The sequence below is a fragment of the Indicator indicator genome, chromosome 22 (genome assembly GCF_027791375.1).
Source record: "Indicator indicator isolate 239-I01 chromosome 22, UM_Iind_1.1, whole genome shotgun sequence".
Taxonomy (NCBI): domain Eukaryota; kingdom Metazoa; phylum Chordata; class Aves; order Piciformes; family Indicatoridae; genus Indicator; species Indicator indicator.
In genome coordinates this window covers 6362010-6477559 of record NC_072031.1, presented here as the reverse complement: position 1 = coordinate 6477559, position 115550 = coordinate 6362010, and the positions used below count along the sequence as shown (strand labels likewise).

The 115550-nt window shown below is 45.5% G+C and overlaps 4 protein-coding genes across 8 annotated transcripts; 1 reads left to right on the top strand and 3 right to left on the bottom strand.

Annotated features, from left to right (window-relative positions):
* Positions 1 to 1428: 1428 nt before the first annotated feature.
* ROGDI (rogdi atypical leucine zipper) lies at positions 1429 to 12160 on the bottom strand. The gene is made up of 11 exons (XM_054391167.1): positions 12119 to 12160; positions 9786 to 9857; positions 8436 to 8518; positions 7035 to 7089; positions 6472 to 6552; positions 5506 to 5601; positions 4137 to 4235; positions 3565 to 3678; positions 2798 to 2847; positions 2195 to 2321; positions 1429 to 1637 (listed from the first exon to the last, which is right to left on the bottom strand). The coding sequence occupies exons 1-11, from the start codon at positions 12158 to 12160 to the stop codon at positions 1596 to 1598; spliced, it is 861 nt and encodes a 286-aa protein (XP_054247142.1). The 3' UTR covers positions 1429 to 1595.
* Positions 12161 to 16144: 3984 nt separating this feature from the next.
* GLYR1 (glyoxylate reductase 1 homolog) lies at positions 16145 to 40785 on the bottom strand. 5 transcript variants are annotated; one of them, XM_054390819.1, is made up of 16 exons: positions 40735 to 40785; positions 38601 to 38637; positions 37361 to 37440; positions 30005 to 30143; positions 29200 to 29442; positions 26246 to 26332; positions 25165 to 25221; positions 24055 to 24105; positions 23865 to 23938; positions 21928 to 22027; positions 20653 to 20763; positions 20283 to 20384; positions 18700 to 18862; positions 18108 to 18287; positions 17483 to 17607; positions 16145 to 17126 (listed from the first exon to the last, which is right to left on the bottom strand). In XM_054390819.1, exons 1-16 carry the CDS (start codon positions 40770 to 40772, stop codon positions 17052 to 17054), a joined length of 1662 nt encoding a protein of 553 aa, XP_054246794.1. In that variant the 5' UTR covers positions 40773 to 40785; the 3' UTR covers positions 16145 to 17051. The 5 variants fall into 5 exon arrangements, with proteins under 5 accessions (XP_054246794.1, XP_054246795.1, XP_054246797.1 ...); XM_054390820.1 differs by having other exon boundaries at positions 20653 to 20745; XM_054390822.1 differs by lacking the exon at positions 24055 to 24105.
* Positions 40786 to 42487: 1702 nt separating this feature from the next.
* MRPS34 (mitochondrial ribosomal protein S34) lies at positions 42488 to 44442 on the top strand. The gene is made up of 3 exons (XM_054391156.1): positions 42488 to 42805; positions 42912 to 42954; positions 43767 to 44442. The coding sequence occupies exons 1-3, from the start codon at positions 42488 to 42490 to the stop codon at positions 44027 to 44029; spliced, it is 624 nt and encodes a 207-aa protein (XP_054247131.1). The 3' UTR covers positions 44030 to 44442.
* Positions 44443 to 45791: 1349 nt separating this feature from the next.
* On the bottom strand, positions 45792 to 108473 carry MAPK8IP3 (mitogen-activated protein kinase 8 interacting protein 3). The gene is given in 33 exon segments (XM_054391237.1): positions 45792 to 48028; positions 48171 to 48314; positions 48869 to 49012; positions 49268 to 49447; positions 52707 to 52745; positions 54088 to 54201; positions 54313 to 54484; positions 55729 to 55877; positions 56365 to 56432; positions 56958 to 57038; positions 57300 to 57418; positions 58159 to 58352; positions 58928 to 59113; positions 59579 to 59744; positions 60680 to 60841; positions 62317 to 62412; positions 63142 to 63268; positions 65177 to 65347; positions 65823 to 65879; positions 66439 to 66569; positions 68319 to 68400; positions 69895 to 70047; positions 70940 to 70997; positions 73375 to 73392; positions 74759 to 74770; positions 76993 to 77111; positions 78453 to 78555; positions 81220 to 81466; positions 86903 to 87047; positions 90072 to 90163; positions 90903 to 90973; positions 91630 to 91750; positions 108156 to 108473. Coding segments are annotated over 32 exon segments (4017 nt in total). The 3' UTR covers positions 45792 to 48028; positions 48171 to 48192.
* Between the last annotated feature and the right edge of the window lie 7077 nt (positions 108474 to 115550).

The window sequence follows — 115550 nt, the reverse complement described above, 5'->3', positions numbered from 1 at the left end:
CGCTCGGCTATGTCCGTCTAGGCGGGCCCTACCTGTCCATCACACTGCCCTGCCCCGCCCACCCTAGAGCCCCCAGCCAATCGTCAGCCTCCGCCCCCTTACCCGGCCCGCCCGCCGCTCCAGCGGGCTCGGGTTTATCCCCTGCCACCTTCCGTCAGATCGGGTGCCCCACCCCTGCCTTGCCCTGTTGTCCCGAGCAATGCCTCACACAGCAACGCAGCTAAGACCTCGACCTTCACTTTAGCTGAGAACCTGGAGTGTTTCACTGCGTGTGCTGTTGAGGCCGCTCAGTGCTCAGTTTCTGTCAAGGTAGGCTTCAGTGATCCTGAAGTTTTGTAGGACCTCAGCGAGCGTGCAGTCTTCAGCTCAGCACACATGGAGGCTGCTGGGTAAGGTATTCCAGCGAGGAAAGCCACCAGAAACACAGACTGGACAGGGCTAGCTGGAGTGAAGCAGGAGACAGGTGATGTTTCCTCAGCACTTAACAAACAGCTGTATGAGCCAATCCAACGCAGCCTCAGTACCTATAGCCTCTTTCAAACATGACCATCAAGAGAAGTTTGCAGAGTACTTCAGGTAGTACGCAGGTGTCTGATAGCACTGGGCTGCCCAGGCTTCAAAGAGCTGCTCAGCTCTGCCCTCAGAGACCACTACTGCCCTCTCATCAGCCCAGCAGCAGCTCAGCATTCCTCGCTAAGAACAGTCACTCGCTTGTAAGGGAGGACATAATCTCATGCAGGACTCTTTCATTCTCAGCACCGACAGCCCAGGTATGTATGACAGGTCTGAGGATCTTTATTTCACAGTTATCAACGGTTAGAGGGATGAGTTACATATTGTAGCATCCACAGGTAGGCAGCAAATTGTAGCTAACAACGTGGTACTCGCTTTGGGTTTAGTAATAGGATGTGAGACTGTCCAGCTGTGCTCAAATTACAGAGGCTACTCCAAAGGCTGGCAGTGAAAACAAAATACTAAACCTGGGAAAAAAAAACCCAACAATTGGCCCAACTAGGGCTTAGGAATAAAATCAACATATTATCACATTGATGCCAGGGAAAAAAAAATAAACAAAAAAACCTCAAGAGTTCCAACAGCAGCAAGTAAGAATATTCACAACGGGAAATCAATACCATGGACAGGAGAGGGCAAGTCATAGCCACAGCTGGAGCACAACACAGCAACATATTTCACTACATGGAGCAACACACCCTACACTTTTTGTGGTGTTTGATTAATCCATCTTCATCTCTTCCCAGCCAGCTCACAGTGCAGCAGTTAGTTACAGCACTGTGTGCAAATAGCTACTGAGAGTAGTTCACAGCTCCACATCCTTTGTAATGGACTAGTGTAATCCATCAGGGGCTTGGAAGGTATAAAACAAAGAGAGGTGGAAGTTCTTTCACACCATTGCTTGGTGCCCTGCTTAGCAGCAGTCCTGGACAAGGCTACTCAAGTTGTGTCACTGACACTGCCCCATGGAGGGTCATGCTATAGTGAACCTCAGCACTTCTCAGGCTAATTTGACTTCGCTGGCATGTTGAAAATAGAGAGACACTGGAAGTACTGTGAAGGCTTGGGTGCTCCACAGAAGATTAGTATGGTCTGTAGTTCCAGTAACTGGAGAAGACAGAGATCTAGGAAGCAAGAAGAAAAGCAGGTAAGCTCCTGTATCCCTTGGGCCATGGAAGAAAAACCATAGATGATGTGTGAATAAAGGGTGAACCTCACAGCATTACCCTCTCCAGCACTGCACTGCAGAAGGGGAATTTACTGCTATTGGCACCTAAGAGGTATGGACCACAAAGTTAATTTGCTCAAGGTGGCAGCCAGGTGAGCTGCAGAGCTGGAATGGAACACTAGCCTACTGGAATCCAGTTTGTTGAAGTCTCCATGCCTCCTCTCCAGCACCCTGGCATTTCCTTGCTTCCAGCTCATGACTGAGAACACAAAAGTGTCTACCTGCTCCTCTCCCCCTAGTTGAGCAAAGACATCTGCCACAGAACCACACATATCCCATCTGGCTGGCTACCAGGCAGTGCCAGTCAGCCCTCTGGCTCCAGAAGAGCGACTCCACTGCTTGTTTTCAGTTTACAGGCAAGTTGTACAGAGAAGCATCACATCAGGTTTTTAGGAGATCTGAGGTCCTCTTAAAATTGAGTTAAAAACAGAGCCCCTTCTCTAAGGCCATTACCTTATCCTTCAGTTGCTGGCAAAGCTGCAGTGAAACTGTGAAGAAGACCAGGGCATCATTTAACCACGGGACAACACATTCCACCTTATGGACATGGCTGACTTCATACCGCTGGTTGCCAAACTCACTGCAGTGGGGAGAAAAGAAGAGCACAGCTTTGCACACAACAGCACAGAACACAAAACTCCTCCATTCTCACAGGTGATGATGATTTCTCCTACATTTAAAACAGCACCTGGCAAAGTTACAGCATGCAGGCTGACCAGATCTAGAGTTAAGCTAAATATAACAGTGTTAAGGTAGTAACTTCACCACTTTCCAGAGTGGCACAAAGGCAGGAAATGCAGGCAGGCAATTTTGATTGACAGCTCTCACCTCCAGACAAGCTCATGGCACTGCATGGGTGGGCTGTACCCTGAAAAGACACACCTTTGGACCTCTATGATCAAATCATTCAAGAAACACTCTCATGGACACCTATGCATTCACAGACACAGCAAGTGACTCAGCCCAGCTTCTCCACTTAACAGATCCTACAACCAGAACTGTGAAAAGCTACTTGGAGCTTTTCCTCAGCATACTCTTTAGAGTGACTGTACTTACAACATGGCTCCAGGGTTGTGTAAGATGGACCCTCCAGCAGGCTTGAAGTTCTAGAGGAGAAGAAAAAGGTCATTAGGATTTTGACACAGCAAGCAAACTGCTTATAAGGTTTGCTCCTTCAGTAGCCTGATGTCAAGAACTGCATACATTGCATCTGCCTAAATACTCCATTCTCACTATGGGATCCACCTCATTTGACCTCTTCCTGCACCTTCATGAAAAAAATTCTACACAGGGGTTGAGTCCAAATTTTAGCACCACAAAAACAAGATGAGAAGATCCAGAAGAAAAACAAAAGACAGATTTTAGGACCTTTATGGAAGGACTGCACTTCATAAAGCTCAAGAGTTAAATTCTGTTTTTACAGGACATTGAGCTGACCCAAATGCAACAGGTGAAACAGAAAGGCACCTATCAAAACTCCATTCAGAAAACCCAAGACACTACTTTGATATAAACTAGATTAATACAATTATGTCCTTCCAAAATGATGCTAAATTATCACACTGTATTGTAAGATAAAGCATTACTTGGCAAAAAGTAGTTACTGGCTTTTCCTGGGGCACTGATATTTTCTTCTGGGCTTAGTGGCTATGCCCCAGGCTAGATTTGAAGGCAGTGTTCTGTCTGCAGCAGATCTAAATACAGACACATCACCAGCTGCAGTCATTTCTGCATTATCTTATGCACAGAACACTGCACCACACAGCAGTGCAATGTCCTCCTCACAGTGGGACACAGATTGGGGTAAATAAAGGAGGCATCACCTTGGTTGTGCTGGGCTGCAGCACGTGGAGTTGGTAGACAGTCAGGCACAGCTTATTCAGGTTAACATAGAAATTCACAAGGATGTCTGGAGGCAGAGCAGGGGTGAACATTTTCTGGTGAGAAAACAAGTAGATTGTCAGTGAAAGGACCACTATGTCTAATGCTAGGAAACCACTGCCTTTTTCTAAGCCATACTGAGAAGGATATAAAGACTGAGCAGCTTGCAGGCACTGGTTATTCCTCTTACTGCACTTGATCAGATGGTGTGTGTGTGATGGTGACAAGGGGATGCAGTCATGCTCAAAAGTGTAAAGTTATCCCTGGACAAGACTCCTGAGCAGAGAACAGAACTTATTCTCTGAGAACCAGAGTCCTCAGACTCAAGCCATCTGCTTACCCACAGGAAGATACAGAGCAGGAAAAAGTGCTTAGGGTTTGCACCTACTTCAGCTCTCTCTTTCTGCCTCGGGAGACGCTTCAGAAACCCACTTCCCCCAGGATACAGCACAATATCCAACTGTTGCATGCTGCAAGACTGCATGGTGGCACCACACACTTACAAGATACTTACAGTGAGGCCACCAGAGGCAATCTCTGGCAGAGTCAGAGTGGCTGGAGTGGTGAGCCGATTTCGGGCTCTTGAGAGCTGCAACATCACAGCATCCATGAGCTGCAAGACAAGGTACAGTACACTGCTGAGTGGCAGTCCCTGGGCAGCTCTGGACAGTGTGCTGCAGAATCCCACAGCCTTTTCAAAGTGTCACACCAAACACCCCCACCCCCTTGCCCTCCCAGAAATGTGGTGACTTCTTGGGAAGGGGTGGCTCCCACGTCCATGCATTTTAACTGTTAGCACCATTACAGACAGGCCAGGAGCGTTCAATGGCAGGGACTGAAGAGACAGCAGCTATTCATTAGAAGATTAAGAGGATAACATGAGATCAGTTACTGATGCCACAGAAACATTGACAAACTCCTCATCAGCTCCTCTGTAGAGCAGGCATTAAAGAAAACCAACAAGCTGCATCCTAGTTCTTCCAATTCCCCATTCACAGGCACAAGGACTGCTGAAGGGGTTCCCTGCTGTTCACAGCCATCTGAGCTAGGGCGCTAGAGATCAGCTCCTTGTGAGCCCAGCCCTGCCAGAAACCACAGCTCAAAGGCTCTATTCAAACAGACTTCCAGAAAAATGTGGAAGCAACACATGGCTCAAGGCTGCTAAGATGAAGGCATTTTATATTATGACTAATTTCTCCATCCCACTTCTACTCAAAGGTAAAAAACAAGCAGTGTTATTACCTAGCTTCTTCCTCCTCACAGCCCTTGCTTGTGGGGAGACTAAAGAGGTTTAGATTTCTCATGTTTGATATTCTAAGGAGGAAGTTGGACCTCTGGTAGGTCCAGGAAGCATTTCCAAGCAGAGGGCTGGGCTTTACTGCCATGCAGCAGCTGGTCTGTATGGGAGCCATCAACTGCTACAAGGAAGTGAGAAAGTCACTTTCAAATCATCAGTAAATCACAAGTACTAACTCATCTTGTGTTTCCTCTCTCCCCAAAAGCACTGTCTGCCAGGGAAGAGCATGGGCTGTGTAACCATATCATCCAGTAAGGATCAAGGGAGTTACTTGTGTAACATAACTGCTGTGCAGCAGGGCAGGACTGCTCAGATGACCATCCACCATGCTGGAGAGGTGGACTCTATGATCTTTTGAGGTCCCTTCCAAACCCTAACGTTCTGTACAGCCCTGTTAGTGGTGCTGAACTCCTACAGATGCACAACTGAGGTCACAGGATGCTCCACACAGGTACAAATCGGTACAGCTGGGGAGTCCATTTCTAGTAAGAGACTCAAGAGAGTAATTAACTGTGTTTAAAACAACAAATGGAGGGAATATAAATGCATGTTCCTACCCCAGCAGAGAGGGATAGGTTCTGCTTACCTTGAGAACCTCTGAGCCTGTTTTGAACTGGTAGTTTACATCTCTGTTCATAAGCAGGTAAATGGCCTTGTTAACATGGTTTCTAGCATCCTGGATCTGCAAAGGTATAAAAGCAGCCCTGTTAAAGCAAGACTCTCTGTAATATACACTAGGAAATGGAGGCTTCCCTGAGTATCTTGTTTGCCCTAAGGAAATACTGGCTTCTCAAGTTGTTTCAGCTGGAAAAGCCCTCTAAGATCATCCAGTCTAATCATCAACCCAACACCATGCTCATTTTTAATTCAGACAGGACAAAGATCTCAACAAAATCACTGGAAAGTACACTCAATACGAAATGCACTGATCACCTGGAAAAATCTTGAGTCATGGCAGAGTGAAGCACCTGGAATGCATCTTTTCTCCAACCTACTCAGTAACGACAAAGCAACTGTGGAGAACTATGTCTTGAGGATCAGGCACCAGATCAGGTGCTGAAAACATCTATCTGCCAGCAAAATGGTGGGCAAAACATTCAATGTTCTGCACAGGCACACCCCTTTAACTCCTTAAACGAGGGGAAGCAGCTATGCTAACAAGAGCACAATGCAGTGAGGTTTGTTGTCAGCATAAAGAAGTGCTTCTGTAAGAGAATGAGAGCAAACTACTCCAAACATCTGAGGTTGCTCTGCCCTGTTAGCCTAGGGTTTACAGCAGACACAAGGCCAGTGCACAAGGCAACCCTTTTAAAGGATTTTGACCACTGTGGTGACAGCCATCAGCTCACTGGTATTTCAGAAACATGAAGAACCAAACACTCTCTTCTAGCATCATAACTGAATTTAATTGCCTCTGTTTCCTCCTTTAGCTTTCACTGCTGGAGTTAAGGTAGGATGGACACAACCTTCCCTTTCAGAAAGTGAAGGACCACAGCTACTGCTTGGAGAGTGTGTATGCTACAGAGGAGTATGCATCCAGAGCGAACAATACCTGCTGCAACTTCCACTGCTTGTCTTCCCGAAATGCAAAGTGCAGGAGCTGATTATTTCTGGGCATTTTCAGATTAACATCCTTGAAGAAAGAAACAAACATGTGAGTTAATAAGCACTCTCCATATGCAGAACACAGAGACTGCAAGTCCCACTCCATTCTGTCTCTTCTATTGGCAAGTTGCTTTCAGCGGTCCTGGCATGGCCAGCATCTCAGTCCTCCTACAGGAAGATGCTACTACAAAGGGTAAGTTGAAAGGCATTTAGTGAATTGAAACCCAGGACATGACTTCATCTCAGAAAGCCCCCAAGAAAATTTGTTATTACATAACAAAGATGTTCAAGGAAAGAAATCCCCATGGAAGTCAACTCCACCACTCACCACAAAGTAGTGAGGGACGGGTTAGATGCTGGATCTTGACAGATTTCAACAGCTGCTGACAAAGACCACTGATCACAGGTATGGCATAAGGATGACTTCTCCCACGAGGTCATCCAAGTGTAATAGAGATGATTCCCACCCCTTGATTGCAGTACAAAGCAAGAACCACCACAAGTACTCACAGCTTGACACAGGGCATCTCCCTGCAGCGTCAACACACCTTTCACCTGGTCTGTGCTGCAACGAGAAGAAAGATCTGGGCAACATAAGCCACAGGAGGGAAGAGTCACCTATCAAAACTGCCAACTCCACACAGCCCCTCCCTGTCTCATGTAGCTACCCAAGTTGCTCTCCTGCCAGATGAACTCTGCACACTTTTAAGTAGCCAGCACTTGGCCCGTGATCAGTTGCTGCCATATTCTTTATGAGCCACCTCACCTTAACTGCCCTGCTCAAACATTCCATCCATTTCTCACCTCACGCCTCATGTTTCACCTATCAACAACCTGTTTGCCATTACAGACAGCTCTGGCAGACACAAACACAAGGTATTAGATGAATTACTGACATTGGGGTGCTACACGGGAGTGGCAAGCGACAAACCCCACCCTGCCTCTCTCCTCCTCCCCCAGCAGAAAAAAGAAAGACTAAATAAATTTAAAAAACACAAAACCCTTTCAAAAGTCCTGCAGGATGGCTCACATCAGCAGTGGGAGAAGGCTGAAGCACCTGAGCCTTCAAGAACTCAGCTTAGCCATTCTTATGTTTCAATACAGTAGAGACTCTTTAGATCAGCACTTTTGAAGATCCATTTTGCAATAACAATGACTGAAAATGAGAATCAACTTTAATACTTTAAGATCTGAATAATGCAACTTTCAAAGCCAATATGGAATTTTTGCACCATGCCATGAAATGATCACCTGGCTGCTTCTAAGGACTAAAGACCTTAGCAACAGGGACTTCTGCCAGAGTGCAGCTACCCTGACCAAAGCCTATGCTTGAAGATCACAAAGTGGACAGCCACTTCAGAACTGCACTTCTATAGCACCTTTTGCAGAGGTCTCAGCTTGCTCTTTGTGAAGTAGATTTATTATTCCTATTTCAGGGAGATTAAATCAAAGCCACAGCCAGAGTCAGCAACTAAGCCAAATGCAGAATTCAAGTCAGCCTTGCACTGACAACTCCCTGCATGCAGAATCAGTGCAATGTCCCTTGGCAGAGGTGCCAAGGGCAGCATGCTGATGCACCACACTGGTGTGTGGTCAGGAATCAATGGCTATGTTACAAGTGTCAGGAGGAAATGGTACAGCTCTGGCTAAGGCAGCCCCTGGAGCACAGCCACAGAATGTTACATGAATCTGCCACCAGAATGCTTGTTTTCCTTAAGGTGACATCCCCTATTAAAGAAACCCCCTTTACTCTGGAGCTGCTGCAGTGACCTTTGCCGTGGGTGCCCCAGGAACCCTTTGCTCCAGCAGGAGGCCTCAGCACCAATGAAGGCACTGCTGGAGCAGGAGCCACAGCCCACACCAGAGTGGCCTGGCAGAGCATCATCACCCTTATCACCACCCACCACTTACCCTGATGTGCTCAGCACAAAGTTCTCCTGCTTGACAGCTCCTCCTGAGCCACTGGTGGGCAGGGCGAAGCGGTGAGAGGCCTCCTACCCAAGAGAGCACACAGTGAGTGCTGGGGTGACCACCTAGGTCCAGTGCACCATAAGGCAGAAATAAAGATGAAGTGAGAGCAGAAACACAGATGTTGGCAAGCAGCCAGAATGGTCACCTTTGCAAGCCTCCTGCAATCCATCTAGCAGAGCACATGACCTCTCCTGCAGGACAGGCTCAGTCCTTGCAGCTCACGGCAAAAGGTATCGGAATTCCCACGCTCTGGCACTGCACTCCGGAGCCAGGGCAGGTGGCTGGTGCCAGAGCCGTGCCAGAGGGGTTGCAAGCATGCTGCAGCAGCAGCACAGCACAGCCCTGCATGCCCTTGGGCCATATGGTGCTGCCCCTTTCACAGTGCACTGCCATGAGCTGAACAGCAGATCCAGTACCCACATGGGAAGTCTGGAATGAACACCAGCTCCTGACTGGTTCTAGGGACTAGTGACTGATCTCTAGCCATCCATGCTTCACCCTTAACAAACTCCTTGAAACCAGACACTATGAATACAGATATTGCAGGTTACTGTCATCTGCTACCGAGTCACATCCTGGGTCAGCACTACAGCACTTCAACCTTCTCCAGCAGCCACTCCTCACCTCCACATTTTTGCACTTGTACCACACACCAACTGCCATTAGAACCTCACAGCCCTACGGGGCTAGGCCTGTTGAAAACTAACCTAGGAGAGTGCTGAGCCCTCCTGCATACAACCCCTTTTGGCTGCTTAGAAAATAGCTGAATCCAGCAGCTTAGGCTGGCAAAAGGTGCTGCAGGCTCCACTGAATACTTCACACCTTGGAAAGTGCAGGTACCAGAAGAGAAGTGGGTGTATTAAGAGAAGGAGGAGACTGCATACTACTAATTACTGCACAAGCAGCAGCTTGTCAGCTAAAGGCTGACAGGCTTGTTTCTACCATCACATCACAGTAACAGGCAGATTCTCTGTTTCAGAAAATATTCCTATCTCAGGTAAATGCCTGGCAGAGAGGTCTGGCTGCCTCTGCCTCCACTGTGCCTTTTCCTAGCAGTTCTCACATTGAATTGAGAGATCTCTTGGAAATCAGCTTTATTGTGAGTCTTTGAGATCAGAGCACAAGCAAGCACTTGGGACAGCACTAGGCATGCACGATGGACCTTTCTGTGCACCCTCTACCATGATTTTTCCATACAGGGGAACTCTACCACCATTCTCACATGGGAGAGCAAATGAACTCACAAAATCAGGTGAAGCAAATTAACCTTAACTTCAAAACTAAGCTTACCTTCAAAATGTCTTGCAGCTGTTTCAAAACAGCATGAACCTCTTCCTGTAAAAGCCATTTAAATTCTTCCTCCTACATTGTGGAAAGATAGAAGTGGAATCATTAGGATTGAAATACTGAAAATAAATCTCTCAGACACATGTATTTACGTTCTAAATATATTGCTATGGGTGTGATGTTTAAATCACAAAGACTTCTTCTTCTCCCCCACAGCCAAAATGAATTATTTTCATTCTTGTTTTGACTTTAACGAAGCAGCGTTCACACAAATCACTGTGCCACTAATCACAGCAGCACTGGATGTGAACTTCAGAGTTAAGTACAGACCCTGCTGCTTCAGAATCCAGGGCATCTTTTTAAGCTGCTGGAGTGGGCTGACCTTGGCTGGTTGGCTGCCAGACACCCATCACTCCTCCTCCTCAACAGGATAGGGGGATGAAGTAAAATGAAAAATCTTATGGGTCAAGATACAGGTCACGGGCAAAACAGACTCAACTTGCAGACAAATTTACTCCCAATTAGATGGTGAGAAACAAAGACAAAACAAAAACGCTCCTCCTTCCTCCAAGAGCATTTTACCATGCAGCAGCAGCCTAAAAATAAAGCAAGCTAAACTGAAAAGCGGGTAGGGGGAGAGAAAGGCTGAGGGTTCCAAATAATTTGGGGAAATTCAGTAACAAACAAATTCAGATCTGATGATGTGCCACCTCAGGCCTCAATCTGCCACAGAGAAGCTTGCATAAAGGTGAACCACAGCTAAGCATGCCCATTAAAGCACAAGATCTCATACAGAAGACTATGAGAGAAATGGGGAGAGAAGCAAAGCAAGGGACAAAAAAAAAAAAAAAAAAGACTGACACCTGACACTTGCTATCTTATAAGAGTGATGACATTTTCAATGTATTAGAAGACAAAGAATTGAGCAATTTGCCCACAGAAAAATTGGAAAGGTGTGATAAATTCAGAAATGTAAGCCTGAGGTTCTTCTGCTAGACAGTTCCTGTTTTCCAAGAGAAACTGACTGATGTGTCACCACCTTATGCAAGAGTTATCTGAACAAAGAGTAGGACAAGGAGGGTTTTGTTTCAACAGATGCTCACCCAAAACAGGTACACACAATAAACCTAGGCAGGATTTATCCTTCACATCAGTGTGGGTGTAGGATCCACCATTTAAATCTGCTTTTGTTTCTTTGATGCTTTAGGCCATCATGCTGACATAGCAGATCCCCTACTTTCATTCTTTTTAACACTTGCCCTGCTCCACGTTTCCAAAGGAACAAATCCTATAGGCAAAGCACAGCCTTTATCCCACTCTCAGCACACAGATGTATCAACTTCAGACCATCCCTGCTCTTTCATCCCCACAGCAAAACATCTTGCCCCTTCAGACCAAGCCGAGTTCATTCACCATGTCTGTACACTACACATGTACACTACACTGGGGTTCACAGGATCACAGGATGTTAGGGGTTGGAAGGGACCTCTGGGGATCATAGAGTCCAACCCCCCTGCCAGAGCAGAACCATATAATCTAGTGCAAGTTGCACAGGGTTGGACTGGATGATCTTTTGAGGTCCCTTCCAACCCCTAGCACTCAGTGATTCTAACGTGCTGTGATCTATATTTTTGACGAAGGCCAGTCACAGCATTCCCAATCACACGAACTCGAGAAAAATCTGGTTTTCATGTGCAGTTTTCCACCCAGCCTGGCTGCATCTCTAAAATTCTCTCCCTAGACAGCAACCTTTCATTACTTCTTCCAGCTGATCCACTTGGAGAGGTTTGCAACATAGGTTTCCTACCTTTATCAAATAGCCAAGACTGCTTTGACATGCCTGCCATTTACCAGCCCTGCTCTACCACCCAACGGCATATCACCCATGCGACAACATATCAAGGTCGTGTAACACATTTCGCTGTTTACCGTAAGCAGGACTGGCTCCTGCAGGGACCTGCCCCGGACTCAACCAGGGCCCACGGCAGCTACACTCGCATTGCCCAGGGAGAGCGCACTAGAGCGGAGACCTTTAACGTAACTGAAGCGGGTTCTGGAGCAGACCACGTCCTGCGGGACGGCCGCGGGCCTGAGTGCAGCACGGCAACGGACGCCCACAGCCCGGTGCCCACGCACTGCTTTACGAGCCCGCCCGAACGGCTGCCTCCCGACCACGCATCTGTCACCAGGCGGCCCTCACAGCGCGCCTCAACCGAGGACAGAGATCGGCCTGGCCGCTGCCCGAGACCAGCCAGCAGATGCGGCTCTCTGGGCCTGGCCCGGACAACCGGAAGGGGCCTGCGGGGCGCCAGCAGGACTGCTGCTGCCCGACTCACCAGCACCGCCCGCTCCGCCGCGCTCGTCATCGCCGCCGCCATCCCGCTGCCAGCCCCGCCCCTCTGCGCTGCCCCCGGCCGCGCCCACTGCCGCCCGCCCCGCCCTCAGCCCGCCCACCGCGCGGCTCTGTCCCCGCCCGGCAACGCGGCCCAGACGGCGCTGGGTTGGGCAGCGCGGTACCGCCCGCCCAATGCAGGCGCGGCGGGCGGAGTGACGTGAGAGCGGAGGCTGCGGCCTGGGAGCCGCTGCCAGAGGTCCCCCGCATGCCTGTCCCGCTGATGGCAGCGGCGATAGCTGCAGCGTGAAGGTCCAGGACCTGCTGCAGCATGAAGGGGGGCGAGGTGCACTACTGACTATGGCCGACTGCATACTGGATAAGACAAACCAGAGCTACTGGCAAGAACACTCAAGAATGGGCAAAGACTTGATACTCTCACCCGTTTCTTCTCAAAATTCTGAAACTGAAATGTCTAGTGACATTAAAACTGTTAGAGATGGCCAAGCAGACAGCATCTTTATCTCCACATCTGCAATGTGGGTTGGCAAAGGGAACGCATTCACAGTACAAGTAAAGCTTCCAGGAGTGCAGTTTCTGCTGTGACCACAACTAACTCCTTGCTCCAGCACTTTCTACCTTGCTTTTAGTCAGTGCTAAAACAAGGCTCTCCTTACTTCAGCACCTGTCATTCATTTTCATTAAGCAACACCATGAATCAGCAGTAGCCCATTATTTCTCAGTACCTGAACACCTGCTCTTTGACAGGAAATGCTGCCTGGATCGCCAAAAAGCAACATTTTGGAGCTTGCAAACGCTTCAGTTAAGGCATCCTGGAAAACTGCACCTGCTGCTGTTAGCTCTCAAAAACCCAAGCAGGAGAAGGAAGAATACTCCAGACTGAGCAATTGGGCCACTTAGATAGCATAAGAAGTCATCAACACCAGAAAGTTCCTGGCCCTCCATCTCTCAGCAATTCTTTGCTTTAAAACTAAGTCTTCATCTTCCTCTCAGCTCAGATCTACAAAACCCTCTCTGCTTAAGGAGGCTGGAATTTACCCAGATTCATAGAATAGGTTGGGTTGGAAGGGACCTCTAAAGGTCATCTAGTCCAACCCCCCTGCAAGTCACCAGGGACAGTCTCCACTAGACCAGGTTGCCCAGAGCCCTCTTGAGCCTGACCTTGGTCATCTAGGCCATCATCTCTTGGTCAAATTTCTTTAAAGGTTACAGCTGAAAATTAGTGAATATGAAAAATCCATCTGGTCACAGCCTTAGATTTGACTAGAGCACAAAAGGAAGCTTAGCAATGATTAGATGTTCTGCTTTTAACTTTGATATCCGCCTCTTCTCAGTGCCTGACTGAGAAGATCAGGTTCCTGCAATGACCAAAACGCTCTCTGGCATAATGCTGGTTTTCATTTTTTAATGTTGAGGAACCCATCTATTTCTTCAGTACCACAATACAGGTTTGACAGACTTGTAGAAACTGCCACAAAAAAAACACTGTTACCAAGAAAGGTTTTATTCTTTTTGCCAGTAGCTTTGTTAATTGCACCAAAAAAAAAAAAAAAAAAAAAAAAAAAAAAAAAAAAAAAAGAACCAGGAATCATGTTTGTTTTGCCATTTAAACATCTTCACACATCCTATTCTGAATGACAAACATTAATTAAAAACAAGGCAAAATGAAATTCACAACCTTAATTAACTATAGGATCTATATTGCTGAGGAAAAAAAGAAACTGCTTTTTCTTACAAGCTTTTCACAAGTGTCACATTTTCTCTTTAAAAAGGAGGGAGACAAAAAAAAAAATTGCTAAAACAGAAATCTTCATAAAAAGGAACTTTACAGAATTGTCAACAATATTAAGACAACACTGACTAGCCAGCTTCATTAGAGCATCTCTCAATCTACAGCTTCCCCCCGCTCCCTCCTCCAAATCTGAGGCCAAGGAACAGATTAAGGTCCATCTTCAGAGGCTACAGACATAAATACAAGAAACCGAGCGAGACTGACAGGAGCCAATTTCACACAGCATCTGAAACAGTGTAGCTTTCACCATTTCCATCCCTTCTCCTCACTCTACATCCACCTCTTGGTCTCCCTTCTGCCCCTCCCTGGAATATCTGTGCCTGTACAGCTGGTTGGGCAGCACTGCACCCCTCCAGCCATTCAACATCCACCTGCCCCTCCAGAAAACTGCAGCCACCCCTTCCCCAGATAAATTACAGTGTTTAACCAGTCTGCACCTGCCATTCCCACATAAATAAAGATCTCCATCTTGAAAACTACAATATTTCTGGAAAACAAAATCTGCAGCAGTGAGTTACCCAGGGAGTGGTTCTCCCTTTCACAAATACGCTTTTAATTCACTATGAAATGCATGTCGCAGGACTTGAGACCCCCTTCTATCCAGAGGCACCACAAAGTAGAAGAGGAGGGAGATCCTCCATTACCTTTGCTCTGACCCATGAGACCTCCCACAGGCACAGGTCAAGGACAACTCAGCACGGTTCCACTCTCAGCTGGATCTGAGAGTACCTGCCCCTTCCTCCTAGAAGATTTCTTAACACTATGAAACCTGTGGTCTTATTTCCTGCCCCCCAAACCACAATTTCCCTCAGATCCCATCAATAAACAATTCATGTGAGTCATTTCTTAACTCTAGTTCATTTAACCAGGGCCTTCTGAGCATGAAGAGCTGAGTTAACCAAGGACTTTGGAGCACTAAGAGCTGAGTTAACCAAGGACTTCTGAGCACTAAGAGCTGAGTTAACCAAGGACTTCTGAGCACTAAGAGCTGAGTTAACCAAGGACTTCTGGATGGGGGAAATGCAAGTGTGTCAGAAGCAGGCTAATGGTTGGTTACCTGGTGTACTTATGTGTGCCTTTAATATAAGCATCTGCATGCAGGATGACAGTTGCACTGCCAAAGAAACGTTTTATGTGTAACTAGTATTGTTCACATATCCCACTGACAAAGGGGAAAGTGATGGCCAACACATGGAAGAGATGTTCTCCACAGGACACAATTCATAACACAGTATCAGCCCACAAGAAGTAGTGATCAGGGGAGGTGAAATACTCAAGTAACACTGAGGGCATTAGATGCTGTGGTTTGCAATAAGTGTCTGATACTTCCTCTGTTTCTTAACAAGATGCCTGTGAACAAAGCAGCCTGTGCTGCACAAAGCAAGATGGGCAAAAAATCCTAACTCACAGGAAAATTTCTCTACACAGCCATTAGGTTCCTAGAAAAAATAAGATGATGGGAAGAGCAGAACTCAGGGATTCAAAAGAACATGGTTTAATTTGAATTTGTTTTCTTTCCTTTCAGAATCCCAACCTAAGGGAGGAGATTATGCCACTGAGAAGTGATTTTGGCCAATAAAGTTTCTTACTGGCATTTTTCTACCTCTCAAATCTAAAAATGCAAGAACCCTCTTAAAAGGCTAATACTGAGAACAATTTAACCAAAAAAAACCCAAACCCCAACAAAACAACCAAACATACTCTGTTTGCATCCTTTGGACTCTGGGTTTCTCTGCTATCAACACTAGAGAGCATCTCTGCTCTCTAGCCTTGGCATCTACAGTTCAAGTCCATTTCCAGATTAAAGCCCAGCAATGGTCTTAGCTTCCTATTTTATCTGCCAGTCTTTCTAGGATTTGGTATCTGGTCATGAGCAGAGTCACAGGTCCAGGGAAAAGTCTAACGCTGTGCTAGTGTTGTACCCAGAGTAGTAATACTTAGAACATGTATGGAAAATCTGACATGTATGAAGATTAGTAATCAGCACACAAAAACTTCCCTGTGAGGTAGGTAATCATCACATACCTTTAGAGATGGGCAAACAGACTAAGACATTTGATGACCATGCAAAGGCTAGAGAGAGCACGTGGAAAGGAGCTCAAGATTCTCAGTCTCTTGGCTCTACAAACATTCTTCTTGCCTCTTTCAGAGTCATCACTCTGCCTGTGACACTGCTACAACCCAAGACACCCACCCCCATCCCCAACCCAACCTAGAAGTAAAGCAACACAGGCTAAGGCCAGGAGAAACCCTAAGGTTTGTTCCTTCCCTAAATAAAATATCTCTGGCCCAGTTTTAGGTTGCATTTCTCTTGCAGTTTTCTATGCAAACATGCTGACCTCCAGTGCTGCATGTGGGATGGGCAGATGTGACTAGCCTTTTAGGAGGCTCATTTACACTGGCATTCTCTCATTTTCAGTATGTTTGTGTTCCCTAAGCTATAGCTGTCTGTACAGGGGAAGACATGGATGCAATCTCTTCTTCTTAACAGCACAAGGAACTCCTCTAGCAAGGTGCTGGGAAAGTGGAAGTTTAAAAAGAAACAGAATCAAGACAGTGTTGCATACAACCCCATTACCTTCTGGAACTGCCATTCTCCTCCATGGGAGGTGCTTTGTTCTCTGCCAGTGGCTGATTAACAGGAATGCCCCTCACCTTACTTGGGACCAAGGACTTTAATGATATTCACAGGTAGATGGGATGTATGTCACCTGCCTCCTTAATGCAGAGGGTCCAACACACGCATTATTTCACAGCAAGGAGAAAAGGGATCATTAGAAACAGCATCTTAGACAAGCATACAAAGAGGAAAATAAAAGCAGCCAAGCAGCAGATTTCTGGCAGAGTTGCCTCAGAGCTTCTGAACAAGCCGCCACTGTTCTGTTCCATGACTGTCAGTGCATGGCATGGATTTTTCTAATTAGACTGCAGCAATCCGAGCCCCCTCCTCCCCACCTTCTGCCACCAGGGGAAGGCTCACCACAGCAGCTGCCTCCGTGGCAGATCTCAAAGTCTGTTTATAAAAGGAAATGGAGAGACAGAGATGGACTGGTCCAGAGTTAAAACCCAGTATCATAATAATATTAATCAATAATCATAGTATTAACAGTAAGAACGGTGCAGCCTAGTGGATATAGGCCCTGTACACTGCAGACATGTCGTTGTCTGATTGGTCCAATGCCTTTGCTCTTTTATAGACCTAGAGAAAAGAAATCAGAAAAATATCAGTGCCCACTCTTGTGCAAAGCCTTTCTGCAGCAGAAAAAAAATTCTCTGCTGCACTGCATACCAGAGAACTGCACAGTATGTCAAGTAATTAGAACAGTGCACGTCAGAATGCACCAGGTCTTGCCAAGGCCATCTGTGTTTACTGGTCTGACATTCTAAGGCCTTCTACAATCAAAACAAATCCAATTCCATCCAAGCCAAAATATATTTCAGTTACTGCTCCCTTGTCTTACAGATGATGTCATTCTTAGATTTTTGTCTCTTCTTGACAAATGGCTCTATTGAAGAAATGCTGAGTAACACATCTGAATGCTGAACAGCTCTTACCTCGTTGGCAGCAGCTGCCATGGGAGTTGGGTGGTTGACAGAATCGCCCAGTGCAATAGCTAATCTAAGATCCTTCTGTATGTATTTCAGGTAGAAATCAGGTTTAAAGTTTCCTTGCAAGATATCTGTCAATATGAATGCGGGCAAAAAATAAGCATGACAAAAGTAAACCAAGCCCGTGCTGCAAGGGCATGCAATTCAACATCAAACTTCCCTTTCCCATGCTGATCACCAGGAACACTGCTTTTAGCTCTTCTGTTTCTCTGCTCTCTATCTTCATCTGGCCACAGCAGATACTATTGCCCAGTGACAAAGTGAGCTCACATTTCTAAGCAGCTTGCCCTCCATTTCATTTATTACCCTGCCCCAATAAAACCTTCACTGTGAGCTCAAGTCTTAAGCAGGCTGTAGATAATGCAGAACTTGGAGTGGATTCTCAGAAGCCCTGGCTATGAAAGGGAAGGAATGGAAGTCAGGTCTTCATTTCCAGAATGCTTAAAACACCCAGAATCCCAGGCTGATGAAGATGGAATGGTTATTGTCTCCCTTTTGCCATTATTTGAAATGCTGCTAGGCTGTGATAAACGTCCTATAAAACAAAAGAAACAATGGAAGAGAACTTTACTTTGGCACTTCTGGTCCAGGAAGATGCTGGCGAGTTGTCCCTGATTGAGGATATCCAGAAGGGTCTGTTGGGACTGGCCAGTCACTTGAGCCAAAGTCAGTCCTTCTGCTATCGTTGCCATGAAGCTGCCTTGGACCATGTTCACAATCAGCATCATCTTGGCAGCATTGCCTACTTCACCTGGGAGTAAGACATATCATTGGCCATTCCTCCAGAAGAGACACAGGAGCCTTACTCCCCCATCCCACATAGTATTACCACTACTGGACCCTCCATATCAAGCACTTGGCACCTCTCCCTTCCACTGAAGGCTTCAGAAAACTTACCCATTTTCTAAGCACTCAAAAAGAAGAGAGAAATCATAACAAAGTATGATGCAAAATACAAAGCAACATGGATCCTCCAAAATGAACCAGCATTCAAAACAGAAAACTCAGGCTGGAGGCTCTGAAATTGGCCAAGTTCCAGCAGAGCAGGCCAGCTTCCCACACTGCCCAAGGAGACAAGAAACAGGCCTCTCAGACTCTTTGCTGCACTCCCAGTCCTTGCACTGTCCAGGAAACCGCTATCAGGCCCTTTATGTTTTAATTACCTAGAAAAAAAGAGGTTTTCCCCATCGCTTGGAAACAGCTACTGCAGTCCTCATATAACCCCCTGTCGCCAGCTGCTAGGATCACAAGCATCCCATCATTGGAAAGCTGCTGGTTTCCTGAGACTGGGGCTTCCAAAAAGCGACCGCCCCGGGACACTATCACCTGGAAAAAGAGTAGGGCTGGTTAATTGTGCATGAATAGCAGGCACTGGTGCTGAGCAGGCAGCACAGCAACAGCTTTGTTTAGGGGACTCCTGGCCCTGAAGACAGAATTTAAAAGCAGAACAATGATCAGAGGCTGGAGCACCTTCCAGGCTGAGAGAGTTGCAGCTCTTCAGCTTTGAGAGGAGAAGGCTTCAGGGAGACTTTAGAACAGCCTTCCAGTACCTGAAGGGGCTACAGGAGAGCTGAAGAGGGACTTTTGACAAGGGCTTATAGTGACAAGACAAGGGGCAATGGCTTTGAGCTGAAAAGGGCAGATTTAGACTGGAGATTAGGATGAAATTCTTTCCAGTGAGTGTGGTGAGACACTGGAACAGGTTGCTCAGGGAGGTTGTGGATGCCCCCTCTACAGAAGTGTTCAGGGCCAGGTTGGATGAGGCCTTAAGCAACTTCATCGAGGGGCTGGGTGTCCCTGCCCATGGCAGGGGAGTTGGAACTGGATGATCTTTAAGGTCCCTTCCAACCCAAATCATCCAATGAACAAGTAGCTCAGACATATAAACATGAGAGGAAAGCACTGATGCTTTGATCCTGCAAAGGGTGCTTGAGACCAAAAGTTGCCTTCACACTCCAGCAACACTTTCCTTCACCCACCACTAGCATGCATGTTTTAAGCCATCAGCTGAGGTGCTTTTGCCATGGCACACTGTGAAGGCCAAGGAACCAGTGCCAGAGTTGTACATCTGGGGGTAGGAATCTCAGAAGCTTGACTGTTAGAGTGTTTTCCCCAGAGGAAATGCCTTTGGCAGATCTCTTCAGGCAGAGGTTTACTAATATGTATGACTTCATTTTCCAAATTCATGTCACACTATCTTCACCAAAACTAGCTCCCTCTCCCCATGCAACAACATTAGGACAACGTCATTAGGACAAACAATAACGATCGAGGTGCCAAAGAGGAAATCGCAGATACCCCATCAGAAAGAATCAGAACACTTCTCCAGAAATCCTCTATAATGATATTTCTACTAAATGAAACATGAAGGTGTTCTTGCTCCCCAGCCATAACATTTAAAATAAGCAGATTTATCAATTTAAGGACACTTATTCATCCAGACAGCACCCTGTCCTTCAGTTTGCCACAGAACACATATTTGGCTACAAGTACTTCTTAAGGGATCAAAACTTGGCTGACTCTTTGCATTGGTGCCAGCTAACAGCCCTGCCAAACCTACAGGCTTTGCTGGTCAAGATTTGACAGTTCACTCTGTCTTAATTGCCTGGAACTTGAGTATCTCCTGAAAGGAGCCCAGAAATCTCCAGAAGCAACTTTATTATCAACAGCTTACTGCCTGGAGCCGCAAGAAGTGCAGTGCTGCTGCTGAATCACAGATGTTAGAAGTTCAGTTCAAAGTGATTACCTGGGCCAGCTCTGTCACTGTATCTGCATCCACAGTGGACATGTCGACGTAGCACTTCCCTGGGCGAATCCCTTGCAACACCCCACTCGGACCCAGTACCAGCTGTGGGGAACAGAAGAGCGGTAAAGCAATAGGGTGTCTGCAGAGAAAGTCCAACCCTGCAGGACAGGTTTGATAGAGGGCTATCAAAACCTACCCCTCAGGATTATTATTGTTCAAAAGCACGATTTTTGTTGGGACATTTATTTTGAGAGAGCTGCGCTGCCCAGCATCTACACTGCCCCGTGTTACCATGGTTAGTTGGAATCAGAACTGGCATGCAGTATTTTGTAGTCTAGCTGGTGGAGGTAAAATAAGAGCTAATCCTTACATCCTTCGCTGCTTTTGGATCTGATACACAGGCAAAGGTGATGTCACAGGTGGAGACAACTTCAGCGGGGGTTCTTCCCAGCCTTGCCCCCTCCTGGATGAACAAATCACACTGCAAAAGTCACAAATTCAAACGTAAGACAAATCAAGTATAGAGGAAATGGGTTCTCTAGCATTTTGCTGCGACAGACTGAGCTGGTAGACCAAACTTAAAAGGAGTCAGGCATATTAATTACATAGCAAGTGGGTTGCCTTCTGTTTCTCTGTCCACACACAAAAGGGACTCTTTTGCAGATTTTCTGAAACCCCAAATGAAAGTAAGACAGAGGAAAAGAGAATGCTTAGGTGAAAGAAGAGATTGAATGTTGTGAGTTTTGGAGAAGAGATGAGGAGATAAAAAACCTGGTTACAGAAATAGCAAAAGGTGTTACTGGAAAGTAAACAGGAATATGCACAGCTGAGACTGAGAATGGTGGTTTAGTGGGCTGCTGCTTCAGAATCCTCACTCCTTCTTACTCCATGCCTTCATGCCATCCATCTTTTGCAGTTAAAAAAGAAAATCTTTTAATCCCTTTTGACACAGTAACCACTTTGCCCTTCTTGTCTCTAATTTTCCACAGTATTATTATAGCACCATGTCTCCCCAAGTTACCTCCTTTTCTTTCTGCACTACAAAGAGTGACACTAGCTAGAACACAGGTTAAATGTAAGCTCCATTTGCACTTTGAATATACCTATAAAATCCTTCTCACCCTGGTTTTATGACAGAGCAAGTTTTCAACAGAACCTTTGCTACTGTAACATGAAGAGAGCAATGGATGTGTAGATGAAGCTGTGGTCAAGCACTGCATCTTACCACACCACTGCAAGGATCAGCCCCCCAGCACCTGCTCTTTTTGTTCAGCTCCATGACACAATGACTTGACCATTTACATCAGCAGCATTTCCAGAGGCACTTCACATTGCATTCCTCAACACATACATAAGGTTGTGATTTTTCTGGCAACTCTCTCACATACAACACAGCAACAGGGTTGGGACTGCTCCCATAAAAGTGACTGTACTAGGACAGACTACAGCTTCACCTAGTCCACAGTGGCTACTACCAAGCCCCTAGGAAGTAATAACAGAACAAGGTGGCAAACATACTTGTGTTTCTTTGGTACCCTCTCCCAGGCACCACTGCCTGGTGACTCCAGGCCTCCCTGAGCCAAGAGGTGGTAATTACATGTTGAGGAAAGGTGAATTATCACCTGTACCTTAAGCACAGGCTTACCTTCTCAGCAGTCCGGTTCCAGACAGTGACAGTGTGACCCATCTTTAGTAAGTTGGAGACAATGCCACTTCCCATCAAGCCAAGTCCAAGAAATCCTATCCTGAGGGGAAGAGACAAACATTAATGCAACAAAAGGCAGTTGGTGTCAGCCTCTCAAGGCCTTGGAAATGAAGAGCAAACCCTGGAGCTTCACCAGGTGAAAAAGCCCCAACCCATAACAAAACCAAACATGTTTCATTGCAGCCACAGCTAGAAGGGGCAGCTACTGACCTTTAACATCAAGCTGGTATTTATTTTGCTTACCAAGCATTCCTAACCATTTCCTGAACAAAGTCTTCAGTCTGCTTCAAAAATCTACCTAAATATTAAAATCTGGGTGGTCTGGGGTTTTTTTGTTGGTGGGTTTTTTTTTTTTCCTGTTTGGAGGGGTTGGTTGGTTTGTTTTGTTAAAATTGCTGTTCTTGTGTTTTCTGTTGCCAGCCACTGCCTTCCTGAAGATAAAGAGAACATTCAGAGATCAGCAAGTGCTTCTCTTAATTAACCCTCTGATTTTTAAGCTAACTCAGATGAATGATGACTTGCTTATGCTACTGAACAACACATTATAATCTTGACTTTAATAAAATCCAGCAAGGACTACTGGGCTAAGCACCACACACACAGCAGAGATGCAATCACCAGTCTACAGCTACAATTTTGGACAGAGGCAGGAAGGAAGAAACAGGCCAGAATAGGACAGCACAAGTGGCAACAATGTGGTCCCAGATACGCGCTGCCTTCCCCCACACCGCTCCCTCCTCTCCTCAAAGCTGGCAAGAGTTTTCCTTCCCCAATTCCAGAAAAAGACAACAAGTTGTATCCCTACAGTTACTTGCAAGAGGAATTCATTTGCAGCCATTGTTGCAAGGATCTTATCACACATCTGCAGTTAGCTTCATACCAAACCCACAGCTCCAGTGGGAGACGGCGAAGGGCTCAGTTACCGTCTGACGTAACTTCACCAGGAAACCTGCCTGGTAATTCCCCAGTTAGTTCTTCAGAATCAGCCACACTACAGATGCACTGTGGCTTTTGCAAGCCACCTGCCCTCTCCCAGCTAGCCAAGCTGCTTTTTGTTGGAGCAAACTAATTTAGACAAGTCAGAGCAAGTCTCTATAGGCTCCTTAAACAGGACAAACAAGGTCCAACTATTTTGAAGGCTCCAAAACAGAGAAGATATTCTTTCTCTCCCAACCCACCTCTGAGCCACGCTTTCCTGAGAGACTGTTTTACCTGAACAGCTTCATCGTTATTTTGGTGCCCCTGGAGTACAGCTGAGAACTGACATCCCATGAAAACGACCCCAACGGCAAACAGCAAGCTGTGGCCTGAACTCAATTTGAACAGAGCGGAAGTTACAGAGTGAAACAGGAAGCTCAAGTTAGGCTTCTCTCACTCTAGAAAGGAGAAGGGGGGTGTGTTAGAAGAAACCAGAAAGCTCACATGCTACACAGCAAGGCTCTTGTGCTGGGAGAACACGCCTCCCTCTTCCTCTTGTCTTCTACGTGCTCAGAAGAATGACTAAATAACCCCAGCCAACTGCCAGGCACTACTGGAGAAAGATACCCTTTTATCTTCCTGCCTCACACAGCACTCAAACACTGCTGCTCCATGCTCTGCCCTGCAGCAAAAGGGCAACTGCAGAAAAGTCCTGAATTGCAAACGTATCCAGATCAGATCCTACTCTGAATTTTTCTACTGTAGAACCCCTGTTTTTAGCTGCCTCCCTTCCCCCCTGCCCCCCAAATCAGGATTTCACACAAGGACAGAGAAGACCTGTAGTTAGAGGGAAACGTTAGGTTTATTTATTCTCAGTGACAAGCTGGATAATGGCTGCATGTATGAGCTGGCAAGGAGAAAAAGGAAGGGAAATGGCTGAAGTGCGTTGGAGATCTTACTTTTTGTCTGTAGGTGTGATACTGCCATTGACTGCTGTGCTGTCTGCTGCCTGGATGGAGGTGGATCCTGTTTCCTGGGAGGGGGAGGGAGGGAGGAAGAGGAAGAAAAAAAATACAGTGCACAGCTCTGAAGGAACTGCAACTCCCCATTACAGTAAGGAAAAGCCATCGAAACTAAGATCTGCCTTACCTCTTCACAAACCTTCAGCTTCTTTGTGATGGCTTGATAGCAGACAGTTGGCTGTATGGAGAAGACAAAGCGTTCAAGGCAAGGACCGTGCTGATTTGCTCTGCTGAGCTAATTTCTTTGTTACATATCTTTGTCACATAGAAACAGGCAGCTCACCTACCCACCACCATCTGCAAGCAGGAAAATTCTAGAGCTTCCCTCAATGGGAGAAGATAAAAATCTATTCCAACATACTAAGCTCTTCCTTTCCCATCCTGCCCAAGCAATTCAGCCTGTCTTACGACACAGCTACTACAAATTCCTTTCTGCAGTTCATGTAACAAGCTCCTCTGAAGGTAAGGATCCAGGGCCTTCCTAGTCTCACATTTGGCCCAAAGAGAACAGACCTCTAAAGCCTGCCATGGAGCACCTTGCCTTGTATCTGCTCAGTATGTCAATGCAACTGTGGAAGCAAAACCTCCTTGTCACCATGAGAAGGCACACTGCTTTCAACAAATGTTAAGGTGCAGATTGCTCCGTCCTATACTGCTTTTACTGTGAGTTTATCTAGATTAAAACTGCTCTTAATCCTTCTGGCTCTACCCAGATTCTCAGCTAGATGCAAATATTTTGTCATTTAATTTGATCTTTCCTTTTCTTCCTCATGTTTACTGCTGAAGACAAAATCTTGCAAGGCTTCTGACTCTCAGGAGATAGATTTGATATATTTCACATGGAGCTTTTCTGGTCCTGGAAATTCTCCTGCCATATTCAGTTAATTGACAAATTAATCCAAATGAAGGAACCAGTAGGACAACCAGAGACAAATAACAGGGCTGTTAAACAGAAAAAAGTACTTTCCCTACCCCTCAATGTTCAATCCACAGAATTTACTACAACAGAGCTGTCAAATCCTGCTGCTAGATAATTTTTAATTACTTCAACTATTCATTCTACTCATTGCTAAATCACTTTTAAACCTTAAGGTTAGGAAGTAATTGAACTACAAAATTGCATGTGAGAATCTAATTGCTGCTAGCCCTTAAAGAACAGAACTTCCTATCTCCTCATGCTTAATCCGAGCAAAGGGCAGGATGCCAACTTAAGACATACCAGCAGCTAAATGCTCACCTTCTCTGTCTGGCTCAGCAGGAAGTGATGAAAATGTGGATCGCTGTCCTTCACAGGCTACAAATAGAGAAATACAGGCTCAGAAACATTCACAGAGAGTCACTGAGCAACCACAACACATTTTCCTTGTTCTCTCAAGCTGCATGAGAATAGCTTAAGGTGGAAAATATAAAATGTATCAGCTGTATCAGGCAGCCTGTTTCAGTTAAGCAGTTTGCATTGTGTTTCATTCACAAAACGAAAGCCATTCCTGCCAAATTTCTCATTTTTGGACATCTGTAGGAAAACCAAAGCTTATGAACAAGATTAAGAGATCTCACATCCTGCTCTTTCCAAGGGAATGAAAACATTTCCTTTCCCTCTTTCAAGGAACTCCTTAGAAGAGTACTCTGGGAATTGGCTGGAGATTACACCTAGTACTGTCACATGCTAGGTAAATCATATTAACAGCAACAAGGGCCACAGGCCCAGGCATCTCAGCTTCTCAGTGAGCACCACGTGTGCTAGCCCAGTCACATTGCTCTTACTCAGCTTCACTGATCACTTATGTAGTAATGCACAAATATGCAAGGTTTCCAAAAGCTGCTTATGAGGGAAATCAAATGAAACCACCCCATACCCGGACAGGGAGAGACTACCCACATCATATTCTCCAACTTTGGGAAGCCAGTCCCAGAAATACTTTTGAAACAAGAAGTTAAAAAATGAGTGCAGCAAGTGTGAATCTGCAAATGGTTCCACAAGGACTGAACTCTCACTTCCCAGTCCTGGGCACTTCTTAGGTGCCCAGGATCACAGAATGTTAGAGGATGGAAGGGATCTCCAGAGAGTGAGTCCAACTCCCCCGCCAAAAGCAGGATCGCTTAGGGTAGTCCACACAAAAATGCATCCAGGCAGGTTTTGAAAGTCTCCAGAGAAGGAAGGATGCTGTCTAGCTTTGTTACACCACACAATGACAAATCAAGAGTGTTTTGGTTTGTTCCTACAGGAGGAAGAAATCTCACTATTTTACAGCACAAAGGTTCTAAATTTGCTTCCACAAACTCATTCCCTAGATCACACACATTGTAAAGTTTCTCACCTCACTGACGCTTGGTGGCCATTTAAATCCAGCCACTGTTCCAGTCATCACCCTCTTCACTGTACTTGATTCTGGAATTGTGAGGTCCTGAGGAGATACAAGGAGGATCAGAAAGAGCTTACAATCTGGCTCAGTGGCTGGCCACAGCATGTTGATCATGAGCACACGTACAGAGTTCTGAAAAGCACTACAAATGCCTTCCATTTCACATGTCTTTCCATGAAATGTTCATATTTTACACAGAGTATTGTCAGCACAAGTGAGGTGAACAAAATATGAACCACCAACGAAGGAATTCAACCAGTTATGGCTTTGGGAGAATCCATTCTTCAGATGTGAGAGGAATCACTCCATTTGTGTAATCATGCAATAGGCAGAGAAGCAATGAACACACTTCATCCAGCATTTTCCTCTGGTGGATGCAGAAAGCTAAACAAATGAGCGGATATCAGCAGATTCAGAGGTCTGAACTCTTCTAATCCTCCTCTGTCATAAAAAAGTAGCCTACCTGTTAACAGAACCTTCAAAGCATGAGGCTGATAGCCACATCTGCTCAAGTTTTCAGAATCCAGGAGACAAATGGATGAAAGGACTGTCCCATTCACTCAACAGGCCCCCATTTGTAATGTCATGGTAACGCTTCACGCACTGGATTTTCACTGATCAAAATTAATCTTTCCTATTCCCCCCAAAATATATAATGTTAAAATAGGTTTTTATGCTGTAAGCCACAGACATCTAGGGCTTTATGCTATTTGAGGAGAATATGCAGGACTTGCATAGCACGTGTTATCTTACTGAAAGTTCAGAAATGGAATCACATTTTCTCCTCTACGAAACTGCTCCCTGAAAATGCACAGTAGCTTATGTTCACACAGACCCACCAGAGAAGAGCTCTGTTTGTAAAAAAACTAAAGACTCCTGGGGGCAGCTCTGATGCAATTATTTCATCTGTCAGCAGGGACAATTTAGATACCAGGCTCCAACTCCTAAGGTATCTAGGGAGAGCCTTGCACAGTAAATTCTCTTCTGCTCTGATACCTACGAAGTCATGTTGGGCCTTCGCAAATATTCATGTAAGCTAAAAATCAGGGTATATGAATGATCATGCATGCCTACAGAGCATTTCCAGATAGAGCACACCTCAACAACAACCAGATCCTTCAATTATGTGCATCCTTATTACTTGGAAAGCCAGAATTTGGACTGTGACTGGGCCAAAATCCCCCACACCCCAACAAACCCAATCCCAACACTGCAGTAATTCAGGACAATGACATAAATGTTTTCTACCCTAGGGCTAACAATTTGGGAATATTATGAAAACCAAGAAAGAAGAGGAAGAAAAGATTTTTAGAATTGTTTCACAGGCTGAAAATTAAGGCAGAACTGGTATATTTCCATTGCAATTTCTTTCCTTGTCAGTACCTTACTTTCCAGAAGCAATCAGGCTCTTTCCTGCATTAGCTTGCTTATTTTCATGGTCTGTGGCCAGACATGTATCACACAACTGGCCATCTATTTGTGATAAACTATTTAAAACTACTCCACTTGCAATTTGCCAGTAAAATAATTCCTACTACTACAATTAGCTCTCTCAAAGCACTCTGATGCCCAGAGGTAGCTAATACAGTAAAACGTAAGCACACCATGTGTCAGCATGATCAGAATTCTCCCAGCCATTACTTTTGATCAATTTTGAAATTAACCTAGCTCAAAGATACAGAAGTACTTTTCAAGTGGCAAAAAAAAAGGGCTTGCTGGCTTGTTGTAACAAGAATGTGAAGATATGACATTAAAGACAAGAAAGTATGTTGCTGGTGAAATGTTTTCCTGCATCAGTCAAGTCACAAGTTCTGAAATTATTAGTAGGAATTCACAAATAGATATCCACTCCTCCCCTCCTTCAACTCCCCCCAAAAGGAGAAACTGATGGGCTCTGTTGGACAGACTGACTAAACAGAAGCTGGCTCTAACAAAAAGCCAGGATTTCCTTCAGAGCTAGTATCTGAGATGATCAGATTCATTTTACTGCATCAAGAAAGTTTGCTCTTCAACAAATGAAGGACAATCCATTCACAACTTTGGAGATCAAGGACTACCGTCTTGACTTGCATCCTGAAGAACACTGGCAGCAAAGTTTGTGAAGCACAGTGTGATGTGATCCCTCTGAAGCACAGGTGAGCAAGCAGGCTGAAGTCTCCCAATGGTCTTCAGGTGCAGTCTCGGATGGAGCACGTTCATTGGAATAATCCACTGAAATAATTATCCATTTGGAAAGGAAGATCTGGACCACAACAGTGAGTTCCCCAAGAAATAAAAAGGCTGGAACTCTAGATGAGGGTAGACAAAGCACTGGTGGCTATTATTGCCACCTCAACCTCCAGAAATAACAAGGAAGTAATGGGGATAAAATAAGAATGTTCCAAGGTTAGACCTTTATAATGGATGATGGAAATACACCAGAGATGCTGAAACAAATATGATGAATTCTTCTGGTGGATTCCCTAGGCTACAAGAGTTTCTTCTTTAAGACCTAACCCTGAAGAATAGCTTCACTCTCAGTACTGAGAGAGGGTAGGGTGAGTGACCTCTAATTGCCCATCCAAAGTATGTGAAATGGAAGAAGCCAGTAATCAGATGAAGACCCATACCTCTTCACTAATCCTTCCCACAGCAACTGAACTTGAGGAACAGCAAGATGAAAGGTGGAGTCTCAGGACGCAGCTCTCAAAGCCCTCTCAAAGATATGAATAGAGCCGCTCGAATAACTAGCTGGTAAAAACTACAGGAAGGGTCAACACTATGATTGACAAAAGTCTAGTAGTAGTAACTAGGAACAGCTTAAAAAACCTGACACTGAACTGACTCTTCCTGCTGGCCTGCCAGTCATGGTGCCAGTCAACCCTGGAGTCCATCTGCAGAGGGCACTGGCGGACATGCATGACACAAACCTTCTCATCCTTGGGCGGACGCCCCCGCTTTCGGGGACTCTGATCCTGGGCTCTTTTCAAAGGTGACTTTGATCCTCTCTCTGATGAAACAGAAGAGACCCTCTTTTTTCCTTCCCCTGTGCCCTTCTTCGACTTCCCTTCAGACAAACTGGCCTTGCGTTTCTCTTCTCCAGCAGACTGCTTGCCTCTCTCTTCACTGGAATTACGACGATTCTTCTCTTCACTGGAGTTATGGGAAGATGCCTGAGAGATTACAGAATACAAGACGGTAAGGAAAGAAGAGAAGAGCTGGAATGATTTTCATGCAAAACCAAGGATGGGAAGGACTGTGTGCTGATCACTATTGAGCAAACCAACAGCACAGGTACTTGAAAACTAGATCTTTTTTAGCCCTTTGAAGTTGGTGAGTGAAGTTCCTGGTTAGTTCTGCAAAAACAGGTCAGCTTCAGTAAGCAACTGACAGAACAAGCTGCTTGGAAGACTTGCTGGGAGTGCCTGCACATACTATGTACTTCCAACCTACCAAAGATAGCAATCCTAGCCCAAGATTTAAGAGTGATTTATCACATCAACATAAGCAGATCAATTAGCCTCTTCAGTTTCTCCATTAGTTTAACACCATTTTTTTTACCACCAAACAAGACTGAATGGGGAAGAAGAAGGGAAAAAAAAAAAATACCCAAAGGAATGGAAACAAACCAACCACCCCTCAGCTTGCCAGAGGCAACGAACTCCTTTCACATGAAAACACATCTGACCATCATTCATGCCAAGATTTGTTTTGATGCACAAAGAGCCCACTCACCTGGTCCTTGCCTTTGTTTTTTCTAAGAAATTCCTCTACAGCATCCACAGCTTGCTGGAAGCGCTTACCCTTATTAATCTTTATCATTTCCTCTTTGTGAGGGTGATAAGGCTTCAGCTGCTCCACTTTGATCCAAGCACTAGAAATAAACAAAAAAGTATTCAGTTCTATTCTCCAAATAACAACTTTTTCAACCACCCCACTTTTAGAAACACACAGATACACTAACTTTTCTCCAGGGCAACTGGTGACAGCAGCCCAAACTCACTTGCTTTGTACAATCAGAAGGGCTGCAATTTCTGCAGTCACTGGGAACTGCCACTTTCACTTGGTTTCTTTCTTAAGTTTTATATCCTCTCATGCTAAGCAGTGCTCTGCTCTAAGCATTATTCATATTCTTTGTCAGCAAGATGGCTTTTGGATGTGATCAGAGGCACTTAACACAAAGGCAGCTGAGTGACTGCTCCTGTATCACCAGGAAGAAGACCCACGATCAGATGGCTCCCCATAAGGTACCAAATAACCTGAACCTGTTCAGAGGCTGTTGAAAGCAGAGGCCTCACAACAACCTTAAGCCATCAATCCGTTGTTCAAACATACTGTGCACACACACACAAGTGTCTACAAAAACTGGAGAAACCCAAAATTATACAGCTCACAGCATGGCCAACCACAAACCCAGTGAACACTATCACCACAGCCCATTGCTGATTTCTGACATACCTTGAAGTTCTGCACAAAAACACTGTTTTTTGAGGAAAAAAGAACTATTTTCTTCACTGTTGATATTTTAAGATAAACTGGTACAGTGGCAGAGTTAATACCCTGATTGCAGTTCTACGAGGAAATTCAAATGAATTCCCTGTTTCTACCGCTGCTAATTAGGACTTCTTGACATTTCCCAAACGGTTAAGTGGCCAAACACAAGGGGACAACTCCATTTTCCTTCATGCTGACAAACTTTCACCATCCCTTCACTGCAGCTCAGGGGAATGCCATTGCTTTCAACACGGCTTGTGACTCTCTCAGAGATCAGACTACGACCTTCTCTCCCCGGATTCAAACCCAGGCTTATCAGACACACTGCTAAAAAGCCATTTTCATCCTACTGAAAATAGGCCTGCAAAGGTTTGGGCAAAGCTTTTCCTGAGCCAGTAAGGCCAAGAGTGCTTCTTAGCAGACAGCGTCCCAGCACACAGTAAAAACCACACTGATTTTCTCTGGTCCCAGAAGGTCTTTATGCTACAAACACTGATTAGCCATGATTATAGGTTTTAAATGTTCTCCAGTGCAGTCTAGCTCCTGCATGCAGGTGAAGTGGTTTCATTGCTGCCTTTTCAAACACTGTAAGCATGATACAGCTACACTGAACATAAAGGTAATAACAGTAATGCTTTGCTGGGTCTCACTCATCCTCTCCTCACAATGTAGTAAAGCCCAGGCAAGTCCTTCAAACTTCGCTGACATTAGCCATTGCTTGGAATCAGGAATCAACTTGCTTCAAGTGGACTGAAATTTTTGGGTCACATCTGGAGAGATGACACCTCCTGCATCTGACACCATCTCCCACTGCATCCTTCTGCAGAAACTGGCTGCTCCTGACTTGGATGGGTAGATGCTTCTCTGGATTAAAAACTGGTTGATGGCCAAGCTCAAAGAGGAGTGGAGAATGAAGTTAAATCCAGTTGGTGGCTGCTCACCAGTGGTGTTCCCCAGGCATCAGTATGGGGCCAGTTCTGTTTAAAATCTTTATCAATCACCTGGGTAAAGGGATCAAGGCACCCTCAGAAAGTCTGCAGATGACACTACACTAGGTGAGAGTGTTGATCTGCTTAAGGCCAGGAAGGGTCTGCAAAGGGATTTGGACTGGCTGGCTGGCTGGGCTGAGGACAATGGAATGACGTTCAACAAGATCAGGTCCTGCCCTTGGGTCTCAACAAGCCCATGAACACTCCAGGCTTGGGGCAGAATTACTGGAAACTGGCCAGCAGAGAAAGACCTGGAGTGCTGGATGACAGCAGCTGAACATGACCCAGCATGTGCCCAGGTGACCAAGAAGGCCACCAGCATCCTGGCCTGGATCAGCAATAGTGTGGCCAGCAGGAGCAGGCAGTGATTCTGTACCTATACTGGGCACTGGTGAAGCCACACCTCAGTTTTGGGCTCCTCACTCCAAGAAGGACATTGAGGGGCTGGAGTGTGTTCAGAGAAGGGCAACAAAGCTGGTGAAAGGTTTGGAGAACAGGCTGGTGAGGAGCAGCTGAGGGAACTGGGGATGTTTAGTCTGGAGAAGAGGAGGCTGAGAGGAGACACAAACTAAAAAGTGAAAACCAGTCAGGGTTAAAAATATATTAAAAAAAAAAAAAGGTCTTTTCCATTTTAGTTTATTCTTTCTGTGTCACCTACCTGGACAACCTTCTGTAAGACAGGACCACGCTTTTCGACACTAGATGTCCATAAAGCATTTGCATGCAATGTTTCAAACACGTGAAAACAAAACAACTTTCCACCAAACAATTCACGTCATGTGTATGCACAAGATCTCCCTCTGTTAAGCAATAACCTCAGAGCCAATGAAGGCCAATATTTGGACAAGAGGTCTTTAGGATCCAACACATAAAAGGAACCACTATTTCTCTCTGACTCAGCAATGAATTAATGCCCTAGCAAAGCATTAGTTACATTACCAAAGTGTCATATTCAAGAAGAAATTGTATTCATGCACAGAGTCACCTGGCACCTGTAAAGAATGGGCTAAATAGGAAGTGAAAAGATGTAAAAAAGATACATGTTGGTAATGGGTTCCTCTGCTCAGTCCTCCTTACCCTTCCTCAGCTTTTTAAAGCCACTACTCATGCAAAATCCATGTTATACTGAGGAACAATAACCAAAAGTCAGAATGCCTGTAAAGCAGAGCCAAGTTAAAATGTGAGCTGGAGCTGCATGGAAAGCAGTGGCACAGAAGAGACAGAACCAGACATACTAGATTCAAACCCATCACACCAGCTCAGCACAGGCCTTATCCCCCAACTTTCTATCAACTCTCCTCCAGCACAAAGATACCAACTCCTAATGACAAATAGAAGAAATTATAGTAGAGGAATATCCACAAATACTTTTTGCAAGCCTTACAGTTAGGGATGGAAAATAGTGGCACTCTATCTCCAAACTTCTGTTACTAAAGCGTGGGAAAAATGTCATGAGGCTTTACACTGTAGCAGTTTAGCTGTCCACATTAAATCCTAACATAATGAATTTTGAAAGGCTAAGAAGAATTGCTTGGCTATTTACAAGCCCAGTGTGTGTGAGCACACAATAGATAAATCAAGATGAGTTTCCTGCTGTTAAAAGGTAAGGTCAGGATTTTTATCAGTAAAACAACTCGAATGGCTGCACTCTGCAATTTGACACGTCAGCTTGTTAGTGGGGAAAGAACCCACCACAAAAGTGACACACACTGCCAGAATAAACATCCATGCAGCTAAAAGGAGGGGATCTGCAAAGTATTTACACATCCAAAGATATCAGTAAGAGGGGGAAAACTGTTTGACTGTTCATCTTTGGCACTCTGCCTGCAGCTCTGTCTAACAAGGTTCCAGCTGGCTCTGCTATACAGCAGTCTGGCTACAGCAACAGCTCTGCACAGGATAATTTGCTTAAGTAAGAAACACCAGCAATGGAAGCTAACCCTCTCTGTCAGTTTAACCTACACCCCCTGGCTCCAAGAGTACCACCTCCAACACCTGGTTAACTTTATGCAAGTGCTTTCTGATGTCAGGACCCTTAGGGTCATTTTAGAAAGACTACATCCAGAAATTTCTCTCTCTCTGAAGACCAGGGAAAACAGCAGCAGCACAAGACTGGGTGTTTACATACCAGCAGGATAGTGAGGATGGGAAGGCAATGAGTACTCTGCTACTGGACCCAATGGCAACAGGCTGCAGATTATTAGAATCTTGGATTGCAGACTTCCTCTATTTTTCCCTTATTATATCAAGTCAGGAAGTGGCCTTTGACCCCATCTAATTTAGTAAGAGTATTCAATTTGGTAATTCCTGATACTTCAAAATGGTTCTATGAGTAAGAAAGGACTGCTTCAGCTTCCTATCCAGCCCTTGATACAAGTGACTTCCAAGGTCAGTTAGCTGCTACCAAATGTCTAAAAGAGGGGAAGAAGGTGGGGTGGGAGGTGACTGTGTCACACATCTCTGACAACTGCATTTCCCTGAAGTGTGGTGAAATGATACCTGAAAAGCATTGATTCTTTTAGTGTTGTCAATGCCATGCTGGATTTCCAAGCAGGCCATGAAATGTAAGAGTATTTTGAACCAGTCAATGAGCATCACACTGGTGTAGGAAGTATTACTACTCAATTCACAGCTATTCAGGATTTCTCAATTCCTAAACCAGGCAGGATTTAATAAATAACCAAAACCCAGCTACATGCTACACCAAAACCACTTCCAGACTCATCGGTCTATTCTCATTCACCCCTCCACTCAGCATAAATCCATGCACATCAGTTCATACTTGCAAGCAGGTTTCTCCTTTATCTTTGGTATGGCAAACTAGAGCCACGTAAGTCACAAGGAAGCAATTGCTATCGAGCTTGAACCAGGGCATTTCTGGCCACAGCAGCCACCTGGGAATCTTCAGAAGGAAACAAATCCATCAAGTCTGAGATTGCCTACCCATTGACAACCTGGCTGGCAATCACCCTCAGCAGTTTGTGAGAGGGATTCTGTCTACCAACTAGCATCACCTCCACCTCACACACAGCTCACACACAGCTCAAACAGGTGAATACCTCCTATCCAAGTCCTTACCTATTACTGCTCAAGGTTTAACAGGAGAGCTGTAAAAATGTATCAGTGGTAATGCAACCTTATAAACTTGAACGTGGCAGCAACATGCACCAGAGTACCAGTATAAGTTAGTAAACTCATCATGCCATGGAGCAGTCAGTGATGGAGCTCTGCATCCTCCTATTCATGCTGCTCATTATGCAAAGCTGTGACACTTTGTCTGGTATCTGTTTCCACTTACTGCTTATACGCATCTAGAAAAAAAATTAGCTGCAAAACATTGTTGTACTTGCACAAAATAAGGAAAGGGATTTTCTTTTCAAGCTCACATTAAGTGAGACCAGGTAAGTTTTTCCTGATTTGGTTTGCTGACTGTGCTCAAAGATAGGATTTTCTCAGCAGCAGCCTGGTTAGAACAGCACAGCTCCAGCCTGCACGCTCTTTAAGCCAAGTTGGACAGAACAGACACACCAGCTTCTCTCTTAAAAATAACATTGATGGACAGACAAAAGAAGAACAAAGGGTACAGTATGTATTCAGATTTAATTTTCAGGTAGGGTATGCCAGTCAAAGTGAGCAAATTCCTAAATCAGCATTATCTAGCAAGAAATTATTGAAGTTCACAAGCTGGAGATGGGAGGGGGAGACATGACAACAACCACACTGTGGTTGTTACTGTGCCAGACAAGGGGATGTTAGCAAGCCACAGCTCTAAAATCATGTCACAAATCCTGATTATTTTGCAGCTCTGAACAACCATTTGCAATCATGCTGCTAATCTCAGCTACAGTAATCCAGACATATGACCCCTTTTCCCAAACTTGAATAAAAACATCTCTGTATTTGATTCGGTAATGTGAAATACAAGAATGGAGAACAAGCAATCAGAACAGGGACAGTGAATCTCCTCCACGTTTAGAAGTTGATTAGCTCAAATAAACACATCTAACAACAACATAACCATCAAAAAAACCCATTCTCTGCCCTCAAATCAACCTTCACCTGCCTTACATTACTAGTGACTCAACAAATGTTCCCACTGATATGCAACATTCACTTCTACCCCATCAAGTTCACACTTCAGTTCTCAGTGGAAAATTATTTTAAAGCATTGAGAAAAAATAATTTAGCAGTCAAAAACATTTTCCTTAAGAAACATCCATTAAGTGGTCTTGGTTCTTGCTCCTTTTTTTCCCAAAAGGATTTCCAGTCTTCTACAGAGATTTGCAATCTTCTCCCTTACTGCAAGACTTAATACAAAAAATAAAGACAATTACTTCAAAATTAGTTTCATGAAATACCCAAATTCTCAGGCTTGGTTGGGGTTTGTTTGTTTAGGCTGTTTCTTTTGTTTTGTTTTTTTTTTTTCCCTCCACTGTGTAATTACCTAAGAAAACCATGATTTTGTACATGTGTTTGGAATCAATAAATTCTCCCTTACCAAAAGGTAGTCTACAACAGCTTTAGCTTTCCTCTCCTGTAGAGTCTTCTCAAAGAAGAGCAAGAATATTTTCAGTCCCTAGGTAACAGTATACTCTTTTACAAATGGCAAGTATTCAGCTGCTTTATTCTTCTGGCAGAAGAACAGAATCATAGAATGTATCTGGTTGGAAGAGACCTCCAAGATCATCCAGTCCATCCCTCGAACCAGCACTGAAGGGTCAACACTAAACCATGTCCTCTTCTCCAGATTGAACAACCCCAGCTCCCTCAGGTGCTCCTCGTAGCCCAGGTGCTCCAGGCCCTTCCTGAACTTCACTGCTCTTCTCTGGACACACTCCAGCCCCTCAATGCCCTTCCTATAGTGAGGGGCCTAGAACTGAACTCAATACTGAAGGGGTGGCCTCACCAGTGCTGAGTACAGGGGGACGATCCTCTCCCTGTTCCTGCTGGCCACAGAGTTTCTAATACAAGCCAGGATGCCATTGGCTTTCTTGGCCACTTGGGTACACTGCTGACTCGTATTCAGTCAACTGTCAACCAATACCCCCAGGCCCCTCTCCAAGTCACAGCTTTCCTTTAAGCACACATCCCCAAGTTTGCACCTTACCATAGGGTTGTTGTGACCCAGGTGCAGAACCCAGCACTTGGCCTCCAACCTGTCCAGATCCTGTAGTAAAGCTTCCCTACCCTCTTGCAGGTCAGCATAGCCACCCCATCCAACTTGGTGTCATCTGCAAACTTTCTGAGGGTGCTCTCAATCCCCTCATCCAGATCACTGATGACAAATGCACACTCTCAGCTGTACCTTTCTTATACATGGTTACATGCTAAAAATCGCACCCCGTCACATCATGCCTACTCTCCTAAAAATGGAAAGCCACCAAGAACTTTCTATCACAGTGGTAACTAAAATGCTGGCATGAGTTATCTAAGACTTTTCGCACTTCACACACACATCAGTGGCTGTAGCATGCAATAATAGTTGACTTTTTTTGTGTGTAGATCAAAGCCAATCCTTCGCAGAGCTACACTGCAAACACTTCTTCCACGTAAGACTCAGACTACAGGGCACAGTATTTTCACCAGGTGAAAACAAGCAGGTACATACTGATCTTCTGTTCCAAAAAACTTCACAAAGAAGCACTTTTTCCCACGAGGTTTCTTCAGATCTTTAGGTGGATTAACAATCTGGTGGTGATCAGAAGTGAAAGTTAAAATGCACATAATAAAAATTTTTACTCAGCAATCTTACTGTCATGTGTTACAGCTGCTTAGAAATTAGCTTTAGTTTTTTTTAATCTGACTAGGAAGCAAACTTGAATGTTGCAAGTCTTTCACACAAATATATAAACTGTGCATTTCCTTAGCCATGGGTATGCTGCAGCAGTGATACAAACTCCAGCGATACATCACTGCATTCGCAGTGACACTTCCTTTTCCCTATCCCAAGCTTTTTTTTTTTTAAATTTAGAAAGCCAAATGGCATTAATAAAAGTTTGTTCAATTAGGTAACTTTTCAAGTTTACGCTTAAAGCTTTGTCTTTTGTCTCAGAACAGATATTAGTAGAGACAAAAGTTGTCTTTCAGTTAGCCAGGTGACACCAGGAAGACTGTAGGGGAGCTTAGACTGAACTTGATCCAATAACCAAACATTTCTGCTTGTCTGCCACACTGACACCTTTGCAGACATCTCAGCACATTTAGTCCTCCTATCTACACTCAAATTAAAAACAAAGTTCTTGCAGAGAAGAAGAAACAATAAAAATGGCAGAGATAATTGAATTTTTAAAAATCTTTTTGGTATTACGTCAGACAAAATTAACCAAACCAGAAGAGAAAGCTTAACTATTCTGTACACCAAGAATTGCTACTCAAAAACTACAGCTCAAAAAATAGTATCTTGAAAAGCCACTTTCTTTTATTATTTAACAAAGTGCACTTAACTAATTTATTATTGGAAGAAAGAAACCTGGCTTGCAGAAAGTGATAGGGATTAAGTAACTAAATTTGGGAAACACAGTCAGTTCCAGAGTTGGATGAACTGTTCTCTGTTGCTTTTAATTTCATCTGAACTAACAGCTGTTAGCGACAGGCTAAACTTCCAGATCAAAGTGGCTGACAGTTTAGATGTGTTGCATTATAAAAGACAAACCCAAACCAAATCCAAAACAAACAAAACTCCTGCAGAAAAAGGAAAAAAAAAACAAGACAACAAAAAAACACCACCACCAAAACCAACAAAAAATCCAATACAAACCAAACAACCAAACCCTCAAAAAATCCAATGAAAACACAATTATAAAAGCAGTAATAAAATAAAGAACCCCAAATCAAACCCCAAAGCTCACCTTTCCTGGCCATGGAGGATACCGTCCCAGCTTCCCCCTGGGGAAAAAAATGAAGCATTAGGTATGAGAAACAGAGAAAAACTACCCATCCCACATCTACCTTTTTGCATTATGTCTTATTTTTCACATTATGAGTTACAACTTAACAGTCAAAACCTTCCATGAAGGGCAAGATGTACAGTTGACACCCAAGCACTGGATATCTGTACCTAAACTAAGCCTCTAAGCAATCTGTTTGAACTTGCTGGGTATCAGAATTTAAATGAACAGCAGCAGCAGCATAGCTACTGCCTGAAGATCCAGTGCTGTTGTAATTATTACTCCTGCAAGAGTGGATATTCCCTCATGAGGAACTGAAAAAATATTGATGCAGGCAATCAAACCAAAGTTCATGTTGATAACTTATATCCAGCTGGGCAGTGAGCAAAGCAGCCACTGATTTCCAGCTCAAGAGAGCTGAAATTCTCACAGGAAAGCATTAACAGCAAGATCCCCTGAAGAGGAATTCCATTACCACATCCTTCAGGTGCTCAACACCACAGTAAGATGTACTAAAGATACAGAAAAGCCACAATAAAGGCAGAAAAGTTTACTTCCTACAGTTGCAAACATTTCCTAATGGAAAACTACACAAAACTAATTCTTTATAAAGGAGAAAAAGCCATCTTAGCAAGGCAGCTTTGTCATTATCTTACCCTTGTCACTTACCTGGGCTGCAGTATTCTCATAAAACCTTATCAGTATTGCAAGAGACTGGCAAAGAACCTGTGGAACCTGCCAGCTCCTGAACAAAAAACTCTCGGGAAGCGGCACTGCAGCCCCTCCCGAGATGGCAGCACTACAGAGCCGGTTCAGATGCAACGGCCAGGCAGGAACATTGCCAGGAGCTGTAACCGTGACCATGTCTCATACTTGAAGTTCCATTCTTTTACTAAACAAGACATTTATCACAGCCTTTCACATGTTACTCTCACTGGTACAGTTCTGTGATGACTCTGGAGATAGTACCTGTCTAAGCTATCACATTCAAAGCTAAAGCAGGACAATCTGCATTCTAACAACGAGAGTTTCTTTTTTGAAAAAAAAAAAATTACTAAAAGGAACCAATCTTTAGTTACTTTACTTGATAAACTAGACAAATTTACAGCACTGTCAGTTTTTCAGACGAGAAACTGCAGTTGTCACAGCCCGAAGCACATGCTTCTTATTATCTAGGATATAAATATAAATGCATGCATTTGCGTGTTGGGGATTAGCTATTTCTTGCAAGCTCTAGCAGGACCCTAACCTATCAAGTACAGCAGCGCCTATGCACTTAAACAATTGGTGCTTACAGGGCTCGATGCAATTGCCTCAGTTCTCCCGATCAGGAAATACAAAAACACGGCTCGCTGCCTATCTGAGGGTAAAACTAGAGTGACAAGGGGAAATGGCTTCTGTAAGCTGTAGCAGGGACATCCCAGCCTGCAAAAAACACGCTGTGCCCCCAGACTGTTGTATTGCTTCATTAAAGCACTGTCAAGAAATAGCATCGTTGCTACGCCTAAACACCTAACTTATTTATGTCAGTTCTCAACTCTCTTGGGAGGAGGCCGTACTTCCAACCTCAAGGATCGCCCCTGTCCCGCTCCCCTCATCCTCTCCATCTTACACAGTTTATTTTATGCGCCGCCTCCTGACAGCCTCCGGTGCCGGCCCGGCTGAAAGCCAGACCTGCCTCCCCATGGCCCACTCCAGATCAGATCGGTGGCCTCTGTGCCTCCTGCCGCCGCCCCTCGCCCCTTCTGACATCGCCCCCGAGAGACAACGGCGGCGAGACCCGCTGCCAGGGCCGCGGCTCCGCCGCCGCCTGCCCTGCTAAGCTCCCCCCGGGCCGCAGCCGCACCTAAAGTCCCCCACGACTACGGGGTGACAGTGCCCGGCCTGTCTCGGCTGCCGCCACGCCACGCTCCCCCGAGCCGGGCACGGGCCGGGCACAGCCCCGCCGTCGCCCCGCCTGCGCCTTCGCTACCACAGGCGGAGTCTCAACCTCGTTCCGCAAGAAGGGTATGCCACACCCGTCCACCGCCGGTTGGCGGGCGCCCGCCGCCGCCCACCTCTGCCCCGCCGCCGCCCGACCTGCACTGCCACTCACCACACCAGGTCTCCGAGCCTCAGACTCACGGCCGCCATCTTACCGACAGAGCCCCCAGCCACACCGCGCACAGCCTGCCGGGACAGGACAGCACCCACTGCGGGGGGGGAGGTGGCGGCAGCGGGGATTGGGCAGCCTCCGTCACGTGGCCGGGAGGGCTGTCACCGGCCGCTCCCCCGAGGCGTGACTGCAGCGACGGCGCTGATTGGTCGTGCGGGTACCGGGATGGTGTCAGGCCCGCGCGGGGCGGGGTAGGGGGCAGTGCCCGGCCCCAGGAGGCCTCTGACGGCTTGGCACTGCTCGCGGGCGGCTCAGGAGGATCTGTCAAATCGAACTTTGTGCTCAGCACGTCGGGGTGATCAGGGAGTTGCTGATGCTCTGCCAGGCCACTCTGGTGCGGGCTGTGGCTCCCGCTCTAGCAATGCCTGCGTTGGTGCTGAGGCCTTTCGTTGGAGCAAAGGGTTCTTGAGGCACCCACGGCAAAGGCCACTGCAGCAGCCACAGAGTAAAGTTGTTTTGTTTTTTTTTTAATAGATTTCACCTTAAGGAAAAATAGAGAATCCTGTTGCTATCCAAGATGACTTGCCCTCAGGATTCTGGATCTTCGTAGTGTCTGGACATCAGAAGACATTTGTGACCTGCACTTGTGACCCCCATTAGAGTAAATTAGGAGGTAGTAGCTTTCAGAACATGGCCTGACCTCAGTCTTCTATTGTAGCAGCCAGGAGATGCTGTCTCTAGCTGACTTTTCCTGATGACTTGCAGTGTTTGGTGCTGCACTTCTGTGTGTTTGATGAAGCCAATTTAACATTTTTTCAAGCATTTTTGTGTCCTCTTCTGCTCTATGCTCTCACAGAAACTTGAATGTAAGTTCCTTAAAGGGCACAAGCTTGATACTGGTGCTGCATAGCTCTAGATACATGCTACCCACTCTACCACTGCTCCGGTTTGATTGCTCTGCTTTTTCTCCCAAATTTGGGTGGATTTAGGTCAAGTATCTTATTCTAAATTAGTGTTTGTCAACTTAATCAGATATATCCTCCTTCTTAAAATACCCCTGTCCTTTTTCAAGAGAGATGCATCATACTAGGAGAAAATGTTCCATCCCAAAAATGTCCCACCCCCAAAAACGGTGTTTTACTTGTTTTGGTAACACCCTGCCCCCTACTTTTCTTCCCTGTATTGATCTTGGCTGCTGACAAAATCAGTGTCTAAGTGCCTGAATGCCTCAGTAAAGGGCTCTGCAGCCATACTGGGATGAAAGTGTTTGCTTCAGTACAAGATAAACCCAGCTGATCCAGAGGGGATGCCCAGGCACGTTAAAGCTTCGGGGCATTGCTGGGCTGGGCTGGGCCTTCCGAAAGCCCAGGGGTGCTTCGTCCGCGGTTCGCACCGCACAGTTAACAAGGCGGATCTACCGGCACCTCCGGGCGGGTGTCCTTGTCTACCCCGCGCTTCGGGCTGCTGCCTAACGGAGCTATTTGGAGAGCAACCGGCCAGCGCGACGGCCGCCTCCAGCGGAGCGCGGCCAAGCGCTGCGAAGCGGCCACGGAAGACTTCGGAGCAGCTTCAGCTGTTTCGGTGGGGACCGTCCGGGCAGCCGAGACGCAGCACCAGCGTTCCGTTGCGGTACCAACGTTCCGCCGGGAGGGACGGCTTCCGGCTGACACGGGAAGCAGCGGCGGAGCGGCAGAGACCCGGGGTCGCGCCTGGCGGAGTCCCGGAGGCGCGGGCGGCGCTGTCGACCGGCGCCATGGCCCGCAAGAAGCTATACCGGCCCATCGCCGCTATGGCCAAGAAGATCCGTGAGTACCGGGCGCTGAAGAACCGCCCGCGGGATTCCCAGCGTTTCGCCCTGGACTACGAGACCATGCAGCGGCCCCTGACGCAGAAGCGGCTGCCGGTGCGGGCCTGGGAGGACGTGCGAAACGAGAACCGGCTCTTCTCGCTGCTCTGCCGCCTGCCGCGCTTCGGAGTGGGGCGCACCGTCACCCGCAAGTCCTGGCTGTGGGAGTACGACGAGCCCTGCTACTGGGTCATCACCAAGGTGAAGGTGGACTACACGGCCGAGGTGAGCCTGAGGGGCCGCGGCGCGACGGCTCCGGATACGCAGCCTGCCGCTGCCCGCCGCCGCCTCACCGTTCGCTGCCGTCAGCAGGTTCTTGTTTTCTTTGCAGAACATGGATCATGGAAGAGCTTGGGGATACCTGACCTTCAGAGGTAAAGCCAGCGAGGTTCGGAGAGAGCCTGTGCGGGAAGGGCCGGAGAACGACATGTGCGGGAACATGGGAGAGCCGCAGGAACCCGCGGCCTTCCTATTGTGAAATTTGCTCTTCTGAGTCCTGCTAATGAGAAAATAAGTTCTCCAGGTTTTAGTTGCAAATGCCGGGCTCTAGTCCCCACAGATTGCGTTTTTAAGGAGCGTTGTGGGAGAGCCAGGCTAGGCTGATGGGGAAAGCCGGCAGGGAGGTGGATGGGAGGACAGACTGCTCTGAGACCACTACAGCAAGGATTGAGGGAACACGAGAGTGTCGAGGTAGAATGCCCAAACAAACAGGAATAATGGCAAGTAAACTTTGAAACTGGGATTTTAAGTTAAGAGAGTGATGAATTTCCCTTTTTAAAGCTGCTTTATGGTGGGCATATGATTGTCACTTGTGTTTTCTGAAACGTTTCTCATTCAAAGGTTTTGAAGCTGTACAGTATTTTTAACATTAAATTTCCCACCCCCCAAAAAAAAATCCCCTTTAATCAGAGAAATTAGCTATGGAAACTGAACCCAAGAGAGACAAAGTGACAGTTTGAGAGAGGGAATTAGCCATGGAAGTAGAAGAACGTGCCTGTAGTCCTTTCAGCTTGCCTCTCTTTTGATTTCCAAGGACAGTAGGGGAGACACTGTCTGAACCTTTGAAAACTTTTTTGTCCTGCACATTGTAGCATTTTTGATACCAGAGAGGTGACAGTTGCTACATTTCCTGGAGGGAACTTGCTCTCAATAGCCTTGTCCACTGGTGCTCATCATCTTTTCTCAGGCAAAACTGAAGAAGAAGTGAAAGAGATTGACAAAGTCATGTACCACGACTGGCGGATGGTGCCCAAGCATGAGGAGGAGGCCTTCAAGAAATTCACCCCAGTGATGGAGGAGACCATTCGGTACCTTCCATACCCACCTCTGCTCCGAGCCATGATCCTTGCACAGTGGCAGAAAGAGGGAAAGCCAATCACAGAGGAGCCAATGCTTGATCTGGAGAAGATCATGGGTACAAAGAGAAGAACTGTAGGCACACCAGTATAAATACTTGTCCTGAGCTTCCCATGTGCTGTTAGAAGATCAGCATCTTACAGAAGATCCCCATGTCCACTGTGGTATGGTATATCCAGGTTTCATGGCTTCCTCCCCAGCCCTAAACATCCTCATCTGAAAGGAGAGATGCAGATATGTTCAGGGCTTTTTCTCTGTAACTCTGGCCTCAGGCAGCAGAGGAACCTTCTTGTTTCCCTGCATAGTCTCTGAATGCACAGCTCCGGTCATCCAGCTGCAGTTCTTTGAATGCACAGTTTCCCTTACAGCTTGAAAACAACATTTTTAAAGAACATTCTTCAGGTAATTTGCATCCTACATGAATCACAGAAAAACGGCTGAGAACACCACATCATTTCACAGAGATATGTAGAGATGTTATCCAATGAAAATAAACATTTTCTTATTTCTACAGCACAGTTTTAAGAAAACTTGTGTCTTTCTTCCAGTGCATGGAGGTCACCATGAGGTCCAAATGCAGTGTCATTAGCTTACCAAATACAGGCACAAGCGCTGCAGATTCATCTCAGTTACTTACATGTCAGGACAATGGAAAATAAGGGTTGAACACAACTTGACTAAGCTTATCCAAAGCCATTTCCCAGAGATGGCTGTCAGGAGATAGAAGACATTTTAATTCTGGTGATACAAATTACACAGGGCTGGCTTTTGCTGTTTGAAGCCAAAGGTAAACAACTACCTCCTCCAGTGCAGCATGCGGTGGTGAACATTACAAACATGCAGCTTCTTAGTGCAGTTCTTAGCCTTTCATTTTCTTTTGTGGTGGCTGTGGACTTTGCTGCTGTGTCAGCTGTTGGAGGCTCTAGTGTGGTTGTGGATAAGAGGCTGCAAGACTTGTTCTGGTCCATGGCCTCTGCTGCCAGCTGCTGGGCTCAGCTGGGGCCTTACTATTACCATGACTGTGGTGCTACTGGACCAGCATACAGACTGAGGACAAGAGGTAGTTTCTCAGGTGAAGTACTGGTAACCAAGTCCCCCAACAGCCCCAGACAAGACCAGGTTTCACCCTCTGTTGATTTGGGAGATTGCCAAACTGAGTACCAAAAGCTGAGCCGGATGCCTTAACCCTGGCAGCTCACCTGAAGGGGACAGCAGTAGGACAGCTGCAGTAAGCCAGCAGCTGAATGTGTGTCCCTGCCACCTTTTACTTCTGATGTTGTGAGAAGCTACAGACTGCACTGTGGCTTGCAGGGCCAGCCCCTTCTGACCCAGTGAGCAATCCCCATCTCCTTTCTTGCCACTGAACCACCCAATGGTCAACACCCGAGCTGCCATTCTCACTGCTCCCAAGGACTGAGCAGGAATCCCAGTGCCCCTGCAGGAAGAAGCTGCCCAGCTGATGTTAACACATTTATTACATACAGAACAGATATGGTTTGTTGTTCGATAGCATAGGGGACAAAGCATGGGAACGTATTCATACAGCAGTCTCTTTACAGAATGCCATCTTCAGACCAAAGAGCGGAGTTTACAGGCCTTAAGACACTTTTTAAAATCCTTTTGTAACATACAAGATACTTTACATACATCACAGTGGAGATATGACAGGGAAGTGTGTTGAAGCCAGTCAGTTCTCACCATGCTGCCCAGCAGCCACCAGATGCCCACAGGAGCTGACAGCAGAGGCTGGTTCTACTTAGCTGTAGCTGCCCCTCTTGGGCATGTGCTTTTCTTGGAGGAAAACATGCACTGAGCTGGAAAGGAACCTGTTGGTAGAGAACCAAGACTGGTTTCCTTATGTTGCCAGGGCCCAGGTGGTGACAGGAGACAGTACTGTCACTTCAACTGCTAAAACCAAATACAGAGCAAACAGTAAGAGGTAAGAACGTTGCAATTCTCTATTTTCTTAAGGGAGAGCTGATAGAGCTGAGAAATTGGACCTATTTTTTTTTCTCTTTGTTTCCTTCAATTAGCCCAAATGATGAAGCTTACCTGGCCCTAAATGACGAACTGTTAAGTTTGTGGAATCTGTGGTGTAAACATTGATGTTAACTCTAATGCACTCTGTGTTGTGATCCAAAGAGCTCTTCCTAGCAGAAAGCATTTTGAGAAGTGAACGAGAAGCCTGGCATGGTCAGCAGTGCCCTGGTGAAATGTCCCTGATGAAAGGTCACCCCACACGTGGGTGGCAGCTCCAAGTATCCCTTAGCCAAATGCCAGTCACAGAGCCCAATGTGCCAGTGGCTGGAGGACACCATCAAGTGGACTCCCTATCTTGGCAAAGAGTGGTGTGGGTGCAGGTCACCAGCACCACTCATGGACAGCGCAGGCACACCCACAGCTCTATACTTGGGTGGCTGAGGCCTCTGTTCTCCAGAGATGTCCTCTTGCCTCCTTGCAAGGGAAATATAAGCCTCAGCCTTTTCTCAGCTGTGGATCCAAAAAGCATTGCAGTGCTGCTGCATCAGGACAGATGTTAGAGCTTCCCCTGGGAAACTTGCATCCCTGTGGTACATGAACAGCTTTAGACCGCAAGCCTCAGGGCAGCCTGGCCCATGGCAACAAGCACAGGGCACAGCTGGGAGCTTCCCAGAAGATGGAGGCTTCCCCCAGCTGTCCTCACACCACCACTACACTGGCACAAGGACATCCCTGTGAACCCTGGAGTGCTGCATAGCTCGGGAAGAAACAAGATGACCACCAGGAGCTTCCAAATTCAGTGCTAACAGCTGCTGCTCGCTGTAGTCCTGCACATCCAGGAGGGAGTGTTCAAAAGAAATGGAACTTGTCCTTGTGGAGACAGCACTGTTTGCACTGTCAGAAAGGGAGGACAAACCATTGCTTCTGCATCTGGAGCTTACAACTGTTCCCCTGGCTCTGTTCTTTGCTGCTTTTCTAATATGCAGGACATACACTTGCAATCTGTCAGCACTGGTTACACAAGGGCTGTCAGAACTTATCTTGGGGGCTGTCAATTCTTTCTAGGAGTCACAAATTTCCAGCGTTTTAAGCTACCTAGTAACTAAGTCAGTGCTCATGATGTTGGGTAAAAGGTTGGACATCTGGCCTTAATGCCTCTGTGACCTCAGGCAAGACACAGCCATTCTATACCTTGGCACCTGCACACTGCCACAGTATGAAGGAAAGCAGCCATTTCCTTCCAGCAGCTCCCAGGTTGGGGGGACAGCCTCAGGAGTCAAGGTAAACTCTGTGTGCTAATGCAGAGCTGACAGTAGACCAACGTCATGTGCCCTTACCTCTTTGCAAAGCCAACAAATTCTGTGTAGAGATGGTTCTCTCCTGAACCTTTCATAATGAACTCAGGAGTTGTTTTCTGCTGGGCACTTTGGAAGAAGGAGTTAAAAGTATCACTGCCTTTTCTGCTCTTAAGAAAGCAAGGTTCCAGTACCCCATTGCTACCACTGCTTCCAAAGGCCCTGTGGCCCTCCATGATCAAACAGCCACCTCCCATCTGAGACTACCTATCAATCCTCTCTGGACACACAGTCACCCAGCACATGACTGCTGAGACAACAGCAGCAGCAGAGGAGGGAGACTTCCTATCTGCAAGTACAGAAGATGTGCTCCCCACAGCAATGGCACTGCTGCCTTCTCCAGCCAAACAGCAGAAGTACTGCCCCAAGCCCCAAAACTCCTTTCTGTTGGACCTGGCAGCTCTCAGTCTGTGGGACATGATTCTGTACTTAAGGGTGGTTAAGTTGGAAAGTCCACTGGTGAACTAGAAAAAATTTCTGCTAGGGTGCTGTAGAAGTTGTGACACCATTGCTGCTTTGGCAGGGAATGCCAAGGGGATGTACTTCTTCTCATGCAGGTGGGAGTGAGGCAACCTGCCAGGGAACCTGAGCCACCACCCATCCAGCTGCCAGCTCCTCAGTGCTGGGCAAAGTGCTGCACAGCTCTAGCTCCAAGCTTCACTTCCTCGACGCACTGCCATTTCTCTCCATGTAGATGCCGCTCCAGAGCAGAACATGAATCCAATCACGCAGGAAGCGCACGGGCCCGAGGTGAAAGCTGCAAGTGTAGAGGTTAGAATGGGGTCACAGTCTGAGGCAGGAGCCATTGCAGTTGTTTGGGGGTGGTTTTCCAGCAGTAGGTACAAGGCAGGTGTTCTGTATGTACATCTTGGCATTCGGGCGGGAGGAGGGACACTTACATTGGTAGGAAAGGAGAAATTCTCACTCGGGGATGTATGATACCTGCCACACAATAATGTGGCTCCTTTCAGCCTTGGAAAGTACTGGTTTCACCTGGGTGGTGTCTCCTGCATTCTCCTCTGTCTCATCATCTTCTCCATCCCCTGAAGAGAGAAAACAGAAAATTAAAAAAGAAAAAAGGCAAGAAAAAAAATCCCAAATGGCACTGCTCTGGACTACCTCCAAAGACACCAACAGCACTGCTATGGTCTTGGCAGCCTGACAACAGCGTGAGGTGAGCCCTTCCTTTATGCCTGGAGAACACTTAACAGCAGCATGGGGTGTATGGATGGAACACACCATCTCCAGCAGTAGGGAAAACCACCATTCCTTTCAGGGAATCCACTGTTCACAACACAGAGGGCCCTGGAGCAGCACAGGTGACAGTGGGGCTGCAATGCCTACAGCCAGTGCCACAGATGTGGGTGCTCTTTGCAGGGCCATTGACAGGGGCATGTGGCACTGCAGGCATAGGCAGGGCAGGGTGTGGCAGCCTTGTGCTGCACAAGGAAAATGCTGCTGCCTGCCCTTACAGCCAGAGGCAGAAGAAAGAGAGCAGCACTGTTCAGATTTTGCTCCAGAGGCAGTGACCCTGCTCTCCATGACTACAGCCCTGCAGCCCTTCCCATTGTAGATGCCTCCCACCACAGGTGCTCACCGATCCGGAAATCGATGTACCCTTCTCCCCCACTCAGCACCAGGACGTTCTTCAGCTTCTGCTTCTCGATCTCTGTAGCTGCTGTGCCGGGGTTCTCTGAAGGGCTGTCCAACACACTCCCATTAAGGGTTGCTAGGACATTGCCTAGGAGAGGACAGAGGTGCAGTCAGTGCCTCTGCTCAACCCCCATGCAGTTAATACACCCTTCCCCCAGCAGGCCAGGTCCTTCTGCTGGCGAAATCTGGAGGTCACTGCAATTTAAACTGATGATGGTGGAGCCACAGTGATCTGCAAGCTTTAGAAACAGCTTGGACAGCCACCTGCTGCAGGTCAGCTCAAACTCCTGCCACAGAACAGAGGGAAAAGGCCCTCACAAGGAAGATCTCTGCTCATCCTTACCAGGCACAGAGACAAAGAACTTGACAGCATCCCGGTGGCCGTGGAAACAGAGCTGTGCCTGAGCCATGGAGCAGTAGGGAATGAAGCTGCTGGCAGATTTGTCACTGTTGTCATCACCATACACGTGGATGACTCCCCCAGAGCGGCTGCCTTCGCCAGAGGTTGGTGAGGTCTTGTTGGCTGGGGACAAGGAAAAGGAATATTGTCAGTGATGGCTTTGAGTCCTTTTTACTGAAGGAACACAAAGAGAGAATTCACAAGCCTTAAGGAAAACCTTTAAAGGCACAGGTCTGTTTGAAGGTCTAGTGTACAGGATGTGACCACACACAGCCCCTCTCTCTTAGGCTGCTAACAAGGCACTCATGGTAACAATTACATTTTCTTACCCAATCTAGTCTGCTACCAAGGCACACAGCCCTGGAGGGGCTGGACAAGAACGACCCTAGAGCAAGCTAGACAAAGGTTTCTAAGGTGTCTCAGTGAAGGTCTCTTCACCAGCAGCAATCTTGTCCAGTCTCTAAAGATCGACCTTGGTCTTCTGTTCCTGGCAGGTTATCCCAAGGTGTCCATTGCACCCAAGAGACATTAAGGGCACCTGGAGGAGAATTGCTGCTCAATGTCCAGATGAAATCCTTTGCTCAGCTCATGCCAATCCCTGAGCACACAGGCTGCTGAAAGCACTCTCTGGGTCTGGTGAAGGCCTATCAGCCCACTAAATATCACAGCAGTGGAGTGAGGTCCCTTCTTAGTCCTTGATTAAGCCACACCACCAGATCAGCTACCCAAGCAATGTACATCTGAAAGATGTTCCTTATCCACAGCTTCCAAGGCAGGCTCAGGGGCCAGCATCCTTCTGTCCAGGCTCTGAGAATGTATGTGCTTTCACTAACCAAGGAACAGAGGCCTGAGCTCAGAGCTCAGGACAAGAGATCATTTTCTTTTGCATGCACTCCCATCAGTAAAGCAGAAGAAATGCTGAAATCAGAAAGCTTTCACTTCCAGGGAGAGAACTGAATTGCTTGCTTAATCATCTGTAGTTATACAATTTGCCTTGGGCTGGATTTCAGTTCTTATGTGAGCTGGACAAAGGAGACTTTCAACTATCAAGCTTAAGCCAGAGTGGCAACAGAAGTACAAATATCTCAATGGAAGAATGGAAATCAGTGTGTGCAGGCAGAAGATGCCCAAGATGAAGGCTCTCTGCACCTCTGTGCTTTAGCTGCTGTGAGCAGCTACAACTGGATGAGCTCATCTGGCTGACAGTGCTGGCTCTAGCACTTTTCACTCAGTACATGGCTTCTTACTGCAACCAGTATCAGATGCTTTAAAAAGTGGAGAGTGAGTCATGGTGTTCACCCAGCAGAAGGCCACAGCATCCCTGGGCCCTGCACCCACCAGGAGCTCCAGCGGGAACACGCTGCCACCCAGGTGTGGGGCTGCAGGGTTTGCCCCACTCTTATGCCAGTGTCAGATGCAGCAGTGAGCATGCCTGTTGGAGGTGTGGCCAGGGAGAGCAGCTCTGCTTAGTGATGGACCTCCAAGGGGTGGTGAGTAGGTTGAGAACCATCACACAATGCTGAGAGAGAGAGAGACTCTTGGAGTCACCCACCCTGAGGCAAACCTAGGAGGCAGAGTTTATGCCATGGAGAGCTCCCTGTGCTCTCCTCCCCTGCCTAGATGCAGTGACTCAGAAGACAGTGGGCAACAATGACAGATTCCTGCCTGGCCTAGCAGGCACCATAGGCAAGTGTCCCTGGTCCCTCTGAGCCTGGTGTCTCCATCTGGACTTTGAGTTCTCTAACCATGGGCCGCTTTACAGGACACCAGGCCAGCCCAGGAGCTAGCAGGGCACATAGAAAGAGCTTGAAACTGGATTAGAAGAGGGAAGGACACAAACCCAGGCTGGCTGGAAATCAGCCCACGGGCAGCACACCAGTGTGTGAGGGATGGAGGCTAGCAAGGGCTGTCAGTCTGCCCTGTCAGTGGGGGGAGGAAATGAAGACCTGCATGGTAGCACAGACACAAGGGTCACCCACTGATTAGTAACCACAGGAGCACTTGAGAACAGCCAGGCAGGAATTAGGACTTGCAGAAACATGGTAGGACCATTAGATCAAAATGAAGGGACTTGACACCTTCTTGGCCTCAGCCTTTAGCTGAGTTGGACTGGATACCCAGCTGAAGATGAGCCAGTGTCTGCCCAGGCAGCCAAGAAGGCCACCAGAATCCTGGCCTGGATCAGCAATAGCATGGCCAGCAGGACCAGGGCACTGATCCTGCCCCCTGGCACTGGTGAGGCCACACCTTGAGTACTGGGTTTTTGAGTACTTGAGTACTCACCCCAGGATGGATGAAAGATGTTGAGGGGCTGGAGCATGTCCAGAAAAGGGAAACAAAGCTGGTGAAGGGTCTAGGGAACAGGGCTGGTGAAGAGCAGCTGAGGGAACTCTGGTTGTTTAGTCTGGAGAAGAGGAGGCTGAGAGGAGACCTCATTGCTCTCTACAACTCCCTGACACGAGGTTGGAGCCACAGTGGGGGTTGGTCTCTTCTCCAATTAGATGAGAGAATATGGCCTCTCTTTGTGCTAGGGCAGGCTTAGGTTGGGTATTAGGAAAAATGTCTTTGCTGCAAGAATGGTCAGGCATTGGAACAGGCTGCTGATGGAGTCACTATCCTTGGAGGTGTTCAAGAAATGTGTGGAAGTGGCACTTTGGGGACATGGTCTAATGGCCATGGTGTTGCTGGGGTTGACAGTTCATGACCTTAAAGGTTTTCTCCAACTGAAACAATTCTATGATTCTGAACATTGGTAACACTTCTGGACAGCCACAAAATGTCTGTCAACAAGAAAAAAAAATTACTCCTTTCAGACCCAGGAAAGTCTAAGGCAAGCATAAATTTGAACTCAGCCCCCACCTTAACTGGCACAAACCTGAACAATTCTTAATGGTCATCAAAGCCTCCTCTGGTTGAAAGCCTTGGTTGATTACTTGCTGCTGGCAGGTGCCACAGCACCTACTGCTGATGGATTCAGACTGGTGAGAGAAGCATCCTTGGAAATCCAAGGATGTCCAATGAAGTCTTTGGAAGAACAGTCTACTCCTGTTTCCTGGAACTCTGACTGAATGAACCTTTACAGTTCTCATCTCAAACTTGGCCTAGCACAGTAAGGGAACTACTGATGAAGAATGAAGTACTCTTGCCACACAAAACCCGAGGGACAGCTGATGAGATGGATGAAAATGTTAACCACAGCAAAGGAGGGGACTGATATTACTGCCTCTGGTTGCTTTTCTCAGATGCAGCTTAAAATGAAAAAGAGTGACAAGTAAAAATGGATGGAGAGAGCTGAATGGCAGGATGGAAGAGTGGGAAAGCAACTGCAAAGGCGAATGGGTCACAAGGAGTAGAAGCTTAAGGAAGGAGGTGGTGGACTTACCCCGGAGCCCAAGGAGTTGGCCTCGGTGAAGGACTACAGCTAGGCACGGGCAAGGAGTGGGGACACAGAGGGGCACAGGGAGAGAAAGGCAGGATGGGAGAGAAGAAAAAGGTGATTACTGGGAGAAAATGTAGGAAGCAACAAAAATGTATAAAACCTAGAGAAACTGCAACAGGAGCTACAGGCTCAGATCAGTTTATACCAACACTGCCCTTGCTCACTTCGCTCTTATCTTACAAGAACAAATGTAGTATTGGAGATGGGAGAGGGACCGCAGTCACAAGGATCCATTACTGACATTCTGAGTGAGACCTTACTGCTTACCACATTTTTACAGAAACACTGAGAGAATACAACTGGTTTACAGCAGAGAGCAAGCTTAATTGGAAGAGCAGCCCCAAGAAAGAAAGAGCTTTAAAACAGGGATTCAGCAATGAGACCAAGATTGCAGTGTGCTTCAGCAGCAAGTGGAGACCATCTCAGCCCTCACTTCCAGGAGGATTACCACAGGTTTGCTCCTCTTACACAACAACCATTTGCTTCTCGGATTTCCTGCTAGCCGTGGTGAGAGTGTGTTCATCTGGTTGCTTTCTGCTGAAAGCAAGTGCATTCAATCTCAAATCCTGCTCTCCCACTATAACCTGGAACAGACCTGCAGAATTAGATGCTGACTGGCAGGTACAGAACTGGAATACTAAAAAAATACTTCAACTAAACTTCCACAGATGCACCTATTAACTACTACTGCTGACTCTTCTCACGAGGTTGAGTTTGGGACAGGATCCTGATTTCTACTTGACTGATAAATCTGAGTTGTAATCTGAGTAAGTGAAGCCTTTCCTAAGGTTAGCTTCTGCAAAACGCTGCTATGAATGTGTTTAGGTGTCTATGCCAAAACAAAATTTCCAGGGAGATCTGCCTGGTGACTTCTCATCCCATGGCCTCCTTTTGGAGATTTACTGCAGTTCCCAAAGCTTTGTTTCTCCTGTTTTCTGGCAGCTACAGACTCAATACACATCAGTCTGCTCTGTCAAGGCCATGCTCAAAAAGGAAGCTTCTAGGGATGTTACAGATGGTAAAGAAAGAAATGTCTTCAACTGAACTGAAAGGGATAGTAACAAATACCTACTTTATTTTAAACAGGTTAAATGACTTCAGCAGAATACTTAATTCCTTAGCAGTGAAGAGTTAAACCAAGTTCAGGGTTGCTTCTGCTCAGGTTCTTCTCTGCCAACACTGCTATGGCTCAAAGTTGTTTCAAGTGCAGAGCCTGGAAAGCATGAACCCTCCAGAGCCATCTGCCATGTTGCACAGGTACCCTGCAAAAGCACTCTTCTTGTCTGGAGGGGACACAGAAGTATCTCCAATAGGAGTCACTTACTCTCGGTCAGTGGAATGGAGATGACGACGCCGTTGCCTGTGCCCACCCAGAGGCGGTTGCCAGCGATGAGCAGGGCTGTGATCCGCACGAAGGAGAAGCCCAGCTTCCCGGTGCCTGCCGAGCATGTGGAAGAACCGAGTCAGTTACACCTCTGGGCAAGGTCTGCTCATGCATTTTGCTTTCTCTCTGACCTCAGTAATCTCCTGACAGTCCCTACTGCCTCACCTAGCATCTTGCTGACGTAAGGCTCAATGTCGACATCCTGCAGATGTTGATGGCTGTGGGCATGGTAAAGCCTCAGTGTGGAGTCCAGGCGGATAGAAACCCAAACTCCATCTCCAATCCAAGCCAGTTGCCGCACCTGACTCTCCCGCCGAGGGTGGGCATCAAAGGATTTCTGAAATACCAAACAGATGCACCAGGGCAAGTTCACAAAGGGTTTGCAATCACCTACACACGTGCTCCATTTTCCTCAACTGAGACCACTTGTTTGGGCTTTAAAGCTCTTGGGAGGAAATCTGTTAATGCCAGCTGGCCTCAGCTGTTCACTACAGCGTACAGAAAATGCTCTGCTTGAAATGCTGAGCAGTACAGCAGCTCTGCAGACGTTATGGTTTTTAAGTCCACTTCAGGAGCAGGAACATTTAGAAGTCAAAAGCTTTCAATATGCTTGGTAGAAAGTCTGGTTTCTACCACACAACTCTATCATAAATTGCAAAGGTCAAACTCCCTTGGCTCACTGATGTGAACTTCAGATTCAGCAATTCCCCATTTGGTCAGAATTAATCCGAGCACTGTCAAATATGTTCGTACCAACACCGCTGTACTGAATTTCACAGTGTATCAGAGGTTGGAAGGGACCTCAAGAGATCATCAGGTCCAACTCCCCTGCCAGAGCAGGATTACTTAGGGTAATCCACACAGGAATGCATCCAGGTGGGTTTTGAAAGTCTCCAGAGAAGGAGAGTCCACAACGCCCCTGGGGAGCCTGTTCCAGTGCTCCGTCACCCTCACTGTAAAGAAGTTCATCCCCATGTGTAGGTGAAATCTTCTATGTTCTAGTTTGAACCCATTGTTCCTTGTCTTATCACTGTGAACCACTGAAAAGAGCCTGGCCCCCTCCACTTGACATCCACCCCTCAGATATTATAGACATTGATCAGACCCCCTCTCAGTCTTCTCTTCTCAAGACTAAATAGCCTAAATTAAATAGATTAAATTTCAACCAAAAGGCTCTAAATTATCTTTTTTTCCTGAGGCAAGTGGGATCACTGGGGCTTGCTATCTGTACTTTTACTTTGTGCCACAATGTCTACAGAGAGAGAAGTCTTACACCATCTATGAATGATAGCTGTAAAGCACACACATATTTGTACAGTCTGTGGCCTCACAGACTCACTATTAAAGGCAAAGAAAGTGCTCAGTTTAGACTTATGTAAAGATCTAAGTTCTGCAAAGAAAGGAAGGAATAAACACAGCCCTGGCAGACTGGGTCATAACATGACCCAGATTGACAGTCTGGGTCCTACAGTCATCAACTGCAATACTAAGGTTCTGCCTTTCCATACACCTCAGCAGAAACATCTGCAAGAATAACCACAACACAGGCACATACTTGGACACAGACATTTGTTGCCTTACCTCAATCAGCATTGTCTTAGGTTGGATAACATGGATTTTGTTCTTGTAGCCACACCAGACTCTATCATACACAACGGCCATGCAGCGGATGGAATGGTGAGTGTGACCAAGGTCCATTAGGTGGTAATTACTGAGATCCCACTGACCATCTAAGGTGAAAAAAAAGCCTGGAGTGATGCATCTCCTTCTTGACATGTCAATGCACAACAGAATCATCTACCTTTCCAGGTCTATCCAGCTACAGAGGCTTAGCCAATAGGCAGCTGCTCATTTTGTGTGGCTGTGAATTCCCATGAATCTGCAACTCTATTTGGGCACAGCCTCATACTTAAGAAACACCTGACAATTTAAACTTCCCAAGCATGCCTCAAACAGCCACACAGCAAATGTACTCCTGAGCATGCTGTGTTTGCTCCACGTGCCACACAGAACATTCACATACAGTTCTGTTTAGAAAAGCTCAGGAAACAGTGTTAAAGTATGCCCTAGATGGTTTAGGAAAAGGAATAGCCATGCATTTTACCCACATGTTTGCACTCTGGCAAGCCAGCACCTTTCCTTCTCCACTCAATAGCGTTTAATCCATTGCTACACTTTTGGCCAAGTTTCGATTTCTCTTCTTACATTGAGACTCACCTTCTCCACGGTGAAATATGGCTAGTGTTCCATCTGCCAGAGCAACAAGGACCCTCCCTTTCACATGCCTGAAATCAGAGAAGTAAATATTCACTAAACTCTGCAGAAGTAAGGGACAAAAGAAAAAAAAAAATCCTTTCTGACATACACACATACCATCTTTATGTTCTCTCCACAACAGCCATTCAGATTAGCATCTGCAGGAATATCCTGCAAGGTCCAAGGGCCATACCTCTTACCTTCATGGTAGTAAGACCATCCATAAGTTTCTTGTTGAGATAACTTCTCATTCACACTACAGGCTCCATCAGTTTCAACAAATTCCACCTAATTCACACCCCAGTGAAATTTTGCTTTTTCCTCTTGGTGCTGCTAATCTCATTTAATACCTTCACACTGAACTGGGTTAAGTCTGCAGCTGAGCAGGAAAATATCTCACTATGAGGCATTCCAATAACAAAAACCTTGGGAAATTTTCCTCACTTAGAAGAGCAAAGAAAAAAGGTGACTGACAAAGAGCTGCTAGCCCCCTCTACAACACCACTTAGGCACTGAAGCCTCTTGCCTTGGCATCCCTTGGCACACACACTTACACAAGGCTCAGCACAGAGTCCTTGAGCTTGATGGAGTGCAGACACTTCTTCCAGTTGGATACAGCTGAGTGCACGTAAAGCCTGGGAGAAAGGACACATTGGGAGGGTTAGCAGCAAGGCCCCACACCTTGAGCCTGATTAGGCTCGAGTCTTTTCTTCTGGTAGGAAAGGTGGAGGGTTAGGTAAAAAAGTGAGGTTCAATCCCCAATGATGAGCTGAGGGCTCAAAACATCAGTGAGAAATGATTTTCACAAGAAGTGAATTAAAAGATGTGCAGGCATGAAAAGTTGAGCCCAAAGATTGGAGGTGATGGAGAGATCTGCCAGCCCAAAGGGAACCTACCATCCGTTCTGTGCTCCCAGCCACATGGTGGGGGCAGCACTGGTGCAAGTCCCAGCAGCATCCCCACTAGACTCCTGATCTGGCAGTGTTGTGCTTGACTCAGTCTTCAGCTGCCCATTCTCCCTGAACATGCAGAAGAACACTACTATGAGGCTTCAGAGGCATCAGCACACAGAAATGCCCCCAGCCTGGCACTCACAAGCTGTTAAGGGCCCCTGTAGACAAAGCTGCTTCCTTTTCTCCAATATTTTTTTAATTGCTCGACTCCCAAATCTGCAATTTGCAAAAACTCCTTTTTTCCCCTACCAATATAAATACTCCAAATCTCCAGAACTTAACTTGACATTTAGCAGTACTGTTATGGAAAAAATGTTTTCTCTGGTAATTTCCAACTTCAACAGAAACAACTCGAGAACAACTTGGTCATTTAGGAACAATTTTTATCCAAGACCTCCAGCCTCCTCTTCAGGCCATCACATCAGACTCATCTGTCTTAAGAATTTTGGGGTGATGAATGTGCTTTCTTCATTAATTTTACAGCACTACTAGAACAAATCAATCACCTTTTTTTACACACAAATCAATATGCTCCTTCAGTAGGAACATTAATTATACATGCACTGCAGAAGATCTGGGCAGGTCTATATTCACACTGAGAGATCAATTGTTTGCACTTCAGGAGCTGACACTGTCTGCTACAGGCTGAACCATGGTTCTTTTCATTTCTTTCCTTCTCTCCCTATCATCCCATCTGTAATCTGGGCACAAAACTGGAATAAATTTGGCACTGTCAGAAGATCAGGCTGATTCTCCTATCAAAAAGCTGATAAAGATGTGAGCTGGCACTTTGGCTCCAGACTGCCTACCCATTCTGCCTGAGGGGTGGCTGTGCAGGGACTGGGTCTGTGAACACGTGCTCCGTGAGGGGCCCAGGCCGGGCATCAGCAGGCTCTGCCTCATTTGAACCGTTCTCCGGTACCTCCGTAGCTTCTGTGGCCTCCTCAGTAGACTGGGACTGGTTGATCTTCCCATTGCAGACAGCAGCCATCTCACCTAAAAGATAAAGAACAGTGTGAGACATGCTGGGGAATGAGCTGGCAAGTGCAAATCAGGCTGTCGAGCTTTTAGTTTATCCTTCCTTGCCAAACTTGATCAAGTCCTGAGCCTCCACCACAGATGGCAGCTCATCTCGTGTTCTGCTTGGATGGGGAAGAGGCTGTCTTAAAGTGAGATAAGATCTGTGACCAGCAAAACATCAGAAGTTCTCTATGGCTGCCCACTGCAGTATGGAATCAGCAAGAGGAACATTATAGTTTTCATATGGGCTTAACTGACTTCCTAAGAAGACATAGTTCAGAGAAGAAAGACCATGAGAATCACCTGTCCAAAATATTGTTATATTGCTCCCACAATCAGGCTGCAGGGTGTGGATCTCTCAGAAAGAAAAGGAGGGCTCTAAAGAGAAATGTACCAAAAGAGTCTTTGGTCTTCCTGTACTGCATTAAGAAACTTCTTGAGGCCTCTGAAGTAGTTGCCTCCAGGACAGGAAGATGCAGCTCTATGACTGTAAGCTCGTATGAGACTAGCTAGAACTGGACTGCCATGAAGTTTTATGTTCCAAAACTCACTCTGTCCCTTGTCCAGCACAGGGGTGTCACCACGTGAGGAACAGTTGCTTCGTGGTACGTTGCAGCGGGTCGCACAGCCCACCAGAGTGATCCCTGCCAAGACACCATCTGTTCCAGACGACTCTTCAGGATTTACATCTCCCTCCAGAAAGATCTCTCCTGGAGGATAATCACTCTCACTGGCCGCTGAAGGGCAAAGAACAGATTCTCCCATAAATCTAGCTGTCACTGCTGATTTAAACACAGCAGTACTCCCAAGGCAATCACATGGATAGAAGATGCTGACCTTCAGGGTTCACTGCCCTAGGGAGACACCACAGCATCAGTCAACATCATGGCTGATCCCCTCATCCCTAGCATCAACATCTAGGCCAGCTACACAGCCCTCCAAACCTGGGCAAGCCTCACTCTTGCTCCCAAGAACCATCCTGTATGTGCCAAAGGGACCACTTACTAAATGTTCAACACTTGAGGGATCTCCACACAAAGGTCCTACAAGAAGGCAAGATCTGAGTTATGGTTTTGAGGGATAGTTACAGAATGCAGCTGAGTTCCAAGGGTTAGTTCTGAACTGAGAATGCTACATTTGTCACTTCTCATGAAGCAAGTGATCCTGTGCAGATCTCAGCCAGTGCCTTGGGCCCCACTTACCAGGGATGCTGGAGATGCAAAGCACATGAGCATTGCATACAGTGAACTGGTCCACCACTGTGCCAGGCTGATTGGCATCTATAATTACAACTTTACTTGTTGACAGCGTACTGGTGAGGATCCAGACACGACTGGATGTGGCATCCATTTCATGGAGCTCCTTTGCCTTCAGGAGAGCAAACATATGGGCACAATCAAGGCTCTCAGATCAGACTGAGCATACCGGTGCTCAACAACATTTTCACATGCAAAGACCATAATGCTGGCTTCAAAGGGCCAAGTCTCTTTCTAGTCAATGCAAATAAACAATATGAGCTATGCAACCATTGTCTAGGTTTCTGCTCTAGTATCTGGAATGCTGGCCAAAAATCCTGTCTGACTCCCTAGGGCAAGAGGAGTTTGGCCACTAATTCTTCTTCTGACATGTCTGGCTAGGCTATCACCGAACATTTACTTTAGACAGAGTGCCATGGAGCTGGGATCCACTCAACCCACCACCTTAAGCAAGGTGTACTCAGTCAAACATAGAGCAGCAGTGTAAGACACTTGTGGGAAAAAAAAAAACAAAACAAAACAAAACACAAACTGGAAAGGGTACAACATTCTATTATTATCCACAAATTACAGCTTGGGGTTTTTTTTGGGAAAAAAAATAAATAAAAGCCAAACTCTTAAGACTGTTAAAAAATAGAGCTGGAATAAATTTCAAGAACTTCAGTTTCTGAACCAAATGGGCTCAAGGACTCTGCTACGTTTATGTTCTTTTTACCAAACTTTGCCTGAATTTACTTCCAGTGATGAGGACTGCATCATCTTCCTCAAAATCTCAGCAAGCGTTTGTTTACTTGTTATTATTCAAAATTCCCAGTGTTTCAAAAGTAGAAGACAAAGTTTCATCCAAAGTTATCCCAAATGACACAGAAGGTGACTGAAAAGCTGGAACACCACAACCCCACCCCGCCGGACAATGCCTTAGAGATACAGGGTAGTGCAGAGTTAGCAGCTAGCAGTGCAGTACAAAGGTACTGAGAGAGGGGGCACATTAAGGATGGAATGAGAAAAAACATCAGAGAGAAAAAGAAATCCATTTTGTTTTCTGACCTTTTTCTTTTCAGGAGATGTGTGGTTGCTTTTGTTGTTCTCGCCTTCCACTTCCCTATCACAAGTGAGAGGATCACGCCCAGGATCCAGTTTCTGCCCATTCCCAGACTCCTGCTCCACAGGTCTCCATCCCGTAAGATTAACTCCAGCTGCACACCACAGCTAAGTAACAGAAATAGGAATCCTGAACAAAGAATTCTGAAGGCTCTAAGGTCTCTTTGAATTCAGGCCCCTTTGCAGAGAACTGCAGGCACATGTCAAAGGCCTCAAATACCCAGTTGGAAAGAACAGATCTTAGCAATTTCTGTTATAAGATGTAGTCAGATTTGATGAAGGTAAGGTAAAGGTCCTCTGTAACCTAGTGAAAATCACTGGGTTTTAACAAATATGACTTAAAACACTTAAGAGATAATAAATCAGGCTTCTGAAATGTCCGCAGCTTTTCTGACTCTGGAGCTTTTAAATCTTTGTAGCAAAGCAAGCAGAGCAGATGTTAGCAGCTGGGGATACAATAAGCACAACTGCCCAGGTGAAACTCACTGGGGCTGCTGAGGATGGGCATTCAGAGCACTCCTCTTTCTCAGTCCCTTCTCCCACCCCACTCTTCTGCTTTCTCACAGATTCCTTTGCTCCACCCCCACCCCCCTAAAAAAACCCAACCCAACAAACCACATCAGTGTATTTGTATAATCTTAGAGAGCTATTTAAAGGACTAAGACAGCAACAAATGAAGTAAAAAAAAAAAATTAAAATAAATAAAAAGTAAAATTCTGTTGGTTTAGCTCCCTATGTAAATATAGAAAGAAAGAAGCACCTGCAATTTTCTGAAGTCAGATTTAGCTAACCTCCTATGAGTTATTTCCATACAGTTTTTAGGACAATGATGGGAACAGGATTACAAAAATAAATACTGGATTTATCCATAATCATAAAGGAAAGACGCTGAACGGAGCATTATCTAAAGATTCCACCAATCATCTAGAAACAACAGTGTAAGAAATTTCTTACAACTTAAAACATCACAATGACTTCTAAAAATCAACTCTGATTGAAGTTAATGACAAATTATTTCAAACCAACTAGCTGTATCAGATAAATGTGCTACTTGCAGAGAGATGACCAGCTATTAATCTGCTCTCAACTGTAATTCTTATTCAAAATATTCTAGTATTGACAGCCACAGCTTCACAAACATCTGCTCCAGATGATTTTGGTCTGGAACCAGGGGAATATTAACCAATCCTGTTACCAGTGGAATATTAAAAAGAGCAAAGTGCATTTTAACTTCTAATGAATTTTTGTAGTGTTTTGTATGATACTCTAAGGAGTCTTAGCAAAAGCCTTCTACACATACAACGTTGCTGCTATTATGTAAGAGTTGTCTCAAAAAAGAATGAGATGGAAGCATGGGAGCTGGCAAGCAGAATCAGCTGGGAATGATGTCCACACAGAGACAGGTATGTCTCCCTATGGACACTAGAAACCACTACTGAAAAAAAGGAGGTGGAAGGTAGAATTTGGAATACATCGTGTAAAAAAAGATATAGATTGTTGTCAAACTTGCACATTTAACAACCAAAATTCTTTGCTTATCCCATGCTGCCCTTCTGGACTGGAATGCTATGCAGAGAACATACCTTCATGGTTGGGTCCTTTTCTACTAGTGGGCGACAATACACAGGCACGGGAACGTTTTTCATGCGAGTGTCTTCCTGACCACCATTGGGACTCAGCTGTAGGGGAAAAGAAGACAAAAAAGACAGTACAAAGCTGTACACACCAGGCTATGGAAAGAGAGATGTAGTCAAAATGGCAGAACAAAGCTTACAAGCCTCAGAGACAGGTGCTGCTGAGGATTCATCTCACATATTGTATGAAACAGACTCCCTACAGGGATGGGAGCAGCCTGCCTGACAGCCTGCATCTCTCACCATGATATTGTGACCCAGCTATGGTCAACAGAGGCTATATACACTGCACTCCTGAGGGAGAAAGAGTTGTTAACAGAAGTTCTCTGCAAAGAAATCAGAACACTGCTGTTCCTTTCCATCATGGCATGAAACTCATTCACATTCAAGCCACACTGCATTACTCCTTCCTTTCAAGAAGTCTTTGACCATTCACTTGAGGCCCAGGCTAACAATTGAGGCTGATGACGTTTGGGTTTGTGTTACTGCTGGGGAGAAGTGGGAGCAACTGCTCTCGATTTGGTTTTTACACTAAATGATTGGTAAAGTTCTCAGAGTACAAATGAAATGCCTCCTTCTCTGGCTTTGGTGGAGACACAAAACATCAGTCTGACCTGTGCCTACAACTGTCACACAAACGAAACACGCACATGATACCTCTAAATGAAATATTTAAGCATTAAGGCTAAGGTTACCAGTGGGAGAATTAAGTCTTCACTGATTTTTACTGTGAGGGATGATGTCCCCTTAGCTGGCCTGGAGAGTGGTCCCTACCTGCTTGTACTTGGCAGGGAGGCTCCAGCCACAGGCCTGCAACCGCCCATCGTCGTTCCGCACGTGCTCTCGGACCTGGCGGTACTGCTCCCGCTTCTGCTCGCGACGTGCCGAGGAGGTACAGTCACTGGGGAGAGAAGCACCAGCGTGACCTCTCCAGCCATGGTGAAAAACACAAGCTGAAGCTTAAGGGACTACTACCACCACAGAAGGAGGAAACACAAAGCAGACCAAATCCATCTTTGAAAACGGATGCAGGAGATCTAAGAGATCAAAACTCTGTTAAGAAGCAGACACAGACATCCCTAATCTAACTCCCTATTATTACCTGAGCTATGTGGTAGGCCAAATCATTGGCATCTCCGCTTCAATGCTCCAAAAGTCCTTCAGAAACAGGGAATCAACTTTCACTTTCTCAAAGATCTGTGAACCTAGGATCTCACCAATTTTTGCTTAGTTCTTACAATTTACTGATCTAATGTCTCCATCAGGAAGGCATTTTGAGTTCTGTCCCTCTTCATTATTGTCAGCCCTTTATTCTTCTGTTCATTTTAAAGCTTTCTCTGGTGACAAAATAAACATGCACTAACTGCTGTTGAAACTGCTGGCTTCATCAGAACAACTCCAGCTTTGCACTGGTAAAGGTTAAAAGAAAAATTGATCTGTGAGCTCTTAAGTTCTGTTTTAATATAAATGAAGGCCGTTGGGAATATTGGTTCCAGCTCTCAATGGTTTTTTTAAGTATCCTTCCAAGGTACAAACAACATAAGCAAAAAAAATTCAATCCAAAACAAAAACCCCTACACACACACACACGATGATATATACATTTAAAACCAACCTTCTGCTAAAACAAAGCACTTCCCTCCACATGCTTCCTCCTCATCCTCCCCCTGGGGAGAGGCTGAGAGAACAAACAGCTTCTGACAGAGGTTAGTCACATCATTTAATGCACCACTGGAAAGCACTCAGGACACCACACACTGACTGTGATGCTGTCATCAGATAAAAAGGATAAAGACAGTGGATATTGATAAAACATGAATTTACCCTTCTAAAGGCAATCTCTTCTCTCCTGATCTAGCATATTTCCAACAAACCCTTTTTACTGCCCAAGTTATGATACTTCACCATCACATTCTATGAAATCCTTCCAAGGAACACACCACGGATCAAACTGCACAATCTCCTAACAGTAGAATGCGTTTTGAAGTCAAGTCTCCCTTCATGTCAGAGCCTGTGCAGCAGCAATGCTTAGAGGGTTCTTCAGCACAGTCGTAACCTAAATATGCTGTTGAGAGAACTTCTGCCTTCACCTAAACTCCCCATCAGCAGGGTTGGGCAAGGCTTTCCATTCCTTTGTCCCAATGCTGCCAGCACACTTTCCCACAAAGGTCTACTTTATTCTCTCAACCCGCATGAGGCTAGAAAGCCACAGAATGATGTGTTAGGGAGCAGACAGCTGAGCTGACAGGCTGAGGGAGCTGGGGTTGTTCAGCCTGGAGAAGAGGAGGCTCTGGGAAAACCTAACAGCAGCTTTCCAGTACCTGAAGAGGGCCTACAGGAAGGATGGAGAGAGACTGTTTACAAAGGCTTGCAGAAACAGGACGAAGAGCAATGGCTTCAAACCAGAGAAGGGCAGATTTGAATTGGATATCAGGAAGAAGTTCTTTACTATGAGGGTGGTGGAACACTGGAACAGGTTGCCCAGGGAAGAGGTTGAGGCCCCTGGAGATATTCAAGGTAAGGCTCGACGAGGCCCTGGGCAGCCTGATCTAGTTGGGGATGTCCCTGCTGACTGCAGGGAGGTTAGACTGGATGACCTTTGGAGGTCCCTTCTGGACCATTCTATGATTCTATGACCCCGTCCATGTGGTAACTGATGAATAAAAGATCAGGGAGTTAAACCACAAGAGGTGGACACATATTAACACCCCACTGACTTTTTTAAAAGTAGGAAACAGCTTATTTTAAGGAAAGCTGCTCCTTGGAAGAGCTGCTGGGGAGCTGGCTTGGCACACAGCACGCGACTCACTCTTCAGGGAAGAACTCCAGGGTGCGGCTGCCGGCGGAGATCTGGCACATGGTGTGACTGCGCCGCTGGCTGAACCCTGCTGTTGTGGGAGACTTGTAGTGGATGTTCACAGATGGGTAGGTCCTCTTTGCTGGTGGGGGACTTGAGGAGGAGCTGAACAGGCGGCTGAAGCTAAAGACAGACAAAGGCCAATAAATAACAGAAAAGGTGCCTGGGGAAACAACACACCATACAGACCGAAGAGGGGAAGCAAGAAAAGTATGCAATCAGGGGCTCTAAGCCCTGTATGAAAACTGCCCTACTTCAAACACAGTGCCAAGTCTTCAGTTTGATTGACAAAGTGTTCTTAGCTTACAGAAAAATATACCTTCTGAAAACAAATCTTTATGAAAACCGATTGTGAGCATATGTGTGCTTCCATCCCAGGACACTCCCAATCTTTTATAGCTTGTGAAACAAAACCAATGTGGATGTTCAGAACTGGTTTTCATTAAGGACAAAGGAAGCCCTTAAAGGCAAAAGGGTTCAGCCAGCAACACTTTTAGTCGACACTTCACTAATGTAGAGTCTATTAAGTTGCTGACTAAAGTAGAAAGAGCAACACTTCCCCTTCTCTTAATCTTACACAAACCACCAAAGAACTTACAACTGCCAGATGGTGGATTTCTTCTTCTCCTGGACAGATGGGTGCTCACGGGAAGCTCTACAGGCAAACATAGCAAAGCAAGTCAATCTCAGCATCTCTTACCCAGGTTTCTGCCCACCAGCAGGCCATTTCCATCAAGGAAGCCATGTCAAAATTCATTCTAGTATGTTTCAAAACACAACAGAGGAAGTGACATGCACTGGTCTCTGATGGAAATGCACCCAACCACTTTGTGTTGCAGTGCTGACATGAAGTCCAAAATGTGTTCAATGCGAAGCTTTATCAACTCCCTGCAACGCTGCCATTGCCACAGTACCAGTCTCGTAGCTATAGACTCCAGCATTACACTCACTTCAAGCCATTTTAGAACTCACTAATTAGAATCAACAGTAAGCCAAACAACTGCCCAGTGTTTCCATATAATGATGGTGATTTGTGATTTGTAGCCCAGATTCAGGAATAAGAGAGAGGGGATTTGGTATTAGGAGAGAAGCATCTACAGTTGGGGAAACTTTCATCACTTCTCAACCCATATCTTGGTGGGGGTTGCATTAATCACAAGATCAGACATCACGTTCTACCCTAAAAAGGTATCTTCAGCAACATCCAGTCTCACCTGATCATCTCTGTCCACCTGACAGCCTCCTGGAGCTCCATCAACCTCTCTTTGTACTGGTTGCGCTCCATCAGAACCCGAGCCATTTCCACACGGGTGAAGCGGCGGCGCTGAGCAATGGGAATGTTGTCCTGCAGGGGGGAGGAGCACTGCTTCAGCCCACAAAAGATGGAAGGGGATTGATGTTAGTACAGGGCAAGTAAGGACACAGAAAGACATATTTGTGAGTTCTCCTTTTGTTCTGTTTGATTATCCTCTGATTTCCCAATGAGAGGTGCTAAATGAGCCCCAAACTATTGCCCACAGACATCTGGGGTGTTCTGCAAACTCATGGAAATTAGAATTAGAACCACCACCAAACTGAAAACCTCACAGAAGGACTATTGCCAGCAAAGTGCCTTGGTAGTCTGCAAGGAATTATGAGAATTGACAGTGGTTCACTGATGCAGAAATTTGGAACCCAAAATTTTAGTCCATTAGCAAATCCAGTCACAAACAGCAGGGAGCACCATGCGATGCCATCTGTCCCCTCAAGAGGACTAGGAAGGAGGTGTTCTGTTAGTATGCACTGATAAAGGTCAGAGTACAAGCAACAAAAGAAGAGCCTTTTTCTCTTTGGTGACACAACCTGGCCTTCCAATGAGGGCACATGCAGCTTTGGGTTTAGGAGGGAACAGAAACGAGATTCTGTTTGTCTCTTTTGAGGAGTGGAACATGTGAAGAACCTGGCTAAGTTGGGGAAAGCATCTGTCCAAAAAGAAATCACAAGGGTTTGGGGAACTCATTACTAGGAAGTAGCACTGCCTGGACTGTGTCAACTCCCAAACTCAGCCTGGCTGATGAGAACTGCTGAGAGCTGGAATAGAGCAAATGAACCAAGTCTCTCTCCAGCCTCTCTGGACTGAGAGTAAACCTGTACGACCAGTCAGAACCAAGACATGTATAAACAAAAAGGAATTTTATACACGTTTAAAAAAAAAAATTAAACCACTCAGATCTCCTGTCAGTTCAGCTTAAGAGAAATCCACTCCTCTTCAGCACTTCACAACCACAACTTGAAAATTTTACAATCTACCTAAATTCTCAGCAGTGTAAGTTCACCTTGGTTAAGACAGGAAGACAAGGCTAAGCTGAGCCTGCTCCAATACTTTTGACAAAGGAAGCACATATTGAAAAGCTGTATAGCTAATTCCCTATGCTAGCAGAGAGGCATCTATAAGGAAAATCTTTGTTACTGCTTTAGTTTGCCTTTTTTTTCTTTTGGTCTTTGTTGAAAAGTTTCCAGCTCAGCCAGTCTGAAGAGCTGTCACAGAACAGTCCATTAGCCTCCCCCTGCTTGTAGCCTGTAACAGACAGTACTGGCTTATGTAAAAGAAATGAGACAAAGCCACAAGACTGAGATTATAGAAAGAAAAGAAGGCAGTCACTGTTGCAGAGCTATCTGTGTAACCTGGATTTCACTGAACAATGTCCTCACAGCTTAGAGCTTCATGGCCAACAGGGAGACAAGCTCTCCAGAGGAAGCCTTGATGGCCATAAGACGCTGAGAGAAACCACAATGCACACTAGACAGCACATTGAAATTGGGGAGGGCCAGATCAAGCAGGAAGGTTTCTGCAGAAATCACATGGTGCATGGTGTGGCCACTGTGTCAGCTGATCATCTTTGCCCAACCATGATTTGAGAGTCCTACAAAGAGGTAACTCCACAGCATCTGTCCACTAGCAATGCTCAGCAGCAACAACTCTCAGCTCAGCAGCTCTGCCCCCATTGCTAACGAAGGCAGATCAGTCAGTGTGTCAGAACTCAGGCATATGAGATAATACAGAGTAAGTACATAAACCCCCTTTCCCCACAGGCATTTTAGTAATGTAATATACCAATTCTGTACAGAGATAGCTGCTTACATCCTCCACCTCCTCTTTGGGTTCTCGCCGGGCAACAATCGCTTCAGATTTCACTCTAGGAAACAGGAAGAAAGGCATCAAACCAGCAAGTGGTACCATGGCTGGCCCTGGGGTGTTCTGGGAGGAGAACCATCTATGGGGAAGGTCTGTCTGCATGCATCACAAGGAAATGTTCCCCAGCTGTGAGCTAAGAGTACAAATCACGAGGTGCTTCTCTGTTATTCTTCCTCCTGCCACACATCTTATCACTGAACAGCTTCACCAACATCACCCTATGTCTTTGGCACACTTATGTAAGCAAGCACTAGAATGCTGGAACAGTCCAGCCAATTTCTATTCAGAGCCATAATCTATGGTCAAACGTTTGATGAGATCTTATCAATAGAAATCTGAACCATTGTTAGCAGTGAAAATGTTGGCATAAGTTCTTCTGGGCTGCTTCTGTTTTCAGTGCAGCGTAAAAAGCCTCTAATGTGACAAAGAGAACACCAAATTCATGTTAATGAAGTACTTCAGAGCGCTTTTAATTTCTCTAAACTCTATGTCAAGGTGCAGCTGTGCAGTCCATTTGAATTACCAGCACTTTTGTTAACAGTAAGGACACTGCAGAAAAAGAAATGCTGTCTCCATCTCCTAAAATGGCACAGATGCCAGCCAGAAGTCCCTGTCCCTACTGCGTAACAGGCTATATACATAGTGAGAGGCTTAAAAAGGCATTAAAAAAAAAATCAGATCTACTTCCAATGCTTGTGAGACTATTTTAATTTCAGATATCTGTGTTACTCTTGGTGATTCAGATTACAGAGGCAACTTTCCAGTGTCCTCTGAACTGAGACAGTGATACCCCAGTGCAATGCAGATTGTCACTGTGTAATTCTGCTGCGTTCTGCCCCATGGGGCATCTCTAATTCGATGGATGTGAAATTGCCACAGGCTTTGCTAGGCATTTAGGCTTTGGCTTCTCTAATTTGAATGGAAAGTAAGAAGTGGGATTTCTCCAAATGCTACCTACATAGGACCTGAAAAATCTCTTCTGCCTCTTCTTATTACTGTTAATGAGAACAAGCAAACAATTAACAATTTTGGCATTTAAATATTGGTTGCAGGAACCCGTATTAGCTCTTTCAACAAACGAATGGACATTCATCTCTCTAAAAGCTGTCATGCCTGCTGCAAGAATTGAGCTCTTGACAGTTTCTTACAAAACTATTTGGTCTGAAATTCCCTTTTCAGAACTTTTTTTATATTTTTTTAATTTCTAATTGAAACTCTGAATGCTTCATGCCAGGGAGCCTGGATTTGAAGTTGTTGCTGCAAAATCCTAAGCCTCAGGAGGGCTTTCTAGGGGTCAATAAACCATTTCAATTTAATAAAAAAAAGTAACACTAAAAGTATCTCAGTCACCTACCATCAAGCCTTTCAGTGCTCAGTAAGATACTTTTGAATTTCAATGCTAACTTCCTGAGGTAAACAAAGTAAAACTAACAGAGGAGGTGAGATTATTGCTCATGTCTTTCCAGTTTTCTGGGGCAGCATTTGAGTCACTCACCTTTTCAGCTCCTCCTCCAGCTCCTTGACTCTGGTTTCCATTTTGGCTTTGGCCTGCTTTGTTGCTTCGAGCTCTCCCTTCAGCACTTCTTGTTCTCCAGACAGCTGGTCCACCTTGGCAATCAAATCATTCTTCACAACGTTCAAAGCATTTCTTAAAGGTGTGAAAGGGACAATAAGCAAAAATGCCCAAACCCAGCAGCTGCCCGTAAGAGAGACCTGAAACTAAAGCCAGAGGCACTACAAGGAGAGTTGAAATGAGTGTATTTAACAATTCAGTCCAGCTGTAACTCAATAGAAAAGTAGATTTTGGCAAGAAGGAGTTGCAGAAGAACACAGAAGTCACCATAATCAGTTGAGATTTGCCCAGTCCCATATCCTGACTGATGAGCCAAAATCTCTCTAAGAAGATGGCAGAACACTGCAAAAAGCAGGTGTAGGGTAACCTAAAACCTGCATAAGGTTCAGATCTATTTTTAAGAGAATGAAGACCTGAAATGTGCCTTTCTGAACTGCTGTAACAATCTGTGACTGTAGATAACTGAATGATGGTGATACAAATAAGCATTTCTAAGCAGCTCCAAAATATCTTAGTATCTTCAAAACCAGCAGCTTCTCATCATAGTAAGTTCTCCACCTCTTCCCTGGAAGTGCTTTGCCTTCCTCCTCCTGGCTGCTTAGCCTTAGTGTCTGGTTTGCCAGCCTCTCAAAAAAAAAAGTCCCTTATATTGTTTGCTTCTGTTTCTCTTTTATCAACTATTAAATCTTTGAAAACTCTTCTCTCTACTAACAAACTTTTCTTTTCAAATAGCAAACTTTGCAAATAAAAACCAGCACATGCCCAGAGACTTCACCCAAGTGCCTGCAGAAAGGAAAGAGGGAAGTTGCTCAGAAAAGCAATTCCTCTTCTACAACTGAAGGAACAACAAGTATTTGAGATAAATGAGTAAGCCTCTCTGAGGCAGGAGTTCTGGCCAAGGCCTACTTCAAGATGCCATCTCATTTTTAAGTAGGCAGGCAGTTCAGAGCACGCAATGGTTCCTTACTTGGTCTCCAGTAGCTGCGAGTTCTCCAACAGCAGATTCCCCACTTCTTTGCCCATTCCTGAAAAGAAAGGCCAGACAGTTTTCACTTGCTCTCCTAGAAACATGCAACTTGTGTGACACTGCCTGACTCATGCTTGAGGAACAGAAATCAGTTTGTTAGGCCTCCCTAGGCTTCTGTGTTCTGTGGTGGAAAGTGCAGTGCCTCTTGCTGAAAAACCATGCAGCACAAGCAAAGACACTCATGTGTCCTTCTGTAGAGAGTCCAAATGCAGACCTAGCTTCTTACCCCAACTTTCACGGACTCCTTTGAGAGGGCCAGAGAGGAGAGCTTCAAAAATGCCAATCAGAGGAAGTCAAGTCAGTAAGCCCTGGCCCAGCGGCAAGCTATTGCAGCCAGGTTTTATCATCACTTCTACAGAAAGGGGCAGAAGTTGATGGGTTTTTCACAGAGGACAGCAGAACACTGTCAAAACTGCTGGCCAGATCTGCACATCAAGTCATTTTCTTTCTTTCTTAGTGTAAGTCAAATTTTCTGTTTCTCAGGACAGATTTGGGATCATGGTTACGACCAGTTTCATGCACATGAAAGGCTTCCCATTATCAGCCTTCCACTAGAGAAACTTTAATAGGACTTTAGGTTGTCCATTGCTCTACGTACCTTTAACAGTTCTCATAGAATCACAGAATGATAGGGGTTGGAAGGGGCCTCTAGAGGTCATCCAGTCCAACCCCCCTGCCAAAGCAGGATCACCTAAGGCAGGTCACAGAAGACCTTTTCTCAGGGATGTTTAAAATCTGAAGTCTCAGTTCCATCACTTAAGACCCACACTCAAGTAAACATCTACATGGACACATTGCACTTGCACTCAGGAATTAACAGACAAGGACTGCCAAATGCAGATAGGGTTGCAAGCACTCTAAAAAATCTGGGGCCAAGACTGAAGGTCGAATTAACTTTTTTGTAAAATCAAATGGAAAGGTATTTATGGACCAAAAGCACATCTGGATTGTTTCCTGCTGTCAGGGACTTGCTGGCTCCCACCATCAGTTTCTGCCTTACACTGGGGAATAGAGGCCACCTGAGAACTAAAGGCAAAGAGTCCTCTCCCTGTCAGGGGACAGTGCTGAGGGTCGCATCTCATTTCTCACAACCATCAGTGTTTGTGCTGAAGTGCTCCTTGTCCTTGCCCTCTGAACTACTTCCTTCTTTACAGCAAACACATCAACAGTTTCCATGATTTGTTATTTGCTCATTAATAAATATTTGCAATAAAATGAACAGAACACAAACTTGAAGTAAATGGAAGTTAGAGAAACATGGCAGCATACAAGAAGTGAGAACACATCACAACACTCCAACATATAGATCCTCTTCCCACAGTTAGATGGGATGAAATTATGATGGCAAAAGCAAATTCCCAGCAAGAATGAGTAAGAAGCAGCATTCTCAAATACCTTTTGAAAAGTTAGTAGAGAGATAATCACTTTGATGTTTCAGGCAACATGTTCTTTGGATGCTGTGTCAAAGAATATTGCAAACAGCAAAAAAATGTGACACTACCTGCAGTGTATTTTGGTTTGGAAAGGTGGCCTTTTGTGGCTTGCCTTATGTAGATGGGAAGACCAAATAGTTATGTGTTTGTTAAATGATTTTCTTTTGCCTTTTTAGTGATTCTACAAATGATCAAATAAGTATTAAGCCAGTAAGACATTAAAATGGCACAAAGGATGTTACAATTGCTGAGGGGCATCAAAAGAAAGAGTTTGTCCCATTTTTTTTAACTAAACCTTTTTCCTTCCCACTCTTGGCTCTGCACTTGTTTTTGGCACAATAAGGAACTCTGGTGAAGAGGGTGAACTACCATGTCAGAACTAAAAGCCATACACAGCATCTTAACTACCAGAATCCTCACCACAGCTTCTGTCCTATTTGTGTATGACACAGTGACACCCAAGGCTTTAACAGTGAGAAGTCTGAAGGGGAAAGCCTTGCAATAAAGAAATGGATGAAACCTCCATGAGCCACATAATGTACATTTTGAAATAACCTTACCCAGGAACAGAAGCAAAAAAACACTTTGTAGCAACTAAAATGAGATCTCTTCAGCCCTTTGTGGTGTGTGGAGCAAAGGGAAGACAGGTCTGGACAGAGTGCTTTCTGATAGAGCCCATTCTACATTGTCCACCTCCCACAGCCAGGCAAATAGTGTGAAGCATCAAAGTGGATAATCAGCGCCAAGAAACAGAAGAATTCCCAAACCACCACTACTGAGCAGCTGCGTCCTGCTTCTTGTGATACCACCATCACAAAAAACCCAACAAACCAAAGTAATGCAAGACATATGGAGGGATGTTAAGGGAATGAAAGAAATTTAGACAAAAATGCACATTAGAAAAAAAAAAAGAAAACAAAAGAGAAAAGGCCTTCGCCTTACCAAAGAAATCATCCCGTACTATGAGAGCCATCCCATAGGAGAAAGGGAACAGAAAGAGATGGGGACAAAGGGGAAGAAAGGAAGAGAACAAAAGCAGCCAGTAAGTACCAGTGTGTAAACAGCAAACAGAACAGCTCATCAGCACCTGTCCACCCAGGTGTGCTGCCACTTGACACTCAGTAGTAGCTTACCTACACCTTGCTCTGCTGCAGGCTGGCCTAACAGGGCTTTACACCTGAGATGGAGGCTAAGCCTGACATGGGCTCACCTCTTTCTTACATCTTCTTCATCTCTCCTGACTACATACCTCTGGGTCCCCACAACAAAAGTAATTTAACAGACACTCTGAGCAGGGTGAGGGAAGGACAGGGGCAGGAGGGTAAACAAAAGGGGGGGCTGGATACCAGAAGTTCTCATCTGGCCTTTTTGCACAGGCCCAAGCCCAGCTCCACTCTGCAACAAACTCCAACTCAACTTCATCAGGAAGTTTTGCGAGAAAAGACCACAAAACGTGGCTTACAGTAAAAATAGTTTGAACAAAAAGAGAGGATGATGCCATCTCTTTTTGTGGTAACCTCAGAGTGCCATCACCAAGAGGTGCTGGCCAAAAGGAAGCGACAAAGCTCACTGCCACACAGCACTGCACCACTGTGTTTAGGTAAGTCACCTGCCTTTACTACAGGGAAAACTTCATCCAATTTGCACTGAAATCAAGAGACTTGACTTCATCTGAAATTGTATCAGGGTCCAAGCACATTTAATGGAAAGGTGCAAACCTTCTGACAACAAAGCAGTGCCCTAAGGCAGTGAGTCTCACCAAAACACAAAACTGTCACTTCAAATTCTGTCAGAAATGCAAAGATTCCACAAAAGGCTTTGCCACTGTATCAAAAAAGTGTCTTTAATATCAGCTATTCCAGAAGAGGGCCAGTGTGATTAACTAACCCACAGTGGCCATCACACACAGAGAGGGATTCCTCAGTGTGCTCTCCTGAGAGCAGGAACCTAACTCAGTTGTGTGCCCACCTGAGCTGTGCTCCAAGCACAGCACCTATCCTGACAGAAAAAAAACAAAAACAAACACTTTGAGCTCCAAGAGCTTGAGTGACAGGCCAGGGTATCACAGTGGAGCAAACCTGCATAAAGCCAAACAAGAAAAGCTTATTGAAACACAGCAGGCATGTGCGCATAGAATGGGGACATCCTGCTGCTCAGGGCCCCACTGGTGCAAGGCAACCAAGCAAGGCAAAGGTGGGAGAGAGAAGTTTGCAAAGCCAATCGTGTTTGGACAAGAGCAGGGGAGTATCACATGTGTATACCACATCATAAAACCTCAACAAGGAAAAAAAGAAAGAAGAAAGGAAACTGAGCAGAAGATACACACCTGAGAACTCCCCTATGGGCCATGTCCAGCGAAGCACAGAGAGACAAGGGAAAAAAGGAAGTGAAAAAAGGATCAATCAGTGACTGAAACCAACAAAATAAAATTTTGTTTGAAAAAGAAAAAAGAAAAACCAAAATGATTCAGCCATTTCAATGTCAAAAGGCATGAAATAGTAGGGACAGGACCTGCCATGACTGTAGATGGCATGACTCTACATATAGGACAGAAAAGAAAAAGAAAATCAAGGGAAAGTAACTTGTGGTACAAGTGCAACCACATGCCTCAGCTAGCCCAAATTTTCCAGACATGAATCTCAGGCAATCATAACTTCCTGGACTGGATAAACTTCTATTGTCTCTTTATTCAATCATGCATCACTAAATGCAGAACATCTACTTCCCATTACGTTCTCATTTCACCTCCCCTTGTGATTTTAGCAACTAGCTCTTCTGAGACCAGATGTGCTCTTCAGTGATACTTCAGCTTGCAAATGACAGTGAGTTGCATTTAAAAACTGAGGTTTTTCTTACACAGTACAGTGCTGTAACTCAGTTTGATAACCTCATTTCAACCTCTGTACAAAAAACTACACATAAACTTACCGCTAGTATGGCTACACTTCTGTCTTCGTCACGAAACTCCTGCCTCCTGCTACTTGAAGGGAGATTTTAATCTCCAAAGCAAATACAGCTGGGTATGCTAAAACTGACAGGAAGGACCTACCCATAGAGCAGAACCAAACTGCTTGCTCTCCTTTGTGTCCAGAAACTCTTGAGAGAGTGAAGAGCAACAGGAGTGAGATGGGAGAAGAGGGAATATACCCAGGATCAGGAGGTAAGAATCTGTGATTAACAGCCAGCCAGTGATCCTAATGCTGCAGTGAGGAAGAAGGGAATTTGGCCTACAACTACCACTTGTAAATAATTCTTCTCACTCCGCATTTTTCTTCAGAATACTTCACATATAACCTCATCTATCTGAAGAGGTGTTAGAGGCAGAGGGGGAATTCCACATATTTTATTATCTTGTATTCAATGATTCCAAAGAAGAGTGCCAATTTTGTAACAAGAGATTTTGGCTGCTTTGCAGATATCCACAAGGAGTAAGTGAGATTTTTTCCATTCAGGAAACAGACTTGCTTGAACAGCTGCAGCTCAAGGGTAATTTCTGTAAATTTCTTTTATTTGGAAGTCCTTTTTAGTAAGATTTATCTTTCTTGAAGAAACTGAATCCAAAAGGTGTTCTTTGAAGACTGACTGCCAAGTTTTGAGAGACTAGGAGAAGTATTCAAATTTCAGGTAGATGAGGTAAACTTCATTAATTCTTCTGATTTACAGACAGAAGTGGCTTCTAAGGCTCCTTAATTCAAGCTGTAAAATGGAAAGTGAGCTGCACAGTTACAAACTTTGTCAGCTGCCCACATTGTCTGAGTATTCAAAGAACACTCACATTATCCTGATCCATGAAAAGAGCAGGAGTTAAGAACAAGCTTAAATTCTGTCATGAGTTAAGGTCTACACACTCAAGGGTCAAGCATCAAAATGTACACCAAGGGCACAGACTGTCACCTGGGGCAAACTTGCTTCTCTGAATGCTTTGAAGTTCCACTCGGGAACATGGAATACAACTGAACTTCAGGTGTGACAAGCTCCTTCAAAATGAGCCCAGACTGACTATAAAAGATTAACAGCTGCAATACAGACCATAGTATTTCTATGAAGTTTAAACTTCAGGAACATAACAAAAGGAATGACTTTCTTGCAATTTTCAAATAATCACTTTACTCCAAGTAAAACTGCAATTGTGCAAAATTAACGGGGGAAAATCTGGGGGAGGAAGCATAAGGAACAACTTTTGTCTTTGAATTGTTTGTGTGGGAGAATTCTGTAGAAAAAAAAAAAACACCTATGCAACTTCTGTAAATAAAGACAATGCAAACAAAAGTTACCCAACAGTTATTTTCTAAGCAAGCATTACTATGCAGGTACACATTTCAGCCACGTAATGTCTCAATTCCCATGCCATGATTTTAAAAGCTAAATGTCTAAGCTCTGGAGAAAAAAAAAAAACAAAAACAAAAACAAGAAAAAAGACCAAAAAAGAAAAAGGAAGAGAGGAGAGAGAGGGAAGGGAAAGAGGGAAGAAGGAAAACCACCATGGAATTTAAATGGCTTTAGAAGCTTAACACAGTCATTGTACCAGAGAAGACAGAATGGTTCTCAACAATATTTTACCTAGTAGATCTGCTCCTTCATCAACATCTCCAATAACCTCAGACCCTGCTGTGGAAAGCTCATGGTACAGAGAGTCCGTGTTGATGCCAAACGCTTTGTTCACAATTCCCTGTGTTGGGCTGTTGTTGGAGGGGAAAAAAAAAAAGAACAAAAACAAACCCAAAAAGAACTCTTTACTTGGAAGCATTTAAGATGAAACATTTCTTGCTGCAATACTGGGCATCCCAGGCAAGCAAAACCTGAGAGCACCTTCCACCTGCTCACCATGGGCCTATTCAACTAGTGAGTGAAATTAGCCTGAAGGGTTACTTTCTTCTGTAGAGAGTCTATGTCCTGAAATGCTTCTTCCCATCAGTAAATCAAAGTTACTGCTTTCTATTTGTATCATACCAGAGCACATTTCCACTTCTTAGTATCTTTGGTACCATCAAGAATCTACCCGCTTTTCTTGTCTCATGGCTCAAACAGAAAATAGCTGTGAGGTGAAGTAACCTCTGAGACTGTCGTTGCCTAGTCTAAAAAATGGTTTTAATGTGGGTACAAACACTTTTCAGTGCCCTGCCTTGTGTGAGGGGAATCAGCCAGCAGGCAGAGAGCCTGTGCAACTTTTCCCTCGGTCTAACAGAGTTCAGTACCACTGAAGATTAGATTGAGTTGTGTAGCTTCATCCTTAGATAAATTAAGTTTCAGTGATAAAGCCTGAGGTTACAAATGGGAGTGCAGTACCTCCTTCTGATACTGCAGAGTGTCAGCACATTGCAGAGGGGACAAAAAAAAAAGTTTTTGTTCAATTACAGAAAAATTACAGCTATTCAGACATCTGAGAGCAGCTGAGTTAGAAATGAGTGCTGTGACTGCACCGAAATTTATCAGTTCACGCAGTCTAATGGAAAGCACAAGTAACAAAAAGCAACCAGCACCCAATGTCTGACCTGAACACCTAACTCAGCTTGAACCAACCTCTTCAACATTCAACTTTCAGCAGCTCTATAGATCTCACAAGCAGCTAAAACATTGCTCAGCAGCTGGAGTTACCTTGTACCTGCAACAGCTTTCAGTCTCACTGCCTGGATTAGAGATCTCTGCCTGCAGAGCTCCCAGAGCAGCAGTTCTCTCCATCCCCTTCCTTCCCCTGGGTTTGACCAATCTCATTGTTCACTTTGGTCTTGCACACACAGAACTGTGCTGGCTGCCCAGATTCCTCCCATGTCTGACCCTAAAGATTTCCCATGCATCCCACATGTTCTGAGGGCTGCTTTACTGGATGTGGCTTACAGTTGAAAAAGGCATCAGTTTTTGTTGCTCATCACAGCCTGCTCAAAGGTCAGGACCTCTCCTATTCACACCAGGTAGAATAGATGGACTTTCTCTAACAGCTGCATGTTGAACTCAGTGTGAGCCACAGCATCTATTGCTCACTCCTCAAAGCCAAGCACACAGTGAGAAGTCACAACTCATACCTGTTACCAGTGCGTTCCAGGCGCGGGTCTTGGCACATATCCAGCTCCGGAGTAGAGTCGATGATGTCCTGAACATCAGACCACTCATCACTGCTACCCATTCCTAGGTAAGACAATACATATGATCTCTAGCATCAGGACTTTCACAGGAGGATGTTCCTTGAAGGGACTTTTGCAGCTTTGAGTATTGAGGCTTCAAAGCTCCATGGTGTCATGTTCCAAGTCTTAAAACGGGAACAAGAAGTGGCTGATCACCTCAAGTCACAAATGCACCAGAACAGGAAGACCACAAGTATCCCTGCACCCCTCACCATACCACAGTGTTACCACAATCACTGATCCAAAATCTCATGAACCTGTGATAACCAGAAATACTTCATCCACTCAGCTACATTCCAAATAAACTTTTCATCTGTCAGTAAAACTCTTCACTCACCATGAGACACCATGGTGACTTTCTCTATAGTTTCACAGAGACTAATTTCATTCTAATAGAAGTAATTTTTCAATACAAATTCTCAAGTCTACAGCTGATTTCGATACCTATTACAGTAACATTCCACTGAAAGACTGATATGTGAAATCCACTCTGCTTTCTGTATAATCTACAGCCTGAACCTGATATTTAAGGAATGAAGAATTTTCTCTTCTTGCTAAGTCACATTGAAGGATTAGAGACACAACTTGTAAAAGACTCAGTGGTGTTCCATGTGAAACTTCTGACCTTTCCAAACAGCCTCAGTAGCCAAATGCACAAAAGCCCAGGAGAACCTGGATGTTGATCTTATTTTTTGAGGCTGGCACATGCACCAGCTGGAAACAAATGCTGTGTCTGAAGACCAAGGCTGATGTGTACCTGTTGACAAAGTAGCACACATATTTCTCAAGCTCACAGCAACAGAGGCCTCCTTTCATTTTGTCAAGCCAGGAAGCTTTTTTCCAAATACCTTTGAGTACCTTTCTTCAGTAGCTCAGCTCTAAGGCATCTACACCACTGATTAATTATAGATGCACAAAACAGCTAATTAAAATTCAAGTATCTGTGTTCCTCCTCAGCATGGAGAGCTGATTTTGCATTTCACATGAGAAACAGCTGAAAGGTTGAAGATGCAGTGCACACAGGAAAGATACAACTATCCACCTTGAGTAGATCCCACAGGATGATACTTCCACCAAGAAAAAAAAGCAGCTTTCATGTGTACAATGACTTCATAGCTGCACGCAGAGAGTGACCCAAGAAAGGTAAATGGGCTTGTAAAGCAGCAACTGTAAAAACAAAGCTAAGTATTTATGAGGCACTCTGACATTTGTGCTCAATCTTCCTGATGCCAATACTTGGACTGATTGGCTTTGGCCAGGACCACTGAACAGAGCACCCTTTAGCAGCTGCCTATGCAGAAGCCATGCATGTTTATGGAGACCTATACTAGTTTCTGAGAGACTGGCATCTGTGATCCTGGGACCTCCTCTGCTGCTAATATAAATACAGAATGGGACTCAGTCACGATAACTCTCATTCGAATGCCACACCAAAAGATGGTGCACATTGGTTTATAGTCTTAACCTGTAAGCAAACAGCTTGTGAAGGTTAGTTGAGAAATTTCCCCTGTATTACTCAGGAAAAGAGATGATAATCTGGTTCAGATGCTAACCTCAGAGACCTATGCTCATCCCTGTGTTGCTGCATAGATTTTCCTTATTATCTTCAGCTGCTTTTACAGTCAGAATCACAGAGTGTTAGGGGCTGGAAGGGACCTCGAGAGATCATCCAGTCCAACCCCACTGCCACAGCAGGATCACCTATACCAGATCACACAGGAATGCATCCAGATAGGCCTTGAATATCTCCAGAGAGGGAGACTCCACAACCCCCCTGGGCAGCCTTTTCCAGTGTCCTTTAGTATCTAAGTCCATGACTTGTAAAACAGACCACTTCTCATTTCCCAAGCCTGCTGCAAGTCTAAATACAATGCAGGCTGGGAGTTGCTCAGATACTACATTGGCACAGCTGTATTAAAAAGCACAGAAAGGGGCTTTTATTATGTTATTACACCATTTTCTTCATTTAAACAGCCGGTGCTAAAAGGCTTAGGGGATGGCTTTCCTGACAAGAAACTGAATTATTAAAGGACTCCAGGAAGTGGAGAGAAAATAACTGTAACTTCCAGTGATTTGAGAGTGTTCTTATATGAGAAGCAGGCTCAAAACAAAACAGCTTATTTAGCTGAGAAAAACAGCTGGGTATAATTGCTATTTTTGAACGTATCAGGGTGTGAGATAAACACATAGAAGGGAAAATAGTTATTGGCAAATTTGGCACATGAACAACTAGCTATAAAATGCTTCCAAATCAATCCAGACAGAAAACTACAATGAAGCTTGTAACTACCAGCTTGTAACTACCATACCAATGAGGTCCGGAGTTTCCAAAAGCTCCATTAGATCAAGATGGGACTTGACTGTTCATGAAAGAGGCTCTATGACATGGATGAATGCCACTGCAAAGGACTGAACTCAGTAACCTACTCCCATCCTCTGTATTTGTGAAACTGTTCGTATTACTGATGTTGCAAAAATCTGCTACCTAGAGAACTGCTAACACCCAGTGAATCCTGTCTCATTCCTGTATCTTTCTAACGAACCCTAACTCAAATTCTGTACTTAAGAAGCTGATTAACCTCCCAGCCTCTTCCTGCAACAGGGGCAACACAAGAACTGGGAAGTCAATGACTTTAATGATCAAGTAGCTGAGCTCCAGCTTCCATACCTATGCTGACATTCCTCATCTCCTGTGTGACCTGGACCTCCATGTTCCGGCTGTTGCGCTTCTCTCTTGCTCTCTTGCTGCTCTTGCTGGTGCCGTTGTAGTCGCTGAGGGGCTGGATGCTCTCGTTCAGCGGTGTGACAGCAGCAGAGGGCACAGATGAGGTGGGAGTATTGGACTTGGTTCCAGTGGTGCTCGGTGTGGCAGCTGCTGAGGACTGTCCCGATTCGGACATTTCATCCTGCGGGCACTGTGGCAATGGCAAGGTGGAGGAGGAACAAGAAGGGAAAAGCACAGCTGTACATTTCAGTTGATCTCCCAGCTGTTGGTGTATGGCTGCCTTAAAGCACAATGGAGCATGAGTCTTGCTCACTGTCCCAGTGGCACACCCAGCACTTGCTGGTGACACTGAGCACTGCAATCACAACGAAGCAGTGAGTTCTCGTGCTGAACTCAGCAAGCAAATCCCACCTGTGAAAGGACTGACATCCTTCCTTCTTTACTACTAAATATGGTTCTTCACAAGTCACATCTGTATGTTCTCTTCATCATGCAGCTCAGCAAAGCTGGCCTTGCAAGTGAAAAGCACCTGCAACTCATACTGACTACAGTGGAAGCTGAAGGGCTTTGGCACTTGCAGTAAGCCAGGACAGCATTTCCCAAGACTGGAAGGCATTATGGATATTGCTTGGGAAGGGTCTGAAGTGGCCTCTTAGAGGTCTTGGATGATGTCATTATTGTAAGCCATCAACACAACCTGGATGAGGGAACAGCAAAGTGGTTTTGACATTGAACTGCAGAAGCTAAGCAGATACCAAGCCAGGATGGTGACTTTGCTAGCACAGGAGACCTCTGTCCTCATACCACCTTATGCAGAAGCTAGTCAGGCATGGGTCCAGCTTGACAATACAGTAGAGACAGGTGTGGTCTCCCCACTTCCAAAAGACAGGATGAGACCCAAGAATTTATAAATCAGACACTGACAAATTGAAAGGAGATGGATTCCCAACATGAGATGTGAAAAACGGCTACCAGCTTTACAGACTTTATGGCCCCACTTCTTGTAATACCCTCTCTTGAAACACATGAGACTTTCAAGGATCTGTCAGGATCTTACAGTGTGACCATTGTTTGTCAGTTAAAGCAGCACTGCTTCAGAGTCAGCTAATTAACGTCTTGACCAAAGCTGTGCTCAGGCTCGGGCCCAAATGAGATCTCACCATTCTTCAGAGCAGACCACTCTAATTACTGCCTGCAGGGAGATGCAACATTAATGTGGAGTTCTGTGTGATAATGATTTGCAGTTGGGTGCAGTGACATTCAGCATCTGCACATCTAGACCCAGCTGCTTGCTTCTCCCCTCCTATGCAAGTACCAGAAAGACCCTGATTCTGCTCAGAGGTTGCTCTGAGCCTCCAGACCTTGGAGCTGTGATGCCTTTCACTCCACTAATTTGGAAGTCTCATTTCTTGCACTAGTATTAACCTCAGAACATGACAATAAAAATAAATAAATAAATAAATATGAGATGAGAGAGAAGATTGAGGAAAATAATGGTGACTTAACCCTTTGCAGCCATGCTTTTTTTTTTTTTAATCTGGAATCTTATTAAGATCTTCCTTTAATTAGACTGGCCTCTGTACACTTATCTGAAAGAACCCTGCAGTACACTGCACTATGGAAGTCAAAGGTTTTAGCCTGCATCTGTGTGTTTCTATGGCCATTAAATACAACCCCTAATTTTGTGTATAGTTTCTGCACTGTCAGTCCAAACAGCATCCACATTCCCACAAGGACATTCAAATCATCTCCCTGCACGTTTGCTGATTTTAGCACCAAGACTGAGACAAGGACTTTTCAATTAGGCTGCTACATGTGAAACATCACACTTCCCATCTCTACTTCATAATCTTGTTTCAGGAGCTACTTTCCTAATATGTCAGAAAAAAAAAAATCAAATCAGGTTTTTGAGAACTAATCTAATCCAGTAAGCCTTGTAGTACTTCAACTGCCCAGTTTGCCTTCCATGCTTCGTATTGTCCAATGAGACAAAGAGTATCAACTGTAAAGAGCAAACACAAAACCTCTTTCCCCAAACAAAACTTCTGTTGGATGAAAAGATCTAGAGATGTTCTTGTGCCTACTCTAAATCCATAAGCATAACCAAAGTCCATAAGCATCTCAGCACTTTAAAAGTGCTGCCCAGGTGCATAGGCATGTCATTCCTTGTTCTTAGGAACTAGTTGTCATTTAGGAACCCTTGTATCATCAGTGTCTACAGGGCAGTGTTTGTACCAGACACATCCTGTAACTTCTTGTTTATTGACATCATCTGCCCCTTGCTCAGAAGTCACCAGTGAGGAATTACCCTGGTCTTTCACTCATTCTTTGGTTATATAGCTGAGTTTTAGATTTACCTAGCAAACATACTTTATCAACCTACCAGCCTGCATTGGAGAACTTCCTTCCTAAGGTAGATATTACTAAAGCACCCCTCTTCACACTCCAGAAGCTCTATTAATATTTGCTGCAATCTTCCTTCTGCAGTTCTGAATGCTTCATTAATGTCAAGTATTCCATTAAGTGTACAGCTCTCCTCTACAGTGCAGGAGGTGTCCTCCACAACCCGTAGCTCACCCAAAGAATACTCTCCACAACCACCACTTACCTACTGCCATACCTGTCAACCTCCTAAACATCAAATGTGTAGTAGTGACCTCCAAAATGTATTGCAAAGGCCCAACATTCATAGCAGTCATATGTCACCATGAGAAGCCACAATTGTATGGTTATAACACTGAAAGCATAGTACATAAAAACAAAAATGTTAAAGACTTTCATCTCCAAAACATTATATAAAATAAAGACCGAACATAAAATAATTCTGAGAGAGAAACTAAAACAGGAAATGGTAATAAAATATACAAGGACACTTAAAATATAACTGTAGTATGGTCCCATGAAGAAGGAAAAGGAGTCAAAAAAGACAGGATATACATACTGGGAAGGTGAGTTGTGTGTAGTTGATGCCAGTGAAATATCAGAACTGCTGCTGAAGAGGCAAGGAGTGCATGAGCAGTACTGCTGAGATTTCATTCATGCAGAACATTTCAGAAATGGCAGTGCAGTCAGAAAGTGTGCAAGAAGCATGCAGGAGGAAAATCTCCATTTGAAACTGCAAAACTACCAAGTGAGTCGATCACATCCTTTAGGTTTGCTCCACACTCTTAGGAAATGCTCCGTAACATACCACCCCTCCCAAGGCTTCCAAACTCTCTAACTCCACTCTACCAGTTAGCCTCTGGAACCCTGCATCCCCTTTCTGAGTTTCCCTAATGAGCTCTATCACATCTCAGCACTACCCATCAGATACATTTGGAGTAGCACACTACTACTACTGCACAAAGCTTTCTTGCAACCAGAAATGGAACTTTTTGCCTGACACACTAAATCTCCTGCAATCCACTCAACTTCCTTTAGAAGTTCTACAACATTATCAAAGATTCACAGAATGGCTCAAGTTGAAAGGGACCTCAGAGATCTACTCCAACCTCCCCACCAGAGGCAGGGATGCCTCTCAACTAGACTCATCCAACCTGGGCTTGAACACCCTCAGGGAGGAGGCATCCGCAACCTCCCTGGCCAACCTATTCCAGAGTCCCACCACCCCTGTACAGAAGAACTTCTCCCTAAGATCCAGTCTAACCCTACTCTCTCTCAGTTTCAAGCTATTCCCCCTTGTCCTGTCTCTATGAAAAGTCCCTCTCCAGCCTTCCTGTATAATCCCTTCAGGTATTGGAAGACAGCTCTAAGGTCCCCCTGAAGTCTTCTCTTCTGCAGGCTGAACAAGCCCAGCTTCCTCAGCCTATTGTCATAGCAGAAGCACTGCTTAAAGAGTTACACCTTAGCAAGTCTTTGGAAGATGGACCTAGCCTCAAGGTCCTCACAGCTCTTCTCTAAAAATTAACCCCTGCTGCACATGCCTGACTGCTGAAAGCTTGAGGGCTTGTTCACACCAGTGTGCAGTACTGTCTGCAGGTCCCAAGGAATAATCAGTTCTGGTACTAGAAGCATGTTGGTCTCTGTGCATTTCTACTGCTGTGTCCCTGCAGCAGTGTTGTGTTGGCATGGCCCTAGTCTGAAGAAACACATTCATGTTCTATCCATCTTTAGTTACATTATTGTACTGTGGCATTGCTATTCCTGAATTCCAGGCAGAGCTCTCCAGAGAAGACTGTAAGATCCAACTGGCACTCTGCAAGTTGCTACATTCCCCAAATTTCTGTCTCTCTGACACTACAGTGAGGCTTGGGTTCCAAGAATAGTCTCCACCCTATCCAAAGATGTTGCTTTTAGATTTCCAACTTCAATGATAGCAAAGGGCTGACAAAACACTAAGGTTTATGCTGTGCTAGGCCTGGCTTCTTTACAGAGGTAGAGCTAAAAAAGGAACGTTGCTACTTGGAATTTCTCTAAGTTTCCTGAGTTATGCATCAAAGAAGCTACTCCTGCAGAGTCCTCCTCAGGCCAAAGTACCATTAATGCACTCTGGAGACATGCAGATTGGGTACAACACAAAGTCAGCTTTTTTCTGTCCTTGTTTTTTATTTTCCTCCTCTCTGCCTTTACTGTCTCAATGTACAGGATTAGTAACTTGTAACTTCTCAAAAGGTAACATATAAAACACCTGCTGTTCTACAAATTCCACATAGAGAGAAGGTAAATTTTATCAGACACTTTTAAAGCAGACCAGAAGCTCTGTGAGCAATGCCAGGCAGACACAGCAGTCTCAGGCCTTTCACTAGGCATTTGCAGAACATCAGTCAAAGAGAGAACTGAAATCGGTTGGATCCTGAGCACAAAGACTTTGAGAAGTCTACAAGTACAGCTCATAGGAAACATGGGTCTCACTATGCATGGCCTAGACTGTAAACAGCTGCAGTGAGCTGTACAACATCTGGGTCTCTGAGCTCAAACCAGTCTCTGAACAGCACCACAAGCAATAGGCAGAACCATGCAGTTGCTTCAGCACAACTCAGTGCTGGTTTTTCACAAGCCCCAGTGCAGGAGGCAGTGCCCTGAAGGAGACAAGCATACTGAAGGTAGACAATGCAAGTCTAGAGTAACAATAAGATAGAGGAGGAACTAAAGACCTTTAAGCACAGTGCAAGACTTGGGCATCCAGAGAAGATTAGGAGAGGAAAGGATTTAATTGAAGATAGAAAGGCCAGAACAGCAATCAGTAAAAAAAGGACAAACATTGGAGAGCAAGTGCAACCCAATGCCTGGTCCCAGCTGAAGTACAAAAGCACTGCTTTTCTCAAGGAGGGGAGAGGGGACAGGTTCTGCCATTTTTTATAGCTTATTTAGGAGAGGAAAAGTGAAGGATTTATCTTCCCTATGTCTATGTCTCCCCACACATTCCTCTCAACTTGGGGCCAGCCAAGTAAAGGAGATTATCACCGAGACAAGAAGCATGAGAAGTGGTGTCAAATCCCTCCCACACCATATGCCAGATCTGCAAAAGAGTCTTGTCCCACAGCACAGCTACCAAGGGAGCAGACACACAGCAAGGAGAGGCTGCAAAGGGTTATGGACACAGACTGGTCTCCGTCTTAATGAAAATGTGGAATGCTATTGACAGCAGGAGAGTGTGAAACCCTTGCTCCATAATGGTCTGTAAAACCTTGTAGCTGGAGTTGGACTGCAGCTGGCCGAGGTCACTCAGGTGCCAGTGGTCCAGTGTGGGGATGATCTTGGCCCCTATCTGCCCACGTACCATGCCATCCGCCAGCGGGAAGACGTTCAGGGAGTTAGGTCGTTCCTTCCTGCTGAAGAGAGAAGCAGAGAGAGGGCAATCAGCCTGCTAGCCACTTACAAGTGCCTACAGAAAAGAAACAGCACTTTAGCTGACATGAAAAAGGAATCACTGCAAATTGAATTGCACTCCTTCCCTTCACACTGCAGTTGTACAAACACCCAAGTCCCATACACCCATGGTGTTGCCTACTCAGACCCATTGTGTCTGCTGATAGAGCCATGCCTCTTCCTAGAGAGACAGAGAGGGAGGGGGTGAAGTGATCACAACAGGCACGACTGACTTCTCCATCAGTATGGGGGAATGCAAAAGTGCAGGGACCCACAGGCCAACATAAGTCAGTGTATCTTCTGAGAAACAAAAGGTACTACGGCAAAAGAAGCAACAGCCAGTAACTCTCACAGCAAACCCATAAAGCTCCCATAGATCCTAGAGATGTCATCACCAGGTCAAGCAAAGAGGATGTTAAGTAAGAGCTGCCTGCATGGCAGTTCTGTATATTTCCACCCCAAATCTGGTTAGCTCCAACAGCAGAAATCAGATGGTTTTGAATCGTTTCCAATGTTAAGTAAGAAAGTATTTGTACTCTCCGAGTCCCTCTTGATATCCATATTACAACGCACTCAAAATGCAGAAATTAAAGGTGTAAATGAATGCATCATTCATACTGCCAGATGGCCTTAATTATGTTTTTTCCTCATCCTCTTCTTTCTGCCAATTGCAGGTGACTAGCTAGCTGCAGATTTGGTTCTGAATATAAAAGCTGGCACAGATTTTGAGACCAAGTTCCAGTGGGAGAAAACCTAGAGGAAGCAGAGGAGATGGCAAAAGCTGTAGCAGCCTGCCTAAAGCAGTAAGTGGTTTGGTGCCAGAGAAGCAGACCTGCAGGGACAGAGCACACCTCCATTTAGGGGATAACCCCACCAGCCTCTACTAGCTGATTCCAGTGGCTCTGCAGAGATAACTAGGCTGATCTTCTGTGTGAAATGCACTCCCAAAGGGGTTCAGTGATGGTACTTCACCATCTTCTGTATTGGGCTCCTCTTATTGGTGTGGGGTAATGAAATCTACCTCTCTGTACACCACTGTTAGTTACAGCACATCTTCATGTGCCTTTCAGATTAACAAAGTTAAGATGCAGCAGTAAGATTTACCTTTTCCTCCATGACTGGCGATGACTGAAGGGACAAACAGAGCAGCCAGACAGAGCATCAACCGCACAAAAGCAAGACAAAAGAACAACCATTAGAGAGCAGAGGTCATGCAGGCATGCAGCCCTCCAACAGACACAGTGCACAGCAGCCCACACCACGTGGCAACGTGCACTGTGCCCACCACCCCTCTGCAGAGGGGGAATACACAGCCCACTCCCCAACAGCTCCTGCCCAGGCCTCTCCCAGGTGACAGGCAAACACCCTCAGTGTACTTACGGTCTTATGCAAACCTGCACCTCTGTGCAGTCCACCACACCCCAGAACATCCACAGATGAAAACAACTAAATGCATCCAAATCTGAATGACAGCCCTTGAGAAATTATGCCCCTGTCTGCCCCCTGCACATCAGGGAGACCAGAGACACCACATCAGAGACCAACCCCCCACCTGGCTCCAACCTCCTTTCACGAAGTTGTAGAGAGCAATGAGGTTCCCCCTCAGCCTTCTTTTCTCCAGACTAAACAACCCCAGTTGTAGGGAATGCAGTAAGACTAAAATCTGGCTAGTTACAAAAGTTTCTGAAGATTCATGTCTTTTACTACTCCCTTTCCATCCTTCAAGCATCTTGCCTGTGGGGTTGAGTCTCTCTTTCTCTCCCTTTTTATTTCTTACAATGGACAGTCAGAACTTTGGCAATCTAAATTCTGCCTTTACCAGAGCAGTCCAATCCAGCAACAGGGAGCCACAGAATGGAGAGAGTAATTGCATGTCCTATGCCAAGACCTGAAACTTCCTTTCTATTACATCACCCCAAACCAACTGACAAAGCCCAACTGACCTAAACACACATTACTAACATATCCTCACTTACTCTTCCTTTAATCTCAATACATTTATTTACTCTTAATTGTAGGTCATTTTGCTCTTTCTTCATCTTCAAACTTTGCTCCACACTCTTTTGAATTTCCTCTTTCCTGCCACATGCTACGTCAAAAACCTTCACAGCTTTCCATTTATCTGTTCCCAGTATGTTCAATCTCCATGTCTTTGCCCATGCTGCCCTCTGCATTACAGCCTGATGTGCCATCCTGCATCAGCACAATAAATGATGCTCAATCAGAGTAGATCATGTGTTATGTGATCTACCACTTCTCTAACCACTATTTATCGAACATAACTTCTACTTTGCACCCCTGGGGCAATGTTACTACTCTAGAGTATCATCAGAAAGTGTTTGGTGCCTTCACACACCACTTAAAATTAGATGGATCTGTACTGCTAGCAATGTAACTGCAACTTCAGTGCTTTACATTTGTTCTAAAAGAACAAAAGCCTGGTTCTTCTCTAATCTGAGATTCCTTCCTACCCCTGCCTTCTTTAAGCAAAGGCTGGTTCTTACTGGTTTGGTGTTCTTAAAATGGGGGGGAAAGGGCAGGAAATCAACTTCTTGAGCATAGGTGGATGTACTGGGGGACTGGCATAAAGTGAGCTTCCCCTGAGGGAACAGGGGAAAAAATCCTGTAACAGCTAATGTGATTAATTGCTACAATTTTGCTGGCTACCACACACAGAGAGAGACACAGACACACACATATTCAATACCTTCAGCCATTTTATAGACAAACCTTTTACATGCCACCTGACAACACAAACATTATTTTTCCAGAGGCCACCCATCAACAGCAGTGTGACAAAGCCTAAGCTTTGTACCAGAACACATAAAGCTCCTCACCACCAAGCCTCAGTACCCACAACTCAAACACAACTCCTCACAAACAGCTTCAGCTACAATCTGTGCCCACAGGATCTCTCTCTCAAATATGCTCTCCCACTTTGTAAGCTCCTGGATGGCGTACATGACATGGAGAGGTTATGGTCCTACCTTCTCCCAGGTAGACTACCCTCAGTTTGATTATTTCCCCCAACTTGCTGCATCTTGGATCGCTCAATGTGTTCCACATAGGTCTGGATCATCTGCGAGGAGAGAAAAATCCATGAGCCGAACAGAGAAGACTCATCTTCTGCTTTTGTTTGGTGTTTTCCAGTGTCTATTTCCAACTCCCTTTCTTTTTTTGCACATCACCTTGTCTTTGTTCTTGTCTTCTACACTGATGAGGTAAGTGAATGGATTAATCTGACAGAAAATCTGACACCAAATTGTGTTGAAAATGACTTAATCTTGTCACAGAAGAGCCATGAAAGAGCACATCTGAAAATAATATAAGGTATCTCCTGGAGGCTCATTGGCAGCAGGAAATAAGGTAGTGGGATGATATTGACAGAATCACAGAACAGCTGAGGCTGGAAGGAACCTCCTGGGGTCCAGCAGGTCTAACATCCCTGCTCACACAGAAGACCTGTCGGTTTCCCAGGACTGTGTCCAGGTGGCTTCTGAATGGCTCCATAGATGGGAGACTCCACCACATCTCTGGGCAATCTGTGTCAGTGCTTATCACCCTTACAGTAAAGTCTTTAGTCCTCTTCAGAGGGAGCATTCTGTGTTCAGTCTGTGGCAGTTGTCTCTGGTCTGGTCACAAGACACCATGGAAAAGGACATGGATCCACCTGTTTTAGACCTTCCCTTCAGATATTTCTGCTGTTCCCAAAGCTCAGAAGCTCTAGTGATCACTAGTAGTGTAAAGCTGAACTCTTTGATGTGACTTTACATAGAGACTGTGTTTATTTATTTAGAAATAATGAGGTGACATCCTACCTCTGTGTGACGCTGATGGAGAGCATTGTACTCCTTCTTCATTTCTGATTCACGTTCCTCCAGTCGTGAAACTACCAAAAGAAGATTCCAATCACCATCTAACACACACCAGGTGTTCAAAAGAAACTCAAAGGCTCAAAAAGCCTGTTTTGCTAGCAATCACTTTGCACCCACTAAACAAACAAACAGAAACAGAGTACTGCACTCTGTGGGATGTGGTCTTCCTTACAAACTCACTTCATGGATACCTGCACATTCCCAAAACAAGCAGACCAAACAGCACAGAAGCAGAGTTCTTCAGCAGTGTCCTGTGCCTCATAAGTGTCCTAGTTTGACAACAATTTAAATTATCCTCTGGGATGGGTGTCTCTGGCTATCTGAAGAGCAGCAGCACTGAACAAAAGGTGTTAAGGAAGCATTTGTAAAAATAAACAAGGAAACAAAGAAATGTGATTCTGTGACAAAAAAAAAAATGGGGACAAGAAGAAATGGGAAACGAGATTCCAAACCTTTACCAATGGCCCAGATCTTGCATCTGGAGAAACTGAGCATGCCCCACATGAGAAGTAACAAAGCCTCTACTAAATCCTTTAGCAGGATCAGAATTTTATATGAAATTTGCATAAATTATATTAAACCAAACAAAAACTATGAAAAGTAATTTTGAAGTTGCAGTATGTGTGAGGAAAGCAAAGTGTATAATCTTGTCTGGTGTAGTTTTGCTTACTCTGATCTGCATAGTTTTTAGTCTTCAGCTCCAGCTGTCGAGTCTGAAATTCAAGGTGTTCCACTTGGATTTGTAGTTCTTTCTTCTCCTGCTCCAGTGCATCTTCAAACTCTATAAACTTCTGAATAGGGACAAAGCAGAGAAAGAAGCACAGATGATAAATAAGTGTAAAAGGTGTTTGCCCTACAGAATCACAGAATGGTAGGGGTTGGAAGGGGCCTCTGGAGATCATCAGGTCCTACCCTCCAAAGCAGGGTCACCTAGAGCAGGTCACATAGGAAGGGCCCAGGCAGGTCTCCAGAGAAAGAGTCCACAGCCTCTCTGGGCAGCCTGCTCCAGGGCTCTGTCACCCTCAAAGTACAGAAGTTCCTCCTCATGTTTAGATGGAACTTCCTATGTTCAATTTATGCCCATTATCTCTTATCCTGTCACTGGGCACCACTGAGAACAGCCTGGCCTTAGATACTTGTAAAGAGAGTAGGAAATAAAGCCAAGATGGCTTTAATCTGACTTTAAGACATTTATAGAACAAGACCCCCAGGAGAGAATGGGGCTACAATAAGCTCACCAGGGTGCTCTGCTCCTGGCCCTGTCTCTTCTCTCTGTTTGCAAAATGCTCCTCAGGTCAAGCTTTCAGAGATTCATGTGCACATCAGCTGGCTGAAATCCTCTCCTGCTCCAAGTATAAATACTGGGTAAAAAATCTTTCTCTCACCCTCCTCTCTACTCTGCAGGGGGGAAAGGGCTGCTCTCTGCAAATAATGCTGATCAAGAGGACATGGCAATTTTAATTTAAGCAGTAAAGCCTCAATGTACTCTAAAAGAAACAGACTCTGGTGTAAATCCTTTTTGGCTAAGATTCCCAGGGAGGCAAATGCACTGCAGTGCACAGTAAGATTATTGTGCTAAATTCTGCTCATGAAACAACAGACACAGCACTTGACTGCATTCCCAGGAGTGGCCCTGTGCACATCTCTTATTACTTGGACTGGAATAATTAGCAGTGACACTGGAGCCATCACTGTTTTTGGGAACTGGAGCTTCTCTCTGGCTACGACTGAGCTGCATCATTTACTGTTCCAACAGACTTTTAGAACTGTCCAGTAAATCCATCTGAACAAGAGAGTCACATTTCATTTCTACAGACCTGTATTTATAGAAACAATCAAATGCATTTCAGCTACCTCTTGTTTTCCTGCACTAAGTGTTCTGCAGTGCCTTTAATCTTTAACTGGGCTTTTAACTTCCTTTTCCTTCCTGCCTGAATTTACTGCAACAAGACAATTTCCCCCCCTCCTTGTTTTCCAGAAGCATTTTCTAGAAATATTAGAAATACAAACATCCTTCTTCCACTATAAAGAAGTCATCTGGGAGGCTAAACATTTACTTATTAATTACATTTTAAGACCATACAAAGTTTTAGACTCTTAAGTACACTTTTTTTTTTCTCTGAGATGTCAATTAAACACTGAAATCCCTTAGTCACTCAACAGACATCCATCAACATGTTTTAATGACTTTTGAGAGATTTATAAAGGTTTGGTAATTTTCAGATTTATTCTTGAAACATTTTCCAGAATAACAGTATCATTTCAGAGTAAAAATGGGAAAAAAAAAACCCTGAAACAGCTACACAACTAGAGGGGCAGTAGTTTGGAGGACTGATCACAGCTGTGCCAACAACAGAACTGTTTTCCTGCTGTATTCTCCACTTCTTCACAGGGTTTTGCTGGAATCAGCCCGTGCTAAAGCTCAGCTGACAAACTCTTTATTACAGCCATGGGCTAAAGCCCCATCACATCGAGCTGGCTCAGCCTTCACTACCCCTCTTGACTCAAGATGCCTTCCTGCTCCTAGTGTTCCATTCGTGAGCATGCCACCCGGGCCTGGCAGCAATGAGGCTTTTTACCAACAGTAAAAATGAATGGACTTGAAGGAAAACATTCACACTTTGTTAATCAGGAAGAAATAGAAGGTACAGGTGCAATTTTATTCCCACTATGTAGGACATGTTTAATAGGATTCCTGGATTTGCTGCTACTGTTTTGGTTTAATTCAGAGGAAATTGATTTTGGAAGGTTAAGTCTTCTACAAATATGGCTCAGTCTTCTTACTCAGTCCTGTCTATTCTACAACCTAAAAGTAATCAAAGAATCAGAAAACCAGAAATCAATTGACCATTTAGAGAAGAAAGGGACATGAAGACAACATTAAAAATTCATATTAGCCTAAGTACTCTCAGGGCAGAACAGCATTCCAGACAAATGGACCCCAGCATATCCTCTCCTGGCTGCTGAAGAGATCAAACAACATTTATGCAGAGGGACCCAAGCACTCTCTGAAGCACCTTTTAGCTGCTCCTCTATCAGAAGCCATCTCACCTGAGGTTCTCCTTGTGCATCACAAGGTCTGAAGGGCTGAAAGAAGGAAAAGTCCCAAATCCAGAGAGGAGTGAACAGCCAGACCAGCGGGATGAGGAGGAGAGGTCTCACTGCCAGGGCTGTCCCCAGAAAAGCATCCTCCTGCCTGAGGAGATGGTTTAGCACACGCTGTCATTGCCACTCAGCCCTCAATACTGAAAGTGAGCTCTCACCAGGGCATTCAGGAGGCTTTTTTTTTTTCCAATAAGCCAGCAGCAGACATTTCATAAAGCATCAGAGGAAGAGCCTTACTAGCCACTAAAAGCTGCTAAGAAAACCGGAGTATGAAACTGCTATGTATAAAAATTACTTATATGGATTTTCTTCTACTAGCCTCTCTCCCCAGATTTCAAGCAGGATAACTAGTCTGTAACAACCCAGGATTGTGCCAAGCAATGGCTTAAACACTAGACTTTACAGGGAAAAGACCTGGCATAAAATAATCTTAAGGCAAAAGAATAAGTACTCCTCTGAAAAACAGTAGGACGATGCACATCGCTTGGCTTCCTGCTTCATTGCCTTCTGCAAAGGAAGAAAACAACTAAAAATAGCCTATAATCAGAAATCATCACATCATACCAGTGACAGATCAAGCAGAGAGCCAGAGATGCACATATACACACAGCCTTGATCTATGGTGGCTGTTGGTGTGTGCCATGGCACTGCACACCAAGCAAAGCGTCAGGGCTTCAGCCTCAGCACCCTTTCTGGGCTGCAGGAGATGGCTGAGTGCAGGAGCAGCACCGGGGCGCAGCAAGGAATGCACACAGCCAGCCACCACTGAACAGCTCTGCTGGTGCACTGGGGAAGGGCTCTTGCTGCCTGCAGTGTCCCAGAGGAGGTCACCTCGCCTGCAGGGAACCCACAGACAAGGCAATGCTGCCTCTGTAGTCCTCCTCACAGCTTCTAGACAGCACCTAATTAGGCTGGCAGTTCAGGGAGCTGTGTTGACAGCATTTTGCCTTAGAAAGCCACAACAAAGAAAGAGGCCAACTCCTGGCTAGTCAAACCCAGCCTGCTCAAAATCAAGTTTCCAGTCCTATTATCAGGCCTGCTGCTGCTGAGTTTTGCACACCACCCAAGGTGAAGACAGGAGTCATTTCACTCAACAGCAACTTCAGGAAGATTACTCTGTTCCAAAGCAGATGTCTACCAGGAAGTATCTGACACTCAGGTGAGCACGTCACACTTCCTTATTACAAATCCTGTACAGCAATGGCCACAGCCAGATACTGACAATGCCAGAGCTTCAGGAGCAGATTGTTAAATCTTTTCACTATGACAATCAGAAGAATGACTCTCAGGGAAGATCAACCTAAGTGCCAGATGTGGCTACACATTACTCACGGAAAAGGAGGATGAGCGAAGCTGTGAAAAACACTAGGCTGGCCAGGTGACACACAGGCACCTCCATGCCAGCAGGATGCAAGGCACAGGCCAGCTCACCTGCCTTTTCCAGCAAGGAAACAGGGAGTCTGGCTCCAACATCTAGGAAATGTAAACCAAGTTAGGACAGGCCCAGTTCCCACTAAGAGAGAAAAGCCATAAATATTTGATAGAGTGAAAACCCGGTTGAAGTAAAGGACAATTCTGGCACAAGAACAAACCAGTAAAACCAGGTCATGAATAAAAAAGAACAACTCCACTGCAATCCTGAAGAAGGTAAGAACAGAAGCAGGAGACATAACTAATGGTTTTCAGATGAAGCTTGATACATTTATGAACTGGATTACATAACTCAATTGCCTGCAGTACCAAGGGACAGGGCATGCTGACTCAGAAAGTCCCTTCCACAGCTATTGTCCTAAGTTTCTAATTAAGGGTGGGTGTCTTTCTAAGAACACTAGAGACAAAGTGGTTACAGATTTGGTGCAAAAATTACCATGTGGTAAGAAGTCTGGAGGGATCAAGTCTGGAGTAACTCAGCTTCAACCAAGAGAGGCCCCAGTGCTGTAACTACACACCCTGCAGTCACATACACAGCTGATACTAGCAGCCCCTCATACGTGTGTGAGTATGAACTGGCAGTAACAGACAGCAGGCTAAGTGGGTGCTGGACACCCATCACATTGTGATGTGCACAGACCTCCTGCTTCACACAGTCCTTCCACAGCAGCCTGTACTGTGAAAGGTGGACACTTGGGCATCCTCAGCAAAATCACACACTAAATACTAACTTAAGGTAACTTTCCTTATTTCAAGAGTGCACATGTTCAAGTGGAGAACACCCATTAACCACCGTCCAAACTCTCCCTTCCCTGTTTTTAGTTCTCTTCTAATTTTTTTCAGGTAGGACACTGCATCATTGAAGTCATGGATCTACTTCCTGCATAGCTTAGCACCAGTGTCCATTCAGGAGACAAAAAAGACTGATGCACTGTTTTGCAATGCTGAAAAGAAACAAGAGCATGAATAACAATGGAGACTGAAACAAATATTAAAGGAATGAACATTTTAAAAAGGAGGACAAAAAATATGCAGGCTAGCACTGTAAACTTTCCTTCCGTTGTGAGGACTTAAATATACCTGTATGTTTCTGTATCTGGAATTATGGTGCAAACTATGTGGCAATTTCAATCCAAGTCAGGCTACACACCACAAAAGCTGAAGGACCAAAAAGGAAAGAAACCAAGGAGGTGAGCCCAAGGTGGAGCTGGTACAATGTAAGCAGTGTTTCAAGTGACTGGAATTACAAAAATGCATGCAATGCTGCTACAAAAGGGGGCTGTGATGAAAAACTGTATTAAACCACATAACTATCTTGAAAGGGTTTTAAAACCATTATTTTACCAATTTGAAAAACTATCAACGTGAGCAGAAGATTTGCCAATACCCCAGTGCAAGGCAACAGCCAAGCAGCCACCGAGGCTGCAGCAGAACAGGTTGCAGGCTGGTGGGAAGGGCAAGGTCCACTGCCTGTGCACCCATGGCACCTTAAATAGAGGCACAGGCCCCACTGAAGCCACCAAAGAAGGAAGGAAGCTGATGACCATTACCAGATGGACAACCTCAACACCATGGCCATGATCAACATGGCAGTCGCTGCTGCCTGTGATGGCTCTGAAGCTGAACACGGGGCAAGTGTTCTGCTGGCCTGGGTCCTCCACAGAGGTGGCAAGCAGTGAAACCAGAACCCCTGCACAGCACTGGGCCACCACAAGCCCCATCTCCCCCGTGCAGAGACCGAGGTGCCACAGGACTTCACCAAGGCACCACCCTGAGAAGCCCCTTAGAAGCACTTTGGTCCTAGCAAGCAGAGAAGATTGCTGGGGTACCTGCTGCAAGGTATATACAAAGCAGTGGATAAAAAACATCCTTTTAGTTTAAATATAAACATAAATGCTCTGACATTGAGCATGGAAGTATGGCAGTATCTGCTGAAGAGTAACATGGCCAAACCATGACGGAAGAAGTATTATTTCTCCAACAAAATCTTTCACCATTCTCTAATAAAATGAAGACACAGTGAAAGGTACAACTAATATCATTCCTTAAGCACGTGTGTCAATACTCCCCTTCTTTCATATATACACAGAGTCAAATTGGCTCAAACCAGTGACAAGCAACTTGTCTTTAAAAGACTACAGAAAAGCACAAGGTGATTAACAAAATAAAATAGATCCTTTAGAGTGGGAAATCTCTATTTAAATAATTAAAATCAGCTACTGGAGCTTATTTTCAGCTGCTCTGGTGTACTAAAGATAAAACTGATACCAAATCCAAGCTAGTACATCCAAGAAAAGCTTTGTGTGTGCAAAGCTACCAAGCCACACGCTCTTCATGTAGTTGTAACACTCAAGATGAAAAAAATCTTGTCCAGTAAGAGTCTGTAAAGCATTAGGCCAAAGTGAAGAGGCCAGCTGCCATTGGCATCCTTCTGGATTTCTCTCAATACTTTTTGTTATCCTCATTGCATGAACCTCTCCATTTTAAAGGAAAGGATATTTCTAGCAGATTGTGTCTTACTGCACTGCACCTCCACAATCCAAAGGGTAAAGAAAAAGTATTAGTAGCTCCTCAGATCTTCACAGGAAGCAATCCTGAGGTGCCTCTGAAGCTGTACAGAACTTTCCCCAGTCTAGCAATTCTTTTCTGAAATACTCAGCAGAGAGAGTCTGCTGACATCAGATCTTACATAACAGTACAATTCTGCTTCCACAGCAGGGGCTTGGAATTTAACCCTTTAATTGGAGGAAAGGCTAACTTCCAGTTGAGCTTCAGATGAGCTTTATAACTAGATTTTGGAAGGTTAAACCTAGATCATGTCGAGCAAAAAAAACCTGGCTGGACAGCCAAGCCCAGAGAGTTGAGGCAGACAGAGTGAAATCCAGTTGGTGCTGTTCCCCAGGGCTCAGTACTGGGACCAGCCTTGTTTAATATCTTTTATCAGTGACCTGGGTGAGGGAACTGAGTGCACCCTCAGTAAGTTTGCAGATAACACCAAATTGGACAGGAGTGTTCTATCTGGAGATAGAAGAGCTCTGTAGATGATTTTGGCCAGGCTGGATGGATGGCCTGAGGTCAATTGTATAAGGTTTAACAAGGCCAAGGGATGGATCTTGCATCTTGGGTCACATCAACCCCATGAACAATTCAGGTTTGGGGCAGAGTGACTGGAAATTGCTCAGTAGAGAAAGACCCAGGGGTGCTGGAAGACAGCAGCTGAACCTGAGCCAGCATGAGCCCAGGTGGCCAAGAAGGCCACCAGCATCCTGACCTGGATCAGCAACAGTGTGGCCAGCAGGAGCAGGGCAGTGATTGCCCCCTGTACTGGGCACTGGTGAGGCCACACCTGGAGTACTAGGTTCAGTAAGCGGAAATGGCCTCTATTTGTGCCAGGGGAGGCTGAGGCTGGATATCAGGAAAAAATTCTTTGCTGTAACTGTGGTCAGGCATTGAAACAGGCTGCTCAGGAAGGTGGTGGAGTCACCATCTCTGGAGGTGTTCAAAAAACATGTAGACAGGGCACCTTGTGACATGGTTTAGTGGGCATGGCAGTGCTGGGTTGAGGGTTGGACCTGGTGATCTTAGAGGTCTTTTCCAACTTTAATGATTCTATGATCAGAAATACTCCATTATATCCAATACAAATCAGTGGATATTTCACAAAAAAAAAAATTAAAATCCATTCCATGAGCTTCTGGGGAGAATACTGAAACTTAGCAACAAGAAATGCAGCGGAATGGGAAGACAGATCCAGACCAAGACAGTCAGTTAATGCCATCATCACCATGCAATACAGAACTGCTTAAGATTTAGTAAGAAAAATGCTACTTAATGTATCAGTTACTTGCAAAATCTCTTAGCTCTGAAACCACTTACTCTGATTTTAGCTCTCAAAACCAATCTATACAGTTCCCTTAAGTCACACTGGAGAACATATGCACCAAATTAAATGCTGACAGCAGCAGCTTCCTCTTGATTTTACCAGCACAGGCAGATCTACAATGAATACCACCAGCTCTGCCTGCCCACTCTTCAGCCTAGAGAGGTCTCTCCTGAAAATTGACCCCTGCCTTCTCAACTGCAGCTCTACAGCAAAGAGAGCCAGAGCTCAGCATAGGAGTTGTGCCAGGTAGTTAAGCAGCAATTTTCATCCTCTTTTAGTCCTGTGCATGCAGACAGTCTGCATCTGCACACCTCTGGCCTTACCACCCATCTCCCTTTGCTGGGACAAATTGCTGTGTTCTGTAAACAGGTCCTAGCGTCCCACTTTCTGCAAGACACAATGTATTCTACAGTGATTAACAACTACATAAAAATAGAGAGGATTCTGGGTTAGCTCAACCAATCCAGCCAGTTGGACTCAATGATCTCAAAGCTCTCTTCCAATCTAGGCAGTTCTGTGCAAACATCTACTTGGATTGGTGAAGTGGGAAGGAGAAGGTACTCCTCTATATGGGTGCTGCATCACCTTGTATATACTTCTTCCCAATGTGCTGTTCATAAATGTGGTGCAGATAAGCCCTTTCAAGCACAGAATCCCAGGATCAAATATTTCAGATGTGCTCTGAAAACGAGGGCAAAAAGCTGATGTGCCTCTAGGCCATACACCTTGAAAATATCCACTCATTACCAGATCAAAAGGATTAATTTTTCTGGTTTAAATTAGGATTTACAACTACTTTGTACAATTTTCTTTTGGGAGAAACCCAGACTGTGTCTGACAGAAAACCTTTCCACAGAAGGCTGCTGATGGAAGAGCAGGCAAGCCTGTTTTGATGCTGCCACACTGTTTACCCTCTCCACAGGGCTGAGCACAGAGAGGCAGCTAACATCCATGCCACAAAGCAGAGTGGCTGAGAGCAGGATGGCCAAGTCCCAGGTAGAACAGAAAAGAAAAATAAGAGCCTGAAACTGTTCCAGTCAGACCCAGATAAGCATTGCTCTTGCTTTGAACAGGCCCCTTCAATTCAGGGTGCTGGGAGAGAAGGCAGACACCCACCAGCTCAGGAGCAAAAAGTTCAGTACTTCTCACTGACACCTGAATTAAAGTAATCTGTCCTGCAAAACAAGATCCAGCTTCAAGGATTATCACTCTGGACACCTTGCAGCCCAGCTGACTGCAAAGTGTACTGCAGTGTGTCGGTGTGAGCTGAAATTCCCCCCCCACCGACAATAACCAGGCTAGCTCAGTCTGGAAGCAAATGAAGGCTGTATTTACAAGCAGAGTCTACAGTCTACGATGAAATGCAATGAATATGTACAAATATACAAAATTCACAACATTCACAAATATATACAATCAACAGAAAAAGCACAACCGATCTCCCTTTGCTTCCCCCCAACGGGACCCTCCCAAAGTGGCCTCTCTCTCTCCCAGGAGCTTCCCCCCAGACTCCCCTGGACAGAGAAGCAGAGTTAGTTAAGCAGAAAGTTGTTAACTTAGCTGCCAAGGTCAGTGTGTGTTATCTTCAGCCAGAAGAGAAGAAGAAAACAGCAGCCAGACAGCCCAGCAACTGCCCCCACTGCCGAACGCAGAATGTGCAGAGTGCCTACTTTGTTTTGGGTAATAGTTCTTAAACATTTCTATCTATCCAATGGAAGTGTTTAGAACAATCGTTATTTTGCTTTCTTACACCCAATAGTGACTTATTTACATTCTTTCACTTTCTCTGTTCTGAACTTTGCAAGGAAAAATTAAAAAGACAGTTTCAAACCATCACATGCAGACAAACAGAATACCACAGCTGAAGCATCAGATTTGAAGGCTGCCCACCTCCACTGCACAACACAGAGGAGTTGCAGCATTTGCTGTGACCCATGAACGGTATTTCCAGACATGTAAAGCAGCTGTCAGCCTTCCTGACATCCACATGCAACCTCAGACTGATGGCCTACCTATTTGAAAGACTGGCCTCAAACTGAAATCACTTCCTGGGGAAGCAGAGCGGTGAGGTGGCCACACCACAAAGCCTGCTGGGCCTGGCACAGCAGTAACCCGGGGCTGGGCACAAGAAGCAGGACACAGGCTGAGCCTATAAGGCTCACACACACAATCCAAATACTTGAGTCCTGTGGGGCAGTCTCCTGGAAATGCCAAGCAGGTTCCTGCTGGGAAAGGCAGGAGAAGGTCCAGCTGGCTGCTCAGACATCGCATCACCACCTGAAATCAACACAAAGCAGCCACCTTCCAACAAGCATTACTCATGTGAGCTCCAGGACTACGGAGGAAGACTATGCAAGAGGGGATAAGGACAGGGACAGAGCAGCCTGGGGCATCCCACACTTCCTCCTCAGCAGCATGAAGGGATCTAAACTGCTACAACTTGCTGAAGGCAGCATGACAACGGATGATGATGGAGATGTGTGCATCTTCATCCTCCTCACCATGAAAAAGGAACGAAGGTGCCAGGGTGCCTCTGCTAGATGAAAGGCTGAATCATTCTCAGAAAAGGGAAGGCTGGTGAGGGATTTTCCTTGAAACTTCAGCCATTACAGTCATTCAAATTCATTTGCAATGGTTGGAAGTCTGAATCTTCCCAGACTTTGGCTCTTCTCTTACAAGTCTACCTGGGAAACCCCACTGCTAAGTTCTGCCTTCACATGCCTACCATGTCCCAACAATGTCCTTGAACAGAAAGTGACCATAAAGCATCCTACTTCATTCCATCAAGAGAGGAAAAAAAAAAGGTTGTCATCAGAGCCCATTTGGAGATTACAATTTCACTTATGCAGGTAACCCTGTTGAGGGGAAATCCAGCCATCACCTCAGATTATCAGCAATCATCACCTAACACCCAGAATACTAACTTGAATTGCTCTTTAAATAAAGTAACAGCTCACAGAGATTAATTTTACTTTAAAGGCAGTTTTTACTGACACAGACTGATATTTATGCATATCAGTAAGTTCCATAAGCCTGAGTGACATAAAGAGGATTTGGATGAAGGATCTGTGTCTGGACATACATTTTTTTCCTCCAAGATTAGTGAGAATAAAGTAAGGTTACCAGATGGCAAGGACTGATGTGCATTATGTTTGGAAAGCATGATTCCTCATAAAGTGATTTAGAAATGCATCTCACATGGTCAGTTTCCATTGCCTGTCACAAATCAATGTTGTTAGCTTCCTTTAAATTAATTAAACTGGTAAACTGAGAATCTCCAAATTGATTTCACCTAATCAGTGTGGGTTTAACACCATTTATCAGAATGAGAATAACTAATCAAGCATTTTTAGCAGGTGGCTTTCCAACAACTGTTTGTCCTCTAACATCATCTCTAATATGCTAAAACAAAAATCTATCATTCTTACATTAAAAAAAGGCATTCTGCACACACTTTTTATGGGTAGGAGATCACAAAAGCAGAGAGTAGGACAAGCTGCTTCTGCATTTCCAAGATCACTTTTCCCCTTGCCTAATACCAAAGCATCACATCTTGCCTTTTAGCTCTTAGCTTGCTTTTGGCACTGCTCCACCAGACCAGGAGAAGGATCCCCCTCTTGCCTGCATCTCAAAGGGGCACTGACTAGTGTCACCAAGGTGGATCCTGTGGGAGGTCCCAGGACCAGACCAGCAGATTCTGCATCTTTCAGGATGCTGCACTGCTGCCAGCCTGGGTTTCCCTCCCCACTGCCGCTCTGATCCGTACCCTGCCACATGCCAACTCGCCTTACTGCTGCTGGAGTGCTCACCAAAGGAGCAAAGAGAAAAGAGCAAGACACATGATACTGAAAATCTGGAGAGAGGAGTGGTGCTGCTGCTCTGAAACCTCTGCAGACACTCTCTTCCCTGGTGGTAGAGGAAGGACAGGAATCAACCTAGAACTGCAGCACACCCTCCTTCCACTTTGCAGAGGCACCTCTTTGACCTTCACATCTGAGCAGAGAAAAGGCATCATTCAATTATTTCCCAGCAAATGGCCCTAGTTCATCTCCAGGGGAGGAAAGAGTTCTCCCTGTCACTGTTGTCTGCACTAACACAATCCTGGTCCTGTGTCAGGAGACATGCAAGGGGATGTTAAATCTTTAGCCTGCGATCCTATTTCGTTTTACTGCCATATTTTTTGTAAGGAAAGGCACACTCAGACTCTACAGACTACCACCCTTCATCTGATAGACATGGTGCTCACAGGCCAGAGCAGCAATGAGGCTGTCACTACTGGTAAGTATATTCCACCATTTAAGAGAGAGAGGAGAAAATTAGTTGTTATAACTAATGTTGTCTACTTGCATATGATTTTGAAACACAGGGATCTCCAGAAGAATAGCTGCTTGCTTTTTCAATATATGTGGCTGAGTTTTAAACACAACCTGCACTATTATGATCAATTCTGAACCATGTTCAAGTGATATCACTGACAAAAGACACAGGATGAAAAATATTATCCTCATGATTTATAGCCTGCCTCACCCAAGACACCATAGGACACTTTCCAGACACTTTGTTTTGCTTTTTCCTTCTGACCAATTAAATGGATCTGTTTTGGAGCCTTCCAACAAGTAAGGAGGAAAGTATCAAAATATGAAATCTCACATTTGCATGTCCCCTAGAAAAGATCATTACAAATACCACAGCACTCTTCTAGAAAATGTTTCTCCAGGACAATTACAAAAGAGGAGCCAGAGTAAGCTGAAGAAACCTCTAACAATAACACAGATTCTGCTGCTCATTCTGTTGGTGAAAGCTGACAGTGCCCACAGGAATGTGCCAGGACAGTGCCATCCTGGAATGGATGGAGCGTGAGGAATACAGAGGCAGATCCTGTAGATAGATGGTCGTGCAGCAAGCCTGTATTTCATGCTTGCCAGTTATTTTCAACTGCATGTAGTAGAGAGGATCCACACAACGAGCAAAAGCTGCCTTTATCTGCTGTCTGCTATTCCCAAGTGCCTTTCTCTCTCCATGCTATGAGGTCACTCTCAAGCTGCAGAAACTCCCACTAATCAGCTCACTGCGAGGTCAGGTTTCAGGGTGGGGAAACTGAGAGTCCCCTCCCTAGCTGGGGTTCATTTCACAGAGAAAGTAAACACAAGGAAAAACGGTATGGAAAGGGGGAAAGTGCTCCCAGTGAGGAACATCAGAGGCTGGAGGACAGAGCATCACACCTCACCACCTTCTTTAAAAGGGGATGTGTATGAGGGAGGGGCAATATTTGAAGTATCCTTCTACAAAAGGAGAAGGGGTGAGGGGTTCAAAAGCCTGTTAGTATTCAGCATTACAGACAGCAGGGCCACAAGGATAGTAAATGAACTGGAGCACCTTTCACAGGAGAGGCTGAGAGAGATGTTCAGCCTGGATGGCTCATGGAGACCTTACCTGTGTGTTTAAGTCCATGCTGCAAGTCAGTGAGGATGAGAGCCAGACTCTTCTCTGGACACGAGGCAATGGGCACAAATTAAACCACACCAAATTCCAGCTGAACACAAGGAAGCACTTTTTTTTTTTTTTTTTTTTACTGTGAGAGTGGTCAAACACTGGGACAGGTTGCCCAGAGAGATTGTAGAGTTTCCAACTGTGGATGTGCTCTAACTCTGATCAGACATGGTCCTTGACAACCTGCTGACCCTGCTTGAGCAAGAGGTCACCACCAAACTAAACAATGTTGTGGTCCTGTGAAACACTGTAGCATGAGAAAAGTAATTACCTACGTTCATGGAGAATACAAAACAGATAGAGGAAAACAAACCCACCAAAAATCTGGTGCAACTCTGCATCCTCAGTAGCTTGGACGTCATGGAAAACTCAAACATTGTGCACTAAGCCCTGTAATCACAGAGACTGACAGCACTGCCTCATTTCAAGGAATTTCTATTTTCAATCCACTTGCCTCGGTGCCTCTGCTGCCCTATTTTAGGACAAGCAAAAAATATGGAGCCACTCTGCCTCCCAAGTGTTTAGACAAGAAAGCAATGACTTGCTTTTGGCAAACATTGTTTTAAAAGATAATACATAAAATTATCTTAGAGCAAGAGACAGCAGAGCACTGAGAAGGCAAACTTGCTTTTATGGCATTTAGCCACAGTGAAATGTAAGCTGTTAGAAACAGCCTTAACCTATTGAGTCTGTTGGGGCACAACTTCTGCATAAAGATGAAACAGCAAGATTTGGTGCTTCTGCAGCATTGCTAACAAGGCAATAAAAGCTACATTTTTATGCCAAAGGACAATGCCCACTTGTGGGTTCGATTACTAATATCAAGTAATTATAACACAGGGTCTTTTGGTGTGATATTGGAAAAGAAGAATGGATTGTTCTTAAAACTTCAGATCTCAGTGATGCTTAACTAGTACCCAGACACAGAGAGAAATCAGGACTGGGGTCAAATCCTGCTCCCAGTTGAAAGTGATCCTCCCAATTAAAAGTGAACATCTCACCCCAAGACTTGAGAGGTAGCACAGGAGGCTGAACACTGCTCATGACACAGGTCAGCCCTTCCCTGCTTACTACAGACACTGCCACAGAACAGCAACCCACATGCTGCTGGTAGAATAACTTTGTTGATCATTTACAATTATCTGGTGGACAGCAGAATTCTCTGCAACAGCTAAGATTTTCACATCCATAATACGTAATGGACTGCACAGTAAGCAGCCTACGGGCAAGAGGTGCAGATAAATAATAGACTTTTTGTTACATGCAGAGGAAATAGGAGATGTGTGTCCCATATTATGATCGTGTAACAGGGGTCATATGGAGGCAGAATCATCATTTGTTCTCATAAAAAAAAAAAAATCACCTTCTTTATCACTCTTTCCCCTTGAGGAAATTTTCTTCTCCTTTATCTTAGACTGTGCATAAGGATGACAGAGCATCGTCATCGTGACTGCTTTTTAAAACCCAGCAAACAGCATCCTGCCACAGTTCCTGAAGTTCCCTGCATGAATCCAACTGTAGTTGTGACATTTGCTTCCAGAAAACACATCTCCTATCTAGTAAGTCAAGAACAGAAATGCACCCCAGTGTAAAGATGACCAAATCCAACTCTTCTTGGAATGGTTATCTTTGGCCTGGGGTGCATTGCTGGTTTTGAGTCCGTTTCCTAGCTGGAGCCCCATTCCGTTCTCTCACAAATAACACACGTTTTCTTTCTCAGAAGCTGCATAACAATGTCTCTGTGCAACACTTAGTAAACAAAGTCTAGTGTACTCAGAATCATTTCTCAATCCCTACATGCATTCAGAAGAATTTTTAAAAATTATTTGAAAGATTACTAGTCCATTAATACATAACTAAAACTCCAAAGCTTTCGCTGACTGGCTCTCAGTTTTGCTAATGGACCTCAAGTGTCCTCCTCATCAAGTTGGCATGATTCTTGCATGTGATTATTAAGCAGCAAGAGCAGATCAGTGAAAACACTGCATGGTGCTCTACATTGTGCTCCAGTTCAAAAGCTATTCCATTAATTCCCCCTTAGCAAATCACAACTCGAGTCCTAGTAACACTACTGAACCTTGCATCTTCTGCTCTTAGTCTAAAAGGTAAAATGAAAAAAAAAAAAAAAAAGCTTTCTGAGAAATTGTGTAGTGAGACAAGGATGATGTGGTGGTGATGGACTCTTTCCACCACCAATGCTTTATCCCAGTTCACAATCACTTCAGAAGGCTAAAGAGCAAACCTTACGGTTCACAGCCCTCACACATGGCTGAAAAGATGCTCTTCATTTCAGTAGTAACAGGGGCAGTTTTTAAAGCCAAACTTAAAAACTCTACAAATCTAAGCTCTGACCTTGGCATGTGGGCAGCAGACCCCAGTGGGAAGGAAGGAGAGAGCATGTTGCTTTCCTTGTTTGGTCTGTGTCTGAGTATTTGTAACCCTAGGATTTTCCTTCCTTTCCATTAGAGGAGCTTGCTCTTCCCACGATCCACTTCCACACCCCCCTCCCAGCTGAGCAGCTCCAACATGGCTCTCATGGAGCAAATCCATACTCCAGGAAACTGCAGATACTAACTTGGGAAACTGTTTCAGTACAGGTTCAAAGTGTAGTGTTGGCAAAGGGTTTCAAAAATCGGATGCTACACTCTGCCTGTAATTACTGCTACAACTAAAGGCCTTTTAATGCTTCCGTTAAAAAAACCTATACAGCTGCACGCAAATTATCCATTTTTACAAGTATTTTATAAACCACAAATTAGCACAAACGTCAAGTCTTCCCTGTGGGGGTGGCAGTCCAAAGCGAATCCTTCAAATCCACAGAACTGCAGATATTGGTTTTGGGGTTTTTTTTTCCCTCTCCTGCCTCACCGGAGCGCATCAGTTGCAGCGGCACCTGCTCGCCCGGAGCCGCGATGCTGCAGGAAGCGCCGGGCCCGCGGCCTGCTTGGGCCACGGGAGAAGATCCCACGGAGGCGCTCAGCGGCAGCCCCGCGTCCCCGCCGCAGGAGCAGACAAGTCTCGCAGGGCCGGCCGCCCGCTCATCCTTTCTAGAAGGTACCGCCGGCCGCTGCCCCGGGGCTCCCCGCCGCCCCGCCCCGGGCCCGCCGTAAGGGCCGATGGCAGCGACGGAGCCGAGGCCTGCGGGCGGGCGGCCCCGCTATAGGCCCGAGCCGCCCCCGCGGCCTCGCCCCACCGCACCCCCGCCGCGGCCCTGCCCGCTCCTGAGCAGCGGCGCGGGGCCCCCGCCCGGCGGGCGGCCAAGATGGTCGCGGGGCGGCGGCGCTCACCTCCTCGGCCTGCTTGCGCAGCGCCTTCTCCCGCTCGTACTGCGTGAGGAGCTGCTCGTTGTCCTCCCGCAGCAGCTCCAGCTCCACCTCGTGCTCCTGGTTGTCAGTGAGCACCGAGTCCAGGTTCTCCAGCACCGTCACCACCAGCGGCATCAGCTCCTTCACCACCTCCTCGTCATAGCAGTGGATCAGCCGCTCGAACTCGCGGTAAATGCTGTTGGCGAGGCCCGAGACCCGCTCCGACATCACCGACCCGGAGCAGTAATCGTCGCCCGGGTACCCCCCCACGCCACCATCGTCCAGCTGGATCTCCAGCATCCTGCCGGCCCAACAGCCCCGCACCGCTCCTCCACAGCCGCTGCTAAGCCCCTTGTCGGTGTCGGTCTCGCCGCCGCCAGGCTCTGCTCTGCGCTGCTCCGCCCCGCCCGCCGCGTCACTGGCCTCGGGGACCGGCTGGGGCGGAGCGCGGCAGCACCGCCCCGGGAGCCCGGACGGCCACCGGAGCACGATCGGGGGACGAAAGCGAGGGCTTTGGGCTGACTGCGCCGCGGGCGCCCCTCACCGCTATCAACACCTTTCCCGCGGGAGACGCAGACCCCTCCCCCAGCACTTGCCACTGGAGCCCTCCTCACGCGTACACCGCGGCTCACACCCGCCCGTAGGCAGCTGCTGCCGCTAGAACCTGCGGGCAGGGCCGGGATGGCGCTGAGGTGCCCGCTGCACCCAGGGCTCCATCCAGCACGGAGGCTGTTCACGGTGTCCCTCGGCCCTGCGGAACGCCATGCGGCAGCGGTACCGACAGCACCGCGGAAATCCAGCATCTGGAGGCCAGCTGCAAACCACGCTGCGCGCCGGAGAGCCATCTTCTCTGCGACCCACAGGAGCCATCTTCTCAGACCCACAGAAAAGAGCGGGCAAGCCCAGCTCTCTGCTCTGGTCTGTTCGGTTCATCCTGACTGAGATTCAAACCTGAGTAACCGCTTCCTAATGTGGACCCCAAACCAAAGGATTCAGGGAACATAAGTTGTCCCAGGCCTGGATATGTTAACAAGCTACAAACTGGAGAGGCCTTCAAAGTACATGTTCTGCAAGTCACAAAAGAACCTGTTTCTATTCACACTCTCATTTTCTCCATCAGCTAACAAAAGCCTAAGAAGCATTATCTAAACTGGATGTTGTTCAATCCGAGGGTTAGTCAAGTGTGGGTCTTCCTGCGGCTGTAAACCCTCCTCCTCCCCTGCTGCTCACCCGCACTGGGGATTTTCACCCCACCCTTAGCCTCGGTGGTGAGCAGCACACATCTGGTGACGGAGCCTCTCACAGCATCAGCTTGGCAGCAGAAGCTCTGGGAACCCCACAAGTCTGAAGGAAGGCATTGTCTTGTTAATAAGAAAATACAGAGTCATGAGAGGAATGTGGCAAAATATGTTACTTGATTGCCAATTAATGCTCCTGTTTCCTCTGCTTTCAGAAGAAACACACAATTCATTAAAAAAAAAATGAAGTCTAACCCCTGACAAAATCACTTGCCTGCCTGAACACGTTGTACAGCCATAGTCTACCTGACTTTTTGACTGAAGAGATCACAAACACTCCACTGTCTTTTCTTTTCAAAACAGCTTGTCACTTGGAAACAATGCAAATACTGACACATGCTTTATTAGGTTAAGCATAAACTCAAAGGACTATCCACAATATTTGAGGAGTCCCTCAGACTGAGATCTTGGCAATGAGAAATTGAAACAAACAAAAGTAAACATGTACCAGAAGAGGCTGCTTGTTTTAAGATAGCAAATTGAAGCTATGAAATCAGAAAAAAAAAAAATGGCATGAGAACAAGGGTGGGAGAAGGACCTAACACTACTGCAATAAACTTCCGGTAAAGCTTCTCTACAATTATCTGTGTAGCTTTTAAAGAAAGGACTAAACCCAGGACTTATGAGAGCTTCATGATGTAACAGAAGGTCTGCAGTTTTGGAACAACTTTGCAGTCAAGGCAAATGTTAGGATGATCCATTTGTGGATGCACAGGTATAGGAACCAGGTAATCATGAAAATAAAAATCAGAATGACTGAACACTGACAAATTCAAGTTAAGGTCAGTGGAATCTGAAAGAATACAAGTGACCTAATAGGAAACAACAAGGCAGAACCTAGACCAAAGCTTCAGTCAACTGGATACCCACAGCTGTGCTCCAGAACTTACAAAGCCAGCATGGATTCCCTACATGCAAGATTTTCTTCAAGGATAGTTTCCATAGGTTACGTTCAGCATCTCCATCTCAGCTAATTGATATTTCTTATCAAATATTAATTCCCCTCCTTGAAGCAGCAATACAATAAGAGCTCTCCTCCTTCTCTGCCTGAATTGCTCTGGTTCTTGCCCCATAAGTGTTGTGAGTGATCAGATTTCTGACACACTGATGCTTCTTCAGTTTTCGGGTTCTGGGATATTCCTACTCTGTGAGACATCCGCAGCATCCTGCAGGAGCGGTTCCAGGGGTGGGTGCCAGCGTCTGGCATCAGGGTGGGCAACAAAAAAGCAGAACCAGCAAAATGGTGGCCTTGGCTGCTGGTAGAGTTTCCAACCTTTTCTTACAGTGTTGGCATAGGAGTCATGTGCCAGAGCCTTATGCTGTAGCTGGTGAGGGATTGCTACTGGCATGTTTGCTACGAAGAAGATGCATAAAACCAGGGCAAGCCATGAGGGTTTTGAGTTCTCATTACTGTCTGAAGAACTGGAAATCTAAAACTTGGTCTTGCTCCGTGACTGTCAGCTCTCCATCCAAACGAGTGTTCATTCCACTACTGGAGTTCAGAACCAGCAGGGTGTTCCCAGTGCTCTACAGGCAGGAGATGCACTGCCCATTGGTGCCCACGCTGCCCACTAGCAATGATGGAGGCAGCAGACTAGAAAAGATTTGTCTCATTTATTTAGCATTACTGCATGTTTGGTATCTTTTGAGAGATTATTTTACTCCTCTGGGCCATCTTGGCAGATTCCCTGAGAGCCCTGTCCTGTCCTTTGCTTCAGTAGTTTGCATGTAACTTTGTGGGCTTTTTTTCCCAATGCAGTTAAACCATAACATTGAGACAGAGAAATCCAGGCTAAATTTGGTGCAGTTTGTCATTGCATACAGGACTAAAAAGAAAGAAAATAGCTCAGTAGATGCTCCTTGACCCTCCACAACTTCTATAGGTCTATGGGATATCTGTCATTTATATAGAGTGAAGGAAAGGTTATGTCATATCTTGTTACTTTGCTTATTTGCTTGGTTTTGCTTCAGCCCTTGCAGTCGCTCTCCTAGATAGAGTGGGCATGAAGCAGCTGGGCTTGCAGCAAGAAGGCAAAGCAGCAGTCTGCGGTGCACAGCAGCTTTGCCGTGTCGGGCCTGAAGGCCCGCGGTAGCAGCAGCCGGTTTTGGCCAGAAGAGGGCGATAGCAGCGCTCGGTGAAACCTTGCGGAGCAGTTCTCCAGGTACGGCGGAAGGCAGCGCAGCCGCAACCCACCAGCCAGGCGCACGTTTGCTCTGGGAGCCTGCGTTTGCAGCCTTCCGGAGAGCTGAGTCAGCACTCTGAACGGCTTTACTTTTCTGAGCCAGTCACTTCTTGTCTGTAGGTGGCTCAGAGGAGGCTCTTGTGCATAGAACTAGATGGTGGCCTCTCTCTGCAACTGCTTTATCACAGGGTCTGTGGTAGAAAATAGCTAATCTGCTCAGCGCTGAACTGTCTTTTGCCAGCCCTTTTCTTCCATTCCTCCTTGCATTCCTCTGTCTGACAACAAGCATTACAGGCAATAGGTTGTTTTTTTTAAAATGGAATTTAAATCTATTAGGCAGCTTCCTTCTCATGACAGTAATCACAGAATCACCCGACTTGGAAGGGACCTCTACAGGTCATTTAGCCCAACTCCTCTGCAGTGAGCAGGGACATCCTCAACTAGATCAGGTCACCCAGGGCCTAGCTTCACCTTGAATATCTCCAGGGATGGGGCCTCAGCCACTTCTCTTTGTAAAGAACTTTTTCCTAACATCCAAACTAAATCTAATATTTTCTAATATCAAACCATTATCTTACTGGTTTCTGGGTCTCACTGCTGTGACTCCTGTTCATGCTGCATCTTTCCACAATGTTTCATTTAAGGTTTTGCAGTAGGCTCTTAGAGCCTGCTTAGAATAGTCTCTTGCAGCCAAAACCTTTAGAAAATTAAGAAAGCTTGTGGTTTTTTTTTTTACTGATTAGCATTAAAGGAGTCAGCACATGCCAAATTTCACTTAGGGGAATGTGGGCTGCCTTTCAATGCCCTTTTACCTGCTACTGCTTCTTAATCTTTTGTGACCTTTAACAGCTCACAGAAGATAATATTAGTGTGAAGCTGAAGGCTGTTTCCTGGTGAGTAAGGGTACATCTTCCCCTTCGTTGCTGGCTCCTGGCCCTGACCATCATGTTCTTCTACAACGGAGTCTTCCCCTTTGTGGCAGACACAAGGTACTGCATGGCTGCAGTCCCACTGGTGACACAAGTAGAAGTCTGTCAGAGCCTTGCAGGCCCTTGACTTTTAGCTGACTGGAAAATCTGAGGATAATATGCCTGTTCTGTCCACTCATGACACAGAGAAATGTGTCTTTAACACCTAGTTAAAAGCTATGAGGATTCTCTGACCTTCCTTTCTCTTCAGAGATGAGTGAGGCTTCTGAAGGAAAGCAAAAATAACTTCAAGGGAAATGATTCATCGAATATGCAAAGCTTGGAACACTGCCAAAGGAGGATCAGAAGGTTTTGGGAGAGCTGGAATACTTTATTTAAAAACTAGTCTGCAGCCATTTCACTTTTGTGATAGTGCAACAAAGAGTCTGGGGTGGGGTCTCAGCCTCAGAGGCCTGGGGTTGTAAGTGAGGGAGCCTTTGCATCCAACTGCAGAGATTGCAGACTTTTATGCCTTCATTTACTTAAAATAAAGCAGCATCTGCTTGGCTAAATTGGGACTCTGCCACAGATCTGTCATCTTGATTTTTTTTTCCCCCCGTTTGTGTGTCATATAACAACTCTGAACTTCTGCATTAGCAAAGCCCTGCTGTAAAAAAAAGCACATTGTTTTGGGAGCATTTCATTAGTGATGTGTAGTAAAACCCACCAGGAAATCAGGAGTGGTGAAATGTCATCAACATTGCCCTGACAAATGTACACATGACCTCTTATCAGTGAGATAAGGACATTCCAGATACCAAGGCCTTGATGGGATGGGCTATCAGGTGCCCTCTCCTTTTACCTGAAAACAGTGTCTCTTGATCACACAGTCCTCACTGCTGCAATTCTGCTTCCCTGCAGGATTATATCTTTGTTTTGCTCCCTGTGGAGCTAAAGTTCATGTACCAAGTGTCATGTTTCACACATCTTCCTGGCCAAAAATGCTATGCTGCTATCCACTTGGGAAAATGATGGTTCTGAGGCCACTGCTGTTTAGTGAATTCTGTTGCAGTAACTCTTCATGGGAGTGTCTTGTTCCACGCTTTGCTGATAGCATAGGCCATGAAGACTCATGATTACTGACGCTAAATAGTAGCCAGACCAGGTTTAAGTAGCTGCAAGATCTCTAAAGAAACTCATCTTCCTAAACTGTTAGGATTGCACAATTGTAAATTCTGTGAAGAGCTGGAGCTGGTTTTAATGCCATTTGTGCATATCCCTAACAAATGTGACAGGCTGACTTCTGGCAATTAAAACAAAACTTGCTTTGCATCATCTTTGCTTTAACCAGGTCTCCTTGAAGATGCCAAGGCCAAATTCCTACTACTTCTAAAATGCAGGTGTGCAATTTAAATGCTGATCTTTGCTGCTGGATTAGTCGGAAGTATTTTTGCTGCCCCTCAGCATTCTCACCCTTGGGCTGATAATGCTTTCCACCTTTTCAAAGAGAGTGTAAGAAGTCCAGCCATGGCTTGGACAAATTGCTGCTTGTGAGCTGTGCCGACATAATTGTGTTGTTCCAAACTTTAACCTGCACTTTTACAAGCATCTTGAGAGTTGCCATTAAGCTTGCAGCTTCTCTATGGTGTGCACTAATTAAAAAGAAAACACCAAAGGCTTCACGTTACAGACCGCACAGAATCAAATCTGTTTACAAGTCCTCTCATTAGAACATTTCCTGTCCATATGTTTGTGCTCAGACTTACTTTCTGTCAAAACAGCCAGATCAAGAATCCTAATTATGTAACTTCCCCCCCTTTTCACGTTATTATTTTTATCAGGTTTATCCAGGATAAATATTCTGGCTGCAGTCAGCAGGCAGCTGCTTGTACTGCTGGGGCAGTGTACGACAGCTCCCTTGTTCTCTCTGCAGCAGCTGGCATGCTAATTGTGAGTGCCCAGATCCAGAAGTGCTTGCTGTCAATGTTCTCGTTTTTTAAAAGCTCTCTCCAACCACAATTCAGCCTGTTGTTGCTCAACAAGCAGGCCTTTAATTCCTTGCAAACTACAAGACGCACTTTAGTCTGAACGAAATGACAAGAAATAACATTAACTGGCTTTCCCCTGTGTCCCTTGATTGTGTTGTGGTAGCACTAGCCCATGGCAAAAGGCTGTATGAACAGAAAGGATCAGGGTAAGCTTTCCGAGCTGATGGGAAAGGGCAACCTGCATGTAATCAGTCCCTCTTCTGTCAGACTCTTCCTTTATTTCCATAACTGTCAGGGCATAATGTTGGTTTTCCTCCCCCTTCCTTACAGCCTGCCACTGGACACAGATTCCCTGGCAAGGATTTTGGTCTGGGTTCAGCAGCACACAAGCAGACTGAGCCAGCGTGCCGCAGGATCAGCAAGGCACTGCCACGGCACTGCCATTCTTGCCAGCACACTCTGCGCAGCCACCCATGTCACTGGGATCTGTGGGAAGCAAGGATGCCTTGTCAGAGGCCTTCTGTCATTTTCCTATGCCAGGACCACACTGGGCTGAGACGCCTCTCTGCTGCTGGCTCTGCCCCTCCTCACTCTGCCAGCATTTGCATTTGTCTCGCCCTTGATCAGCATGGGCTGCTCGGGGATCACTCACTCAGCTGCTCTAAGTTCACAGCCCCCAGTTGTAGTTGTTTTGTGGCTGTGCTTCCTCTGCCTCCTGGAGGGCACAGTGCTGGCTGAGAGGCTCTACAGGGCATGGCAGCCTGTGACTGAAGGGATGCATGCAGCAGATGCACAACACCCTGGCCAAGAGGCCACCACACCTGACTTGCCCAACTGCAGCTTCTGTAGCTGTGGCTGCCTCTAGGCTGTCAGCCAAGACAGGGCAGCACGTGGAGAGTTTTTACACACTCATGGAAGTGTAGAACTGGGGTATGACTTCCCCACATGAAGAGCATCCCCTGCTCAAGGGGAATTACTACACTGATGTACAGGCTGAAAC

Coding starts and splice junctions, on each gene's coding strand:
- GLYR1 (XM_054390819.1), bottom strand. CDS start 40,772: ATGGCGGCCGTGAGTCTGAGGCTCGGAGACCTGGTGTG. Junction 18,863..20,282: donor CAGTGACAGAGCTGGCCCAG/GTAATCACTTTG, acceptor CTCTTTTTCCAG/GTGATAGTGTCCCGGGGCGG. Junction 17,127..17,482: donor TGGCAGCTGCTGCCAACGAG/GTAAGAGCTGTT, acceptor TCTTTTCTCTAG/GTCTATAAAAGAGCAAAGGC.
- ROGDI (XM_054391167.1), bottom strand. CDS start 12,160: ATGGCGGCGGCGATGACGAGCGCGGCGGAGCGGGCGGTGCTG. Junction 7,090..8,435: donor TTTGTGCTGAGCACATCAGG/GTAAGTGGTGGG, acceptor TTCTCGTTGCAG/CACAGACCAGGTGAAAGGTG. Junction 1,638..2,194: donor GCCAGCAACTGAAGGATAAG/GTAATGGCCTTA, acceptor CTTGCTTCCTAG/ATCTCTGTCTTCTCCAGTTA.
- MRPS34 (XM_054391156.1), top strand. CDS start 42,488: ATGGCCCGCAAGAAGCTATACCGGCCCATCGCCGCTATGGCCAAGAAG. Junction 42,806..42,911: donor AGGTGGACTACACGGCCGAG/GTGAGCCTGAGG, acceptor TTTTCTTTGCAG/AACATGGATCATGGAAGAGC. Junction 42,955..43,766: donor GGGATACCTGACCTTCAGAG/GTAAAGCCAGCG, acceptor ATCTTTTCTCAG/GCAAAACTGAAGAAGAAGTG.